Below are 142,930 nucleotides of genomic sequence, written 5' to 3' on the forward strand. Positions count from 1 at the left end.
CGACTCGTCTGCCTGCTCCATCTCCTACCATGTAAGTGGTTCAAGCTTTCTGGCTCTCAGGTTTGCAACTCATGTATGGTGCATCTTCTTTCAGTTTTCAGATGGCTTTTATAAAGGATGACGAGGTAGGAGAAGGCAGAGGGGAATTTTTTTTTTCGGGAGGTAATAATTGAGGCTTGTGGAGGGTCTTTGTGAGGAATCAGGAGGTAAAAGAGTTTTGTCTGGAGTTAGTGGATCTCTCTTTTAGTTGCTTATCTCTCCTTCCTTTCTTGCCTGGCCCTTGCATACATTGTAGTGGTGCTATGCTACCCTGGTTGTACATATCCCAGGGGCAAGGCACAATGCATATGCTTCTGTCATCTTTTCCTGTACACATCTCACTAGTTGATGTGTGTACCCCTGCTCTTTTTCCTAAAAGAAAACAAGAATCATGATACAAGGCATGAAATTTCCATGACAAGCTTTCTTCCATTGGCTGGTATGCCTCATACAGGCGCCGTTTGACTATTCGTCAGGGGGTTTGATGAAAGCGATTTCCCATTAACAAAGTCATGAATCTTGTTAGGATTTTTGGTCTAGTCTAATCAGGCAAGCCCACAGCTTCTGGCTCTAGAATGATGGTTAGGTTAGGCCATAAGAAGCAATCCTACAATACTTTCTTTGTATGTGCTCCTGTTGAACATCCTGGGGATAGATGCTACTGTAATAGTAGCTATATAAAATATTCAGTTTTTTTTTTACCATGTACCGTAGACCATAGTTCACCTTTTCTGAAATTAATTAACTTGCACAAAAAGCATGATGGTTAGGTCAGAATTCACAATAAGCAGCACATATAGGCACCAGCAGTAATAGTAACTAGTTAATTACATCACTGTTCTTTTTGGAGTACTATTATTTTCAAAGATAGTGATGGAAAGAAGACATGCATCCTTCTTGTTACTTCTATTGATATTATAACAATCCGATCTGAGAAGTGACAAGTGAGAACTAACAACTAAAGTGGAGTGGTGAGGCGAATAGAATTGTTTTATGCGTCGTGTTATCCTTTCAAGAGCCAATAATGGAGTTATATACTGCAGATATATTGTGGCCATCTGCTGTTAACTTGTTAGGCATCAATTTTTTTTTTCTTTTTTGCTTTAGTGGGAGACTGTTGCTGTCATAAGCGTACTGGAGGAGGACCGCCCTGTACTTTTTAGGTAGCCTTTTGCTGGGAGATGGAAGCTGAGTTCTTGCCATCTTAGCTTTCCTTTGTTTTGTGCAAGTGTGATGATGATGATGTTAGCATTGGGGAGGATGGATGCTTTTTATTGGTGATGGATAGAGCTTACATTTGATACTAGTCAACTTGATCAAGATAGAAAAGGAGAGGCACCTAGCTTCCTTCCACATAGTTAACCATATCTGCAGGGGGCAGTACCCAACATGTGTCGCTTTCATCAAGATATGCAGATCTATGTGCATTTTTCAAGCACAATTTCTCAGGGACCCATTGGTATCTAGTTCTTTAATTTGTTTTTGTGCAAACCTCTTTCTGTTCATATTTGATCATTACTAGGGGGAGGTCTTTGTCTTTGCTTCTGATCACTTCTTTTCTCTGGCCTAAACAGGAACACATCAATTGTTTGCCCTGTTACAAGTGCTATGCTGATATCACTTCAGGTACCAACTAGCCCTCAATAATGTAAATCTTGTTGTAAGATGAGCTCAAATCCAGCTCCTGCATTCATTGGCTCACAGTTGAGAGTTCAGTAATCTGAATGTGAAAGTGGGAAAAATCCTATTTGTTCAGATATACCTTTCTTCAGAGGGAGGGCAACTGCATTAGTTCTCCCAAACTGATTAGACATGTACTGGTATCCATCCCATGTGATAAATGAGCAAACCTTTTTCACAACAGTTAGTAAATGAGGAGGATTAGTCATACATATCCCCTTGTCCAAAAGGTAAATAAAATTTCTTCTCTGGGATTTTTCCCTGTGATAATCACTGTTGTCTGCCATTTCATATTACTGGATTGGTGACTCATCAGACATTGCACTGCACTGATGACAGCTGATTGCAGATAGTCATATAAAAAGGGGCTTGATCTTTGGATCATGTTTGGCCACAATAGCACCTATAGGATCCTAAATGATACTTTCTTTTGTATTGTCTAGAAAGGAGAAAAAGTTTACATCTTTTGGCGACATGCATGCTTAGTGCTGACAAAGTACAGAGAGTGGTTGACAAGAGTGCAATAAAATTTTGGACTCGATCAGGCCTGCCTCCACAATCACCCCTAACTCAATCTTATGTCCATATTAGCCGCCTGCCTTTTCGTGTGACACTGACCTCTCCTCCTCGAAGGTGCAGTTGTTGGGATTCTCAAGGATCTGAAAAACGTTGGACAGTAATTTTCAGTAGCAGTTACAGTGCTTATTACAGGTGTTGTCACCAAACTGGGGAGCTCTCTTGGCCCTTTTCTCATGCAGATGAAAGCAGATTGTGATACCATTTTTCTTGTGCAGATTTCTTGGCTTATCTAAACTCTGGATCTCTGCATGCTGACGAGGTTAGCAAGTTGCTCAAGTAACTGAGCATGGAGATGAAGACCGACAAAGTATGCTTCAGAGAAAAGGTTCTTTGAAAAATCTGTCTTTTTTTCGTACGAGTCTGCACAACTTTCTTTTACTCCCTTTATGTTCTAAAGTTCTTCATAACCACTTTATCATACATCCCAAGAAAAAATAAACTTACATACTGATGACTGCCTTGAAAAAACTCACATACTGAATAATATTTACAAGTATATTAGTATGCATTCTAGATTAGTCCTGTTACTAAACATGGCCACTTAAAAACTTTTTTGACAAGAACATGTCAATTAGCAGTTACAAACTTAGCTAGCTCGTGAGTTCTCAGAAGCTCTTTTGGGCTCAAAGCCCATAGCTCTATCTAATAAGAAGCTCATAAGGCTCAAAGCCTGTAAATCTATCGAAGATGCAATCTTAGGTTTGTTTGCTGGGCGCCTGGGCCGTTAGGCAAAACTTTGCAGCTTCAGAACTTGATGATAGCATACTTGGAGTTAAATGGCCAGTATATATACTCTACAAATTATGAGATGGATGATTCGAATGGAGGACTTTGGTATTTCACAGCTGATTCAAGCGGAGTTTAGTAATCGAGTTGGCACATGTGAGCTAATATATTCATAGAGAAACAATCTGTCCTCAAGGGTTATGATTGACATAAAGCATGTCTCAACCTATGAACTCGGAGCATGCATGCTTGTGTTATACAGAAGTTCATCATTCTTGCAAAAATTTGGTTGCTGATTCCACTGGCCCTTTTCTGGCATTCAGCAAATGGAGTGTTTGATTGACAAGTTGATCACTTTGGATAGGGAAAAAAAAAGTTCAGGGGAGATAAGACAGTTCAGTAAGCAACAAAAACTGTCGGTGTCCTATCAACTGCTATCTTCATCATTGAGATGGATTTTATACAGTGCACTATGATCATGCAGTATAATCTCTATCGTCATCCAAAAGGTATCTATCTTGCTTCAAGTGTTCTCAACAATCATTGTGCAACATTGCATCATCACCATGCAAATACAAATTTCAAAAGTTTTGGTTTTGGATTTTCTTCAGAGATTTGCGTCCAAACCATGAGACATTCAGATAGAAGCAGAGACCATACTCCTGACGAACTCCCTTGGCCGTGGGAGACGGTGGTGTAGCCGTACCCGAGGACGTCCACGGCGAGCAGCCGGGGGCCTCCCCGCCATCGCGGCGTCGCACGCCGTGAAGCGCTCCCCCGCGCCGCGGCGTGCGTCGACGCGAGCAGCGCCCGCCGCGCGGCCCAGCCGCAGCGACACCAGCGGCGCCCTGGCCGCGGCGGCGCGGCGAGCGGTGCAGCGGCGGCCTCTTGAGCAGGTGGAGGTGGCCGAGCACCGGCTGGCTCGGCGCTGCGTCGCCATCACGCCTCCTCGTCCGAGCAAGGATGGCAACCACCAAGAACAGAACGGCGATGACGATGAGGAAAGGGGCGGCGCCGCCGGTCACCGCCATGGCCGCGCTCATGGCAACCTCGAGACTACCACGGCCGACAGCAACAGTTACCGACAGTTATAATTACGAATACAGAAAAAAAACTACTCCCTCCGTTTCGAAATGTTCGACGCCGTTGACTTTTTCGCACATGTTTGACCGTTCTTCTTATTCAAAAAATTTAAATAATTATTAATTTTTTTTCCTATCATTTAATTTATTGTTAAATATATTTTTATGTAGGCATATAATTTTATATATTTCATAAAAGTTTTTGAATAAGACGAACAGTTAAATATGTGCTAAAAAATCAACGGTGTCAAACATTTCGAAACAGAGGGAGTACTAGCATACGGAATACTGTCCGAGCTACGGGATAAATTAGAGGATAAGGATACCAGTTACTCAATTAGATAATTACGCTTTATCTGATGTTGTTGCTCCTCCCTCAACTACTCGTCTCCGTTTTGTTTTTCTTTTTGAGATAATTAAGATCAGACAGTAGTATTTCCCATAATCATTTGTCTCATATAATCAGGAGACGAGTGATTATGGAAAGTCTAGGTCCCATGGCAGCAGGGGAAACAAAGGAGAAAGAATGGCTATTGGAGAGGACACCTATAAGAGCAGGTACAATAGTAGACTATAAAGTAGATATAATTGGAGAGAGAAGAGCAACGGACTATAGATTTGTAGCCAGCTGCAGCACGGACTCTAAGATACTTGTGTGTATGACAGGTAGGACCAACTATGAATTGTGTAGTATACATTTATAGGTAACTATTGTATGAATCGGCTATTAAATTGACTATAGATAATATGGAGTCGGTTGTTGGCTATACTATTAAACTTGCTCTAAGGTATCAGCTATGAGCTACAGTACCATGGGTATAAAGTATCACGTCTGATACCATAGATATCAGGTTTGGTACCATAAGTAGCAGGTATGATACCTATAGGTATCACGTATGGTACCTAAGTACCAACCGGTACCCATAGGTCAAGTATCATAGTATCCAAGAGATTAGATCTGATACTTATGGATATCAGGTCTGGTACCCCACGTACGCACGTACCTGGTATCAAGACACTGACAAGGGACATGTGCCACTGCTTTGTCGGCTCACAAGGGTCTACCACCAACACCTCTTGCTCTCATATTCCTTTCCCTAGTCTTCTCAACTTCACTGTTCCTTCCTTGCTGTTGTGGGTGTCATCCTGCTGCAGCTGCGTCCTGTGCACCCTCTCTTGGTGTCCAGCCATCGGTGCTAGCGCCGCTACTTCCTGCTAGCATCATCACCATGCGTGCGGGAGGGTGGGTACGTGTCCTCTTGCTTCACTCGTTTTTTCACTCATGGGATTTCTCGTAGGCGGAGAAAATGAAGGGGTAGGTGATTCATTGAAATATCCCATTCCACGGGATCCCGTACTCTAGTCGCTCTCCAATCTTGGTGCGTTCAGCTACATGATGAAAGGAATCAAGCAAGCAATAGTATTTTAAAAAACAGAAGTGCTACAGGATGTTATCCCGTTCGGACGGGATGATACCTCTGAGATATTGTCTAATAGTCTGATACCCAGTTCAGACGGGATGATACCTTTGAGGTATTGCTTGATACCGAGTAGGTATCGACTGATATCCAAGTATCATATGATACCTCTAAGGTATCATCCTGTTCGAATGGAATACGTCCTATAGCATTTTCCTAAAAAAACAAGCATGTGGTCGGCATGTGGCCATGATAGGCACGAGACGTCCATCTATCATCTAGTAAGTTAGGGCTTGGTTTACATCCATTCTGAACCAAATCATTTAATTGACAGTGCTAAAATTTTGTGGCAGTAGCTAGATAACATTCCATAATTTTGTAGTAGTGAGTACTGAGTAGAGCTAGGGTTTCACTGTATTCTTATCTAGGCCACAAGGGTTACCCCAGCTCGTTAAGGCTCGCGAGCTAGCTCGAGCTAGTTCGTTAGCTCTAACGACCTAAAATGACAGCTCAGCTCGTTAGGAAAATGAGCTGAGCCAAGCGAGCTAACGATCCATGAGTTTTGTTTCCACCCCAAGTACTATGTTTTATGTACACATGTACTTATATATTCTTTTTTTAAAAGAAAAATAGTAGCATGAAACATAGTCCGGTTATGTTACTGTGCTCCGAGAAGAAAAATATCAGGCATTGCTGCGGCTTACATGTGCAATAGAATGACCACTATTTGCACAAATATTTGAAATTTCAAAATTAAATATATAGTTATCAAATTATTATTATTGATTACTTGCTTGAATATCTTTTGTATAATAATCAAGATCTAAATATTAATTGGTTGATTAATTGTCTTATCAACCACTACCATGTTTCATTTATGGAGTGATGTACTTATATATTCTAAATAAAAACCTAGAACAATCACGGTTGTTATTGTGGTCCGAAAAGAAAAAATATCAGACATTATTGCAGCTTGACATGCGCAATATAGTGACCACTGATTTGTACAAAGGTTTGAAATTTCAAAGTTAAACATGTCATTTTCAATTTTTTAGAGATAATCCGAGAAATGCCATTGACAAGCGTCTAATTCCAAGATATGCCATCGACAAGTGTGAGTTACAAGAAATGCCATCGTACAAATGATTTTGTTCCAAAAATGCCATCGTCGTTAGGGTTTCGTCCATCCTGTGTCGTTAAGTGCTATATGATGAATAGTGTATTTAACAGTGTGGGGGTGGACAGAACCCTAACGATGATGGTATTTTTGGGACAAAATCGTTTGTATGATGGCATTTTTTGGAACTCACGCTTGTCGATGACATTTCTTGGATTTAAACGCTTGTCAATGGCATTTCTTGGATTACCTCAAATTTTTATTGTTGATCATTTGCTTAAATATCCTTTTATATGATAATCAATATCTAAATATTAATTGTATTTTTCATCCATATCATGTTTAATTCATGGAGTGATATACTTATATCTTCTAAATAGCAACCTGGAACACATCACAAATGTTACTGTGGTCTGAGAAGAAAAATAACAGGCATTATTGCAGCTTGACATGTGCAATATAGTGACCCCTAGTATGTACAAAGGTTTGAAATTTCAAAGTTGAACATGTCATTTTCAAATTTTTATTGTTGATCCTTTGCTTGAATACCCTTTTATATGATAATCAATATCTAAATATTAATAGTCTTTTCCATCAATATCATGTTTCATTTATGCAGTGTTGTACTTATATCTTCTAAATAGTAACCTGGAACACATCACAGATGTTATTGTGGTCTGAGAAGAAAAATAACACGCATTATTGCAGCTTGACATGCACAATATAGTGACCACTAATTTGTACAGAGGTTTGAAATTTCAGTTGAACATGTCATTTTCAAATTTTTATTGTTGATTCGTTGCTTGAATATCCTTTATATGATAATAAATATCTAAATATTAATAGTCTTTTCCATCAGTATCATATTTCATTTATGGAGTGATGTACTTATATCATCTAAATAGTAACCTGGAACACATCACATATGTTATTGTGCTATGAGAAGAAAAATAACATGCATTATTGTAGCTTGACATGTGCAATATAGTGACCACTAATTTGCACAAAGGTTTGAAATTTAAAAGTTGAACATGTCATTTTCAAATTTTTATTGTTGATCCATTGCTTGAATATCCTTTTATATGATAATCAATATCTAAATATTAATAGTCTTTTCCATCAGTATCATGTTTCATTTATGGAGTGATGTACTTATATCTTCTAAATAATAACTTAGAACACATCACAGATGTTATTGTGGTCTGAGAAGAAAAATAACAGGCATTATTGCAACTTGACATGCGCAATATAGTGACTACTAATTTGTACAAAGGTTTGAAACTTTAAAGTTAAACATGTCATTTTCAAATTTTATTGTTGATCCTTGAATATCCTTTATATGATAATCAATATCTAAATATTAATAGTCTTTTCCATCAGTATCATGTTTCATTTATAGAGTGATGTATTTATATCATCTAAATAGTAACTTGGAACACATCACATATGTTATTGTGGTCTAAGAAGAAAAATGAAAAGCATTATTGCAGCTTGACATGTGCAATATAGTGACCACAAATTTGTACAAAGGTTTGAAATTTAAAGGTTGAACATGTCATTTTCAAATTTTTATTGTTGATCCATTGCTTGAATATCCTTTTGTATGATAATCAATATCTAAATATTAATAGTCTTTTCCATCAGTATTATGTTTCATTTATGGAGTGATGTACTTATATCTTCTAAATAGTAACCTGGAACACACCACACATGTTATTGTTGTCTAAGAAGAAAAACAACAGGCATTATTGCAGCTTGACATGTGCAATATATTGACCACTAATTTGTACAAAGGTTTGAAATTTTGAACATGTCATTTTCAAATTCCTATTGTTGATCCTTGAATATCCTTTTATATGATAATCAATATATAAATATTAATTGTCTTTTCGACTAGTACCATGTTTCATATATGGAGTGCTGTACTTATATATTCTAAATAGCACCCTGGAACATAGCGTGGTCGTTACTGTGGTACGAGAAGAAATATATCGGGCATTATTGTGGCTTGACTTTGGGGCAATATTGCGGCTATTAATTTGCACAAAAGTTTGAAATTTCAAAGTTGAACATGTAGTTTTCAAATTATTATTATTATTGATTCTTTGCTTGAATATCATTGTATATGATAATCAAGATTTAAATATTAATCGTCTTATCAACAAGTACCATGTTTCACGTATGGAGTGATGTACTTATATACCCATTCATACCTTTTTATACAGGGTTTAGACTTGACTAAGAAAGTCATGAATTCATGATACACATGAAACTAACATAAAATTGGAAGTTGAGTGTTTCTTTTATTCGCCATTGGAATACAATGATTGCTATAGCACACGCAATCTACAATACCGAAGCCAATCTGCTATTCACATAGAAGTAGATAGGATAGTCTTGACAAACTCCCGGGGCCGGCAGACAGCCGCCAATGGCGTCGCCATCGGCATTGTCAACCCGCCGCCTTCGGTCATGTCGACGACATCGTCGTCACCGACCTCCCAATCGAAGCACTGCACGAGCGCCGCCACCGACACGCCGATGACGCGCACGGCGAGCCCCTCCTCGGGGCACCGCCGTCGGCCGAGCCCGAACGGCATCATGGGCGCGGTGACCGCGCCGCCGGCGTCGCTGTCCACGAACCGCTCCGGCCTGAACTCCTCCGGTGCGTCCCAGACATCGCCGTCGCGGTGGATCGCACACGCGTTCACAAGGACCATCGTGCCGCGCGCGACGCGGAAGCCGCCCACCGTGGTGTCCTCCATGGCCTCGTGCGCCGGGATCACCGGGCCGGCGGTGCGGAGCCGGAGCGTCTCCTTGATGACACATTGGATGTAAGGGAGGTTCGCCATGTCAGCCTCCTCCACCAGCCGCGCCGTGCCGACGTTGGCGTCTATCTCCGCCCTCGCCTTCTTCATCGTCTCCGGGTGAGTCACCAGCTGCGCCATTGCCCACTCGATTGTCAGCGCCGACGTGTCGGTGCCGGCGAAGAGGAGCGACTGCACACCATGATCGAATCCATTGTACATGTTGATCACAATGGAGTAGAAGTTTAGAAGTGGGACAGTAATGGGAAACTGTTTTAAACACTCAGGTGCACGTCTACCCATTTGTTACATGTCAATTAAATGATTATAAAAAAATTAAAAAAAATTTAACAAGATAGATTAATATGTAATATATCACTTTACAAAAATACAAGTTCAAATTTGACGTCTATAAGTTGTAACAAAAATAATAAATTTAACTGCGAGTGTACGTTATGTTTGTTATTTTTGTTACAACTTGTAAAAGTCAAATTTGAACTTGCATGTTTATAAAGTGATATATTATATATTAATCTATCTTCCAATTTTTTGTTTGAATTTTCTCATAATCATTTAATTGACATGCAAGAAACAGGTGGACGTCTACCCGAGAGATTAGAATTCATATTCAGACATCAATGGCTACTCACCAAGATGATGCCTTTGACGACATTGTCGGTGTAGTGGTCGGGATCGGTTTCTTGCAGCGCGAGGAGGGCGTCGATGACGCCCTTCTTCTCCTTGTCTTGGTCGCCATCGCCGGCGCTGCCGCTACGCCATTGCCGGTGGTCGTCGATAAGGCCGGTGACCATTGCGTCGCGCCGAGCTTGCAGCTTCTTCAGGCTGCCCACCTTGCCGCGGAGACGATCGACCCACCGGAGCGCCGGGAAGAAGTCGCCGACGCTCGGCGTGCCGTTCACCGAGAACGTCTCCTCGATGATCTCCTGGAGCTTGCGCGCGTCGACGCTGGCGTGGCGGCGGCGCGTCGTCGCCGCGCGCAGCATCACGTTGAGCACCAGCTCGAACAGCCTGGGCCGGAGCGTCACCTTGGCGCCGCCGGCGGCGTCGCGGAGGATGGCGTCGACGAGGGACGCGGCCTCGGCGTGGCGGTCGGCGGCGAGCGCGGCGAGGCGCGGCGCGGAGAGGAGCTCGACGGCGAGGAAGCGGCGGAGCGCGCGCCAGTGGTCGCCGTGGGGCGCCCACAGGACGATGGTGTGGTCGTACCCGAGGATCTCGCCGGCGAGCGTCCGCGGCCTCCCCGCCAGCGCGGCGTCGCACGCCGTGAAGCACTCCTCCGCCGCGGCGTGCGTCGACACGACCAGCGCCCGCCGCGCGCCCAGCCGCAGCGACACCACCGGCGCGCCCACCCCGGCGGCGACCGCTGCCAGCGAGCGGTGCAGCGGCTTCTTCAGCAGGTGGAGGTGGCCGAGCACCGGCAGCGCCGGCGGGCTCGGCGCCGCGCCGCCCTCACCACCCGACCACCATCGAACAAGAACGACGACGACGACGACCACCACAAACAGTAGAACGGTGATGCCAACGAGCACGGCGGCGCCGCCATTGCCGCCGCCGGCCACCATGGCTACCTCGAGACCACCAGTCATGCTCGATGCAGGCTACAATACAACAACAGCTACCCAATGCAAGAAGCGATCGATTCCTTTCCTCGAGGAAGAACTCAAGCTGGGCTATAAAAGAGCAAGGCCCGTGTTTATTTCATGCGCCAAATTGTTTTTTTAAGTATACGGACACACATACGAAGTACTAAATATAGACTAATAACAAAATAAATTACAGATTCCGCCTGTAAACTACGAGACGAATTTATTAAGCAAATGTTTACTGTAGCATCACATTGTTAAATCATAGCGTAATTAGGCTCAAAAGATTCGTCTCGCAATTTACATGCAAAATGTGTATTGATTTTTTTCGTCCACATTTAATACTCCATACATATGTCTATACATTTGATGTGATGAAAATTTTGAAAGTTTAAAGGGAGCTAAACACTGCTCAGATCTAGTAGTACAGCCCACTGCTTCAAAAATTTTCACATTGGCAAAATGATAAAAATCATTGTTTAATCAATGCATTGTTAGTTAAACTATTATTTTCCTCATTGTTCCGTACGCTCTCTCCTGACACAAGTGCACTGCATGGCAGTTAATTGGTTGAATTGCTCGTATCTGCGTTGGAGCACGAGTACAGCTAGCGCTTAAATAGTCACCCGGTGATATACTCTCTCACCTCCAACTCACTGCTAATTGCTAAAACTGATGTGACAGGCTTATCGCTAGTTATTGTAGCTGCTCTAAGGGCATCTCTAATATGCATGTAATGGTGACCATAAGCAATAAAATACTTCCTTCGTTTCATATTATAAGACTTTCTAATATTAGCCACATTCATATAGTTAATGAATCTAGACATATATATGTGTTTAGATTCATTAGTATATATGAATATGGATAATTTTAAAAAGTCTTATAATATGAAACGAAGGGAGTAATATTCTTAGTACAACTTTATACATAGAAAGGTGTGTTTGGAAGAGAATATTACTATGGCTAATCTTAAGCTTAAAGCTAGCCATAAGAAATATAAAATTACTTTATATCTTTTTAGCATGTATGTTGGTTTGAATCCTTCAAACTAAAAGAATTAATAGGGATTATTTTTTGAAGAAATTGGAACGATGTGACGAAAAAGTTGGAAATTTGTGTGTAAAAAAGTTCGATGTGATGTTTTTGGGGTTCAAACTTTGAAACTAAACACGACCTGAGTTTGTGATGATTGGAGATTACTAGACGGGTTCGCGCGGCGTGATGCCGCGCGGAAGTGTGAACAGACAACAGTGATTCTAATTTGGTGTATACTTCACAACAGTGATTTGTGTATATAGCATTGAATTAAAATCTGATGGTGTTTTTTAGAGTTCTGGTTTGGTCTATAGGAAAAACATGCTTAGAGGTGCGCGTGTATCAGCTTTTGGATGAATTTATACGAAAGAGAAGGCCAGGCCATCTCTAGTGTTAATAGATTTATCAACATCAACACCAAACGAAGTGAAAGCATAAGTCTCATAAAATGATTAGAACAGCTAGAACCATCAAAATGCATGGGTTCTCCCAAAGGATGAGGCCATTCCTTGAAAATAGGTAGCGAAACACGCCATCGGCGACAACACTTATTGTAAACAATAGGCTCTCCAGGATGGGGCTTGTTCTGGTGTGTCCTTTCATAGTACCAAAAGACAACACAACATATAGAACAACAGTAATCAGAACCTCCATAGTAAGAGCGGCCAGAATAAGAAGCTATACACAAGCAAAAGAAAGACCACAATAAGAAAGTGTAAAAAGAATCTAAGTAATAAATAGAAAATCCTAAAAAAAAGAGAGAAAAAGAAGTACCTTTAAGAAAATGAGCATGCTCTTTAGAAAAACAACAGATGAACAAGTAGATATACCTGTAGAGTTAACTGGAAAAATATGCCCTAAAAACAAAATAATTATAGTCACATCAATAGTTAAATAAACAACATATGGAAACTTAAAGGAAAAATAAAAGAACATACCTTATACCTTAGTTACGACGAAGCCGGCGGTTATTAGCCAAACGCCTTTTTAACCGGTTAGAAAATGCCTCCACACGAGAAATACGTAGGAAAATGCGTGCTAAAAAAACGGTAGGTGAACAAAGAAAACTATAATAAAATAAGATTAAGGAGGGAAAAACAACTAGCCACACGCAAGAGGAGGACGATAACATATAGATTCATCTTAAAGCTGTTGACGAGTAGGAATGGAACCAATGGAAGGACAAATGTGACCTAGCAACCGAAAATGAAGAAAAAGAAGTACATAAAAGGCAAAAAAAAAATTTACACGACCAAAAAACATGCAAATTTTAAAAAATTAAAGAAAAGTAAAAGGAATAGGAAACAAACCTAAATCGTGAGCAAGAAAACTGAAACGAGAACGGCGTCTTATTGCCCCACGGCGTGACCTAGCAACCGAAGATGAAGACATGACGAAAGTGAAAAAGAGTAACAACAAGACCGAACAAGACAACCACACAAGGAAGCTCAACCTGCAACGGACACAGCAACCATCAATTTGAGCCATGAAGAATTAGGAGAGAGCAAGCCACAAAGGAAATTTAGAAAGAAAAAAAACACCAACCAAAACTGATGGAAGAAAACACAAGCTTAGCACATGCGGAAGAACTTACAGGGAAAAAAAAATCTGGTTTAGGAGATGTAATTTGCAACTACGAAGAGGCAATCTGTCATGCTTAAATTAATATATAGCTGAAAAAATGACAAAACGTGGGAAAAAGTGAAATGGCTGGCATAACTTAAACGAACCATTGTGAACACCATGGTGCCCTTCCCTCCATAATAATATGCTATTATATCGTATGTAGTGCCAAATTAGTTGTGTACTATGGTAATTATCAAGTGCAAACAGTACAATATATGGATGGATGGCATGGGGGCAGCATGTGCACACCACATGTTGGCACGAGCAAAGCAGTAGTTAGGCCTCTCACAGTGCAATATATAGGGTCCGTACCCCTAGTCTAAAAAGTTGGCCCAAAGACACCCACCCTACAGTGCAAGCACCCATATATATGTGGCTTAATTGGATGGAGAGGATGGAGACACAGGTAAAGGAAACGAAGCCCACAGTGGGCGTGACCTAGCCCACCAAATCCACAACTTAATTCCCCAACTACCCCTCTCTCTCTGTTCGTGCCGTCTCTTTTACTTCTCTCCGGTGCGCACCGCATCCCCTCCCGCATCTCGCTTGCATCGCCACCGCTTCGACTCCCCTCCTCCCTCCACCGACGGCCGTCGCCGAATCTCCTCCCTCTGCGCGCCGGCTCTGCTTCTCCTCTCCTCCCTCTGGTGCCAGCAGCCGCGGTTGCCGGCTCGCGCAGCGAGCGACGCGCGCGGGAGGCGCCGGATCTCCTCCCTCCGCCGCCGGCGCCGGCTTCTCTTCTCCTCCCTCCGGTGCCGGCAGCCACGATTGCCGGCTCGCGCGGCGATCGACGTGCGCGGGAAGCGTCCTCGGGAGGCTCCGGCGCCAGCGGAAGACGATGCGCCGATGGGGATGTGGTGGCCACGATGGCGGATGTGGTAGTCAACGCCAGATCTCCTCTCTCCGCCGCTGCCGCCGCGAGGAGGAGGTAGTGTTCGTCGAGGAGGACGAGCAGAAGCAGGAGGAGCAGAAGCAGAAGCACCGGTGAGCTGGTCCTTCTCCTCGCCTCCCGTGCCGGTTCTTGGCGGGCGGCAGCGAGTCCTCCGCCGGCGGCAGGAGCGATGAGTCTTCCGTCGTCAACGTCGCTCCCCACCTCGTCGTCGTCGTCCTCGTCGGCGGAATCGGAGCAGGCGGGGGTGGTGAAGCAGGAGGAGTCCGATCTGTTGAATCTCATTGTGATGATTTTGCTTTCGTTTTATTTTTCATCTTGTTGAATCCGATCTGTTCTTCTCTTCCAATCCCTAAGATTTTCTTGCCTTTTCTCTTCCAATCCAATATGTGGCGGGAGAAATTATGCTGTGGCAGGAGGGGATTTTGGGAGGGCGAATCGGGGATTTTGGGTGCTAGGGGCACGCGAGCACGAGGCTACGCCGCCCACAGCGCGCGCGTCCCACATCTTCTCCTCGCTGCGTGCCTTGGTCCTGGTGAGGTTCCGTTACCTGCCGAGAAACCTAGCTAAGGCGCGGTCGCTCGCTCTACGTCAACGAAAATCCGAGCTGGCGCAACTAGGATCCACGCCAGCTCGGTGCACTGTGAGAGGCCTTAGTGCATGGACTACAGATTGTGGCTGCATGCATGGCAGTATGCACAGTACACATGCAAGCACAAAGCGTGCACAAACAGCTACTCCAGAAATCGTTTTTTTCTGGGACAAAGACTTTCCTCCAGAAATCGACTCTCTGTGGGACGGAGGGAGTAAAAGTCTCAGGATGAGAACTGGCTAGCAAAATCAAAAGGAAAGTGAAAAAGTACTATGACGCACGTACACGTACTAATCCACGCTGAAAACATAGTATACACCGGATACAAGACATCAGCCGGGAACCAGCCCGGTCACACTAGAAAAAATAAATTACAACAAGAAAAATGCAAGCCACGCGGCAAATAGCGGAAGTGCCAGGAAAAAAAAACTCGTGTGTTTAGTTCCCGTTAAAATTAGAAGTTTAATTGAAATTGGAACGATGTGATGGAAAAGTTAAAAATTTATGTATGTAGAAAAGTTTTGATGTGATGAAAAAATTGAAAATTTGAAGAAAACGTTGAGAACTAAACTAGGCCTCAAAATACCATGAAAATCGAAACCTGACCGGTGACTACTAGGTTAGTATTTTCTTCAGTTTTCATTCGTATTGCACTGCTGTTTGCTTCGTTACTACTTCTCCCTATCCAATCCAACAGTCTTATTTTCATCCCAATCAGCATCGAACGGGTAATATGTGTTCGATGGATTTGGATCCGGTGCAGTACACTAGTGTGACTGCAACATAAGCAGTCACACTAGGACCTTTTGATGTAAATTCAAGGGTCCAAAATGTATGAAGTACTGTTTACATTTGAAAAAACCGTAGAACTACTGTAGCAGCAACACTGTAGCATCAGATTTAGACCATTCATTAAAAAAATGGATGGCTGAGATGATGTGCAGTTCCTAACTTGCAGTCACAGTTAGGACTGTACTGGATCTCAATTCGTGTTTGATGACGTGGCCTATTCTTACGGTATTTTGGATTCACTTTTCACTTGGAAGGATTTGAAGAAAAAAAAGATAAAAGACAAACTTTTGTAGATTATAGTAGCCCAGCCCTGCTAAATCTGTCCCCGCCACTGGGTTTGAGCATTTGATTCCATTTCTAATATAACAAAATATGATAACGTTAATGGTTTGAGCTTTTTTTTCTCCCGATTATTTCATGTGAAGAGACCATCATCGAATCACCCATGCCGGCTGCTGTTCACCACGGATCAAGTCCGTTGCCATTGTAGTTGCGGTTAAATTAATTTGGCGCATTCCATGCATGTGGCAACCCCATGCCGGCTGCTGTTGACGATTATTTTTTTTATTTTAAACCTTTCAAGTTTTTAATTTTAAAAAATAAAATCACCCATAACTTATTTTCAGTTAGACTGACGTGGCGAAACAATGTTGGCCACACCGATCTCTGGCTGACGTGATAATATTGTTTTACCACGCCATCTTGGTTAGCGTGGCCAAGCAATATCGTCAGGCCCAACTCTAAGAAATGGGAATGAAATTCATTCATTTTTTATAATTAAGTTTATATGATAGGCTTTTCGACACATCGACACATCCTATGAAATGCTCTCACCTATCAGACTTTTTAACAACCCATTGCTATTATATTTGTTGGCGGATGGCATGAGGCCCTTCGACCAAATCTGCCGAAACCCATGGCGAAGACTACGGAGCAAGAATGGCAAGAGGCGAAGGGTCGTACGAGGAGTGAGTAAGCTAGAGGCGTCCCAGACGAAGGGTGCAAGGCGAAGAGTATCTGCCGAAGGAAGACGACTTTGCCGTGGCGAGTTCGCCCCCGCGAGGGCCGAGAAAGCCTTCCCGGCCCATCAAGCCTAGGGGCTATAGGGCCGGCGATCGCCCGACGGCCCATCAGGGGCCCATGAGCCTCCATAACGTTGTGTACCCTTGTGAACGTCCCTTTCGTAAGGACAATCGTGTAAATTCCCCTGTGTAACCTAAACCCTAGCAGTAAGAACTTGTAATGGGGCTATATATAGTCCCCTAGGGCCATGTAATAGGGAGACGGAGGAGGAAGAAATTCCAAAAACTAACACACTTCGTTTCTTTCCAATCACTGTTGAGCAACCACGTCTTTCGACGTATGCGGTTGTCGTTTCGACAACAATATTATTCAGTGTGAACCATTAATTATCTCTAATTACTTAGCAAATCAAGAAGTGCGAAAGTTGCCAACGTCATGGCCGAAGCCAAACCGTGCCCCACTCGAGCACATGCGCAAGTACGCCATAGGCACTTCGGCAGGGACCCCTCGCACTTTTGCGCCCATATCAGTAAGGGCGAGGCGAAGCGTTTGGCACGCCATTCGTGCGGACTCGGTAGTTTTCGCCATCTCCCGCGAGAACCGCCGCGACTCCTCCGCAGCGCTCGCTTCGGCCTTGCTGACCTCCTGGCGAAGAGCCTCCATTTTCGGCTCAGTGAGGTTATAATAATCCGTCAGCACGGTGGAGTGGGCCTTTTCTTTCTCCAGTTCGGCCTTGAGGTGATCGACCTCAGCCCTAGCCTCTCTCCCTTTCTCCAATTCGGATTGGAGCCGCTTGTTTTCAGCCTGCGCCTCTTTCAGGGTATTGGCGAGGGCCTCCATCTCCAAATTCTTGCGGCCTATTTCATCATCCTTGGCCTGAAGACGGTTTTTGAATCCGTCAAGACGAGCCCGCATGGTTCGCTCTGTCGAACAGTGAGCCGCAAGGATCTGGATGCAAAATAGGAACGCCGAAGAGAGCAAATATTAGTTATGGGACAAGTAAAGAAGCAGGGGAAAACTAAGAATAGAGAAAAAAAAACATACCTGAACCGCCAAGCTTTTGATAGCAAAACACCCCTCATCGAACTCGTTCAGTTCGGTGAACAGACTCGGGGTATTGGCAGGTAAGACAAGATTGCTTACCCCCTCCACAAAAGGAAGGAGGTCCGCCCGGGTCTCGAAATCGCCAGGGGCAAAATGAGGCGCCACAAGCGAATACTCCGAAGCAGAAGTCTCGACGGCTGCCCCCTTCCCCTTCGCCTCGATTAGCGGCGATGCAACCGGCTGACGCAGAGGGCTGCCGAAGACCCTCGCCGCAGTTGTCATGATCCGTTCCGCGGAGGCCGAAGCCCCAGCGGCAGCGCTACCGCCTGCTCCGTCAGCGCCAAGTGGAAGAACGGGGGCGATCGAAAGGTCCAGGCTACGGCCAGCGGGCGAAGTCGGAGTCCCATCAGAAGACTCGTCGTCGCTGAAAATGCGAGCGACGTCGACGAGTCCTTTCTTCTTAGAGATCTTCTTGACCGGACCTCCCTTCGTTGCCTTGCCCAACGAGAATGCAACTAGGGCCTTCGCCCCGTCCAAATCTTTTTGTCGAAGGGGGGAGCTTTTCGACTCCACCCCGGTCTCGTTGTGGCCGGACTGGGAGTGGGAGTGTAGCCAGGAGTATCAACGCGGTCTTCGATCGCCTCGCTCGCGGCCTTTTCGGCCACGGCCTCCGCCTCCTCTTCTTCCTCCCCTTCTTCCTCGCCGTCATGCTCTTCGGCATCGTCCTCATCATCGGCGTCGAAATCCAACGAAGCAGGAACCCTTCGCTTCCTAGGGGCAAGCTTTACTTGTCCGCATGTGCTTTCGCGAATGTCCTGCATCGTCGTCGGCTTTGTGGGGGTTCGCCCGGGGAGGCAATTCACCGTTGTAAACCCGGTTCGCCCGGCCAGCTGCTTGTCGTGTCAACAGCTGGCTATACTCGACGACCGACACATCGCCGATCATCCTGCGGGCTTCGATTTCAGCCTGGTCGAGGGTTAACACTGTAAAAGTAAAGGATGTAGCTACATTAAAGGTTGAACAAGGCAAAATAGCAAAGCACGGGAGTGCATAGCGAAAGAACAGTCTTACTATTCATTCCCTCAAGGAGAACCAGCTTCGGCAAACCGTCAATTTCTTCGCTCTGATCAACCATAACCTGCCATGACTGGGAGAGGGGAAAGATGCGAAGCATACAGAATTCCCAACCAAGTCACGGCAGCTAAGGCGAGAGCAAACCTTTCGTAGAAGAACGAACCGCGCCTCCATAGCACTGTCCACGGCAATCTTGGGTTTCCGGTTCGGCACAATCACCCTGCGCCGGCACCGAAGAGCTTTCACCGAGTCAGAACTAGCCTCGAAGGGGATGGTGTGATAGAACCACCTCGCCATCCAATGGCGGTCCCACTTCGACATGGCGGCGTTCACCGGCCAGAGATCGGACCGCTCAGGGCGAACGTTAAAGTTCACGCTCCCGAACACTATCTTCTTTGTTCCAGCCGGGGTAATCACTGTCTTCGAGTTCACGGTGGCGAAAAATATAGTGTCGAAGAGTGCGGCGCCAGGTTCAAACCCGGAAGTCCGGCACGCCCAGTCGAAGATGGAGATCCGAACCAGCGTCGATGGGCTCAACTGTGGGAGCTCCACCTGGAAAAGGCGAAGGATTTCCGGCAACAACATGTTGCACGGAAACCGTAGCCCCGCCTCAAAAAAGACGGCGAACACCACCCTCTGATTGTCGACAGGCTTCGGTACTACGGCTTTCCCCGGGACGAAAGCCTGCCCCTCAACCAATGCCCCAGAGCTGACCAATTTCGCCAGCTCGACGTCGTCCATGAGAGAAACCCCCAAAAAGGCGGTGCTATCATCATCAACCCGGCCGGGATCCAGCCCTTTCGCTGAAGCAGGGTTTGGCTTGCGAGGGGCCATGGCGAAGGGTGTGTATGTGATGGCGAAGGAAGAGAATGGGCGAAACACCAGAGGGGTCAAGAAACGCTGCGGAAGGAAAGAACAAAGGAAAAGAGCGCACGCGGTAAAAATGGCAAGTGTAACAATGAAAAGGACAGAAGGGTGGGAATATATAGCCCACCCGGGCGACGGTTCGCCTACCCACCACTAATAAAGTGCCACGTGTCGCAGGGGTAGGCGAAACGGTAAATTCCCATCGACCGAGCAGCACAGTAAAAAAGCCCATGAAGGGAAAGCCCAATATTGTTCCCTTCGGCCCGGCAAAAGTAAATTTATATATATTTGTATACCACTGGCCATGGGGGCAAACAGCGGCAAAATAATACCAGCCGCACAAGTAACAAACTCTATTTGCAGGAACAATGTAGGTTTCGGCAGGAGCATCGGTCGAAAGGGGGCGCCGCATACCATACCACATGGTGTGCACGGTCTCGGCCGAAGCTCCATTCTCACCCTTGCCCGTGAGGGGCTTGTTGGCGGATGGCATGAGGCCCTTCGACCAAATCTGCCGAAACCCATGGCGAAGACTACGGAGCAAGAATGGCAAGAGGCGAAGGGTCGTACGAGGAGTGAGTAAGCTAGAGGCGTCCCAAACGAAGGGTGCAAGGCGAAGAGTATCTGCCGAAGGAAGACGACTTCGCCATGGCGAGTTCGCCCCCGCGAGGGCCGAAAAAGCCTTCCCGGCCCATCAAGCCTAGGGGCTATAGGGCCAGCGATCGCCTGACAGCCCATCAGGGGCCCATGAGCCTCCGTAACGTTGTGTACCCTTGTGAATGTCCCTTTCGTAAGGGCAATCGTGTAAATTCCCCTGTGTAACCTAAACCCTAGCAGTAAGAACTTGTAATGGGGCTATATATAGTCCCCTAGGGCCATGTAATAGGGGGACGGAGGAGGAAGAAATTCCAAAAACTAACACACTTCGTTTCTTTCCTACCACTGTTGAGCAACCACGTCTTTCGACGTATGCGGTTGTCGTTTCGACAACAATATTATTCAGTGTGAACCATTAATTATCTCTAATTACTTATCCAGATAGTATTGAGCGCCATAATACGAGTTATTATCATATAATGAAGTGAAAAGCCGATGTGACCGGTTTTGCTTTTAAGAAGAGCTCAGTGTTGGCGTAAACCATGAGTCAAAGTTTAGGTTAGTCCATTGGTAAAGGTCTTTTCTTCTATGAAAGTTTCATGAGATATTGACGTGGTACCTTCTAGACTACACCAATGTCTTACATTTCCTCGTAATAATAACATCATTGTTGTTTTGGTCGAAGTGGAAACAGTCCGACTAGTGTGACAACGTTGTTTCGTTGCCACACAATCCTAATTGGCGTGGGCGTTAAACAATACTGCCACGCCCATTACGAATGGCGTGATAATGTTGTTTCACCATGCTATACAGGTAGCGTGGTCGAAAGGTTCTCATTTTAGAAGTAAGGCCCTGTTCAGTGCAGCTTACTGTTGCAACAACTGTAACTAGCCAACTACACCAACAACACCAGTGTGTAGAAATAATGTAGTTGCTGTAGTGGCTGCAGCTGCGCAGCTGCAAAAAATTTGCAGCGAACAGACCCTAAGTTGTCAAATGATCTTATTTTTGAAATTTAAAGGTTAATGTCATATGGCCCATTCCATTTAGTGATGAAAGGTATGTACAATCAAGCATGAATGCACGAGAGACACAGCACCATTCATGCTTTGATGATGATGTTCATCGATCGAAAAGATGCATGTACTTGATGATACGGCCACAAGCAAGGGTTGTCTTCACCGGGATTTGGATATTGTGACTGCAACCTAAACAGTAGCGGTACGCATCGTTGGATACAAACTGGACGGCCTAGATCGTGTTTTGTACTGTTCACACTACCGCAGCAATAAACACTGTAGCATGAAATACTGTTCACCTGGTTGCTGTAGCTACGAATCTAGACCATTGATCGCAAAAATGGACAGCCGATGTTGCGTGCAGTTGCTAAGTTGCAGTTACTACTGCAACTGCACCTATCCGAATTCTCTTCGGCGAGCAATCAACCAAGGGGACGCAGCTCTTCGCCGAGCAATCAACCAAGGGGACGCAGCTCCTCCTCTTACAGACTGACATGTTAGAGGGAAGTGCGTTCTTAATTAATAGGTGGGGTCTATTTTTATGGGCCCACATGTAAGCAGCATACGTCCCTCTGATGTACGTCAAAGGTGCCTTACCCGTACGCAAGGACATATTTTCACCGGAGAACCGCTTTGTATAATTAACTAAATGAATATCCAGCTGCGTTGCTATGGAAAATTAAGTTGTATAATATGTACAAATAAATTGTAATATGTTTTGTAAAAAAAATAAAATGACTTCATATATTTTATATAATTTACACATGGTTGTAAATTTAATTCATTTATGAAACAAGGAAAGTATAGCGAGAAATAATTATCAGTTGGAAGTTAACATGCACGCAATCTATGCGTGTAACCAGCCACACGACCTTTTACATTAGAATTTTCTAAAAAGTTTGTAATATTCATAGTAAATGTTATGTGTACCATATTGTTTGCACTAGAAAACTTTTAAGTTCAAAAATGACTATTTTTAGGGTGTTTAAAAATGATTATAATTCTAAGCCATGGATTAATTGTTTTGTGTAAAACCTTAACTCAAAATTTAAAATGATTTCAAAAGTTTGATTAGTAACTGAAAGCAAGATGTGAAATAGCATTTGATCGACTAAACTGATTGTTCTATCGTCATTTGGATTTTGAATATATTTAGCAGATTCATTCAAGGTATTAATTATGAATCCTATAAATTTATACAAGTAATTCTCAATTAGTGTAGTTATTATTACCTATTTTCCTGAACTATGGTTGTGCCACATTATCCAATTGATCCACAATCATTGGATGAAATCTGAATGGTTTGCCACTTCACCTACCATACCAACACCAAAGTAATCGAACCGATCGGTACAACGATGAGCGATCCTGGTGGAATAGCAAGCCCACATCTAAGAGAACCCCTAATGTACGATCGATCGATGGCATCTCCCCGCGCGCGATCAGGATACGATAAAACATACTCCCTCCATTTTACAATGTAAGACTTTCTATTGCTCATATACATATAGATGCTAATGAATCTAAACACATGCCTGTGTCTAGACTCATTAACATATAAATAAAGAGAGAATCCACTCAGTGCCACTGAGTTTTGTCCACTTCTACAATATATCCCTGACTTTGTCAAGTTGAACAACATGCCATCAGGTTTTCTTTAACTTCCACTGCGTGCCATCGCCGTCCACGAGCCGTTAGTTGGCCTCCGTTTACCGTATTGAATTGTCTCTAAATGACTAAAATACCCTTTGACTAAAATATCATTGTACTTGTTGACCGAAAACCGTAACACACCATCCACCCCCAAATCGATCTGTTGATGTTTCTCCTCCAGTGAGCGGCGCCGACTCCCCATCGATGCCTGACTCCTCGACGCGCCGCCGGCCGGCCGGCTCCCCGATGACGCGCGGTTGGCCGCCTTGCTCCCCGACGACGCGAGGCCGGCCGCCTGGCTCCCCCACGACGCGCGGCCCGGAGCTCGGCTCCCCCTCGACGCGCGGCGGCTCGCCGGCCTCCCCATCGACGCGTGGCTGGTCGCCGGGGTCCCATCGACGCGCCGCCAGCCGCCCGGCAAGCAGCGTCTCCATCTCAATGGACTACCACCGAATCCACCCGGTGGGCGTCGGCGCAGGAGCCGCGGGCGGCGGTGCTGTCGGTGCGTGTGCTGGACGCTGCTCGCCGTGCTCGTCCTCGCCGTCGCCGTCGCCGGCGAGACGCAGCTGGACAGCGCCGTGGTGGCGCAGCTGCTGCAGCAGCAATAGGCCGGGTTCGTGCCGCTCACGGTGTGGGCGCGCGTGCCGATCCGCATCAAGTTCGGCGCCGTCAAGCTGTGGAAGATGACCGGGAAGGCGACCTGCAACCTCGTCGTCGACAACCTCGTCGCCGGCAGGCGGATCCGAATCCGCTCCAACAACTACAGCTTCAAGCTCAAGGTCTGATCGAGCTTTGTAGAGGCGTTGATCCATCTCCATTTCTGTGAATCCATCCGTTGAGTTGAGATTAGCAGGTGGTAGAGGCGTGTATTTACATTTTTACCGATACTAGTTTCTGCGAATCCATTCGTTTTTGGAAGCACTGCTACTCAGATTAGGTTTAATATATGAGCACCGATGTATATATGAAAATGCAAACGCGATGAATTTCTTTGAAAATTGGAATAAAGATGGCTAACATATATAATAAGTTAGAGGCAAATAGGTCTTTTTACATCGCTAACAGATGCTAACTGATCTGTGATGGACATAGTGAAGGTTAAAGAAAACCTAATGGCATATTGTTCAACTTGACAAAGTTATGGGTATATTGTAGAAGTAGGCAAAACTCAATGGCACTGAGTGAATTCTCTCATAAATAAATATGGGCAATGTTAGAAAGTTTTATATTGTGAAATGGAGGAAGTACGTGGTAAGGCTTCTACGTGCGGGAGTCCACGATGAATTCAAAAATCCATCCAAAACTAGTTCCTTGAAAAGGCTCATTAACTACATGCCCTCCCTCTCCTTTCGACCTATGTGTGAATAGATAAAAAGCCCATATTTTTTTTCTTTGAGCTGGCAAAAAAATAATATAAAAAAATATAGTAGGTAGCAATTTTATACATAGAAACTTTATACCTAGAAAGTTTATATATAGAAACTTTCAACATATGACAAATTGGTATATAAGCTTTGTACATAAAATAATTGGTATAGAAACTTTATACATATAAATATTTAGCATATGAACTTTGTATGTAATGTAAAATATCCGGTATAAAAACTTTTACACAAAAAGTTTCGAATTAAAATAAAACAGAAAAACATAATCACAAACACTTGATTGGGCAAATGTGTTCAGCCCAACATGTGCAAGAAAAATGAAATAGGCCAAGTAAAAAAAATCCATGCGTTTAGCCCATAAAACGAAAGGAAAAATGACGGCCCAACACAAGTATCATCTGGGCCAAAAAAAAGCAAACGGACGTACATTAACTTTTGGAAAAAGTATAATTTGACTCCCTCAACTATCGTCCGAGTATGATTCATATCCTCCAACCACAAAACCGGGTATATCGACTCCTCCAACTATCAAAACCGGTGTAAACAATGTCCCTAAGTGGTTTTGGAGGTGGTTTTGGCTGATGTGGCGCCTACGTGGCGGTTTTGACCGAGTCTTTTCCTACGTAGCACTTACGTGGCATTAGAATAAAAACAAAAATTAAAAAATATGTGGGACCCATATGTCATTCACAAAAAAAAAATATATTGTAGGAGCCACATATCATCCTCCCTCTCCTTCCCTTCTTCCTCCCCCTCTCTCTCCTTTATCTCTCTCTCTCCCCCCGGCTTTTCTCTTCACCGGAGGAGCGGCGGCGGCGGTTTGGCGCGGCGCCACGGCGGCGGCCTCCACCGGCGGGATGCGTATAGGTACGGCGGCTTCTACCACCGTGGGGAGGGATTCCATGGCAACGAGAAGCAGCTGGTGGCCGAGATGCCCGTCGAGCCGGCAACGGCGACTACCGTGGTGCTTCCCGTCGCAGAGCCAGATCCGGACTCGCGCCACGATGCCGCCGTCGCGGCCGCCGAGGAGCCGGTCCATGGCGAGGCCGATGAGGAAGACGAGGATGAGATGGCGAGTAGCCGGACTTCACCGGAGGGATGTTTGCGCAGACCGTTCACATGCCGTCCGATGTCCGTCTCCTGCAAAAGCACAAAGCAGGAACTTCAACTTCGTCTCCTCTCCTTTTGTTGCAAGGGGAACAGAACAGCAGTGACGGTGAAAGAAGAATGGGGGTAAAAAGCTTTTGTTTTCACCTGGAGCGCCTTGTACGGGATGTCCATGTCTGCCAGGCTCTGCAGCAAGCTCAGCAGCTCGTCCTCCGGCTGTGAGGAAACAAAACGAAAAAACGTGCAGCTCGCGTCAAATTTCAATGGTTTCTTTGATCGAATTCGTCGGCGAGGTGGTGAAAGAAAATTAAAAAAAAAAACCTCAGTTGCTGTAGCCGCCGCCGGCGGCGGCGTAGAGCCGCTCCACGATACCCTCGCGCCGCGCGCGCAGCTCGTCGGGGCGGTCGTGCGCGGCACAGGCCAGCGCGGCATCCACAAGCTCCCACACGCCGCCGCCTCCTCCTCCAAATGCCGCCAGCGCGCGGCGCAGCCACTCGTCGTCCCAATCCATCTCCCCCCTCTCGGCGGCGCCGGCGAGACCCGACCCGTCCGCGCCGGAGTATATGTCGGATCTTTCCAACTCAGCGCCACACCTCACAAACCCCATCAACCAACCAAGAATCCGACACCAATCAAGAACCCAACCTCCCCATCGCCACTGCCGCCGCTCCCGACCGCCGCCGCCGCCGCTCTGGTGAAGAGAGAGGTCGGGGGGAGAGAGAGGTAAGGGAGAGGGTGGGGGAGGAAGAAGGGAAGGAGAGGGAGGATAACATGTAGGTCCCACAAAACTATTTTTGTGTGTGAATAGCATATGGATCCTACATATTTTTTTAATTTTATTTTTATTCTAATGTCACGTAAGCGTTAAGTAGGACGAAGACCCGGTCAAAACCGTCACGTAGACGCCACGTCAACCAAAACCACCTCCAAAACCATTTAGGGACAATGTTTGCACCGGTTTAGATAGTTGGAGAAGTCGTATAGTTTTTCCTTAACTTTTTCGCACAGCAAAGGCTCCTATAGTAGAATAGCCAATCTTGTCCACCTCCTGATCTTTTTTGTCCTCTTCAAGGCACCCGTCCATTCCTCCTCTCTCGCGGAAGCGCATCGCCCCACGAGGGAGAAGGCGCGCTCCCTGCGTCCATATTCAGAGAGCTTCTGCAGGGCAGGCATCTTCTCAGTCAATATCTCTTTGCCATAACCACCATCTCCGATCTCCTACTCTCTTTTCAATCGTTTGATGTTGCATCTGTTCGAGAGCTCCAGCTGCTTCGTCCTGGATTGCTGCTGTACAATTGCAAGTGCAACATGTACTAGCTCCATGAATCGGCTCCACAACTCCACAAGATTCTCTCGCCTCTCACAACATGTTTCTACTGTATTTATTGTTTCACATTCACAATCACTGATCTTTTGATACAATGATATTAGGCAGCTCGCTAGGATTAATTAACATTTCTTCTTTCCCTTTTTTTTTCCCAGCAGATGGGCCATATTGCTTAGATTTTATTTTCCCTGACCTCAATGCTCCAGCCAGCTTCTACTCGACGCCTCTCTTTGATGTAGTTTATTAGTATCTCCCCTGTTTTTTCTATCTTCAAATTTAATTTCTCTCTCCCCTATCAGAACTCAGGTGTCCTTTCCCTAATAAGAGGTGGTTTCTGGAATTATGGGGGTTGCAGTCCTTTTTTTAAATTTTCCTCACCATTGTCATCAGGTGATTCCAATGTACTAACCAAAGAATTTAATTGCATGAACTGATTTGATCAAGCACAAACCAACAGTGCGCCTGATGTCCATCTGTAGTAGTGTTAAGGTATTTGATCCTCCTCTAGATATTAGATTTCCACTAGCAAAATGCTTTGCTATGGGTAAAATATACATACTTTGCTTTGACCATTCTTATTTGAATATATGTTATTTACATGATTGAAACAAATATTAAAGTATTGCACAATATCATAGACTAATTTGTAATATGTACAAAAGTAGTGGTGGGGGTCCCCCACCACCACTATTATCTTTTATAGCGGTATAGATTATCTCAGGCTGATAAGTTTGTCAATATTTGTTCTCATAATCTCATTGGCTTCTATTTGTGTCATTGATGGGTTTTCACCTTTCTTGCTTGACCCATCCATCAAATATCACTTTTTCTTTCGTTTACAAAAAGTATAAAAATGTTTAAGCTCTACTGGGAAAAAAATTCAGCTATCATTTTAGCCAATAAATTGTGCAGTATACTGCTGCACACGACGTAAAATTGACCCTTTCAAATGTCATCTCATATATTTTTACTTTTTTTTTTGTTCAGAACTGAATTATATGTACTTTTTATATTATATTTCAATACAGTATATATGTTGACTAAACTGTTACTTTCACACATATTGGTTGTCACTGTTCTATTCTTTTCCTACATTTTTGGGCAATTCTGATGTGGTAAGCTTGCTGCAACATGCATACTGTTGCTCAATCAATAGTGTTTGTTACTTAGAATGACAGTTGTCAACTTTTCATTGGATATAAGGCGCTATGACTTAATCAGGTGGTCCATTCAAACATGATTTTAGTATATAAAAGAGAATGTGACTCCCATGAGCCCTTACTAAAAATGTGAATCTCTCGATTATTTCTCAACTTGGGTAATTGTCTTCTTGGCCTAACTTTCCTAAAGTAGTACTTTTTTCCCTAACGAGACTACTATAATCGCTCTTCTGGCCTCATCTTTTCGTTTATACTTATACTCATTAGCCAAAATTTAAATTTTTAATATTAAATTTGGAGTTGATTTTGTGATTTTTTTTTTCATCGAAGTTTATTTTTCAGCCTTTATTTTCAGATCGCTAAGAACACGTATATAAAAATTTTATTCATAAATTATTTTTAATTTGCAAATATGTTGTTTCGTTTATTCCCCAAATAAGCGAACCGATGGGTCCGTTCATTAATAAGCTTGTACAGGTACAACTATTTACTTAGCAAACATTTATTCTATATTTCTAAAATTTGAATTTCAAGACCCCTCTAAACATTGCCATCACTAAACAATCCAAATCACATTTTGGATTTACTATTTTCTTTCAGAAAACTACACCGAAACATCATATATTCAGAAGCAATCAGACACCACAGTCTTGACAAACTCTCGAGGCCGGCAGACAGCCGCCAATGGCGTCGCCATTGGCATCGTCAACCCGCCGCCTTCGGCCATGTCGACGGCGCCGCCTTCGCCGATCTCCCAATCGAAGCACTGCACGAGCGCCGCCACCGTCAGGCCGACGAGGCGCACGGCGAGCCCCTCGCCGGGGCACCGCCGCCGGCCGAGCCCGAACGGCAGCATGGGCGCGGTCACCGCGCCGGCGCCGGCGCTGTCGTCCATGAACCGCTCCGGCCTGAACTCCTCCGGCGAGCCCCAGACATCGCCGTCGCGGTGGATCGCCCACGCGTTCACGAGGATCATCGTGCCACGCCGGACATGGTAGCCACCCACCTTGCAATCCTCCATGGCCTCGTGCGCCGGGATCACCGGGCCGACGGGGCGGAGCCGGAGGGTCTCCTTGACGACGCACTGGAGGTAGGGGAGGCTCGCCATGTCGGCCTCCTCCACCAGCCGCGCCGCGCCGACGTTGGTGTCAATCTCGGCCCTGACCTTCGTCATCGCCTCTGGGTGCGCCACCAGCTGCGCCATCGCCCACTCCGTTGTCAGCGCCGACGTGTCGGTGCCGGCGGTGAGCAGCACCAGGACGATGCCCTTGACGACATTGTCGGTGTAGTGGTCGGGGTCGGTTTCTTGCAGCGTGAGGAGGGCGTCGATGATGCCGTTCTTCTTCTGATCCTTGTCGGCAGCGGCGGCGGCGGCGCGGCGTGTTCGGCGGTGGTCGTCGACGAGGCCGGCGACGAACGCGTCGCGCCTTTTCTGAAGGCTTTGTAGGGTGGCCACGACGCCGCGGAGACGGTCGACCCACCGGAGCGCCGGGAAGAAGTCGCCAACGGTCGGCGCGCCGCTCGCCGCGAACGTCTCCTCGACGATCTCCTGGAACCTGCGCGTCTCGTCGCCGGCGTGGCCGCGCGCGGTCACCGCGCGCAGCATCACGTTGAGCACTAGCTCGAACAGCCTGGGCCGGAGCGTCACCGTGCCGCCGCCGCCGCCGCCGCCGGCGGCGTCGCGGAGGACGGCGTCGACGAGGGACGCGACCTCGGCGCGGCGGTCGGCGGCGAGCGCGGCGAGGCGCGCGTTCGAGAAGAGCTCGACGCCGAGGAGGCGGCGGAGCGCGCGCCAGTGGTCGCCGTGGGAGGCCCACACGACGGTGGTGTGGCCGTACCCGAGGACGTCCCCGGCGAGCAGCCGCGGCCTCCCCGCCACCGCGGCGTCGCACACCGTGAAGCACTCCTCCGCCGCGGCGTGCGTCGACACGAGCAGCACCCGCCGCGCGCCCAGCCGCAGCGACACCACCGGCGCCGCCCCCACCCGCGCGGCGACCTCCGCCAGCGAGCGGTGCAGCGGCTTCTTGATCAGGTGCAGGTGGCCGAGCACCGGCATCGCCGGCGGGCTCGGCGCCGCACCTCCATCACCCAACCTCGTCATCACAACAACGGCGACCATCAAGAACAGAACGCCGACGACGACAACCAGGCTAGCGTCGCCGCCGGTCACCGCCGTCGTGGCAACCTCGAGACCAGCCATCATCGTCGACGGATCCGGGAACGGCAAGAACACTCTCAGGAAGCGATTCCTCGAGGAAGAAGAAGACAAGAAGAGGAAGAGCCCATCACTCCAATTTATGAATGGCCCATGCCGGCTGCTGGCCGCCATGGCTGAGGTCACTGTCAGCTCAGCTAAGCGTCGCCATCGAAGCTGCTATTCCGTCAATCGAATGGAGGAGATTGACATTTGGCGCATTCTAGACAACTTCCCTTTTTTAGAATAATGGATTTAAATAAAACCTGGCCACTTCTAGACAACTTCTAATTTTGTACCGAAACTGTGGCTGGCACGTCGCTGCTCACTGACATATGGGTCCGAGGGGCTGTAGGGTCCACACGTCAGTGAGTAATGCTGCAGATGACCTGCATCCTCGCTATCTATGGTGTCCTATTTTATTCAGCTTAACCGTGTAACTACTTACTAAGCAGACATGTTTTTTTCATACTGTTTAAACGGTGTATTTTTAAAATATTATATATAAAAATAATACTTAGTTAAATCAAATAAGTCAATTTCTCAAATTTATAATGATTAATACTTAATTATATTGTACGCTATTGACACGTCTTGTTTGGCTTGCAATGAAAAAACTCAAGCCAACACCATATTTAAACGCAACATAGAAGACATCCTCGGAACGTAGAGTTGAATGAAATTTGGAAAAAATTCAAGGAAAATGTACTAGTTAGCCAATTACTGCAAAAATTACTTTTTTATTCAAAGGACCATTGGTGATTATATTAATCTCAAAATATATTGGCCCAGTTTTCTAGAGGTGTTTACAGGGATAGTGTGTTAATGTCGTTTGTACTGTGTTTCTAAAAAACTGACAAAATATCCACCTTAAACGACGGATCATACTTTCGAGGAGCTCTTGGTGAGGTTAAATTAATCAACGTGTGCGTCAATGGAAAAAAAAATCAAAGATTAGAGCTATGGATGGACATATGATCAAGCTACGGATGAACTCAAACTCAAGTTGAACATTTACAATTAATGTATATAAATGGACATATGACTAATTATACCTACTGTAGAATGGGGGACTTTTGGTGGAATTTCCGAGGAGTTGAACTAATTTCGTTTGAAAATGCTGTACAAGTTCATGTGTTTCAAAGGTGCTTTAAAGCCTTATCCGTAGTTCCTAAAAGGTTACGAAATTACACAATTAAGATGGATGTATGACCGGTTTTAATGGCGATAGATAATTTTGGACGGCACTGCAAACTTATGGATATCCCTTGCTTCAAAGTTTTCAACTACTTCCTCGCACAGTGACTTATACTAAAATGAAGCTATTTTTTCACCTTCCTCTTCTCTCAGCCAAGCATAACCATTCTCTTCACCTTGTTTCTCATCTCCACTAATCATAATCTTTTTTCAATTATCTCTACCTATTTTTTAATACCCGTGCTCGTAAAAAAATAATTACATTATGGGATGGAGGAAGTACATATTAGGCGTAAGCAAGTATTTTGGGCCTTTTGGGCCAGATGAGAAAAAAATGTATTTTGGGCCTTAAAAAAAGTGGAGTAGAGACCATATGCATGCCTATAGGCCTGAAAAGAGAGGCCTGATTGCAGTTTTGGGGCCAAAATGAGGAAATCTTGACCCCAAAATGAACTGAGATCTCAAGTGAGGCTTTGTTTTTCTCCTAGGTGAACTTTGGCTTTTTAATTATGTTTTATTTACCATAAATCGAGCATCAATTTCCCTAAAGTAGTACTTCCTCCATTTCTGGTTATAAGACTTTCTAGCATTACCCATATTCATATAGATGTTAATGAATCTAGACATATCCGTTTCAGGTTATAAGACTTCCGTCATTAACATCTATATGAATATGAACAATGCTAGAAAGTCTTATGACCTGAAACGGACGAAGTATTACCATAGGTTCAAAGGTTTCTGGATTGCTTTGTTTATAATTATCCCAGTGATTTTGATCTCCTGTCCTTTAATTTGAAGTGCATGTATTGTAATTAAAATGGTATAAATTAACCTATGAACACGAGAGCTAATGACCGAATATTTGACTATTTGGTTGAAATCAATTACACAAAACAATTATTTGGCGTGACAGATCCTATAACGTATCAAAGAAAAAAAAAATTTCTAGAGACTTTTGAGCACAGACTCCATCTCCACACGTGGTAGGCACATGGCCATGAGAGGCACGGCCATAGGCATGGTGAGCCCAGAACCTTCACTCATATCAACCTTCTTCTTTCCGACCCGCTCCCACTGAAAGCATTGTATCATAACCCCTAGCGCCATCCCTACCGTCCTAAGAGCAAGGCCTTCACCGGGGCACTTCCGCCTCCCCATACCGAAGGGCATCATCCACCCACTTCCATCGACTTTGAAACCCTTGAACCTCTCGGGTATGAACTTGTCCGGGTCCTCCCAAACACGGGGATCCCGCTGCATGGAGTACACGTCGACCAACACCATCGTCCCGCGTGCGATGACGTGTCCAGCGACCATGCAGTCACGTGACGCCTCGTGCGGGACAAGGTGCGGGGCTAGAGGGTACAGCCGGAGCGTCTCCGTGATGATGCACCGGAGGTAGGGGAGGTTAGCGAGGTCGGGTTCCTGGAGGAGGCGGGACATGCCAACAACAGAGTCAATCTCATCCGTTGCTTTCCTGAGCACATCTGGATTGTTGAGGAGGAGAGCCATCGCCCACTCGATCGTGCTTGCTGATGTGTCAGTTCCGGCTTGTAGTAAACTCTGTATAGTTACACACATGTTGAAAAAGATTAAATTTGAATATAGAAGCAACAAATTTCAATGGCAACATGGCTTAAGCCTTTGGTAGAAGTGACATATATGTCAAAGATCATTACCAAAACCATTAACTTAATCAATGCTGAATCATTGTGACTAGTAAATAAACTAAACACTCAGTGTGTACTACACATCAGACTGTTGACATTAACAAAATGGCTAGTGTGATGCATCATCACTGACGACTAATGCCATACATGATAGCTTTCTTTATATTTTTTTCTTGTTAAATTATCATTCATTCAAGTACTATAAACAGTGAAACCAACTCAATTCATTTTCAAACTTATAAAGATACTACTAGTATCAACCGTACTTAAAAAAAATCACTGAATTATTGCCACAAATTAATTAATTAGCTATAGTTCGCAGTGCAGTACACATCGGCCTCATTTCGCGGTGATGAGATGGACGAATTTTTTGACCGTCTGATTGAAAATCGACGGCTAGGAGTACTCTACCATGTGGCGCGTGACGTCACTCTGACACGATGCATGCGAGGTGGATTATACTATTGGAGTACGTACCAAGCAGACGGTACGGATGACCTCGTCGGCGTACGACTCCGGCGAGCTCTCCTGCTGCCGGAGCAGGTCGCCGATGACCGTACGCCGCGGCGGCGAGGAGGAGGAGTCATCGGCGGCGACGGCGAGGCGACGGCGGTGGCGGCGCCTGTACTCGTCGACGATGCGCTGGCCGAAGTCGTGCCGCTCCTTGGCGATGCCGGCGAGCCGCCGGCGGGCTCTCCCGAAGTCCAGCAGCCGGAGGAACGGGAGGAAGTCTTGCCGGTTCGCCGCCCCCGCCGCCGCGAGCCCGGCCTCGGTGATGGCCTTGAACCGGAGCACGTCCTCCTCCGCCATGCGCTCGCCGGCGACCATGGACATGATCACGCTCGCCACGAACCCGTACGCCGCCGGCTTCACGCCGACGACGACGGCCGACGCCGCCGACGACGACGAGGAGGACGAGTAGAGCCTCGCCGCCATGGCGCGGGCCTCGGCGTCGCGCGCGGGGGAGGTGGCGGCGAGGCGGCGGGCGCAGAGGGCGTGGACGGTGGCGAGGCGGCGGAGGTGGCGCCACCGCGCGCCGTGCCCCGCCGTGGCGATGGTGGGGCAGCCGTCGGTGAGCAGCCGCCGCGACGCGAGCCCCGGGCGGCCCGCGAGCGCGGCGTCGTGCGCCGTGAAGCACTCGTCGGCGGCGGCCTGGGAGGAGACGAGCACCACCGGCCTCGCGCCGAACCGGAGCAGGAGGAGCCCCGCGCCGCCGCCGTAGCGCGCCGCCAGCGCGGCGAGGGAGCGGTGCAGCGGCTTCTTGAGGAGGTGGAGGTGGCCGACGACGGGGAGGGCCGGCGGGCTCGGGATGCGCCGGCCACCGTCGCCATTGGGTGGTGGAGCTTGGTAGGATAGGAGATGGAAGAGAAGCCATGTGAGGAGGAGGAGGAGAAGAGAGGCGAAGACGAAGGCTTGTGAGATCTCCATGGACAAGGTGAATGAAACTCTGCATGCCATGGAGCTCAGAAATCACAATGGTTCTGGTGTTTATGTAGCACTCCCTCCGTCTCACTCCCAAAGACACGGTCGAATTTGTCATAGTCTTCAGGACAAATATTTGACTTTAAATTTATCATATATTATAATATTTGTAGCAACAAAATCATAACCATATGAAAGTAAATTTAAATGATAATCCAATGATATTATTTTCATCAAATAAAATTTAATTTATAATAAGCTATTTATTAGTCGAATATTTAAAAGAGTTGAATTTTAAAATACATGTGTGTCTTAGTGAGTGGGACGGAGAGAGTAGGGTATTGCTGGTCTTTAATTTAATGTGGTGCCAAGAGTATGTAAAAGATTGAAACAATTTATGATTTGAGCTATATATTTATTATTTGAACTTATGTTAATTTAGAGTGGGTCATCAGGGTTTGCTTTCTTCACTATGATTGGCTAACTCTGATCATGGTTTTATTTATACTCCATTCATCTTAAAATATAAATATAAGGCGTGTTTTATTTCGATAGGATAAGACTTCGGCCAACGATTACTCTATTAGGGTATAATTTTTATGACAAAAATAAATTAAATTTGTTAGATTTATATCTAAAAAGTCTTACTTACGATCATAGATAACCAGGCCAGAAGTACTTCCATTATCTTAAAAAGGCCATGAGGAGCTTACAACATACAACTCACATGCCTATCCATCCTAAAAGGATATTAAAAAAACCCCAAAATTATGCCAATAGTGATACGAATACTTGTATATCACAAATACTACAGTTTTTCAGAACAACAACTTACTTATTCTACATGAGCATGTTTCCCAACCTGCTGAACCGTGTTTCATGAAAAATTTTCTATATAGAATTTTCAGTTTATAAAAAACTTTGAAGTTTTTTAAATCAAATAAATCCAATATTTAGTGTATAATAATTAACTTGATTAATCATGCACTAATGACTTATCTCCCTCTCAATAAAAAATCTCAGTTTACACGCTGAAACGAGCTCATGCTTAGCTTTAATTTGAGAAGGGAATTTTCCTTTAAGAAAATAATCTGACAAAACAAATTATCCTAAGCAAGAAATGGATACATATGATCTCTGCAATATCCAGGAATGTTTCCAATCGTGCACGTGGGAAATGCTGGCATTAGGGTAGCATAAATCACACGTTTTTTCATCAGTGAAAATCACACGTTTTTGGAGAGATATCGAGAGCCATGCATATCCATCAATCCATCATGGACCATATACGCTTTAGGGTTCAGGGGCCCGTTGTGATGCGTTCTTGCACCAGCTGGGTATGATTCGGATCTATCTGAATTCTGATGATGATCTGTCGGCGAGATGACATGTACCTATGCCGAAGTTGAACATTGACATGCGTACTGTTGTTGAGTGCCGACTCCACTTAATTACCACTGCCTTTCACATTATATATTTGGTGTTGGGTGACGCTTGTCTTATTATAGTATTCAGAATATTCCAATATCCTAAAATATAATATAATATAAGTATTTCTAATTATGAATTTAGATAACTGTTCGTTTAAATTCATACTTAAAAAAATTATATTTTGGGACGGATGTAGTACAAAATATGAAAAATAACTATGCATCCTCATTACTTTTACTCCTCAAATTTTGCAAATTGTCTAGGTAGTAAAGTTTTACGTGGTTACTATGTGTAATCACTTTCTACGCCCACATCAACGATTGAGAATAGGTATACTGACAACATATCATATAGAAGCAGGCTCAACTTGGTAATAAACCCTGAGATGCGCGCTTATGTGGTTTTATTGTGAGCTTGGTCCATCATGGTAAAAATTTGTCCAACCCCATGGGCTTTCAATTATAGCCTATAGATTGTAGACATATTGTTGTCCTAGCTGGCAAAACCACTTGTGAAAGCTTTCACATACGTGACATCACTGGATATAACCACTTTAGCAGTTATATAGACATGATTGCAAAGTTTGATGTAATTATTTTTCATTTCAAATAATATATATTTCATTGATTAGCAACATGGAAAATGAATTATTGTTATGAACAGATCTTCCAAGGGCTAGACAAATATTCCCATATCCACAAATATAAGAGACTTAAGGTTTCATTCCGACTATATTTAGGAGGAAAAAAATATACCCCTTAATAAGTAAGGGGAAGTTAGAGAGTGTGAGAGTTGGTGAGAGCAACGTTACGAAAAAAAATTGAGAAATAGGTGATTGGATTGGTGAGACAAATAGTACTCTTAAAATACTTTTTATTTTTGGACAGAGGAATAAAGGAAAAAAAACCCTTTGTATGTAGACAGGGGAGTGGTAACTATTTTGGCCACTATGACGGGAATCTTGAAACAGCTATACCATGTTGGTACAGTGCCCACTGCCAAGAGGACTTTTTGTCTCAAACTTGACTCGATCCGACCGTCCGATTGGATAATAATAGAGAAAAGCGTGCCTGAAAGCTGGCTGCCACAAACTGTAATCAATCTCTGCTCCTCAAAGATGAACATTGCCCGATGTGTTTTTCACGCTAAAATTGAAAATTTGGTTAAAATTGAAACGATGTGACGGAAAAGTTGAAAGTTTATGTGTGTAGAAAAGTTTTGATATGATGGAAATGTTGAAAGTTTAAAGAAAAAGTTTGGAACTAAACAAGCGCCCAATTGAAGGAGCAGAACATGCATGTCAGGCTGTCAGCACAATATTGCACATATACACCTTAATTATAGTGCAGTATTTAGCACAGTGTACATTTGCATTTGTTTCATTAATTTTGGCCTTTTCTTGTTTATCTCTGCTTCTCCTGAAGAGAAGCACTTTGTAAATATATTGTTTTTTTTTGTCTTGATGTTCAATGGAATACTAGAAGCTCTCTTGCTATCAGTTTCGATAAAAGAAATATTTTCGTTTTATGGAACAACTAGTATTTTTCCAAAAAAAAAACATGTATATCGGTTTCTTTCTCAATTTTATTTCAAAAGATATATGAGGCATGCAATCAAATTCATAAGTTTCCTCTTATTATTCATCCACTATTGCATTATGGTGCCAAGCTTATACTATCTATTCTCACATATTTTACTTTTTACTGAGAGGACTTTCAAGTTACTTAAGTATTCCTATGCAATTACAGGGGCTGACCTGGACTAAGTAATCTATGCCAAAAAGGCACGTGGTACATTTTGGTGTTGTTTGAATAATGAGAAATGGATTAATTTCCCACCTATCTGTAACTTTTTAATCCTAATCATTCATTATTTCCACCTCATTTCATCCAAACCTTTATTCATTTCCCAAGCCCATTCCACATCTCATATCCTGTTATTCGAACGGGCCCTTCTGAGTTTTCACCATACTAGTGGCCCAAGCTATAATAAACATGGCCCACCATGGCCCATGGACTAGTTTTTGATCTTCATTGGATGAACAGTGATGTCATTTCGAAAAGTTCACTTCAGATCCCTCTCTTGATTGGATCTCATCCCTCAACCGTAAAATCGGGTACATCGCATCTCTCATTTTTTTTTTCAAAATCATTGCAAATATAGTCTCAAGGAGGTTTTGGATGGCGGTTTGCCGGTTTCAAGTGACGTGGTACCTACGTGGCGTGTTGGCTTGGTATTTATCTAACATGACACCTAAAAATAAATAAAACATAATGCCACCCATGTGTCAATCACAAGAAAACCATCTATATTCAATGAAATCGGCAGCTCGCCGATTCGTTCAAAAAAAAATCACAAGAAAAAAAGAGAAACCACAAGCTCACATACCAGTTGGCATTTTCTAGCCATACTTCAGCTAGTTTCGCAGCCTCGGCTTCTCTTCCTCCTCCTCCGACATGGCTAGCTAGCTCCAACCTCGTCCTCCCAGATGGCATGCAAGAGTGGCATTTGGGGTTGTTCATTTTCGAAGGATGGCATATAGTAAATTCTCCTCGAAACCCCTTCTCTTCTTAATTTCTCGTTTCATTGACATATAATCCCCACTCAACCATGTAGTAAAAAACAACCGTCAAACCCGCTTGAGGAAACAAAATGGACCGGTATTGATAATTGAAGAACATTGTATACCCGGTTTCACGGTTAAGAGACACCGATTGAAACTGATCCTCAAATCGAGGGAAGCAATATAGAATTTTTCCATATCATTTTTGCATTTCCTTGGATCCTGGGTTCTACTTCTACGGGTCAAAAACAATTGTCCTGAAAACGCAGCAAGTTTCTTGTACTCCGTGCAACAAAAAACCACACGCATATGTCTCACGTTGCTGATCCACCTAAAGTCTCTTGCCACTTTTAAACATCACACACTTGGAGTTGAGCAGTTGACTCTCTGACAGGTGCGCCCCCCGACGCAATCCAAGTCAAAAATAATACTACTTCCGTTTTTTAATAGATGACGCCATTGACTTTTTCTCACATATTTGTCCATTCGTCTTATTAAAAAAATTACGTAATTATAATTTATTTTGTTATGAGTTGTTTTATCACTTATAGTACTTTAAGTGTGATTTATATCTTATATATTTACATAAAATTTTTGAATAAGGCGAATAGTCAAACATGTGAGAAAAAGTCAACGGCGTTATCTATTAAAAAACGGAGGGAGTACTAACAATAACCCAATGGTGGAATATTGAATACGTACTTTCCTTTTCCACCCACGGAAATACGTATTCTACCGCACGAAAGCCGCACACGTGTTTCCCGCGACCGCGCCACGTCACCGCAAAAACAAAACCGGGGGGAGCCACGTGTGCCCACTTCCGGATAGATTCACGCCGACCCCCCTACGTCACCCCCGCGGGCCCCACCACAGCCACTGACACGTGGGCCCCACGAGTAACCACCTGTTCCGCTACTAGTAGAAGTATAGTAGGCTTCGCGGCGGTGGTGGGTAAAAGCATAGTGAGCTCTCCCGTGCCACCGACAGGTGGGCCCCACCCGCGCGGCGGAAGGTTCTAGGCTCTCGGGCGAAGGTTCTGGAAGGTTCGGGAGGAGGGGGGAGATGATTCTGTCGGCGCTCGCGACGTCGGTGGGGATCAACCTGGGGCTGACGGTGCTCCTCGCGGCGGCGTACACGCTGCTCCGGCGGCGCCCGCCGTACGTCGCCGTGTACTCGCCGCGGCGGCCGTACGCGCCGCCGGAGCCGTGGCTGCCCGCGGCGTGGCGCCGCACCGAGGCCGACGTCCACGCCGCCGCCGGGCTCGACGGCGTCGTCTTCCTCCGCATCTTCGTCTTCAGGTCCCGCTTCCCCGCTCTCCTCTCCTCCAATCTCGGCATACACGCTGCTCGCTTTACTATGGGGGATGGAGATTGACGAGGTGATGGGGGATTTTGGTGTTGTGCAGCATTAGGGTGTTCGCGGCGGCGGCGGTGGTGGGGGTGGGAGTGCTGATGCCGGTGAACTTCATGGGGGACCAGCTGCGGCAGATTGACTTCTCCGATCTGCCCAACAAGTCCGTCGATCTCTTCAGCGTCTCCAACGTGCAGGATGGCTCCAACAAGTGAGCTATTTCGAGCTTCCTGATGCCTAATTTTTGTTCGCGGATTTAGGGGGTTTTACTGGGTTTTGTGTGATTGTTAGTGCTTCAAGGTGGATACAATTGTTTAATAATAATAAATTACGTGCCAGTTATAGATTAAATTCTCGTTTTCGTATTAGGAGGATGAATCTCTTGGATTGTTTTAATGAGGTTGAGTATTTTGTTTATGCTAGTGGCTATTGAGATGTTCAGAGTATGCTTCACTGCACAGTTTTAGCTTAGGATTGCTCAGTTTGGTGAGCACTTTGATGGTTTTCTTTTCCTGGCCACTAGTCTATTTATAAAGCATGATTTGTTTTTCTCATTGGTTCCTTATTTTTCTGAAATTCTAATTTGTATTTTCTTTGTTTCGAAGGGGCAAAGTGCTAACTGCATGAAAAAAAACACAGAGATTCACTAATTCACCTATTTGATGCTGTCTCGAGAAAATGCGTTGAATCTCTCTCATAAAAGAAAAATATTTCTTTTAGTAGTATTTAGAATTTGATGTCGGTCATTTAAAATCCAACGGTTTCAAACATGGGCCTGCATGCTTAGGCCTTCTCCATGGCTCCAGGCTGATGCGACCATTTTGCTAGAGTGTTAAGTTGATTTCTGTCTGGAATTTATCTTCATTATTGTGCTAGCAATGCATAGCATACTCATTACCGGTGGTAATGTGGTGAACAGATTGTGGCTCCACTTTTCGGCTGTGTACATCATAACTGGAATTACATGCTACCTCCTTTATTATGTAAGTAATTGAGTATTTTGCTTCTTTTTGGCTACCTACTCACTGTTTTCAAACTAATTCAACATTTTACTTCCCTCTCTTATATTTGTGCTAGACCTAATAATTTGATCTATTTTCTTGATTGGATACTTCTTCAGTCAAACTCATTTGATATTTCAGTTACCATACCATGCATGCTTGTCAGATCTGGCATTCATTTATCAAATTCTTCTCGTTGAAGTTCTGCTTTGCTGCTTTCCTGTTTTCACATCTTTATGTACACAATGGTTTATGTTAGCTCTTTGCAGGAATACAAATATATTTCTGGCAAGAGGCTCGAATATTTTATGACATCAAAACCACTACCTCAGCATTTCACAGTTCTAGTTCGAGCTATACCTGTAACCAATGGTGTGTCTGTGAGTGATGCTGTTGATAAGTTCTTCAAAGAGTACCATTCATCTACCTACTTGTCACACACTGTTGTTCATCAAACTGGCAAACTCCGCCGCCTTCTTGTAAGATTCGATTGTTTTGCTACTTTCTATTGCTTCAGTATGGTTAACATCCTATATTTTATCCATGGTTTCAACAACACTTACTATATGGGGTGTCTATAGATTGACTTATTGCATTGGGTACATGTTGTTGTATTGAAAGTAGATAGTGATAGGTTTGCAAGGCTTGCATTTTGTTTCAGTTATAATTAATATGTTTTGACAACTTATTAGTCCTTTACTTAATTTCTTGTGACTAAAACAACTCACCATACTGGAAGTTGCTATTTTACTTTCAATATGTCACTTCTAACTCTATGTTATTAGTCTGATATATACATCTAGTGATTATGTCGAAAAGTAGATTTTAGATTAAACGTGGAGTCACAGAATTGCTCCTTTCCATTGTTTCATAAATAAAATACAGAAAGTATCTAATATGTTTCTGCCTAGACATGTCAAAAAATTCAAGGGGAGAATATATACATCAGTTGTGATCCTCATTTGAAAGTTGTCCGTATCTTATTTCACCTTTCAACACGCAGATTTATTCCCTTTTTTTTTGTCATGCGAACAATTTTGTTTATCCTAAATGTATCTTAAGAAATGGTACACCAGTAGATTTTCTTTATCATCTGGAAAACTAAACAGTTCCATCTCTACATTTAGATCAACTTTATAATGTCTTTGTTCTATATTGCTTAATGTAATCTCCAGTTCCATTTTGATAGTTGACTCCATCTCTGTCCAGAATGACACTGAGAATATTTGCACAAAGCTTGCCAACTTGAAGTCTGTACGGCGTACTTCTGGAGATCCTCCAGGAAAATTTCTTGGAATATTTGGCAGAAATGATCTTGTTGGGAAATATCAGAAAAGGCTGGAGGACCTAGAAGAAAATGTTAGAATGGAACAATCAGACACTACTAGGAGCAGACAGGTGCATATTTCTACCAATTTTGGTCTTGCTCAAACCATGATGTTTCAATATCTCCCTATCTGTTCGTTATACTGCATTGGAATCAGTATTTGGCTCTGGTGCTCATCTTTCAGAAAATTTATTTATAAACATTTCAATATTTTGTCATCTGTTCTGATTTTCTTTACATCTCTTTAGGAAGTTCCCGCTGCTTTTGTGTCATTCAGATCTCGATATGGTGCTGCAAATGCTATTTACATAAGACAATCAGACAAGCCTACTGAGTGGCAGACTGAGCATGCTCCTGATCCCCATGACGTTTATTGGCCTTTCTTTTCAACATCATTCATGGACAGATGGATATCCAAGTTTGTAGTCTCTGTAGCTTCTATTCTCCTGATACTCGTCTTTCTCCTAGTTTCGGCATTTGTTCAAGGACTCACCTATATGGAACAGCTAGAGACGTGGTTGCCTTTCCTGAAAAATATACTGGAAATGTTAGTGTTTATCCATCTATTTATTTTTCACTACTTTCTGTATTTTGTTATTTCAGAAAGGAATCACCATTTCTTATAAAGTTCCAGTTTGCAGCAGTCATGCATTTTTTTGGATGCTTAATTTGGGATACTAATATTTACAAATTTTACCATGTTGGTTTTAATTTTTCTAATGCATTGCACAATATGATGGGATTCACTAACCAAGCTAAAATTTATTTGATTGTTGCAGAGCTGTTGTCAGTCAGTTGGTTACAGGATATCTTCCCAGTGTCATTCTTCACTTTCTTTCCTCTTATGTGCCCTCTATAATGAAGCTGTTTTCAACGATGCAAGGATTCATCTCTGTTAGTGGGATTGAGAGAAGTGCTTGCAACAAAATGCTTCGGTTTACAATATGGAGTGTGTTCTTTGCAAATGTTCTTACTGGCTCAGTACTTGGTCAACTCGAGATATTCCTTGATCCGAAGGAAATCCCTAAAAGGCTTGCAGTTGTTGTACCAGCGCAGGTACAGCTTGCATTTATTGTTGCCTTAAAAACTGCTTAGTGAGTGAAAAAGCTCTTTGTTTTGTAGATATTACTGTGGGCATTTCAATGTAAAATCTGCTTTCTTAAACAACTGTCTCTTGTGTAGTATTGTATTGATCTCTTCCTCAACCGTGCATTGCTAAACTGTCCTTTGTTTATGCTTTGCTCTACAGGCCTCTTTCTTTATTACATATGTTGTGACATCTTGGACAAGTATAGCATCAGAACTTACTCAAACTGCTGCCCTTTTATTCCATTTGTGGGGTAGCTGTGCAAAATGCTGCAAGAGGGATGAGTCCAAACCTCCATCAATGCATTACCATAGTGAAATTCCTCGGGTTCTCCTGTTTGGACTTCTTGGGCTCACATACTTCATTGTATCCCCACTTATCCTCCCATTTGTACTGGTTTACTTCTGCCTTGGCTATTTCATATATCGTAATCAGGTGAGAGTGTTGCAGTTCATTTATCAGTACTTTATAATTTTCTGTTCTTCTACTCATGGAGTCTTTATGCTGTAATATACCTGGTTGGAATTTGGAAGGACATATTAGTACCTAAACCTGTTCGAAATTTGGATAGGGACTGACCAATTTGTTTGACACTTGCATAGTAATTTACTGAACTTGGTTTTGCAGACTGCCAGACTTGGTACTTAAAATTCACTTACACCACAAGGTGTAGATGGAATCAGGATAACGTGGGTCCAACTATAAATAACTTTTTCTTAGAATGTTTAGCACATAATCGTAGTGTTGTTTCCTGAAAGATGATCTAGATAATCTAGTGATGTAATTTGTAACACTCAGTCTGAAAGGCATCCAACAGTTCAAGTGTTATAATGAGGACTTTCTTGTGTGCAATGATTGCCTGGTAGAACAGTAGAAATTGCTTTCCCGCAAGTATTTGTCTTCTTTCACATCTTGCAAATAAGATTAAGTTTGGTTTTTTAATCTCGGTGAGATATAAGAGAACAAAGAACGCCCTTTATATGTTCTTAAGAATTTCGAGAACTTCCACAGTTGATTTCATGCGTTTGCAACGGTCACATCATCTATAATAGGTGTTGTAAATACTTCAGGCGTCCTATTTATCCATGCATTTGGAAGCTGGTATCAGTATACCATGTATTCTGGTTACACTGGTCCTGCAAAGATTAAACGATGTATTATTTGTTATATGAAAAATTGCCAAATCAACACCATGCATTCTAAAAGTGGATTGTTTAGCTGGATAAATGTGCCATACCAGAGAACCATGACACAGTTGAAGTGATATTTTTCCATCCATATAGTAGTTAATAAGGCACCAATAATTCTACATTGCATCATAGTAATACTTTAGGCCCCTTTAGTCCGACCAATCTGGAATTTACACGTGTTTAACTCTGTAAAGCATTAGTTTATCCGTGTACACTTCTTAACTTTGCATAGTACAAATGCAGCTTTTTAATGTATATTCACCCAAGTATGACACTGGTGGAAGATTCTGGCCCATTGTGCACGGGGGAACAATATTTTCTCTGGTGCTGATGCATGTTATTGCAATTGGAGTATTTGGATTGAAGAAACTTCCCCTTGCATCAAGTTTGCTGGTACCTCTTCCAGTGCTGACCCTTCTGTTCAATGAATACTGCCGGAACAGATTTTTACCGATCTTCGAAGCATATTCTACTGAGGTAATGTGTTTTTCATTTTGTCCAAGGGTGCAATGTAATTCTCTTTGTGCAACTATTTATCAAAACGAACAACGCATCATTCTGGTCCTTTTAGCTTATCACTTCGATGGTTCGATTAGATATAATGTGTATTCACGTTCTACCTTTCGTGCTGCAGTCATTGATAAAGAAAGACAGAGAAGAAGAGAGCAAACCAGAAATGGCAGAATTCTTCAGAAATCTTGTAAATGCGTACTGTGACCCGGCGATGAAACCTATCCAACACTCCTCGAATTCAGATGATCGCACTACACCTCTATTGTCTTAGATCCAGATAAGTAATAGCTTGCAGCCTTACTGTCATGGCGTGAATTTTGGTTTGACACCGATAATCAGGCATACAACAATACACCTGTGCTTCTTCTTGTGATGTTACTGTTGTAAAGCATTACTACAGACTTGACTGTGGAGTTGTTGTGCATATTTGATTTGTACATCTTAATTTGTGCTTACTGCGTAGAGATGAATAATGCATTGCTCCTTAATGAAGTGCTGTCAATGCAAACCTGTGTGGGTTGTACTTGTAGATATGTCAAATCACCTTTATTTGTTCCCTTCAAATTTTGTGTATATGGATGTTCTTTTGCTTCAACCTATTCAGTAATGAGATTATTTGGCAGTTGGAATGATGTGATATTAGTACTGATACATTATTATCAGTTTATTTGAGTTATACTTGTCCTTTTTTTGTGCCCCTCTGAGACTATTATCATATACAATTTGATGCCAAAATTCAGTTTTCTAAATACAAAAGGTTTCAAACCGTGTTGAACAGAACATAATTTGTTAGCCTGTTTCCTATAGTTTGCTATCACCCAATTAATTATATGCTGAGATTATTTGACAAGTTCATACTCTACAGTCACTGTGGCTTTGAAAATGTCATGCTATCCTTGGATTTGGAGCATACTGTTCTAATATATAAATAGACATCCATTTTCTTTTGTCCCTTTTTGTGTATGATTCTCAACATGCTACTCCAACAAAGATTTGCTTGCATCAGATTGAGCATATATATACATGATCACAAACAATGTGAATATGGGCCCCAAAAAAAATCAGTCAATTAAAGATCAGCAATATTGACGTATTCCTAATCGATTGTTCTATTATTTGGCTTCCATGGAAAGGAAATGTTCATGTGATTGCCTGCCACTTGGAGAGAGAACAGAGGTGTAGTGTTGTGGTAATCTATCTTAAGCAAGCCTGTAATTAGACTCGTACTGAGGCTTAAGTCACCATTAACAAAGATTATGTGATTAATGTTCCATTTGGCTTCCATGTTGTCTGTTGTAGTAGATTGTTGAATGCTGATGAATCCTAATGTGGCAAGTAGAAGGCCATGTCAATGTAAGCCATAGGCCTTAAAAAAAAGGGTAGGAGTAAAAGCCATAGCATTTGTTGTGCCATTTGTCTTGATTGTTCAAAGGAAATCTTATGTAGAAACATGCTATGATGCTGATAATATTTTCCTATTGGCAAGTTGCATGGACAAAATGATATCACATTCATACCAAGTTGGTATCCCTGTTAGTAGTTTAATCCTTTTACTTTGTCCTAAAGTCTCTGTCATTTGTGCCTCACAACTTGTAGACATCTGCTGGATTCTTGGTCACAGAGCATGAAAAGGCATTGTGATGTGAACATGATGACATATCTAATTGGAATGTAGGGTATATTGTTAGAGGTCCTTTTCTAATTTGTATGTTCTCAGCCAAGACCCATGGAACTCTAATTTGCAACTGATTGCAGCCTTGACCTTTTCATACACCCTATGTAAGACCATTAGCTAGACTTGACCAAGAGACTGAAGGAGATGATGATGAGAGGCTAGGTCAAGAAGTGAATAACAGCAATATAAGCACGTCATGTTTGATCTCACAACCATTAAAAGGAAGAGTTAGTGACTAAATCATGTACATATACAAAACCGATTACATGTTTGATAAAAAAAATCATGCCAAAATAAAAAATAAAAATATGTTGTTATAGTAGAACTCGAACCATGCATGCTACTCAACTCTCATCAAGGTTTTACCAAAATGAAAATTACAAACTAAAATTTACCAAATAACCACTACTATGAAACACGTTTTGCAGATGGCCAAAACACGTTTTTACATGTGGCCGGGCCTACGACCAAAGGCAAGTGAAATATCGCGTAGGATTTTGTGGGGGAAATAGTTGTTTTGTGAGCAATATTGTTTCATGATAAGAACATATGTGTTCCATACTTGTAGCATTTCTGATCATTTTTATATGCCGATAATTTTTGTTTTGAATTCACCAATGGGAATGAACTATCCTTTAAAAGCTGGCAGCAGATGGATACATGACATATATGAAAAGAATATGAATGGTATATTCTATACCACGAACTACTTTAGTTTGTAAGATTTTTTTACCCATTAGAAACCAGTGATAGAGTTACAATCATTGGTTGAAGAAAGGGCGTGTAAAGGGACATTGGATAGACCGTCATCGTCATCCATGACAAACACAAAAGGATAACAAGAAAAAAAATTATATCGAAGCTGTTTAGATTACTCAGTTCAACTGGGGATGAAGTAAGAAAGCATAGAATTAACCACACTCGTTGCAGTTACTTCCAACAAGCAAATATCATACACAATTTACAGTACACCTTTGCCTTGAGAATCGTGATATATAATTTGGCAATATGTGCGTATTTTTTATACTCCCTCTATCTCATAATATAAGGCATGGTTAAAGTTGGCAAGGTCTCCAAAACTAATCTTTTACTTATAATTTCTCATATAGTATAAGATTTGTAGCAACAAAATTATAACCATATGAAAGTAAATTTAAATGTCAATCTAATGATATAATTTTTAATAAATAAAATTTATTTCATATTATATTAAGTATTGGACAAATGTTTTAAATCTTGAAATGTGTGCACGCCTTATATTATGGGATGGAGGGAGTACATGAGTATTTCATGTATGACTTTGTCTTGTATACCGTACAGCTTAGAGGACAAAACTAACATTTACAAAGTATAAAGTATGAATCTGATGAATTGTTCCATGATTTTTAATGAGTGAAGGGGACATAGTTATTGTGGTGTATTTGGTGAAACTCTGAACCCTTAGCTTGGCAAAAAAAATGGACTAATTAACCACAGTTAATCTCGATTTACTATGTTGATCAAATGCTTCATGCTAATTAAATTTTATTCACAATTATAATCTCACCTGCTAGCTAAGTAGATCTTTGATACTTGCTCTCATGCTATGCTTTGTTTGAGACCTTAATTTCAATGAACTTTGCATTAACAAAACTAAGCTGGATCACTAATTAACTTCCCTAGCTTTTTGGTTGTCCTTGGACGACGTTATAATCCAAGTTATGTGCATTGCCAGTAATAAAATTAATGGTGCAAGTTGCATAGAATGTACAATGACAACATACTACTAGCTATGTAGCTATAGTTGATCAATTCAATCCCATAATTCACCAAATATAATATAAGCCAAGCTTGCATCACTCTAAAAAGGTTCTTGATTTAGCACGCAAGACATGGGCTAATCGCCAAAAGGTGATATCTGGATGTCCCGGACCTAGTCAACAAGGCAATGCAAGTATGAACTGGGCAAGGTCCTTTTCATGGTTTTTTTTACCCTTTGTTCATTGTCTTACTTATATGAGAATGACGACTACAAAATTAATGTGAGAAAATGATTTACATCATAGACAGTACATAATTTGTTTGATGTGTGACTTGGACTATATATTTATAATTCATTGTAGTTTATGTGGGTCATGTGTCGAGTATGTGCGTACCTATGTGAGAAACCAATAGCTTAAATGTACACGCAATTGTAAAAATCGCTTACCATGTTGCATATATTAATTTCTTGGCCTTTAGGATCACATATAATTTGGTGTGGTGGTTCCAATTTGCATGTTATAAATTTGATATGCGGATGATCAAAAGCCCTTGCAAGAAAAAACTGCAAACATTAACCAATCGCGGAGTGTCTGTAAATGCATGGGAACTATATTATAATAAGGCAACAACTCTTCCGGTGCGGTTTACGAAATAACAAAGAGGTAGAATGACTTAGAGTTGTAATAGAAAAGTATTCAACAATATGGCACAATCCATCTCTATGGGCACTCCACTCCACTCCTACTGTTATAATCCAACATATATTAATTGTTATAGATTGAAAATCATGTTTCTCTAGTATGATATGTGTCTTCCCAATAATTTTCTTGAGAAAAAAAAACATAACTTTGAATGCTGATTACAGATGGGGAGTATAGAGCGTGAGCTGCAAATTGATCGTTCTCTTTTGCCTAACTATATATACAATGTATGGAAACCACAAAAGTCTTAGCATATAAAAAGTGAGGTAACAATGTCTGCACTACTGCAATCTCAATGTCATGTCCACCTGTCAATGACTAGGCCTACACAACCTTACACTCATATCATTAGCTAAGCAATAACATCAACTGAATTAACTAAGTATCCAATCTCTCTCACTAGATTACCTTGTCCCCCTCCACAATCTATATGTTCATCACAAACTTAAACCACATCTCAATCCATCATCATCATCAACAACATAAGCACAATAGATTATATATACATGCATGCAATGATTTTCCAAAACAATACTAATAATTTGGTCTAATAATAATGATACTACCCATATTCTTTACTTGACACCCTAAAATCTCCGCCGTCAAACTTTCTAGAGTTTAACTACAACTATAATACATTACTAGTTAGCAAATTAAGGGTCTGTTCAGATTGTAGCCAAAATAAACCTTATCAAATTTTGGCAAGATAGCAATATTGTCAAAATTTTAGCAGGATTTCTTATGTATTTACCAAATTTGGCAACAAACTAAACGTAGACATTTTTTTGGCAACTTTACCAAAAAAAATAGTATGGTTGAAAATGGCATCAAAGTAAACATGCCCTAAATACTTCCGCTTGGCCATTACACAACTCTTGACGTTTTGGACAATGTTAAGATCAAACTTTTATATCTTTGCCTCTAAACAATTCTAAAACTGTTTAAAGGTACTGGAACAAAATATATGTAAATTTTTCTTACAAAATATTATAATAAAAGTAAAAGTTTATTTTTATTTATTTATTGTATATAATATAGTGAAAAAACATAGTCACAGATATATTTTAGAGACTGTGTCATTTTCCAAAACGTCAAGAATTATGGAACCGGAGGTATTATTAGATTTGCTTTTATGAAAACTAATGTGTCGCCATAAAAATACTTTTTATTTTAACATGATCTTATCATTTCATTTTTAATATAAAATTACAAAATGTAAGTCTAATTGTCATCTCAATGACTGCAAAATACTAAAGAAAAAATAATTAATCAAAACTTATGCACAAGCGGTTGCACTTTCAATAGGTTTTTATTACTAAAGCTAGGGATTTATCACTGGACTCCGTCTCTTCGAGCATGTGTCATGAACGTATTTGCAGGTGTGAGTGTAATGTGCATACATGATGGTGTGGACGTATGCGTATTCTGACAGGGAAAAAAACTACAAAGGTAGTATACACAACCTCTCTCCTAAAATGTACGATGTCGTTGACTTTTCACATACTATTTAACTATTCGTCTTATTAAAAAAACTATATCAATATTATTTATTTATTTGTTGTGACCATCAAATAAATTATAATCTTAACCTATATTTTTATATATCTATACTAATTTTTTTAATAACACGAATGGTCGAACGTTATGTGAAAAGTCAACGTCGTCGTACATTCTGAAATGGAGATAGTACTCGTTAGCTAGCTTAGCAGTTAGCACAACATAATTATCAGCTTGTGAAAGCTTCTCCACCATCTCCATGTCCCCCCTTATATATACTCCTCGATGATCGCCATGGCCTTCCACCTCCAACCTCACTCACTCACTCAAGCCAAGCTAGCAATCGATCGATCGAGCTCAATGCCTCCATCCATGGCGACGGCGAGGGTGGCGTCACCGTCCACGGACAGGAAGCGCAAGGCCAGCAGCGAGGACGACATAGACGCCGCCGCCGCCGCCGCCGCCGCTCTCACCTCGCCGCCGGCGCCGGCGAGGGGGAGGAAGCGGTTCGTCGGCGTGCGGCAGCGGCCGTCGGGGAGGTGGGTGGCGGAGATCAAGGACACCATCCAGAAGATCCGCGTGTGGCTCGGCACCTTCGACACCGCCGAGGAGGCCGCCCGCGCCTACGACGAGGCCGCCTGCCTCCTCCGCGGCGCCAACACCCGCACCAACTTCTGGCCCCGCCCCTCGCCGCCGCCCGCCGCCGTCGCGCCACCGGAGACGACGACGACGCCGGCGCTGCCGTCCAAGGTCACCAACTTGCTACTGCTCCGCCTCAAGGCTCGCAACCAGCAGCTCGTCGACGCCGGCGCCGCGGCGCCGCAAGAAGCCGCTCTGTTGCAGCTGCAGCAGCAGACGCCGGCGTCGTGCCAGGAGGTGTTCGTCCGTAGCCACGGCGAGGAGTACGGCTTCCACGTCGACGACTTCCTCAGCGACGCGTGCAGCAACGAGCAGTACTCCGGCGACAGCTCGCTGGGATTGGACGACGACGACGGCGAGGTGGAAGACGAGGAGGAGGAGGAGCTCGACTTCCAGTTCATGGACGTCGCGCCCGGGGCGTCGTCGGCGGCGGCGGAGGCGGGGCTAGGCGGCGAGGGCGCGCTGTGCTCGCCGTTCGAGATGGTCGCCGCGGAGCTCGGCGGCGCGGTGGACGTGGCCGCGCACGACGCGATGAGGCAGATGGACTACGAGAGGAAGATCTCCGCGTCGCTCTACGCGCTCACCGGCGTCTCCGAGTGCCTCCGGATCCGCGCCGCCGCCGGCGCCACCGCCGCTGCGCGGGACCACCTCACCGGCTTGAGAGAGGCTTGCCGGAAGAAGCAGAAATTCGCCGCCGCCGCGGCGGCGCCGCCACAGCAGCAAGAACCATCTCCTCCTCCACAGCAGCCTGAGACGCCGGCGAGCTCAGGCGGCGGCATGTCGGAGACGCCAAGCGGCGGCGGCGGCGACAGCGACGTGCTGATGTGGAGCTCACTGGACTTGGCTCCGATTTGCCACATGGCATAGTTATTATTAGTAGTAAACACCATACTTAATTAGGGCTGTGGAATTTCTTGGTGATGACATGCATGCATGGCTGATGGCTCAGACGAGAGCTCTGGAAATTATTAGCTTTGCTTAGCTTTACCCCAATTGTTTTGTTCAACAGCAAAAAATAAAGTTTAGTTATCCTCTCTGATCATCTCATATAAACCACAAATTATAGATAATGAAGTGTTTGATGTGTTTGTTCATGATTTTCAGATGAGCACTGTCCCTGTATACATTGCAGTTTCTCCTCTTTCCCTTAATGTTATTATTATTTTTTTCTTTTGTGATTTGTATTCAGTTGAATTGGTCATCAGGTGTCAAATATAATACTATTCCCTTCGTTTTTTTTAATATACGACGCTATTGACATTTGGCACAACGTTTGACTATTTATCTTATTATTTTATAAAAAAATATAAATATTATTTGTTTTGTTGTGACTTATTTTATTATCAAAGAAACTAGCCTTAGCTTATATTTTATATATTTACACTAAATTTTTAAAGACATACATAAACGTTATGCGAAAAATCAACGGCTTCATATAAAAAACGAGGTAGTACTAGTATTCTTCGTATTCATGACAGTCATGACAGTGGATGATCCACTGATAAAATGGAGCCAAGGAACTCCTTAATTAGTCCACTTGACTACATGAGAAGAGCTGACCAATATCTGCTGATATTTTTTATCAGTTTAAATTCCAAGTATAGCACAGGCCTTCATTTGAAAAGAAAAAAAGAAGGCATATAAAAAACATGAGGCATAACAAACTGAAACATTGACAGGACAACTAAGCAAATCCAAACGGTAGATAAAGCCAAACAAAGTCACCAATCTATCATTTTTGTGGTTTGTACTCTGTACTGTACATGATGCACCTCTATGTAAGTAATACAGAGAAAAGGAAACTCAAGCAAAACTCGCACTTTAAACGGATGCCGCATGCAAGACCCAGTAATTGGCCAGTTAGCTTCATAGTCACCATATCATGTGAAACTTGTTAGTGTTTCAGACAGTTAAGAGGAGACTCCTTAGCTTGTCAAGCTCATGTTGCTGACAAAATCGGGCGAACCGCATCGGTGAAATCTTCATGGAACCTATGCTCAGAAAATCTTTGAGCGCGTTTTCGTGCTGCTGTTGCCATCTCATGCCTCTCTGCCTCCGGCATCCGCAAGACCTTGACAATTGCCTCGGCATATTCTTCCTTCTCGGAGGCTAGAAATCCTGTCTGTTGGCCATCCTCATCTAGCACAATGTCCATCATTGGTCCTGCCGATTTATGGGCTGCAGAAAATATGGAACATTATGGCTTTGTGTACAAATCAATGGAATGACTTATGACCCAGGCATTTTGGTTGGTGGCATCAGAAAATTCAACTTCTACTTATGTATTTCAGTGGCGTTTGCTTCGTGGCTTAAGAAATTCATCCTGCCCTTGGTATTGAACCCCTCTGACCCCCCCCCCCCCCATGCGCGCACACACACCCAAAGCACAAAAAAGCTAATAACAACAACAATAATATGAAATACGGAATGCAGTCATATTTGGATTTATTCAAACCATTGTTATGTGCGTACCGGACGAACTAGAGGCACTTATCCTGTATACCATTAGCAGTCTTGGAAAATGGTATTAATCCAAATTTTACCAAGTCAATAGGCCCAGATAGGCCATTCTTGACGAAAATAAAGTGCTATGAACTGAAAAGATGGATAGGGCAATCTGGAAGTTACTTACCAATTGGAATAGCACCAGCAGCCATGTATTCAACAACACTTATCCCAAAATGCTCATCTGTCATTGAATGGAGCCCAGCAACAGCACCACCTAGAAGCTGTACCAAGTCCCTGATATATCCATATGAATATCCTGTAAGTTTACTGAAAGAACCTGCATGGTGAGAATTTCTTAGTGCTAGGTTGACCACACTACCTGTAAGAGATATCCTTGTGGAACTCCACAAGCTCATCTATGTGTAGTTCAGTGGATCTGTCTTTAAGCTTTTGCAATCTTTCCAGATCCTCTTTATTCCGACAGCTTCCAACAAATTGAAGCTTCGGCTTAGGAAATTCTGGACTTAGCTTTTTAAGAGCAATTGCAAATGCCTCAAGCTGAAGTTCATGGGCCTGGGAGAAATAAATGGGTACACATAATTATTCTGGAATGAGTGAACAGTAAGCTCTTGCGCTAAGAATTTGATCCAGTTATAGTAAGTTGGCATACCTTTTCTGGCCGAAACTGTGCAACTGATATAAGAATAGGAGGTGTAGTTGATCTTTCCAGTGGAAGCATCTGTTTTATGCAACAAGTGTTTCTGATGAGTACCAATTTAATCATCTTCATTTGATTAAAAAAATAATGCAGTAGTAATTTATATCAATGCCTTGCTTGGTTAGTGTGTCCACATGGCTATGAGATAGAGCTAATTAGGATTGACAACCAACAGTTTAGAAATATAGATGTCTAGAATTTGGATATACCTGCAGGGCAGAAGTATCACATGGAGGGTATACCCTCCTAGTACGCTCTGGTATCCTCCAAATATTTTCAATATGGGATCTTGTCCACGATGAATTTACCATCACAAGATGTGCGCATGAACCGACCAGACCATATAACCAACTGAATATGCTATAGTAGAGGATTTTGCATCGGGACAACCATATGCTGCATCCAAAAGAATACTCTGTTATTCTTTGCAGCTGAGACCATTGTATACAATATTAATAGATCATATGTAAGGCACAGAGAAAGAGAACATATGGCATATGAAAAGCACTTTTAGGTTGCCATGATCAAGTTGGGTTGACCAATGATTAGGTACAAAGAAAGAAGTTTACATAAATATATAATCTGTTAATGCATGATCATGTTCATCTTGATATATCTAATAAGAGAGGACTGAACAAGTCATATGTTAAAAACATAAATTATAGATGAAGAATGAGAAAAAGGGATGACTATGACCTATATGATTCTGATCCCTAAGAAACAAGAATGCACCCATGAATTAAACATATCGATTCCCCAATAAGAAGAATTAGAGTTACTCTGTGAAGTGCCCACCTTCCAGCAATACGAGAGTCGTTATTGTACATAGAACTACGTTGCTTAACACGTTCAACCATGTCAGAACTGATTGTCGGATAATGAGTGTAGCAGATGACCTTACAGCCAAATAGCCGAGCCAGTGGATATGTAAAAGCATAGCCGCTTGTATCAAAATAGAACTGCGGGGTGAATTTGTTAAGAGCTTCCCATGCAAGATAAACTGAGCCAAGACTTTGCCCAATCATCGTGAAGTGGGGATACGTGCTTGCTTCAATCCACTTTCTCCTATTCAAGTGAACAACCTGAAAATGAAGCCCAGACATTTTTTATGCTAGTGCGCCATAATGTATCTGATTATGCTAAGAGAAAACACCAGATAATGCTTTATTTTATCTATAAAAGATAGTACTCAACTTTGATCTCCAAATATAGATCAGACAACTCCTCTAAAATTAAAATTCGTCATCATTTTTGCTCCCTTTTACTGTGTTTTTAGCCTATAAACCACCAAGGATTCTGACTAGGAAGACAATCGTATTCTCCTATTACCAGTGTTAGCCTTCAGCTACCCGTCCGAATTGTATAAAATCAACGAAATCTTGTAATAATGGCATTATTTCTTTCATATATGGGAACAGAGCATCTCTGAGACTACGTTTCTGAGATCAAGAAGCAATTCCACCAACCAGTGACTAGTGAGATCCCACCGAATTTCACCCTAACTTAAATGAACTAGATAAGACCAAATATTTACAAGAAACAACTTAATAAACTTCTCAGAATATCCATCATTTGAGTTAAAAAAAAAACTAATTTGCAGCAAGACGAGCAGCTAGGACTGAGATCCAGTTTTCACAAGGGGCACATCTTTCTGAAGGCCCGATCGATCGGGGGACACAGGAAGGAAGGAATTGAAACCGAACCTGCGGCGGGCGGAGGAGGCGGACCCCGAAGCGGTCGAGCGCGCGGGCGGCGAGGCCGTCGGGGGAGGCGTCGGCGTCGCCGGTGAAGACGGCGCAGGGGAGGCCCGGGCAGAGCTCCTGCGCGGCGCGCACCGCGCACCAGAGCACCCGCTCCCCGCCGCCGCCGTCGTTGGTGTACGGGTGGAAGAACCCCGCGGCGGGCGCGGGGTGGGGGTGGCGGCGGATGCAGCGGAAGGCGGCGGCGAGGAGCGCGGCGAGGAGGGCGGCGAGGCCGGCGAGGAAAGCCATGGATGGATTTTGCGACGCAGATGGTGGGGTTTGGGTTTTTTTGGGTTTTTGGGTAAGTGGGTTGATGGGTTCGGCCCATTGGGCCGAGTTATGGGCTAGACGACTGTAGCATGGGGTGCCTTCTGTTGGAAAAAGTACACCAAATGTCCCTCAACTTGTTATCGGGATACGAAAACGTCCTCGAACCGCAAAACCAGATACCACGGGTCCCTTAACTATACAAAACCGATCACAATAGATCCCTCGGCGGTTTTGATCCTGGCTTTGTCCTACGTGGCTGCTGAGTCAGCGTGGGACCCACGTGAGCCCCACATGTCATCGTGCCATGTCAGTCTACCCTCTCTTTCCCCCTCTTCTCATCTCTCTTACTCTCTCTTCTCTCAGGGCGGCGGGGAAAGGAGCGGAGGCCACGCCGGTGCCGCACGGCCTCTCGCGGCCGTCCTCCCACGCCGCCAGCGCCACCGGGGAAGGAGCTGAGCGCGGCCGTCGGGGACGGAGCAGGGCGCAGTTGTCGAGGGTGAAGCAGTGCACGGCCGGCGGGGTGGAGCTTGGCGCGTGCGGCAGTCGCCGGGGAAGGAGCTGGGCGGCCGCGGCGGCGGGGGAGGGTAAGCGCGGGAGGCCGTCGCTGCGGTTCTCGCCCTCTCCCCTCCCCCACCGTCTCGGGGTCGAAGAGGCCCGACAGGCGGGAGAAAGAGGAGGACGTCGGCGCCGGCTAGGGCAGCGTCGTTGGAGAAGGGGAGGGCGTCGCCGCGTGGGCAAGCTCGAGGGCGTCGATGGACGACGTCGTGGCCGTGGTTGAGCTTGACAGCGCGGAGTAGGGCACGGTCGTCGGGGGCGGAGCAATGCGCGCCCGGTGGGGTGGAGCTTGGCGTGGGCTGGGAGCCGCCGTGGGAGGAGCTGGGCGGCGGCGGCGGCGGCGAAGGAGGGTGGGTGCGGAAGGCCGTCCTGCTGGGTCTCCGGCACACCCGCCACTCCGGCGCTGGTCCTGCCTTGCCCCACCGGCCTCCTCACATACACCCGCCTCCCTGCCGCCATCGCGGCGCCAAAGGACGGGTCCGCGCCAGCCGTGGCGAACTGGGCAGAGACGGCGCGGCTGGCGACGACGACGATGCCGTCGCGGCCCGCCTCGCGGAGCACGCGGCGGGCGGCGGCGCAATACCGCGCCCCACCGGCCTTGCCCAACGGCCTCCTCCCAACGGCCTCCTCCCCTCCTGTCGGCTAGCCTACGCCGCCCTCACCGGTGGCCTCTGCTCCTTCCCCCGCTGCCCTGAGATAAGAGAGAGTGAGAGAAATGAGAAGAGGGGGAAAGAGAGGGTAGGCTGACATGGCACGATAACATGTGGGGCCCACATGGGTCCCGCACTGACTCGGTGGCCACGTAGGACAAAACTGGGATCAAAACCGTCGAGGGACCTATCGTGACCGGTTTTTGTATAGTTAAGGGACCCGCGGTATCTGGTTTTACGGTTCGAGGACGTGTTTTATCCCGATGACAAGTTGAGGGACCTTCGGTGTACTTTTTCCCTTCTGTTGGAATGAGTTCGCTTTAAGTTCGTCGTCTTGAACTCCGGGTTTGAATCGTGTCCTTGAACCGTAGCACCATATATAATGCGTTCTTGAACTTGCCATACCGAGGTATCCGAGGTCCCAGAACAGTATTGTCGCGATTTCGACTAACATGGTACTGAGTCAACATGGGCCCTATGTGGTGTCCCAGGACAGTATTGTCGTGATTTCGACTAACGTGGCACTGAGTCAACATGGGTCCTATGTGATCCCCGCAGGTTAGTGGTCAGTCTTCCTCCTCTAGATCTCCTCTTGTTCTCTCTTCCCCCTAGGCCCCAAGTGGTCATCGACAGGGCAGAAGTGCAATGTCTGATAGGATAGCAGCTGGACGGTGGCGCCACGCTACCGAGCTGGACTAGTCGTCAGACTGCAGTTTTTCAATATTTGTTGGTTTTCCTCGCTTTTTTTTAGCGATTTTTTTATGGGGAGGAGGCAAGAGGAGGAAAAAGGACGACCATGCTTTTTAAGTAATTAATATATGAAAAATCGCTATGCCGCTTACTCATTGCGCAGAGGAAGATCACGGATGGTGCTTAATTACTTCCATAGCAACCAAATGGCAAGAACTTTGTAGCTACTGGATACTGTGTGTGAGCTACTGGATTAAGAAAAAAACGGATGGATCCAGTACTTGCTTGATCCACTTCGTCGACCCATTCTCGGTCATATGGTCCACGAAAACTTTTAATCTCTATTGAAATGCACAGGCAATCTAAAGTTTGCAACGGGACAAACAATTGACTAAGGATAGACTTTCAAATTTGCCACCAAGCTAACTTTCAAAAAAAATGTTACCATCAATATATATGTTGCCGGCTTCGACACATATATAGACATAACATTATGTTTTCAAAAAATAAGAAAAAAAACATAACATTATCACAAATCAATGAATATGGACGTCAAAATTCACCATATATAAGCATCGATCCTGGCTTTTTTTTATTTTGGAAATCTAGCTACTTGGCAAGTCAATATTCTGGCTCGATCGTCCTCGATCTTACTGGCTACGTACGGTAATTTCCACTGGTCACAAAAATATGTTATACTATTCTGGATATGATTCAAATCAAACTTCTTGTTTTTTACGTGGTTTATATGCCACAGCTTGAGTATATCTCACCCCAATGACCCAAACACTTGATAATGTTACGAATTTATTGTCTACTTTTACAAAAGAAAAGGAAAGAAATTTAGTGCTGAAAGTTACAATTTTGGCACTAAAATATCCAAAAATGGTATGTTTTTCTGTGGTAAGAGAAAATGACCCCCCTTTTTTTTAAGAACGGTATAAGGGCATGTACAAAGGTAGAGTCGGATATGAGCTCTACGTTATCTAAAGACTAGCATCCTACAACAGTTAGAGACAATATGGTCTCTAATAATTAATGTATCAAAATATTTTTTCTTACTTTTCTTTCCTTTGTTTCACCACCATACAACAAAATTTGTTCCAATAAATGCTAAGAGTCAACTCTGAGCCGTTGTCATACATAACAACCATACTTCTTTCTCTTTCTTCTATGTCACCAAATTTACTTGCATGGCAATAGAGAGAGACTACTAATAAACACCGTTGTATACGCCCTAACACATGAAGATGCTTCTATATATGCATGTTTTCGTAGATGCCGGTGCGAATCTAGCTGAGAATATCATCTGGATCAGCACCATTACATACACGATGAACCTTGAACTGAAACAATAATGTTTTACCACAAAACATTTGGAAATTTCAATTCATTGCGGTAGGCTGACCCCAGAACCTAGTTAGTTTCATCCTGAGCAGAGCTAGCATTCACTAGGCGGATCTAGAAACATTTTAAGTCCCATGCAAAACCCACTAGCATAGATAATCTGCATTGTACAATACTCTACTAAGCAAATGATTTTTCTGGACAAGCACCTTAATAGGTTGCAGTCGAGCCATAAGTGTCTGAATCTGACCAGTTGACTGGCCGCAAGCGATATACATTATCGTGTGTGGTCGCTTAAGAGGTCCGCACATAATAATGCAGCCGCATCGCATGTGGTCCTCTTAAACGATCGCTTAAAAGACCTGCATGCGATCATGGACCATATATCCATCCCCTAGACCGAGCTACTACCGGTTGAACCTCACGTTTCTCTCTCTAAAACGAAGCACAAAAAGATGGATGTTTTCAACTCGAAATCTTTGCTTGCCTGCGAAGATATATCTTCGCGTGAGAGGTTGGGCCGTCCACAAGCGAAAAATGGTGATCTTCACATACACCTGGGAGCAGACGGACCGGCCAACTGCACATGAAAATGTTTTTCGGCCGTCTAGAGAAAACCCTTTCTATAATAGTGATACCAGCAACATGCCATTTTCATTTCTTGCCTTGTGTAAGCCAGTTAGGGCCACTATCTAGGATAGTCACATTGGCTCTATCAGGGTCTAGCATGGCAAGTGGCGACATCTTTGATAGTAGCTCTTCGAGTCAACTTGCCGTCAACTGTTCGTCTGTTGCCACCCATTTCTTACCCACATGATTTTCTTGGATATGTGAGTTCATCTGAACCGTTAAATCTCAATCGGACGGAGGAAAAAAAATTAAAAATCAACAGTGAATATTTTGAAGTTTTCTCACATAAGAAGATTTATATGCTTTATATATGGGGGAAGATGAGGTATAGCTTTACGTGCATAAAACATAAACGTTTAATTATTCAAGTTCGCTCAACAAGGCGCGAAAAAATGGCGCGAAAGCTGTTCGTTCTCGTGCTCATCATGTGTTCGACCACCGCCCTAATTACTTGCACCAATGGCGGCGCCGGCGACGGAGGCGAAGGGCTCCACATGAAGCTCACCCACGTCGACGCCAAGGGCAACTACACCGCGGAGGAGCTCGTGCGGCGCGCCGTCGCCGCCGGCAAGCAGCGGCTGGCCTTCCTGGACGCCGCGATGGCCGGCGGCGGCGACGGCGGCGGCGTGGGCGCGCCCGTCCGCTGGGCGACGCTGCAGTACGTCGCCGAGTACCTCATCGGCGACCCGCCGCAGCGCGCGGAGGCGCTCATCGACACCGGCAGCGACCTCGTCTGGACGCAGTGCTCCACCTGCCTCCGCAAGGTGTGTGCCAGGCAGGCGCTGCCGTACTACAACTCGTCGGCGTCGAGCACCTTCGCGCCGGTGCCGTGCGCGGCGAGGATCTGCGCCGCCAACGACGACATCATCCACTACTGCGATCTCGCCGCCGGCTGCTCGGTCATCGCCGGCTACGGCGCCGGCGTCGTCGCCGGCACGCTCGGCACCGAGGCGTTCGCGTTCCAGTCGGGAACGGCGGAGCTCGCCTTCGGGTGCGTGACCTTCACGCGGATCGTCCAGGGCGCGCTCCATGGCGCCTCCGGCCTCATCGGCCTCGGCCGCGGCCGCCTCTCGCTGGTGTCGCAGACCGGCGCCACCAAGTTCTCCTACTGCCTCACCCCTTACTTCCACAACAACGGCGCCACCGGCCACCTGTTCGTCGGCGCGTCGGCGAGCTTGGGCGGCCATGGCGACGTGATGACCACGCAGTTCGTGAAGGGCCCCAAGGGCTCCCCGTTCTACTACCTCCCCCTCATCGGCCTCACCGTCGGGGAGACGAGGCTGCCGATCCCGGCCACGGTGTTCGACCTCCGGGAGGTCGCCCCGGGGCTCTTCTCCGGCGGCGTCATCATCGACTCCGGCTCGCCTTTCACGTCGCTCGTCCACGACGCGTACGACGCGCTGGCGTCAGAGCTGGCGGCGCGGCTGAACGGCAGCCTCGTGGCGCCGCCGCCGGACGCCGACGATGGCGCGCTGTGCGTGGCGCGGCGCGACGTGGGCAGGGTGGTGCCGGCGGTGGTGTTCCACTTCCGCGGCGGCGCGGACATGGCGGTGCCGGCGGAGAGCTACTGGGCGCCGGTGGACAAGGCGGCGGCGTGCATGGCGATCGCCAGCGCGGGGCCGTACCGGAGGCAGAGCGTGATCGGCAACTACCAGCAGCAGAACATGCGCGTGCTCTACGACCTCGCCAATGGCGACTTCTCCTTCCAGCCTGCCGACTGCAGCGCGCTCTGATCATCCAAGCCGCCCCGTGTCATAATTTCGTAAATAAAATCATACAAACTTTTTATTAATCAATCATGATATAATCATTCACAAGTAATTAATTTGTGGTTAAAAATAAGGCAGTTAATACTGTCCGTTATTCGAGAATGGAGGTGGTAATTTGCCTAGATGTTTCTTCAGTTACGTACCCTAAGACAAATCTTGATCGATCGAGATGTAATACATAATTGAAGAAACATCCACTGTCTCGATGGTGATCTAGCGGGGTAGGGGGAACTCAAGTCCTCCCAACACCCCACGCTGGATCCGTCCCTGAGTAGGGCAGAGAGGGAGCGGCAGTAGTCCAAGCTACCGTGGCAATGGCGGAGGGGTGTGGTGTCGCCAGATCTGCCTCTCCCCAACCCTATCGCATGCAGATATATCCTTTGTCACAATCCTCCATGATTGCATCCTCATTGAGCTCTATCGGTTGCCACTGCTGCCTCATTAAGCTTGTAGCCCTAGACTACCCCTTGAGCTCCATCACCGCCTCCTTGTCGAGTATGATGACAATGATGAGCGGTCACCGCCAGCTCAGCCTCCCTCTCTGGCCCTCTTTCTCATTCTCTCAAATCTCTAGCCTTTTCTCTCATTCTCTCAAATCTCTAGCCTTCTCTCTCATTCTCTCATTCTATCTCGGCTCATTGAGAGGAAGTGGATAGCTAGACTCTTGGAGTTGGAGCTTAGTCAAACAATTTCAGTTCCACTCAAAATAATAGTGAAGCTAACTGGAGTGCTATCACAAATGAACTAAAGAGATGGAGTTGGGTTTAGGCTGCTCCTCAACTTTACTCCAGACCTAGCTGTTGGAATTATATTAGGAGTTGGAGTCCTACTAAATAGGCCCAAAGAAAAGCGGATTTACTATTTCACTTACGACAATTTTTTTGTGGCTCTTATATTTCACTTTTTCATTCATAGGATGTTGCATCAAGATCCGTGTTCTTGTATCTAACTTGCAGTTACATTTAGTTCCAGTGCACTTACACTCAGTTACAGTGCGCCAAAAATAGATTTACAGTAGTTTTTTCTTTAGATTTATGATTCTTGACATGTTTGTCTTTTTTGTTATTGGTTGAAAATGGATATATTAGCCGAAACTGTCACGTGGATGACACATTAGCCGAAACCACCCTCAAAACAACTATGAGAGTCGTTTTGCACCGATTTAAATACTTGACGGGGAGGGGATGATATACCCTTTTTACGGTTAAGAGATACGAATCAGATTAGGTAGAATGGACTTTCTGCACGTCTTTGTAATAAAAAAAACAAGTAGGCATGTGGGCCATGTTCTATGGGCCGTTTCTTACGGGAGATAGCTTCGATGGGCTCTATCTTTTGGGCCTCCTGTGACCTACATGGGCCGCACTTCTTTCTATGATGGGCCGGGGGCCCACATAGCGGCATCCTCTCTCTCTCTCTCTCTCTGTGTGCCTTATCCCCTCCAACTCCGATGGTGGGCAGTAGAATCTGCTCCCCTCAAAATCACCTCCCCACCCCCCACCTCCTCGCCGCCGCCGCCGGAGGGGGGAGGGGGACGACGACGGAGGCGCACATGCTGGGCACGACGGCCGCGCAGCCGACGAGCAGGCGGGGCGGGCTCTCCACACCTCGTACGTTCCCCCCCTCTCGTTCGTATGCTTGTTCATAAAAGCTTTTTGCGCTCGCGTTTCTCATCCGCGCGGTGGGCTGTCGTCGAAAGGCACGAGGCATGGATTTGGGTGCGGCGTCGACAAGATGAATCGTCTGCGGTTGGCGATTCCCTCCGCTTCAAAGAATGTGAGCCGCTGTGGGAAGCTTGCTATCTGCAGAGCACAAAGGTCTTTAACTTCTAATCTATGATGTTTGTATTCTTCAGGCAAAGTATTTTTTGAGTCTGGATGTAGAGCTAAGCTACTCCTAGTTTTATAGTCTCTAGATAGATATAGCATTTCATGGTAGAGACTAGAGAATGAATGACAGGAGTGCCCTCTTAACATAATAATAATAGTATTATTACCTAAGTGGATTTGCAGTATAGTTGAATTGGAGTCATAAACTCAAGTGATTCTATATCCCCATGTCCTATTTCTAATCACAGTTGAGTCGAACACCGCCACAATGGAACAGAATTACTGTGATCTTTATCGAAGATGGATATTGCCATTGGTTTGATGCATCATATTCTTCAGTAGAAAATGATTGCTGCAACTCTACCATTGCAAGTAGGCTGATTGGTTACTTTGTAACTTTTAGATAGTGGAGTCTGGGGAGCTGCTTCATTAAATGGCATATTCTCCTTCATGCACTTCTTTGGATAGGTCTTGTTACATTTGGATAATCTTGTAATCAAATATTCTTCTATAATATGTTTTCAGCTGCATGATTATAGTATTTGTCAGAATGTCCTGTGACAGTTGATGTGATTTGCTTGTACAGTGAAGATTCTAAAGGTGGGGGAGGATTCTTGACTGGATTTCTTATAGGGGGCGCAATCTTCGGAACATTGGGATATGTCTTTGCTCCTCAGGTATTGTCAAACCTTTTTAAAAAAATTATGCGTGGCATCGGCACATGTGAAGTAGATAAAGAAACCCCTCATATCAAATGTTGATTCATCATGTTTATTTTACAATACACTGCCTTACTCTCTAGTGCTGTAGTGAATAGCCAATGTCTTGTTGAGCAATTTAGAAGATTATGAATTTCTGATTTTAACAACCTAACATATCCATGCTCGAGTTGACTAGGTGGAGTGCTAAGTGCTAACTAAAAGTTATGCATCTGATATACTATTCACCGATAATAATGTTGTTCATAAGCAATGCTTTGTGTTAGTCTTCTATGGTCATGCTCGGCGCTATTGTTATCTGGTTTGCAAAGATTGTTAATTTGGAATTGGTTGTTAACAACATAGCGTTCTTGAGCAGATCAGCAAGACGCTAGATTCTTTATTAGATGAAAATGGACAAGACAGTGAATCTGATGAACATGGCCTTGTAAAGCCACGGTATGGTCGATATTATGATGAAGGTTTAGAGGTAAGAAATCAAAAATATCGCTGGACTATTCTACTTGTAACATGCTTTTTTTGGCAACTAAAACTATGAATTGGATCCAGAAAACCCGTCAAACACTGGGCGACAAGATAAGCCAACTAAACTTGGCAATTGACAAAGCTGCCTCCCGGTTGAAGCGCGTTGCTGGCAATGTGGAAAAGGAAGCTATTAATGATGAATCAGAAGTAGAGACTTCTTAGAACTTGTACCTTTTCAGGAGTTCTGTTTGCTGAGTAACAAATCTTTTTGTAAATTATTCGTTTCCTTTACACTGTATGTATATGTTAATACACAAACCCTTCATATGCATAATTTCACAGACTTGCATAGTATATTCTAGATTATTGCCACAAAAATTTGCTCCCAAGATTCAACTATACAAATTTGTTGTGACTGCTATTTTCTTTAAGCCTCCGTATGTGAAATTAATGACTACTAATTTTTCTTGAGTCTCCATATGTGAACTATATTACCATCAATTTTTCTAAAGCTTCCCTATGTGAACTGATTGAGTATTCACTGAATTTGCAGATCGAAATATCTTCATTCAACGATAATGAGCTTGTGGCGGAAAACTTGAACGAGCAAGGATTTGTGCAAGGTGAAACAGCAACGTAGTGTATGTTTAAAACAGGCAGCAGAGCAGCCGAGTAAAGCCATCAGCGCCTTTGGAATAGTAAATAGACTGCAGAATCCCAAATTGAAAAAATGTTGTAGCCAATCCATTTATATTGTGGCTAATTTTGGGGACATTTTTTCTGCAAACATGTAGCTGAACTGGATGGCCTGTCCAACCGATTGGCAGCATGAAATGAATGAAACATTTTCGTATTTGTGCCCTTTTCCCTGATACTCCATCAGTGTTTTTGTGATCCAAGCAGATATTGTGATTTGCGAGGTAGATCTATCTCTGTTAATCGTAAGGTACGGAGAATTAACTCGAAATCCTAGGCCTAACCCCTAGATAGCTGCTGATTAAGGGCTTGTTTGACAGAGCTACAGATCCTATCTCCAAATCCTTCATGATCCCAAAGACTAAACAAAAACGTTTGGCTGGATACCAAGCTCCAAAACTCCATGCATGCTTAAACAAGTACGAAAACACTTCATTTTTGAACATGAAAACACTTCTGGTGATGCTCGTTACCCAATTTTGCTGTTCAAATTTAAATTTTATTTGAGATTTGCTCCCCCCTTTCCGATAGGATGACTTTGAAATCGTATAGGTAGGAGAACGCTATTTGAGAAAACCGTATTTTTACAAGCGTTGAGAAAATAATAATTTTAAGAAATACAAGAAATTTCATCTACACAACTACACAAGAAACTCCAGGATGTTTTTTTTTTCTTTTCGCTGTTGAATAATTGATTGTATAGGAAACACATATAACAATGATATAAATATCAGCTGTACAATGGAAATGCAAGTGTGTGTGTACACAACTTGGCGGATGAAACCTACTTCAATTCTTCCCCATTTTGAAACATACATTAATTCTCCTTTATATTGCCACCAAAAATTTTACAAAACCTATCCCTAATAATAACCAAGCCATCACACTAAGTAGATCAACTGTTAGGGCTCAAGATTAACCAGAAGATGATGATGATTTTGCCAGTAATTAACCACTCCCTCCGTCCCATAAAAAACCAACATAACACTCGATACGACACATCCTAGTACTACGAATCTGGACATATTTCTATCCAGATTCATTGTACTATAATGTGTCACATCCAGAGCTAGATTCACTTTTTTTTTTTTGGGACGGAGGGAGTAGACCATATCCATGGCGTCGTCGCGTACAGCGTGTACTTCTCCCAAGAGCGAGAGGAGGAAGAAGAAGAAGGAGAGATGGTCAGCTAGGACACCGAATGCCTCGTGTTCCGCGACGGCGTCGACCTCGTCTCCTCGCCGGGACTCTCCGACGTGTCGGAGCTGCTGTTCTCGCCGCTGCTCGCCTTGCCAGACCACAGCTTGCTCAGTATCTTCTTCGGCATCAGCCCGCCGCCGCCGCTCCCCTTCGCTGACGCCGACGACGGCGGCGGCTTCTTGCAGGCGGCCTGATCGCCGCCGCCGCCGGAGACGCCGCCGTTCTTGTTGTTGGCGAGGCTCATCGACCGGAAGGAGGTGACGTCGACGGACGTCGTCGGCGGCGGCGGCGCCCACTGGTCGTCCTCGGTCGCCGTCGACCTCGAGCTGCCGTACGAGTTGCCGTCCTGCTCCCTGGGGAGGAGGGAGCGCGCTGCCGGCGGCATGTCGGCGGCCGCCGCCGCCGACGCCGACGACGCCGCCCGGACCTGCTCGAAGAAGAGGACCTGCACGACGACGCGGAGCGGGAGGCGCTCGTTCTGCACGGCGTGCATGCTCGCCTCCGGCGACAGCTTCTTGCAGTCCATCAGCCCGCACAGCCTCTTCTTCTCCCCCTTCGTTAAACCCGGATGCTCCTGCAAAAATGTCACAAGCTGACAATTAGCTCAAAAGTTTTAAGACTGTTTGACCAAATCTCGTCCTAAATGTTACTCCCCCCATCCCAAAATATGAGGGTTTTTAGGTAAATGTGACACATTCTAATACAACAAATTTGGATATAAAGCATATCCAAATTCGTTGTACTAGGATGTGTCACATCCACCCAAAATCCCTTATATTTTGGGACGGAGGGAGTAGATATCTATAACCGGGGGTGTAGTTCAAAGGTTTCGAGCTTCTTGGATCATGTGCTATGTTACTCTATCTGATCATAAATATTTCACAAATATTTGACGTTTATGACAGATTTTGTCAAATTTGGAAGTTTCTTAAAAGTTTGATCAAATCTTGGTCTAAACGTCAAATATCTATAACCGGAGGGGAGTAGTTCAAAAATTTTGAGCTTTTTGAAGCATGTGTCATGTCGTCAATGGGGGGGATGTGGTGAAACATACCTTGAGATACATGTCGATGGCGCGGTATAGCCCGTCGTGCACGGGCCGAGTTGCGAGGGGAACCATCTCAGTGAGGGCGATGAACTTCGAGAGTGGGAGGTTGGGGTCCTTCGCAATCTCAGCCAGATACCCATCAACCAGCTTCGCGATCGCGAGCTTCGAGCTGCGGGAGACACCATTCAGGTTGTCATCATCACCATCCATGGCTTCCTGATCATCATCCTCTTGTAGCTTGGCGCCATCATCGTCCTCGTGGTGCTGCGCCATGAACTCCTCCAGCATCGCCGAGATCATGTCCACATTGTACATGGCGGCCTCGTCGGAGTTAGCGGGGATAAGGAGGTCCGAGACCGAAGCCTCATCCAGCTTCGCGCCGATCCTCTTCGTAAGATTGTCGCGGCATGCCTCATCTGATCCCAACAAGCATGAGGCTCTGAGAAGCTTAAGGAGGAAAGAGCATGGGACTGAACCTTCCTCAGATGGAAGCAGGGAGATGATGGTCTCAAGAGCTGCAGAGTGCCTTGTGCAGTCAAGCCCATTGCTGACAGCACTTTCCAGTGAGCTGAACAGCCTCCTGTGAGCATAAGCCCTCAGTGCCTCACCAATCACCTCACTGCTGATTCTCCCCTTGGCCTTGATGGCCATGATGACCTTCTTGTACAGGCACATCTCAAGGTCACAGAGATCCTCTACCCACCAGTCTCTGGGCACCATCTGCTGCTTCCTTACGCCGTTCCAGTGCGAGTCGAGGCCGTTCTCCGACGGTAGCTTCCTCCTGTTGTAGGTGTATGACCACTCAACCTCTGACGGATCGATGGAGGCCTTCGTCGCGATCGAATCGACGCAGTGGTTGATCACCTTGAGGTTCTCCGACCATGGCAGCAGTGACTTGGTTGTCTGAAGAACGATGATGGAGTCCTTCCAGGTTCTGAATATGCTTGAGGACAGGAACACATCGATCTTGTAGATGAGGTTCCCCTTGTCGATCGTCTCGAACATCTCAAGATACTCGGCTGCGCAGCGGGCTGCGAGGACGTTGTACGCGTTGAGGGTGACGATCATGCCATAGCAGAACTTGGCACAGATCTCGAATGCTGCAGGTCCCCCCGGGATGTCGGAGATGTCTATTTCGTCGTTGCTCTCTTCGTTTGTCGATGCCACCAATGTTTGCAATCGCGAACTCTTCGACAAAAGAGGGAACTGCATTTGATTTCAGCAAGAGTATGAGTAATCATTATATTAGTCACAAGAAAACTGCTGATAAGCTAAATTAAATATATTTAATCATGGGAAGAACTGCACTGAATATGGATCAGCTATCACTAACTCCATTAACCATATGCCAATAGAGGACTGAAACAAAATATTTTATTTTAAATAGAATGTTATGGCATCAAGAGGAGTACATGATAAAAGAAAATAGTATCAGAGATACAGAAGTTTTGAATCAGTTCCAAAATTCAAGTGGAATTGTATTTGTGTTCAAGAGGTTAAAATAGTGGAGGGGAGAGCTCAAAGAAGTAACAAAAACGTTCAGTCAAAGGGACTTGAGTTCAGATAAATGAAAAATCATGTATGCTCAACAATTCAAGGCTGTACTTGGCCATTTGCTAAAACACACAGTGTTAAGACTTAAAGACAGTAAACTTGTAAGATAGTAGAGTTGGTGTGTACCTTGTGAAGATAAAACTTCACTTCCCCTACAATGATTACGATGTCCGTTGCCAACTCAGTTGCGACAAACCTGAAAAATACATTTTCATCAAGGACACATTCAACATTAGCATCACAGAGATGCATTACAAGCAGAGTTAGGACAAAATACATAGGTGTAAAGCACCAAAGATAAGCAAATAAGTATCATATTTTTTTTTCTTTTTGAAAAAAAGAAGTGATCAGTAGTTAAAGCACCGATTTTCTGAAGATTGTTTTGTTATGTTTTTTAGGGGCATGTTTGCGGTCTCACAGCTGCTTAATTGCTATATATGAATATCTTGAAGATCATTTTTGAGAGAGAAATGGCTGTTGATTATTTTGTGGAGTAATTGAGAGACTAATAATCATGTTGCACAATGAGGACTCCCACAAAACTACATTAGAAATGGCAATGGAGGAAATAATAGTGAATAGCTGATAAATTGTGTGCTTTTATTTATATGACTGACTACAATGATTGCAGGGGCAAATGGTCACACAACAGTGGATGGTGAAAAGGTTGTCTTGGAAAAAAAAGAACATTGAAACAAAAGGTCCCTGGAATCTAAACAATCTAATAATGCATCTTCATGATAAAGATGAAATGACATATGAAATCAAATCTCCACCCCCACTGAAACCGCTAAGTGTAACAAAAGGAGAGACAGAGTGTTAGCCTAGAAAAAGTGCCATGGGCAAAATGATAAAGCAAAGAAAGCAGCAAATTCATAGAAATTAACTCTATGCATGACAGATATAACTAATCAAACTGCTCAGTGGTCCAAGGAAAATGATATGACAACAAATTCATTGTACAAAAGGTTAGGGAATTGTAGAAGTTTCATTTTCAAAATGGACCACAGCTCCACCTACCAAACCCTATGTCTGCTAGATGAACATTAAACAGGCTAGTGGAAAAGATGCAATGAAAATGGCACATGCTCCGAAGCACACAAATCGCTCAAGAAGAGATGCCATTGGCAAAGAATCAACGATGATGCATCCTATAAAGATGATCAATTGTATAGATAGCCTTTTGCAAGCTATCATGAGAACCACTGCTTAACACCACAAGTGCTCACTTTCACAAAGGTCTTTTGGGTGCCAATCATTGTCAAATGAAAAAATAATGTGAACTTCACTACAATTTTCCTTTTTAGATTCAGCCTAGTTACTAGATATACCATCACCAGAAACTACAAAAGAGGGTGTTATAGTCTAGCTTTTAATTAAGGTCACATTCATTCAAATTTCTCTGATATAAATAGTGTGAAAACCCTCCCAAACAAAAACCAGAACCATAGTTTCTTGGGAGACAAATACAACAGTCTATCTTTCAGTGGATCATTTAAAAAAGCTCACAAGCATTTCCCTACTCAAGATTACAGGGAAACAACATGAATTCAGTACCTTCACTTATTTAACTACACTAACATAACTGCACAGTTAGGCATCACTTTGCGCCCACATAGCTAAAGGCCATGCTTCCATGTGACCAGCTAACGATACGGTTGGCCCCTCCTACTGACTACATTAATTTAGTTTTAGCTCATGATGCAATGATAAGTAGATCCTTTGGCCAGATAGAGAACTGAGATTCACATAAAAAGGCATGCATCCACTCCTACATTACACAAAATGGATCAGGTCATCCCTTCTTAAGATCATTGCGTAGTTAGATGCAGCGGCGTGAATTTTTATTCCATTATCTGAAACTTAAGATCACTTCAATTCATGGACTACTGATCCACAAAATAAAAGCTAGAGCTCAAGTGTATCAATTCAAAAGTCAAAAGTTACTAATTGTGAAGTGAAAAAAAAATCATCTTTATAACCTGAAAAAATTATGGACAGAACTAGTTAAGGACTATCTCACCTGATATTGTTTCCCTCTGTCTGAAACACATCTGGCTTTGATCCAAGCTTCATATACTTCATCTTGACACACTAAGAACAACCTCAATCTGTCACCTTTTTTTCTTCTTATTTCCCTTCTTTTTTTCACCCTTTACTTTACTCCTCCAAGTCTCCAACAATCACCAGAAAATCAGAACCACAAGACCAAGATGAAGCAAGAGACCACTGGCACACAACTATTTACTCCTCAGTCCAGAGGGCAAGAGCAACTATTAACTACAAAGATCTATGCCCTGGTGTCCCCCTTGCCAAGAAACCAAGTATTCTCTCTCTCTCTCTAGATTGGCAAACTATTGAGCCAATCTTGTCAAGCTCTGGGTCCAAGAAAGCACAATGCCAGGAAACCAAGAACTCCTCCAAGTTGGAAATTGGATCACACAAACACAAACACAGAGGAGGAGGCAGCACCTGCAAAGCACAAGAGCAGCATCTTGGGGTGAGGAGACAGTGAGAATAATTGGGTGAGACAATGGGGGATGGGTTGTAGGGAGACCATGGGTACAAGCACTAGTGAGGCTGGAATCTTATCAGGTTGCAGTGGGGAGGAAAAACCACATGAAGGGGTGCAAATAAAAATCCAATCTTGAGCTCTTTTTTTAAGGAATTTGCACATGTAAGGCAGTCAAACAGTGAGTAAACAAAGAACTGCATGCTGCAGACCACAGGTTTGAGCAAACAGTTGCTTTCCTTGGACCAAGATGAGATTGGAGTGAACTGAAAAAAAAGGAGGTGGTTCTGATTAACTGATTTCCAACCAGATTTTTTAGTGGAGAAAAAAAGGGAGATTTTTTTTACCCTCAAGACTAACCTAATTCAAGAAAAGGAACAGAACTAGGAAATTAATGTTCATAGAGATGAACTTGGAATAAAGTGTGTATACAAAAACTGGAAATGGCTGCACTGCAGAACCATCAATCCAAGAAAAAGAAATCCAGTAGACTGGTAAGATTTTTTTTTTCCTCTCAAGATAAGTAGTGAACCAACCAAACAAAAATGTACAGACTGATGAATCCCTAAACACCAATCCCACACACTGCTCCAAAGCTAGATAACACCATCTCTCTGAATTGAGTCGCATTTCCAATGGAAAAACAACTTCATGAGATGAGGTCTGAACAACTTCAACACAACCTAACAGAGAAAACATAAAGGAAAGATGAACTTACAAGAAACTGAAGCTCAGGCAAGATCCTTTTCTCTCCCTTTGAAGATCAAAAGATCCCCAGCCACAGGCAAGAACTGATGCTGATGCAGGAGAGCTAGGGAGAAAAATACAAGAAGATTGCAGAGAGGAGAGGGAGAAGGAAGAGAAGCAGTGAAGTGAAGCAGGAGGCAATCAAGCAGACATCTTGCACCTCAGCTCCTGTGTGTTTTTCCCGGGAGGGACAGCTTGTTCAGCTTGCTTTGCTGCTACTCCAATGCAAGAAGGGAGGGAGGTGGTAATGGAGTTAGTTTGGCTTAAAAGCTAGTGCCCGTAGGGTGGGGGGCAAGTGGATGGACTTCTCTGTCCTCACAAATAAAATCTCTCATTTTTTCCCCTCTTTACCTTAATTTTTTTAAAAGAAAATGGCAATAATATTTTCCGTTGGATGGAAGACGCATACATCGTACGTACATATTTCCTCCATCTCATAAAAGACAAACCTAGTAAATAATACGTCTGTTCAAATTTGTAGTATTATGATGTGTCAAATCTCGTATTAGTTCTGTTTTTCATAGGACAGAAGAAGCAGACAACTATGCATGCATTTCCTATACATACACAACCATGGATACACCCCTAATATATGCTAAAGAGACCCATACCTTAAGCATACTCGCAATTTGGTAAATGCAGAGTCTCCTAACATATGTTCAAGTTGTTGAAATCTCTAGCCTTTTTAAATTTATGTTGAAAACCCATAAATATCGCACACATATAGATAGGATATAATTATGTACCCACGACGTAATACGACACCATATTACTGGTGCTTTCTAGATGATAAATTATTATCCTCTTAAGAAAGGAAGAAAAAGAAGAATAAATGTCCTATAAAGTCTCAGACAATGGAATGGAGAGGGGAAAAAATGTAGCAAAATATACACGCACATATCGCATCAGTTCCTTTCAGACAAAATCAAGGCCCATGCTGTGACCTCTGAGGTTCCATGTCGGGGATGAGCAGCATCTCTCACCTTCAATTGACAGTGAAGGTTAGGAGCCGTGACACTGCATCCATAATTGCGTATTTTGCATGAGAGATGTGAGATTATATTCCACAGTGTAATATAATGAAAGCCGTCCATTCTCTGTCAGGAGTTAATGCCCAAGAGTGACAGCATAGTATACATGGTCCCTCTAATTATCAATTTTGGGACCCCAAATTAGGCCAATTTGGTACACGCGTTGCTGATCAATCATCAACTTGTGCAATTATGGAGATAAGCAGAGAGCAAATGGAGAGCTTTCATTGATGACGATCTTGATATGAAATCCAAACACCTCGCCTCTTAAAATATGGCTATTTCCAGTGTTTAAATTTTATGCTGAAATATAACTACTTTGAAGTACTAAGTACTAATTAAGGGGTCTTCATAGGGATGAAATGTCCAAAATACCCACCATCCCACACCTATCTGGCTACCTCCATCAACTGACATTTAGTGAAGGGCAATCTAATCTTTTTACCTCCCTTTTTATTTTGGGAAAATTTATAATGGCATGGTTCCAATTTACCCTTTTATTTTTCATGAGAAACTTCAAAAGTAGCTACTATATTTTTATATGGATGGAGTATTTGATTTCAGAGAGAGGGAAGCTGTGAAGGGAGGATTAACAGTGGAAGTGAAGTATAGAATATCAGTCAAAGTACCTGATGTAATGTTCAAGAAATTTCTTTCAAAAGATCATGTTGGGTCAGTTCTGTTCTCTCTTTTGACCAAACTTCATTTGTTTACATCTTCAGTACGTTGCTTTGGTCTTCTCCATGGCCATCTGAAGCACCGGCCTTTCCTTCTTTTGACCCAAATTTGTGTCAGTGTGCAGGTTTGACTACAAACTTCACTAACTTAAACTTCTGAAGTAAAAGTATTAAGCAAAATCTAATGTAAACAGAGTGCATACAAATATATAGATAACTTGAATGTATATACTTATATTAACATCCTAGCATCATGGATGATCCTTAATTGTGATGTCAGGTAGGATCACACTACTTGACCTCAGAAAAATAGATGAAAAATAACCCCCAACTGTGCTTAAGAAGATCTCATCATATCCATCGTCTCCTTAAACGTTTCCCAATGATGGCGCTCCCCTTTTCAAAGTATATTAACAACACTTGTGGTCTACTCTTGCCTGAAGGCAAGCTAATCTCACTTCATCTTTCTTGGTCCCCTCCCCAAAATCTAATATACTTTTCTCTCTTGCTTTCTTTGCATGATTAATTTTCAAGTCATATGCATTGTTGCACCTGAAGTTTTACAATATCATGGTAGCATACAAATGAGAGGTGACATACATGATACATTGGAAATCAGCACTTACAATCTTATTTTAGTCCATGTTTATAATGTAGGATTTTTTTTTTCTTTAACAATATTAGGAGCTTCTCCTACATTAGAAAATTGTTTATTACCTCTTTAGTTTTTTTTACTTGATGATTTGGACATTGAAACAGTTTAGAAATTTTGGTTGTGTACGACCGATTTGGATGCAGAGGCCGAGTTTTAATCCACTTTCTAACAATTGTTTTTAAGGAAATTCTACTGCATTGGAAAACTGTTTATATTTGGATATTTCCGACAAATTATACTCCACATCACCTTGAAAATGTACTAGCAAATATGCACACTGAGGCCTGCAGCTACATGGTGCAGTGCCAAATAGAAATAGTGAAAACTTGAGGTGGCTATGGTGAAATGGAACAAAACACAAAGTACAAGCTTTGCTCTTTCTCTTTATACTATTTATGTTAGGCTTCAAACTTTTTATCTGTCACACTGGTGAGCCTTGACACATGGTGCTGACTCCCCACATTGTGATCAGGAATCTGCTCATTGTTATGAGGGCATGCCTGTACTACCCTTCTTTTCTCCTACACATCTGCCCCTATCTCTCTCTTTCTCTCCTTTCATTAAATTTTTGTTGCAAGATTTGGGGGATCAATTGTGCAGGTATTAATAGTTAAGTACTTAAGTCCATTGCATTGGTGTAATAGTGCTGTGATCTAGGATCCTGGCATGGGATTTGGATTGGCTCACAAGTCCCAATGGCCAATATTTTGTCTGCCCTACATATCAGCTCATAGATCTGAAGATCCATCAGCATATTTTTTGCAGGTTAGCTGGCCTGCATTGCATCCCCTACCGACCAAAGCAAGGGATTCACATCCCCTGTCATTACTCCAAACATTTGCTCCCTTTTAGACACTGTTACTATTAATCATTCCAGTACAACATCTCAATTACATAACTGTTTGCTCGTGCACATAATTTGTATGATGAGGGAAAAAAATTAATAATGAAAACGGTTTACATCTTCAGCATTTGATATAAGACACGTAACCACAAGTTTTGTTCAAGAGAGCAAAACGAAACATGAGAAAAAAAAGTTTACTACCTTTTTTGTTTTGTCCTTGAAAGATATCATGAGTTACAACAGCAAAATTGTTCCATGACAAATGTGGCTTGATAACTTATGTGGCAACAAAATTTAGTGATAAGAGAAATTGTTTAGCTTGGCAAAGCTAGCTTCAAAATAAACAAGTAAACAAACCATATGACCAAGAGTGACATCTTCAGAGAGTATATGTATACATTTCAGTCAGCTTCAAGAATCTCCATCCTCTGCCTCATCAGTTGTAATCTTCTTCTAGAGGACATGAATCTCCAGCAAAAGAGGGTGTCCTATGATCCTATGAGGGAGAAAGCATAAGCTATGGCCTACACTATCACTGACTACTGATGTGAGCTGATTTACCACCCTAATTCATCATAGTGCTGCACAGAAGATGTGTCCATGTTCAGCATGGCAACCATTCCCTACCCACTTTCTTGTGTCCATCCAACCATGGCTCCATCAGATTAATTTGTCCTCCAAAAGAAAGACTGATATCATCTAAGCAAAAGCTGGTTAACACAAAAACCATCCTTTTGTCAATTAATGACTCCATCAGAGAGAGATTGAGATGATGGCAAGAAAGAGACTGGAGAACTGATGATCATAGTAGTAGTAGTACAGTACATACAGTGTGTGGTTAGGTGACAGGACATTGGCATGCATGGATTGGCAGCTTTTTAAGTCAAAGTGAGATTTGGATCCCTCTGTGTGTCATTGTGTTTCATTGGGACCCTGTGTTAGGCAACTAATAAAGCTGTGATTGTGCTTTGTGCATGCTCTTGTTTGGCCAAGAACATGATGACTTGGCAAAAGACCCTACTAGTAGCATCATCACTGATTAACTCTTTTGTGGTTGTTTGCAGTCAGATGCAAAATTGAACTGTGCAAACTCTTTCTGAAATCCTCTAAAGAAAACTTTTCTGAAATCATTTTTTTTTTGGTTGAATAGGAGTACTACTATCTAGTTGTCACAGGTTCACATGCCCATATGCCTGATGCTTGGAAGTTAGAACTCAGAGAGAACAATCAACTGAACTGATCACCATGCCCATGACTTGCCAAGTTGGCATGTGTTATATATTCTTTCTCTCATCCATGCTTGCTAGGTTCATGCATGGGCATGGATGTAATCATTTTCATCAGTAATTCATCATCCACAACCATATAAGCATGCATTGAACTCTCTTGAGAAGTGAGAAAAAAAAAATATTATGATCTGATTCTCTCTCATATTTTCTTGTCAACCCATTCAAAGATGCATGGCACTAATTAAGTTCATGGCTACCTAATTACTCAGAGCATGAACCTAATACCACCAATAACTACTGCTACAGCAGAGCTTATGCAATAACTTTGATCTATGTAGTAATGAACACCACATGGCATATCTAGCTAGGGACATTAGGAAAGATTCACATCAAATCTTCCATCATGAATTCATGATATATATATCCTCTTGCAATTGCAAGGTGTCTGGTGTTTCATTTGCCTTCAGCCTGGCCCCTACTCTGCTGAGTCTGAACAGGCACACTACTGTGCAAGCATGTTAATGGATGGATCTTTGGAAAAAGTCCAGTGAGAACAGTGCCCAGATTGGATTTTGCTGGGGCTCTCCTTGAAGCAATTAATTAATCAAGATTTGATTAGTATTCCAAGAGTAAAACATAAATAAATAAACATTGATCTTAGCTAGAATCTAGATACATGCATGCATGTGTGGCTGAATTGGTCCTTGGCCCTACATAGAGAGAGGTGAACATCGATCATGTCACACATCCAACACTTATTCCCCTCCTCTTTTATCTTTTTCAGCTAACCAATCCACATGCATTTCAGATTCTAACAAGACATTAGGCCCATTTCTTCATGTGCATCTCAAACTAGGATTATTGGATGATTCCACAACCTTTTTTACTTTATTGCCCATGAACCATCAGCTACTTTGTTTCTCTTTCCCTTTCCTTCTCTTTAATTTCGGTTGTCACACTACTTAATTATCCAGATATGTTGAAGAGTCCATTTCAAGGATTTTAATTGGAGAGAATAAAGAAAATGGATTTTTGAATGGATAGATATGGAGAGATTATCAATGTGGTGACCCTCTTTTGATGCAACTATTGCTTTCACTGATCCAGTCCAAATAGTAGTCAATGTACTCTATATGTGGTCCATATATATATCATATATATTTGAAGCTTTCTAAACTAATCTGACATGTTAACCGACAGGTTAAGCATCAGGTCAAAAGAAAGTGTTATACCCTGTTAGATACTTTAATTTGCAAATATTTGACATAATGTGATCCTTTCATTGGTTGAGTTTTTCAAATCTTAACATTTGTATAAGTAACTACTGTCCATTATATATGTTTCAACATCAACCAAAGACTATAGTGTCTACCAAGTTTGACATGTGGTGTGATTTGTCTAGCTATATTCCCCTGCAAATTACGTGTCTATGTACACTATTATAAGATTCTTTATTAAATATTTCCTTAACCACATATTTTTTTTGGTTTTTGAAATTAAATATGGTCAAAAGGAAATGTTTTTAGTTCCTCGGAAAAGCAATGATTTGCTGAAAAAGAAACCATAGGCAAGCTGGCATGTTTTTTTTTTTTTTGCAAAAGAAAATTGTTTAGCAGCCCTCCTTCTATATGTTAAAAGAGAGAGAATAATTTGTTTTGTTAATTAACTTGCTGACCATACAGTTAACACAGTACCTGTTACTCATAACTACCTTTCAATTAGCAAAAGAAGGAGCATCCAAAGAGAACCCAAGATCACCCCTTTGAAATGGTTCCACATAGGATGCCAATGCCAGTGCCACTAGGCAATTAATTACAAAATTAATCACATTTAAGACCAACAAAAGCCATCTTTCTGTACTTGGGATTCCATAATTATAATTGATAGTTAACATGACCATCAGGGGAGATGGGTTTAGTTTAGGCTAGTTGACATCATGTGATAGAAGGCAATGTGGTGTACTATTCAAGTGTACAATATGTAGTTGATTAATTAAACTAATGAGGGTTTGCTCCCTGTTAAGTAGTGGCCTGCAACAAGGCCGTTGGTAAAGGTGACCCATGGAACGTGCATGCCGGTGTACTGCCTCTCATGCAGGCCACCATTAAGTGGTTTCCAAGGGTTTCATGTCTCTAGAAGTTGGACTAAGTCAAGTTATAAGTTAGCATCATCTTAATCCGTCTTCAACGTCTCGTGAAGAATCTCGTCATCGAACCATAACAGGTAAAATATAGGAGATGAGAAATTGAAGATGCCATATATGTACCACGAGAAAATATAAACACCGAAATATTATGATAAATAGAATATGATATTTGTACTAGAAGAAAATATAAACAAGAAAACCTACATAAGAGAGATGGGGGCTGGGTGCATGGGTTTGAGGGATGAAAACATAGAGGGTCCTTAGTGCAACCCTTATTTGTTACAAGCTTCATCGATTAGATGATGCCATAGACATCATAAGGAAGAGGAGTTATATTCACATTAAGTTTGACTCGCATATATAATTAACCTTTTAAAAACTCTACGTAATGAGTTTATGTTATCCTTGACTATGGTCGTCACCGCTCTAGGTGTTTGTGTGTTGGTATAGTGAAGATGGCCACTTCAAGGAGGCATTCCTACTAATCACCATCATCATCATCATCATCATTATTGTTGTAATTATTTTCCATTTACATCTCAATATATTTGACCGGCATTTTGTCATTGGTTCAGAAAAATAAAAAATCTATCTAACTAAATTGAGCATAGGTATACCTAACAGACGGATTGAGATCCTCTGACTTACTTCCCTATGACGTGGGTCACTGACATATGAACCCTCTACTCAATGGGCCCATATATCAGTGACTCAAAGTTAGAGGATTCTCTTCCTAAACGGACAAAAACATTTTTGTTGGCAATTTTGGATTAGTGTGGTGTGCGTCCAACGTAGCAACAAAATCACTTAGAAGTGAGAGAATTTTTTTCATTTTTAATTTTTTTTCTTTTAATATTTACAGAAATAATCTATCGGCGCAAAAAATTATAAAAATAGACCCTGCCGCCCTAGTGGAGGGCGGCAAGCTGACGTGGCAGACGGCGGCTCAATGGCGCCGTCTGCCGCCGTCTACGAAAATTGCATTTAGCCCCTTGCCGCCTAAATGCAATTTTCGCGGCCCTAAAGAGCATTTCGCTGGTACTTTTTACATCTGGGCCCCTTGCCGCCCTATAGGGACCCAGATGCAAAAAGTACCAGCCAAAAAGTACTATGCCGCGGCAAGGGTTTTCGTGCAAAAAACCCTCCCTCTCCCGTCTGCCGTCACCGCCCGTCCCTCCCCCGTTTGCCACGTCAGCTTGCCGCCCTAGTGAGGGCAGCAGGGTCTATTTTTGTAATTTTTTGCGCCGATGGATTATTTCTGTAAATATTAAAAGAAAAAAATTGAAAAATGAAAAAAATTCGAAGTGAGAAGCCAGCACATATGCAGGCCCATTGAAATTAGGCCTGCAGAACAAGCCCCTGTCCGACTAGTGGCCCAGTCCACCCAGAGAGGATCCGCGAATTCGGCCCGGCCCATAAACCCAACAGTGTTACTGGATCGGATATCTTACCTCTGTTGGGCCAAGCGGGCCCACAGCGTTAACGCCATTGTTTTTGCCGGGTTAGGATTATGAGCAGAAACGAAAAGAAAAAAAAATATTTTTTACTCCGTTTAATATTACAATAGAGTAGTCCGTACTAATTACAGCGATGAAAAGTCGCCTCGGACGTCCGATCGGAGCGCTAACATCGGACGCGTAATTAGCCGTACGATATCCATCCAATAACTGATAGCAAATCAACAAATTCAGGGGGAAATGGGAAAACAATTCTCCATGTGTTGAGAATGTACAGTACATGTTCGGGTTGGAGATGTAGCAGACTGATCGAACTATTTGATGCAAGTGCAAGGCTAGACTGATTAATTAGCTAGACTGATTGCAAGGCTAGTATATTAATTAGTTAGTTAGTTAATTAATTATGCTGGCCAAGAAACGCAGGCCATGCATTTCTGCAGGCTGTTCTAATTAATTAGCCAGTGCAACAGCCCAATCATTCCAAATGACGACCAATAGTTAATCAAATCCAATCCCAACTTAATCAACGAATTGATTTCATACAAGTGCCTACCCGTCCATCCACATCCACACCATGTTATGTAGTATTGAAGTATTCTAGTATTTTAGATAAGCCTATCTATGAGCATATTAAAGTCACATAAGTTCTTTTTTTAATAATATATCGAAATGGTTTATATATGTGGCCTATACCGTTAAGCGGACAACCAATAAATTCTAACAGAAAAGAAAGCATAAGGTGTTAGGATATCCATCTTCCTCTAAATTATAACCCAGTTAAAATAACAATAAAAAGACTACATAGATTTATTTAAGCCACACTTGATTTTATCTCGTTTTTCGTTAACACGTTTTCAAATTGCTAAACGATGCATTTCGTGTAAAAAAATTTTATATAGTAGTTGCTTTAAACTACTAGATAACTCTATTTAATTTTATACCCTAATTAAAACTCAATTAAAATTAATTAGTTATATGTTAATGGTTTTTGTTTTCCGTACTTTGGTTCTATCTTTATATTGGTAGAAACGAGCACGCGTTGATTAAGGGTGTGTTTGGATGGAGGGATATGCATGGGTGGATAGAACATGGTGGCCCATTTTCTGTGGGTGTTTGGTTGCTGGGTAGAGGTGGGATGGGGCGGCCCAGAGAGGAATATTCCCCCCAGATGCTGGATGGGGGAATCCGGCCGATTTGCCCGGATCCAGCCGCCCGAGCGCCTGGGCGAGCTGGGTGAGCGAGTCGTGTCACCCCGGGCGAGCGAGCGAGGGAGGCGGTCGCCTGGGCCCGACGACGACAACGATGGTGCGGGCAGCGTTGGCGGGAGGAGGCGGCGGCGCCTACGGCCGACGGGAGGCGGCGGCTGGCGGGAGGAGGCGGCCGCCGGTGACGCCTGCCGGTGACAATGACGATGCGGACTCGACGACGACGCAGACTCGACGACGACGACGGTGCGGGCGGCGTCGGCGGGAGGAGGCGGCGGCGCCTACGGCCGGTGGGAGGCGGCGGGAGGCGGCGGCTGGCGGGAGGAGGCGAGCAGCGGCCGCCGGTGGGAGGAGGCGGCGGCAGTGAGCCCTAGATCTATTGCTTTTTTTCTTTTTTTTTTCTTTTTTTATATGTGTATTTATAATATGGAGAGGTAGTGGTGTAAAATTGCTACAGAATTTATAAAATGCATGCATTATGCATTAATTTGATGGGGGCTATATTCACCATCTCAAGTGAGAGGTGACCACACCTATAAATCCAACCTACTCCCTCCAACCAAACAAAAAATTGGATCACCAAATCCACCTTCATCCCTATAACCAAACAAAAAACTGGATCGTCATATTCATTCTACCAAACAAAAAACTGGATCGCCATATCCAACAAAATATAGACCGCCATATCCTATCCAACCTTGACCGTGAACCAAACACAGCCCTAACAGATTCACCAATCGATCTAGATAACTATAGTAGCTGGAATAATAGGTTTCAGTTAATCGATCTAGATAACTGATTCACCAATCGATCATCAGTACGGCATGTGTGTGTACGTGTACCTGCATATATCTTCTAGATGGATCAACGTTGAGTTCGAAAGAAAGAAGAAACTTCCTGAAAAAGATACGTGTTCCATGACCAAACCAAAGCTAGCTAGAAGCCTAGAAGCAACTGATCATCGAGCAAGATCAGATATCTGATATGATGAGAAGTAAGAACACGTAAAACTTAATTTTACCCAAAAATAAACTACGTAGATTGGTTTTCAATTACTTTAAATCTAAAAAATAGATTCATATGATATATTAAAGCAATTTCTGTATGAAAAGTATTCATGTACTAGCAAACATAAAAGAACAGTATAATTCATACACGTACGTTAATTATTACTTGGAGGTGTGAACAGGAGTGAAGACACGCGTGCACACCAGGGACTTCCATGCATGCATGGAGAATTATTTTTGAGTGGATTTTGACCTTAATTTTAGACCTGATTAACTAGTGCTAATTCATGACTTCGTTCATCCACATTGCCGGATCCAGAAAATTAATTTATCGGTGTCATCACGTGTTTATTAATGTCATTGTATGCTAATTATAATTAGATCATAATGTTACTCCCTCCTTTCCTAAATTTGACGCCGTTGACTTTTTTAAATATGTTTGACCATTCGTCTTATTCAAAAACTTTTATGAAATGTGTAAAACTATATGTATACATAAAAGTATATTTAACAATAAATCAAATGATAAAATAATTAATAATTACTTAAATTTTTTCAATAAGACGAACGGTCAAATATTTTTAAAAAAGTCAACGGCGTCAAACATGTTGGGATGGAGGGAGTATAATATATGGATAAGCAATTTTGCTATAGATTTTGTTAAAAATCGTCGGTGCCACCTGACACCCCGGTCGTAGATCCGCCCCTGTTCATCTAGCATTCCAGCTCATGAGCAATATGAGTAGTAGCTAGCTAGCTAGCGAGCCTTTTAAATTTCATGAGAAGTTTTAGCAGAGTACTAGCAAGCTTCGTAGATTGTTCCTTGTTTAAATTTGTTCATATTATCACGAGACTTCCATGCACGTACGCACGGAGAATCCCTTAGCTATCCAGTGCTCACCTGCTCATGTTTGAGTGGATTTTGACTTAATTTTAGACAGATTACTGCTGATTTAATTACGTGTTTTGACTCGCCACCGATCCACAGATTGAGCAAGCTAAGCCCAGCTAATTAACTAGTGGCTTTTTACTACTGCTAATTTCTTTACGAGAGCAGGTACAATAGCAGGCTATTAGCCAGCTGTAAACATATTTTAACGAGATAAAAAATAAGATTGAAGAGCAGCAAACTATAGATCTATATAGCCAGCTGCAGCGTGGGCTCGAAGATACAATGTGTGTATAACAGGTGGGACCATATATAATAGTATAATAAGCAACTATTGTATGAATTAGCTATTAGATTGGCTATAAATGAATTGAAGCTAGTAGTGAGCTATACTATTAAACTTGCTCTGAGAGCCATGCTAGCAAGCTTCCCAGAGTGTTCCTAGAGTCTTTAATTTTTCTTCAGTTAATTCAGGTGTTGACCACGTTACCTAGGAGAAGTACTTTAATTAGTGCCATAACTTACTAACCAAGCATATGCTTATAGATAATGTCTTTTTCAACTCGTGACAGTTGTTAGTTACCTAGAGTTTTCCTGCAACCTAGCCAACAGGTTGGTCAAACAACAACCACGTTTTGATCAACTAAATTCTCCTCCACGTCACACCCAAATTCTACATGATAAAAAGTGTAGTAAAGCACATGTACACATAACATGCATTATCCCGCTAATTATAAAGTATAACTTTATTCTATAGGTGATAAAAACGTGCACACTAACTGTACAGCAATTAATTAGTATTGTGACAACAGTATTAATTCAGTACTTGATCATCGATCGACTTAATTAGAACAAATATCATAATTCTGTTGCTGTACTGACACGTACACGGCCTCTGAATTTAATCATCTCAAGCAAGCAACCTAGCCAGCCAGCTATTAATCGTTTCCTTCCAAGTTACAGTATCTCAAGAGGTTGTAGGTAATTAAGCTACGAAACCAGTTAACCTATAATGACTAGTATTATCAAGACACTTTGTATATCGATCATACAAAAACATACACGTGCTAAAAATGATTTGGTCAGTCTTAGAGTAGATAAGATGTGCACACAAGCTAGCTAAGTGATCACTGATTGGTAGTAGCATCACACGGCAAGCAACAGCTATCTCTGATCGATCTCTTAACTCCAACTACTACCTATCACAGAATTAACTATAGCTATTTAATTATTTAGCTATAGCTGAGCAACCAAGAATTAATTAACAAAAAAATTAAATACATATGCGTATTTTTCTTATACATGTATTTTACATATTGTATATATATACATAAATTAAACCAATTCAACCAATGAAAGAATTGATCTGTAACTCCTATATCCAATTAAACCAAATCTAGCTAACAGGGGATTAATTACAAGATACAAATGATAGATGAACAAACAATGGCTATATACACAAACTAATCATCATTCCTAAGACTAATCACCAAATTAAGAAAGTAATTAACAGAAAAAACTATGGGTTTAATTTAATGGAATTTTATGGCTAAAATTAAACAAATCTTGTGGGCTTGGCTAGCTATGCCGGGATCATGAGCCTGGGCTTCTTGAAGGCGAGAGGGCTGAGCACCTCGTCGTCCTCCGCCGCGCACCGCTGGTCGGCGGCGGCGGCGACGTCCGGCAGCGCCGGCAGGTTGAGGTCGAAGCCCCGGCTCGCCGCCACCGCCACGGTCGTCTTCGCCGCCGGCTTGGACGCGCCGGCGCCGGCGGCGCTGCCGATCGTGCCATCGTAGTGGCATCGCTTGTGGCCGCCCAGCGCCTGCCCCGTCGGGAACGCCTTGCCGCACACGTTGCACTCGTGCGCCCTCCCGCCGCCGCCGCCGGAGACGCCCGACGCCGACGAGGACGGCGTCGCGATAGCCGCCGGTTTCGTCTCCACCACCACCTCGTCGTCGTCGACCATGGCGGGCGGCGGCGGCGGCGGCTTCCGGTGGCTGGCCTTGTGGCCGCCGAGAGCCTGGTAGGACGCGAACGCCTTGCCGCAGACGGAGCACCGGTGCTCCACCGCCGCCGCCGCCGCCGCCGCCGACGCCGCCACGTCGTCGCCGTCGCGTCGCCCGCGCGCCAGCATGAGGAGGCAGAGCGCGAGGTACTCCTCCTCGGAGGGCGGCAGCTGCGGTCGCCGCCGCCGCGACCGCTTCCGCTTCCCCCACCCCTCCACCTGTCCTCCTCCTCCTCCGCCGCCGCCGCCGCCGCCGTGCGTGACGATCACCTCCGCCTCCTCCTCACTACTACTTCTCGACGCCTCAAGAACCGCCTCCACCGCCATGGCCACTAGTAGCTTAATTAGCTAAGCTTGGAGATGATCACAACTATCTTAATTAATTGGGTTTCTTGAGCTTGCAAGGGAAAGAGAAGTGCACAAGAAAAATGGAAGGAGAAGAGAGAAATGGAGAAGAGGAGTGGTGAGTAGAATTGAAGAGTAGGGGAAGAGTGTGGGGTTTATATGAGGACAAGTACTCCTACTAGAAACATATACTCCTACATGGAGAGAGATGGAGTGGAGTCTTGGGGTCAAACACCGAGAAAAATATATGGATCCACATGGATGAATTAGAGATTTATAATCAAGTCTGTGGATGATTGATTATGTGTTGCTAAATACCCTACTAAGCTAGCTTGCTTAGTACTACATGCATGGTTGGGATTCATTAGTTATTGATTATTCTACTAGCAAGATTATTCTAGAAGAGAAGAGAGTGTAGTACTGTAGTGTGTGCATGGTGCAAAATACTCCCCCTTCTTTAATATAGTAATCTAGTACCGGATGGAACACTTTATAGTACAATGAATCTGGATAGGAAGCATGTCCGAATTCGTTGTACTATGAAATGTCTCGTCCTGTACTAGATTGCTATATTATAGGACGGATGGAGTAGTTATTACTTGTTGTATTAATTAATTAATTGTGTTGGTGTAGAGGAGCTAATTGAGCTAGTCCACAGGATGGAAAATTAAGCGTGGAATGATCCAATGGAATGGTCTGGGCAGCAGAGGCGGCGACCGGTGCCAACTGCCAAACTGTATTGTACTTGTGCTACTGTACTAGTGTGATCCATGTAGTAGTAGTAGCTTCCAAATGGATATGGCTGTCAGGCTGGAGTGACGTGTACACTACGTGCATGCTGATCCATCAGAAATTCTATTTTCACAAGGCAATTTTCCAACCTTAGTTTTGGTTCTTGTTTTTCACGCTTACGTCACACTTCAAAACTGCTAAACAATACGTTTTCTTAAAAAAAATTATACAAAAAGTTGTTTTAAAAATCGTAATATTTTATTTTCTATATAAAATTAGCTAATAATTAATTAATATCCTAATAAGTCACTTTGTTTTACGTGCGCGAGAGATTAGTTTCCAATTCATCGGACCAAACACAGCCTTAATTTTGCGTACCACCGGTGTGCATGTGTTAAATCAAGGTGATTAACTAGTTATGCTATGAGATTGAATAAAAATTATTATACTAACTAATCTACTTTCTCCGTCATAAAATATTCTATCTAGACAATGGCCAAAACATCTTATGACGAAGGTAGATACTACCTCCATCTCAATATAAGTGCAGTTGTAGTTTTCTATATCCAACGTTTGATCGTTCGTCTTATTTTAAATAATATAATTTTTTAAAAAAAGTTACACATAAAGTACTATTCAGTTTTATCATCTAATAAGAATAAAAATATTAACCACACATACTCCCTCTATCAAAAAAAATTAAATATAGGATTTGATGTGGCATATTATAGTACAATGAATCTAGACAGATGTATGTTCAGATTCATTATATTAGGATGTGTTACAGCCAGCATTACGTTGGTTTTTTATGGGACGGAGGGAGTAAACTAGTGCATATCACTGCAGTACACATTGACCATAGTGTCCACGTGGAGGGTAACGATCGATAAGCCAGGCGCCACGGCAGCATGCAACGTCAGCAAAGTGGCCAGCTCACACCTAACAGCTGACGTCAGCAAGAATGCCCGGCCGGCGCCTTCTCCGGTCTCCCCCTGCGGCCTCCGCTAGCCGCCACCTGGAGTCAACCTGTGCCAGCCACCTCAGCATTTCATGGCTGGGTAATATACGGGACTCCCTCTGTCCCGAAAAAACAAATCTAGTGTTGGATGTGATATATTCCATTATAATAAATCTGGACAAAGGTATGTCTAAATTCGTTGTATTAGGATGTGTCATATCTAGTACTAAAATAATTTTTTATAGGACAGAGGGAGTAGGGTATAGCTACACGCCTAAGTAAAAATAGAATTATAACTACTCCCTTCTCTTCAAATTAGTTATAGTTCTAGATTTATCCTAACTCAAATTATGATTATCTTTAAACAAAATATGAATTATATATTATAGAAGTATTTTTTTCCTATAAATCCTACGAGCTAGTTAAGCTATATGAATATATGAAAACTGATAATCAAAGATTACCTAAAACGATAGCTAATTTGAAACGGAGGGAGTAACATGTATGATATACTAGTTTCTCTATTTTTTTCTCCTCCTCTCTCTCTAAACTATGTAGTATATTTAGTGTACTTATCTTAGAGTACTATGTGTAGATCTAGCTATTGTATATTTTTCCTCTCTCTAAACTAGCTAGTACTCCATCTGTTTCTAAGTATTTGATACCGTTGACTTTTTAGCATATGTTTGACCATTCGTCTTATTCGAAAACTTTTGTGAAATATCTAAAACTATATATATACATATAAGTATATTTAACAATGAATCAAATGATAGGAAAAGAATTAATAATTACTTAATTTTTTTGAATAATACGAACGGTCAAACAAATTTAAAAAAAGTCAATGGTGTCAAATATTTAGAAACGGATGGAGTATGTATTTAGTATATTTAGCTTGGGGGATGTGTAAATCTAGCTATTGTATAAAAACCAACAATTCTTTTACTTGGTCTCTTCTCCAAATATGCTTGCAGCCCTGGAATATGTGCATCGTTTAAATGCTATATACACACAACAAACTATATAAAAAGTATAGAAAATGAAAAAATTGGTGTAGCAACTGATGAGTACATGTCCACACGTATACGCGTACATGTACTTATTATTCTTCGCGGCCAAGCAACTGAGCTCACTTGAGTATACGTACACATGACGAAGCTCGCTAGAATTGTCTACATCTCAGTACGTAAAAGTCATGAAAAATATTTCTCGAATACGAGTCTAATGGATAAGCAACTCTCTTAATTCAATTGTCAATGAAAAGTTGCAAAGTTTAATCTTAAACCCCATCATTGGTGTGGTCGTTGTAGATTTGTAATCTTAAACCCGAAAGAAAGGTCTAAATTAATCATGATCTCCCATAAATATGCTTTGTTTGCGTTTTTAATTAGTGACACATGCTTTGTAGCTAATAAATAAACATAATGCGCGAGTTGAACCTAGCTTAGCTTACATCCACTTCAAGTTTTGAACCTAAAACGAGTTTTCACATTACGATTAATTGTTTTTTTAATGGTAGGCAACGATGTATCAACGAGATGTACATCTATCACAGATATATATCTATGATGATTTTATTAAGTTTAAGATATGTCGGTTTAGTTTTCGGAAGATATTCATAAGTTAGCGTTGGATGAGTGCGCTTATACAAGTACCGTGTTTCGAAGGCGCTTAATCAGCGTCAGTTCTTGCCTCGGTGCAAAATGTAGGTAGCGGATAACCGTGGCCCATTTCTAAAGAAAAAAGAGAGAAAACTGTGGCCCAGGAACAGATTGTAAAGGAACTTAACAAGCCCAAACCGTTAGAGAAAACCCAATGGGCCGGATCAGATACCAATCAGGCCTCCACTAGATCACGGCCCATCAGTCCAGCCCAAATTTCCGGGCTTTATAAATTGGGATAGTTCATTCTAGGCCCCTCAATTTGTCACCCAGTCTGAGTTTCATCCTTAGTCTGAAAAACGGATGCAACGCATCCCTCAGCTTATAAAGCCATGCAAATTAGGTCTTCGTCCCATGTGGCATTAACGTGGTGCTTACGTTGTTAGAGTGCGCAGCCCGACCCACCAACTGTGGGCCACCCAGGTCACATTGGGCCTGCTCCACCACAGGCCCAACCGGAGCCACAACTTTAGGTCCTGGGCCTACACAACCTAAAAGACTAGTCTGATGGGTGAGGACCGTCCCCACCTTTTAAGTCGTGCTCCCCCATCACCAATTACCGATGTGGGACTAAACCCAACATATGTGGCAATTCTATCCGGAAAAACAATAACCCGTGGGGCCCATATGTCAGTTACACACACAAAATAATAAAAAAAATGGTGGGGCTCATTTAGCCCCACATGCCATCCCTCTTCTCTCTATCCTATCTCTCTCACTTGGGCAGAGCATGGTGGAGCGGGGCGGCCAAAGCACACGACGGGCAAGCCGGAGCGGCCGACCGGCGGAGCAAAGCGGCAGCACCCGGAGCAAGCCGGCATAGACGAGGGTCAAGGCGGCGGAGGATGACGACAACAACGCAAGCGCCGCGGACGACGTCGACCCAGACAGAGTGGAGAAGGTGACCCTATCGCCGTCACTGCCAGCGTCAAGGGCGTGCCAGGTAAGGTCGTCGTCCGTTGTACACCTCTTGTGTCGTCGTTGCCGCCTAGGGAGGAGTCCTTGGCCATGTGGTCCTCCTCGCCACACTTGTAGCACGCACAGCAGCCTCCTTGCCGTCGTACCTGCCTCCGCCTCCATAGCCGCAGTCACCCCAACCGTAGCCGTGGTCCCCGCCGTTGCTGGGACAGAATCCGCCGATGACGTCGAACCACATCACCATCCCTTTCACCCTCTCCGACGCCATCTCACGCTCTCTACCTGTTGGCCATGGAGCGCGCGAGCTCAGCGGTGAAGATGAGCGTCGCGTGTGGGAGAGGAGCAGCGCGAGACGTGGCCGCGGGAGAGAAATGAGAGGAGTGGCGCACGATGTAGCGGCGGAAGAGAGAGGAGCATGCACGCGGCGGTGGCGGGGGAGAGAGTGTTGTGTGGTAGCAAGCGGGAGAGAGGAGAGGAGCGTGGGTGGCGCGGCGGCGGGGGAGAGAGCGCCGCGAGGGTTGCCAGCCTCCCCACTTCTTCCTCTCTGCCATCCGGTGGAGAGGAGATAAGGTAGATGTGGGGTCCACTATTTTATTTTATTTTGTTTGACTGACATGTGGGTCCCCTATATTTTGTTTAACTTTTTAGTTTTTCAATTTTGCTTTTTTATTTTTTTCCCGGATCACATTGGCACGTAAGCGCCATGTCAATGCTACATGGGACGAAGACCAAGTCAAAAGGAGCCACGTAGGCGCCACTTCATCCAAAACCGGTGACAATACCGTCGAGGGATTTTGTTTGCACCAGTTTTGTAAGTTACAGGATGAGTTGTATCTGGTTTTTGGTTAAAGGATGAAAATCAGACTGGGAGACAACTTTAAGGGACCTACACTGAACTTATTCCTTTTTAATTTCACTAGCTGCATAAATCAGGCCCAAAATCAACATATTAGTCATCAAATAAATCCACTCCACTAGAGTCAGGCTTTAATTGGAGTATTTCCCAAACAGAAGAAAAAAAAAGGAAGTAGGAAAGGCAGATTAGGCCTTACTATTAGTTTCCAAGGTACGAAAATGACATTTTGCGATTTGCCAACATCAACAGATTCAACACTAGAAAGAAAATTTAAAAAGGTGATGCTGATTGGATCCCTGAAACTAAAGTTTCGTCCCTGACCATCACTACCCTGTCACAAGGTGATTAGTGACGACTCCCCAATTGTCTCAATCGACGCTTCTTCACTCTCCTTTTGCTTAGACCTTATCCCTGAGCTATCACACATTTTCACACACACAGACACCTACCTTGTCCAAAGACAAGAGTCGTCATCATCATCCACATCATAATCACTTTCTTAATCCTTCTCTGATGAGTCACCAATGATTTGCACAGTAGCTGTAGTGCTGTTTGGTGACGATTAATACTCCCTCCATACTAATAAAGGAAGTCGTTTAGGACAATGTTTAAGTCAAACCTTGGGAATATAAATCATGAATAACTCTTAAGTTGTTGAGTTTGAAAATGTAAAAATTATATGTATAGATTTGTCTTGAAAAATACTTTTATAAAAGTATACATATATCACTTTTGAATAAATACTTTTATAGAAATAAGAAAATCAAAGTTGTGTTTTGGAGACCGTGTCGCTGTTCTAAATGACTTTTTTATGAGTATAGAGAGAGTAAATATATACAGGTGCTTAATTAATTTCATGTATTTATTTTCTTAATCTTTTTTCTTGTGAAGTCGCCATCAGATGGTCCATTACGGTAACCGTGTGTATATATGGGTATAATTGCATCAAAAGAGTCATGTCATGCTTTGAGCGAGCTTGATGTGAATGTGATGTGTTGCTGTACATTTGTGCCATTAATTAATAAATTAAAGCCAGTCCAATAATCTGGTCAAGAGTGTAATAAACTATTGGATTAGTACTAATTGCTGTTCTCCGATGCAATAAACAACACTAATTACTTGCCCGGAATCCGATATGCACAGTTTCATATAACTCCCCAGTAGTACCAGGTCGGTGCCGACTTTGCCATCCTGCAAATTGTATCAGTATTTTATCATTAAAATTTAGTACTACTAATTTGTTAGTAGTATATGCTTTTCTGCATATTAATAATTGTTCAGTTGCCACAGAAAAAGAACATTTTCTGAGGCAGAAAATGCACTATTTCAGAATTGAATCATGCTTAGAAGGAACATGCCATGGTCTGTCTGCTGTGCTAGCAGCTGTACTTTTTGCCTCTTCATCTGCTTCATTCCATAGCACATAGGCCAAATTTTCACAACTCATGTGATCTGTCCACCACAAGGTTAGGTCTCCCTAATCATTAACCAAAGTGTGACATTAATTATTAAAGAAGGCAGTTCATAATCAAAGTGATTTGTGAGCAAATGTAGTGCCAGGATCATGGGATCCTGACAAACACAGTTTTTTTTTTCATCAGTCTATAACGGTGTCATTATTCTTTTGTGTGTCAATCAAGCAAAAACCTTTTCTCTGAACAGTAAAGTATGCAGCAAGTCGTCAACGGAGTATAGTACTAGTAGTAGTGACCGTAGTACTACCTGAAAGCTCATGCTTAAGTTGCCAGGGAAGAATAGTAAACAGCAATCTCCCCATGTGATGATCCTTCTACAACAAAAAAAATTCTTTTTTTCTGCATGATGCTATGATGATCTTTGAAAAGATTGGAGTAGTAGTGTCATGCACTACACAGGGATTACAATACAAGTTAAAGTTGAGGGGGGTGTTTTGGAGAGAGGGGCTCAAAACCATAAGTCCCCTCAAATCTTTTCAAAGATTATGGTTTTGAGAGAGGGGCTAAAGAGGGACTTATGGTTTTAAGAGAGGGGGCTAAAGTTTCGCCCCTCCTTCCCAAACACCCCTCACATAAAAAAAGTTGATTTATTTTCACCTTTTAAGCAACAAAATCTCTCACACATAAAGTAGTTTACCTTTAGCTACATCACTGTGTTGATACTGGTACCTTTTGTGATCTAGGAGTAAGTAATATAATCATATAGGCTTTGACTGTTCGAGCTACGGTTGATAAGCCGTAGAAAATGAAAAAAACAATAAAAAATAATTTATAAATAAAATTTTTAAATTTGTGTCACTAGCAGTTTAAAATATAATGTTACAAAATATTAAAATTTTTTAAAATTTAAACTCTTGTGCATGATATGTTAATAAACAGACTTTTTAAAGCCTAGGCTTAAGTGATGTTCAATCCAGATAAACAGAAGGGTTATAAAATTGGTTATTTTTGTAAAAATGCTTTGACAGTTGACACCACTAATCCATTCCAAATTTCCAATACAATGAACACTGATGACTGAGGAGGAACCAGCCAGGAAAGGAGATGGTGCAGAAGAACCCACACCACCATGCTCACAGATGCACAGACACAGGGCTCCTCCCCAGTTTTAATGCTAGGACACTCTCCCCATCCTTGGAATTTGTTGCATTCAATACAGCTCTCAAAAAACTAAAAGAAAAAAGAAAACAAGATTTAATGTTGTCCTAGCTAGATCCATCCAAGGCTCCAAAAACACTGTTTGGCTCCTCCCAGTAGCTGAAGTGAACTGAACTCCTCTCATTTTCAAGAGTGCATTAGTACTCACTCCCCCCCCCCCCCCCCCCCCCCCCACATGTGTTGTGTTTTGCTTGCTTGTGTGATTAGTGGAGTAATCAAGAAGAAATAGTGGGGAAAGATAAGTGTGTGTGGGTGTGGCAATAAAGGTGAAGTCTTCAAGTTTGCAATCTTCTCCCTTTGCTCCCCACAAGATTACAAATCTTGTGTTTGTCTTGTTGCCACTGCCGCTGGTGATAGACTCTACCATACTAGAGAAAGCCATAGAAAGGAGATAAGAAGAAACCAAGAAAAGGGAGAAACAAAAGTTGAAGAAGACTTTCTGCTGATATTTTTGCACATATATATAATTTTTTCTCCTTCATCTGCACTCTCTGGAAAGAAGAAGAAGAAGAAGAAGCAGAAGAAGCTTGGAGCTTGAGCTTTCTGAATTTGTAAGTTTATTTTGCTCTAATTTTGGGCTACCAATTGGGTTTATATTTCTCTAGTGGTGGTGACTGGTGAGTAATTTTCCCCTTATTTTATTGTGTTGATGTGAGGCCTTGGGGTTTTCTATCTCTTTGCATCGTTTTCGCTTTCATTTGTTTAGAGATTTGTTCTTTGAACAAAGCATGCAGAAATCTCTGAGGACTGAAGTATTTCTCTCTGCTTGTCACTTTCTCCCCAATTGTGGAATAACTAAGAGGAATCGACATGGGGTCTAGTCTTCCATTCCACAAGATTTGCATCTTCCCCATGAATCTTCCAAGAAAATCTGTATCTCTTACTTCCTTTCTTTTTCTCTAGGTCTTGTCTTGCAAACTAGGATAAAGATACAAGGTAGTAGTACAAGAAACAGTAAAGGTGAAAGTCTTGTGTTCTTTTCCCTGCGATTTCTTCTGAAAAAGGTCGCCATTAAGAAAAAGCTTTGCAATCTTTGGAGTGTTCTTCTCACCCAGTGGTTTCTCTGCTTGTTCTCTTCTGATTAATAACAGTAGTAGCTGCTCATTAAATTGCATCTTTTTTTAATTTATTTAATTTCTGTTGATGTGAAACGCATCCAATCTCTTGCAATCAATGTGAGGCTTTCACTGGCGTATGAGCATAAAAAGGGGGAAAGAAAGGTGGGAGTCTTTAGGTTTCTACTCCTAAAAATTGTTTCTTTCTTGTGTGCAGCAGTCGGTGTAACTAATGGGGGAGATGAACCAGCCGCCGCCGCCGCCGGTGGCCGTGCCGCCGCCGATGGTGATGCAGCCAATCATGCATCCGCCCGTCGGCACCGGCGCCGTCTTCCCGCCGCACGAGCAGTTCCACCATCTCGCCTACTGCGTCCACTCCAACCCTTCCTGGGGTAAGGAAACCCCAACCCCTTCATTCCTCCTCTTTTTTATCTTTCCTTGTGTGTTTTTGTGTTGGTTGGTGAATGGATTGGATATGATGAATATTCCCTTTCATCCCTAAAAATTTGGGAGATTTGATTTTTAGGAGTATCTGCTGGTTGGGGTTTTTTTGACTCAAGATATTTTTTGCCTTTGGAGTGGGGGAGCTTCTGTGTTGTGTTGTTTTTGTATGATTTTTGAATTGGGGGGTGTCCAGAGATATTTGATGTGTGTTTTGATTTGAAGATTTTTTTTTTAGCATAACTCCTGTTTCACTCCCCTGCTAATGTTTGAAGAGATTATGGTGTCTACTGGTGCACACTATTGATGTTTTCCAGAGAGTTGTAGCTACTATTATTTTTTATAGACTAGTAAAAGGAATTGGTGGTGGTGATGATTTGCTTTACACCCCACTACTTCATCAGATCTTTAGTGAATGGATCTATGTAGACATAGCTATTGTTTGTACTACTACATGCTTATGTATGTAGATGTTGAATTCTTTGTAGTACATACGTATATGCAGTTGCTGGTTGACCTAGTGTGAATATTTTAATTGTGAAGGTAAGTATAACTGTATTTGTGTAACCATGGAACTTTTGACATGTTCATTTGAGATCCCCTGCAATATAGAGGCAAACACACTAGTTCTGTCAAAAGAATCTTAGAAGAGTAGTAGGATGTTCAGGCAAAAACGCTATGAAGTGCTATCTTGATTTTTTTAAATTATCAAATGTACTTCTGGAAATTAAATTACTCATGTCGATTCCAGAAATGATTAAGACATATAAAGCTTGTGCTCACTAAATTACTATTGTTGATATTACCTTCAGTTCAGGTGGCCGCACTTGCATTCCTCCACTATCTTGTGATGCTGGGTTCTACTGTCATGCTTGCATCAACTATTGTTCCTGCAATGGGTGGTACCCCGGTAAGTACATTGTTTATTTTGTTATAAAGAGTTTATTACGTACCATTATAGTTCTCTTCTAAAGAATTGGTACTGACCTTTTCCCGCTTGTTGCTAATAGGGGGATAAGGCTCGTGTTATTCAATCCTTCCTATTTATGAGTGGCATCAATACTCTCCTCCAAACACTTGTTGGAACGCGGCTCCCTACAGTTATGAATGCTTCCTTTGCATTTGTCGTCCCAGTACTGTCAATAGCCAAAGACTTTGAACAAAATAACTATGCGAGCAGTCACCAGGTAGAGTACCGTTCATATTTGTTCAATCATAGAAAATTGTCTGGATCATGATCAATTTATTTGCATTGATTGATCAAATTATTATTGATTACTTATAACCTATTAGGGATTTTGCAGAGATTTACTCACACAATGAGAGCAACTCAAGGGGCTCTGATTGTTGCTTCTATCCTCAACATGATTCTTGGGTTCAGCACAATTTGGGGGGCATTCGCCAGGTACATATCTTATAATATTTGTTCTTAGACTACAATAGTCATTTTGTGCTAGATTTTTTCAAGGTATTGACATTTGAATTGATTTCTTTCCAGGAAATTTAGTCCTGTAATAATGACCCCTGTTGTTTGCGTTGTTGGTCTTGGGCTATTTGCACTTGGCTTTCCCCAGGTACGATCTCTATATTATTTTTACAGGAAAATCTAGCAGTTCGCAAATAAAGGAAGCATGTTCTCTTTGGTTTCCCATGGTAGGTTGGAAAGTGTGTGGAGATCGGGCTACCAATGCTAATCCTTGCAGTTGTTGTGCAACAGGTAATGAATTAATCTCCTTATAGGGCGGTTTCTTTTAATAACACTCTAACCGGTGATATACTACGAAACTTACTATTTACTATGCTGTGTATGCAGTATGTGCCATATTACTTCCATCATTACCATGAGCGAATCACCTTCTTGTTTGAGAGGTATTCGTTGCTTCTTTGTATTGGGATTGTGTGGGCCTTTGCAGCTATCCTTACTGCTGCTGGTGCATACAACCATGTTTCACTCAAGACCCAGCAGCACTGCCGCACTGACAAGTCCTATCTCATATCATCGGCACCATGGTATTGTTCTCAAGTATATTGATTATGAACTGATTTTAAAAGGCTGTAGGTTCTTCAGATAGCCAATTCTAATCGACCCTTTACATACATGCTCTACTAGGATCAAAATCCCATACCCCTTCCAATGGGGTACACCAATCTTCACTGCAGGTCATTCATTTGGAATGATGGGTGCTGTACTTGTTTCTGCTTTTGAGGTAAGACCAAGGCCCAAAAATGTAATCAGATCTCTTTTGTTATGTTTTATCTTTTGTTGTTTCTAATGTGTGTTATCTCATGTAGTCCACTGGTGCACACTTTGCAACTGCACGTCTAGCTGGTGCGACACCACCTCCAGCTAGTGTCCTTAGTAGGAGTGTTGGTTTGCAGGTGAGTTTTGTTCAATATAAGATTTTATATTCTTACACCACATCTCAGTCTACATTACCGACACCAATAAAATGTCTTGTCTGTATCTAACTTGCATTTGAAAACAACTCCCCAGCTCATTAATCTCTAACAAGTAATAGCGAGACATCAAATATGGTTGTTTGTACATACTATGCATGACTTTCCTTTGTTACTAAAAATATTGATTTAATCGGATGGATCTGTGGGAGAGCTGTTAGTTCAAATCCTTGATTTACTAATGCTATTACCTATTATTTATTTTGCCATCCTTGCTTTTACTTGTGAAATTTTCTTGTGCCATCCTTGACGACTTTACAATTTTACTCGTGTGAAATGCAGGGCATTGGAATGTTCCTAGAAGGTATCTTTGGCGCTCCAGCTGGTTCATCTGTATCAGTGTAAGGGGATCTCAACTTTTATGCCCTTTCTATGAGTTTGTTATTCGAGAAGACTAGAACAGTTCCATGCAAATAGATGTTAAATATATATGCTTCAAACAATAAATGCTCAAAATAAGATGTAGTGTTGGTGTTAACAGAGTATCTAGTCCTACATTCTAGCTATAGTTGTACATCGTTCTGGTTAGGTAAAGCTTTTTGTGGTATTCAGTTTATTACTCTGGGGTAGGAGCTGATTAGGAACCATAGTACACATGATGAAATGTAAAGTTCACATATTTTTATGGGTAGGCCATGGTATGAAATTATTCTGTTATTATGTACAGAACATGTAATTATTCTGTACAACTAACCATAGCCAACTTGACGGTCCCTGCTTACACACTTAAAAAAGATACGGAGTACTTGCTTTGCAAACCCTTTTGTGGTTAGGAATAGTGGAATACTATACTGGTGGGCTTTGATCACATTGCATGAGAGTAAGATTTAGTTTCTTTATATTTGTGTTCATTTGTGAACTGAAAGGACCCCTTGCCTTTAATATAATGCAGTGAAAACATTGGGCTTCTTGGACTAACAAAAGTTGGAAGCAGGAGAGTGATCCAGATATCAACTGGATTTATGATTTTCTTCTCCATATTTGGTAATCTTTTGGTCTCATCTTCAGTTGCTAAAGGGGAAAGATAGTTTTGTCTGAAATTTGTAAACTTCTATTCATGCAGGGAAGTTTGGTGCTTTCTTTGCATCTATTCCATTGCCAATCTTCGCAGCAATTTTCTGTATCTTATTTGGTATTGTTGGTGAGTCCGAATTTTCTTTCTTAAGAGTCCTTGCATCGATGAATATATATGGCCGCAACATGATTGTGTTCATTTTATGTTCTAATCTGTTTTTTTTGGCATATCAGCTGCGGTGGGAGTCTCGTACATGCAATTTGCAAACAAAAATTCGATGAGGAACATATACATCATTGGACTTTCGCTGTTCCTAGGCATCTCGGTTCCTCAATACTTCCATGAGTATACTGCTTCTGCTAGCACTGGACCTGCCCGAACGAATGCTGGATGGGTATATTCCTTGCCCCCCTCGCATGCTATTTACACAGCATTATGTTCTGACCATCTGTGATCTGACTGTGGTGATACATTCTGGAATTATATTTTTGGTCTTTGCTCCTGCACTCTTTAAAAAAGTTTATACCTCGGTGTATATTATTTTAATTAGACACCTTTGGGCTTTAATTGTCTTAGGTCTGCGTCTTGAACTCTTGGTACATGAGTTCTGGTTTCTAAACAAATCTTTTTTGTTTCCTATTGCAGTTCAATGACATCATAAACACAGTCTTCGCCTCTGGCCCAACAGTGTCACTGATTGTCGCATCGATCCTGGACAACACACTGGAGTTTAGAGGCTACGAAAACGACCGGGGGCTTCCATGGTTCATGCCGTTCCTGCACCGTCGGAAAGGTTACTCGGATCCTAGAAACGACGAGTTCTACAGCTTCCCGATCAGGGTGCATGACGTCATCCCGAGCCGATTCCTCTGACGGGCGAGGGTAGCGCCCGTTACCTGCGCTTCCGCGCATGTAAATCTCTTTGTTCTTGTTAGCCCTCCTTACTCCTGTGACATGTAGCAATTGGCACCGCCAAGATTAAAAAGTCTCAACTTAGTGGGGATATGGTACAAATGGTTAGGACTTTTGGTTTTCTTTTCTTTTTCCTCCCCTTTGGGCCAACCATTTGGTTAATTACATGATGGTGTAGAGTTGGTTAAATGATTTTGGGATGGATCTTTAAAGAATATCAGCCACCTCAATTTGTTGATTGCTCAGCCAGTGATGTAGATGTGCTTCCAGGACATGCATTGATTTCATCATAACTCTGTAATCACACCATCTTTTCACTGCATTTGATTGAGAAAACTTCAGAATCAGACCTGATGCACATTGAACTCAAGAGTCTGGTCTTTGGATGACTGCATATAATCAATCAGGCAGTAAATTCCAGCATGATGCCACTGCCATCTCCTTCACCCTATAAAAAGAGTAGGTGAAGTATCAGCAGCTTGTTTTTGTTTTCCTTGCCTGAAGTTCAGAGAGATGATCAATAAGAGTTCATTCAGCTCAGTTGTAGCCTTGTAGGCCTTGGAGGCGTCAGGAACTGAGAGATAACTCGGAGTTAAGCTGTTGCCTGATGACGCTTCTTATTACGTGCTGATATGATGCTAGAAACCAGTTTCTAATCTGTAATCTCTGATGACACTGTCGCACATTGGCCTGAATCCTGATCGATACCTTGTATCTGCTAAACTGGAGTTGAATGCGATAAATTGGTGCCTAATCTCTAATCAGTTTTCTGTTTGCTTCGTACGGCCCATCTAATAGTGTACTAAATCAGCTGTACTGAAACTCTGAAAGCAAACACTCAATTTTCAGATATGATAATGTCCTTGAGGAAAGTAGAAAGACACTCAATTTTTCAATTTATAGTATTAGATCAAATTAGAGTGAACAAAATGAACACAAAAATAAAATATTTAGAGCAGAGTTAAACTACTGTACTTATAAGTACAAATTGCTAATGGATTGCCTCATTGTAACAGATTTTCTTTCCTCTGTTCCTGCTTTGCTCCAATCTTGCATTTCGTTTATAGAACTTATTTATTACCTGCTCACCCCGTAGCTTCTACGCTAAAAGATTCGATTGGTTCGTCACAACGATGAAATGGTGGTGTAGACTGTAGAGTTGGTGAATTAGAGCACCCGCAATGGTAAAGTAAGGTGCTATCTATAAAACATGTACATCTCAGCAATAGACTAGATTAATAGTAAACCACTTCAATAGTATGTCTACATGGGTATCTATAGCTCTCTAATCCATTGCCTCGTTTTTCTCTACAGACTATCTCTAGGTTAGTAGATAGCTTTACTCTCTCTCTTCATTTAATCTCTTCCAAGTAGGAAAATATGCTGACATGGATCTCTTATAGAGAGCCTATAGATAACCATTGCGGGTGCCCTTAGGCTCTGTTTGTTGCTGCCTGTTTGCAACTCTCCCATCTCGATTTCTGTGCGCACGCTTTTCAAACTGCTATTTCGGTACGGTTTTTTCAAAATAGTTTCCATTTTTGAAAAAAAATAGCTAATACTTAATTAATCACACGCTAATAGATCGCTCTGTTTTTCGTGCTGGAGGCCACAGTTCTGAACATGCAGTCTCGAACACACCCTTATTATTATTTGGATAATTTCTCTATTAATGATATGGATTTTTTTATAATAAAAATGATTTAAATCTCCAGCTTCTACTTCAACAAATAAAAAGAAACTTCGGGTGATGGGACAAACCTCTAACTCTCTCTTATTATTAACTAGCATTAAATCATATAGATTAATGCATCAATTCTAATGGACCACGCAACCCATAATGAAATAAGAAACCATTTGCTATCGATTCGAAGGGTACAATACTATTGTGCATAGTATTCTCCTTCTTCTGTGGTAGCATCACAGATTAAAAGTGGAGCCAATATGAAGACATGAAAATAAATTGCAGCATGTTAGACAATTGTTTACCATTAAAATCTGTCATTGCGATAATGGGTCTGTTCGGTGCAGCTGGACTGTGGCTGTACAGCCACAGCGCTGCAGGCCTCCCGGCATAAATTGTTTGCTGAGTCCTGTAGATACTGCGGTGCTGCTGTCACAACCAGTTATTCCGAATGCACCCAATGCTAAATTAACCAACATAAAGAACAAGCTTCAATTACTATGTTCTTTTTCATGGACCTAAGTACTTCTCTTAGCCAATTATCAAAAATATTTTTGATATAGGTGGAGGGATATTAAAAGCAAAAAACACATGTATCCAAACAACTTGAGTAATATGACTCTAAAAGAAAAGACGCTAGATTGTCTCTTTTGCATAATAGAAATTAACAACAATATTTATCTCCCCTAAAGCTAGGTTATCCTTTGTTAGGACTACTTTGTTATGAAGAAACGAAGTTTCTAATAGAACCTTTAAATCCCATAGTATCCTCTCGCAGATTCCAATATTGGAGTTCATATAGTCTCAATATATATAGATCTAACCGAAAATTAGCCATTCCAGTACATCCATTGATCCATCGTAACTCTATGACTGCAGTACTGCACCCTTCTTTTACCCTTCATTTGATGAGAAATCATCAGATCAAAGCAATTGCACATTGAAGCAAGCTGCAAGTGAAATGAAGTAGCAGCAACTTGTTTTTGTAGCTTGATATTTTGAGAGATGAACAAGAGGATAAGCTCATGGATTTGGTAGGCCTGAGAGGCGTCAGGAACTCTCATATTAGCTGATAGGAATCAAGTTGTTCCCCGTCCACTGTGCTTCAGACTCTCTGGCTTCTCCACACATGTTTGGCATACATATTGCAACTCTTGGTTTGGTGCTAGCAACCTGTTTCCTTTTTGAGGGAAAGCTAGCCAACCAGTTTCTGCATCTTGCAGGCTCAGGGTTTCAGAGTTCAGACCAGCGAAATGGCGAGTGGATATGAATATGATCCCTCAATGTCGAGAATGCGAAATGCAGCTTCTTTCTTCACAGTTGTCGACTCATGAAGCTCGCAAAATCATGGTGAACTCCCTAAAGATCAGTTCGTAATGGCTTTGTGTTATCATCTTGTACAATCTTTGTCTGGATCAGTATGGTTCTGAATCAAGACAGGAAACACAAGTAGCCCTCCAGTCCCTTCTCCGATCTTGTCTACTATTTGTTAAATGATGTGAGAAAGCTATATATCATGTTAATTGTTAGTTTGACGTTATCTTCCCAACCGTCTCCGGCGAGTTTCATGAATGTGTTGTGATCACTCATCATGCATGAGTTCGGTCTCAATCTTCAGTCACCCAAAACACAATACTGAAATACGTACAAGATAATCAAGATCGAGTAATTTGGTCTCGGTCAAGACCGAAATACAATAATTTTAGAGTTGGAAAGAAATCACATAAATTATTAAAAAAATTATAATAAAAAAATCCACAATAATAATAAAAAAAAATCATGTGTCACTGGTAGCGGGTGCCCTCCAGTCGACCTCCTCCGCCTGTCGCCGCGCCCTCCTCTAGGACACCACCACCACTAGATCTTCTGAGGAGGACGGGTTGCTGACCCCTAGGCACCAGTGATTCAGAGTGGCGGGACAATGACATGGCGGAATGGTGTGATGACCAAAATGACTGAATAAAATTCGGTTAGTTGAACCCTAAGACCGAAGTGATCTGATGATCGAATTTGTCGGTCTTCATTTTCCGATCTCAGTCACGGTCTTTTCGATTCAGTCTATTTTTGCTATCCCTAGCTGTACTGAACAAAACACTCGATTCTCATATATATATGATCATGTCCTGTTTGCTCTACATTTATAAAAGATAAGACCAATGAGCACAGGTTGAGAAGATGAAGAAGACTCGATGGATGATCGACCTCTTGTTCTTGCCATGATAGCTAGGCTTGGGAGGAACCGGGAGCTGTCTTTTTACACATAACCATCTTCCTACCATATTCTCCGCGGTTCATTTGTCAAGTTAGTAGATCTCATTAACCACATCTACTCTTATTCTCAACGGATCATATTACATTTTATATGTAACTGGTCACCATGTATCTACTTTCCTTGGTAAGGCTATAGATTAGATCAAAGCAAAAAAAGAACAAATAAACAAAAAACGCTTCGAGCAAATTCAAAGTGCTCTATTGCTTACCAACTGGTTTAGTCTATGTCACTTTAAATGATCTCCCATAAATTCTTCTTGCTCCGGGTTCGGTCTAAAGATTCGATTGCTTTTTTACACGATGTTCTAGAGTTGTATGATTGGGTGAAATGATTTTGGGATGGACGTTAAAGAATATCAGCTACTATATTTCTGATTACTCTGTCAGTAATGTGTGAATTTACTTCCAGTTCCAGCACAAGCATTCATTCATCCCATCAAACATCATAATCAAACCCAGCTGCACATTGAACTCGGATACAGGTCCTGAATGACTGAATTTTTATTTAGACAGTAAATTAAATTCCTGTGTAAAATACCATATGATCTCCTATGCTCCATAAAAGAGCAGACGAAATGAAGAAGCATCAACTTGTTTTTCTTTCCTGACATTCATAGAGATGAAGAAGAGGAGCTCATGTAGTTAGGCCTGGGAGGCGTCAGGATATATCAGGTAAGCCAATTGTAAGATGCTGAAACCATTCTTCCTCTCAAGCATCAAACAAGTTTCAGACTCCAATGGACTTGTTTGGCATGCAACCCCTTGATCATTTGATGCTAGCTAGCAGCCAGTTTTCACTGGCAGGCGATCGTGTTTTTCACAGGATTTCTCGTTACTCATGTCTCGCATCTTGCAGAGTTCTTCAGTGTTGCAGGAGATGATTTCTCAGTCCGGATTATCTCAGTGTTGAGGGTTTGTGATAACAAAGAAACAATTCAGCATTTGTTCTTCGAGTGCCCCATGACAAGATTCACTTGGAATGTGATGGCTTGTGTCTTTAACATAAAACCTGTCAATGACTTACATTTCACTTTAGGATCCTGGATTAATTCAAGCATGTGACAAAACAACAAAACAGCTGCTGCTAGTTGGAATAGCTGCAGTGATTTGGGCTGTGTGGAAAGTTAGGAATAAATCCTGTTTTGATCAAATTCTCCCACATGATCCTACTGATATTTTATATTATGCTGCTTGCTCCCTAATGACTGATTGGGCCCTTTTTGCAGAGTTCGGAGGAAAAGCAAAGAAGATTGATGTGGGGGGGGGGGGGGGTGCAATTGCTAATAATAAGGCAAATAACAAATGAAGTGTTCAAGTCGCAATATGGATGGAGGACAAATTAGAGAAGACTACGCAACGATAAAAAGTTGGAAGAACTGAGAAGAATGAAGATGTGAATGGAATGTTATGCAGACACATGTGAATGGCATCTTAAAAGTTGCTGCTGAGTTTTTAGCACTAAGTTGTATGGTGGAAGACCTTAGACTGTTGGGCTGTTGTCGGTCGGCAAACAGTTGTTTTCTGTTTTCTTTTCTCCTCTGTTGGTTGTGAGCACCTGGGGGAGTTCTCCTCCCTGCAGGTAGTAAGACTTTTTTTTTTTTTTTTGTAGTAGTAGTGCCACATTTCTTTAATAGAAATGGAGGGTAGATGCAACTCTTGATTTGATGCTATAGCAACCAGTTTCTGCGTTTTGCATGGCTTCTTCAGGGTAGCCACTAGCCAGAGATTGCAGTTGTGAGTAGATATGATGATCCGCTGGACGCGGGATGGCGGTGATCGAACTTCAAGTGCCAATTCCATTGACGTGAAAATGTGATGCAATAGCTTTCATCATATTTGATAAACTTGTTCAGACCCCCAAGGTCCTAATAAATAACAAAATTAACGAAGTTAAGCTACATTTGAGATTAATTACATCTAGATCATCTTCTCGTTATAGGCTTACAGCACACAAAGAGATGAGATAGTGCATGTGCATAAACAGCACAAACATATGCTGCTGAGAAAAAGAGGATGATCTAATATTAACCATATGGTAGTTAGGCATGGGAGGCATCGGGAGATCTCTCCTGTCAACGGGTCACTTGCTGCTGTGTTTCTTTTGCAGGGCGTATTCAGAATTTTCACCACATACAATGAACCAAATGTTTCAGATGCACCAGGGAGTACTCAGATTACATTCTGCATGTAACTAGTCTCAATGTATGTGATCTATCTTTCTCTCATTGTCACCTCGTGCAAGTTCTTAACCTAACCATTTTGTACTTCTGGATTTTCATTTAGTTTTCTCCTAGAAACATTGATACAAATTTGTTGATGCATCAGTCTGGCCTGCTATGTCCATCGACTAGAAGCCCATCGAGGAACAAAACACGCGAATGTCTAAACATCATGAATATTGGACTGTAGTTGGAATATGCACTTAGCTGAACTTCTGAAAAGACATAATTATTCAATCCATCTGTTCGTTTATTTTTTCGAAATGTCCTTACAAGTTCAGAGTAGACTGTAGGAGCATGCTTCTGTTCATCCAAATAATTATCAATTTCACGTAAAAAGAAAATTACTAATTTCATGCATTGTTCGCCTTTCTCCATGACAGCAAAACCAAACATCTTTAATTTTTTTTGAGAAGATCCAAATGTCTTGGTTTAGAGCTTTTATTTCTTAATTGAGAAACTTTATAGTCTTTAAGAGTTACCGAGAGGGAAAGATTTTTGGTGCAAAAATTTTGTACTCATAAATCCTAGTACGTGAGATACAAAAAGGTATTAAATTTTAAAGTAAAAAGTGTGGTACCTCCCGGTAGCCTTCTTAAGAACCATAAAATTAATTTTCTTAGTTTGGTGAAGTGGCATTGGTGAACATTCATTATACTATTGAAAGCAGGAGATGAAGGATAACAATTCAATGATTCATTGGTCTGTCATAATCTCATCGATCACTACCACTTTATATATATGGAGATATTGATCTATCACAATGTTAGATAGTCCACTCTCAAGAAAGAATTAGCATTAATTACACGTCTCTAGTTTTTCCAGAGCTAAGTTCTGCATTTAAATGATGGCATTAGATCATATGATATATAGATCAATGGACACAAATGCTAGAGAGAGAGAGAGAGAGAGAGGAACATTGTTCATGGAACTAGAAACTAAATTTTCATGTTCGTTGGCCTAGGAGGTATCAGGAGTTCACATGTCACCTTGATACACTGCCGAACAACTGAATGTAGCAAACCCATATAGGTGGTGGCTGAGATTTTTACTCCTCTTCTGAATCCTTGCCCTACTATTTTCTCCATCTCATTTAAAAATAGTACAAGGAAGGGAATAATTATCCAAAGAATCAAGGATATGAGAGGGTAAAGTTGCAAATTACACTATTTGAAGGTGGCTTGTTGGTGGTGAGGATGGGCAGCTTGGGGCGGCAGCTGGCCGGCTACGTTAGTCATTGGGGGTAATGTCGTCGCTGGCAATGTGTGGTGCACATCTCTCTTTGTTGTTTGCTAATCCACTACACGGTAAATATTGTACAGCCAGACAGAATTCGACTATCTCTAGATGAGAAATATGTTGTAAATATACTTTATAAAATACTTAGTCACACCCAAGAAGAATTTCCTGGAGATGCCACTGATTTAATTCGGTGGTGTACATGTGATACAGTTCTTTTGGATGCAGGTCGTCTGCAGTACTGCACTGCAGGGGATCTCAGTTGAGTTCTTTTTGCTCGTGGTTTGTTCGAAATTCAGCTGATAATCGTGCTTATCTGTATGGATCGGCGTGCCATCTTACACAATCTTGTCCATATTAGAGAAAAAAAACAGACACAGAGACTTCCCATCAATCCATCATCCTTCGATCTCTTGTTAAATGCAGAGGGCAACATTGTTATAATCTGATCTCGTCTTCTGAAATTTCGGACCCCCCTGCACTAATCGATTTCGCCCGAAAACTTCAGTTTTTTTTTAAACTTTTTTAGATTTGGTTGGCGACGATTTGAATCACCAGGGAGCAATAGTGAAAATTTGAATTTAGAACTTTTTAAAGTTGATTTTGCCCTTTTTTTTCAGCTTGGGTTTTGAACTGCTAAGAATAGTCTTAGCAGTATAAAAGTCTTACTAGAAAATTATTTATTTTCATTTTTTGGCTTTATTTTTCTTGGTTTATAAGCCAGTAGCTCAAATGCTCAATCAATGAGACAGCTTGGATCGATGATAGCGTTCCAATTCTCAGGTGAGTTAAAGGATATTTCGACTTTTTTAAAAGACATATTTCGACTTCAAAGAGGGGTTTCCTACGCAAAACACCACTTCCTGACATTATTGGTGTTTATCTGATAAATTAGTAGCCACAAAATAAATTTGGCACCAATTAGAACTGTCACCTCGTTAATTTGGTCTCAGTTTTTTTTCTGTTTGCATCAGTACTGCCTAGCTAATACAGAGTAATAATACTAGTGGTTTATTATGCATTGAGCTCAGCTGTACTGAACAAAACAATCAATTTTCAGATACGGCCATGTCCTGACTCCTGTTTGCTCTACATATAAAGGAGTACATGTACATGGAGATTGTTCATTCCAATGGCTAGTTGGTTATCGATATGGGAGCTAGCTAGTAGGCTTGGGAGACACCAGGAGCTGTTCTATTACAGCGAATTTGCTGAATTCTGCATTTGATGGTAGGAGCTCTTGATCATTTGATGCTAGCAAACCTGCTGCTGCATCTTGCTGGCTTCTTCAGGCCGCACAGCTGGAAGAAGACGACGTCAACTGGACAGATGAATCCGGTGCACTGATACCATGTTAACTCTAGTGAATAATAGAAATAGGGAATAGATTTGTTGTGTATATATTGAGTTAGCGCCAATGACATATATTGAGTACAATAGAGATGAGAAATACCTCTAATACCCCCGACACATCTCTACTCCCTCCATCCTATATTGATTATCTCGTAAGATTTTTGAGGTCTTCCCAAATTGATGATCATCTAACTGTGCCTATTTGTTTATTTGTGCAAAATTAAATAGCATCGTAGCATGTCTGGTTGTTTATATGAGCAGGAGTAAATGTCATCGCTGCATGTCAATTCATTTATCTGTACAGGAGTAAATAGCATCGTTACATGCTCACCTTAATCGATAAGATTTAATTTAAGGAAGGATGTTTTCTTGCCTTGGTCTTGATGCCCATTTATAAATGAGATTTGCTCCGGTCCAGCAAAAAGTACCTCGAGATACCGGTATCTCACGGTATCAAATCGTTTCCGATCGTTGGATCAAGCTGGACATTGTTAGATCTAACGATCGAAAATGATTTGGTACCGTGAGGTATTGATACCTTGAGATACTTTTTGTTAGACCGGAGTAAATCTCTTTATAAAGACGATGATCAAATTGGGATGGTGGGAATATTTTTTTAACTGGTAGTATGACGTTGTTAATCTTGATATCATCTTCTCGTCGCCCTCCAGCGAGTTACATCGGTGCTTTGTGATCAGTAGCACGAGTGCTGTTGAAGCTTGCAGCTTGGCTGCTCTGCTCGTGCAGCCTTCGATCGATCAAACCAGTGCTATGTATAGATGTGATGTGTGGTAATGAGATTATCTGATAAATTGATGCCAAATTTCTTGGCAGAAAATAAACCTTGGATTTAACCATGGTAATTCGGCATGGGAGGCACCGGGAGATGTCCTGTGAATAGGTCGCTTACCTGCAGTGCTTTTTGGCTGAGCGTTTTCAGTATACCCAATGAACCAAATGAGAGCGATGCCCCAGGAATCAATTTATATCTTTCTCTCACAGCATTTTACATCCAGATTTTCTTTCATTGTCCCTATAAAATTTGATACAATTATTAGGTTGATGCATCATTCAGGCCTGCTAGGCCCATCATTAACTGGAAGCTCATCTGAGGAACAACACGCGCGCGAACGTCTAAATGCCATGAATTGGACTGTAGTTGGAATATGCACTTAGCTGAACTTCAGAAAAGACATAATTCAATCCATCTGTTCGTTTATATTTTTCCAAAATGTCCTTACAAGGTCAGAGTAAACTTTAGGAGCATATGCTTTTGTTCATCCAAATAATTATCAATTTCACGAAAAAAAACAATTACCAATTTCATGCATTGTTCACCTTTCTCCATGACAGCCAAACCAAACATCTTTAATTTTTTTGAGAACATCCAAACGTCTTTATTCAGTGCTTCATTTCTTAATTGAGAAATTTTATAGTCCTTAAGAGGTACTGAGAGGGACCGAGATTTTTAATTAGAAAAATTGGTACATCCTAATGCGTGAGATACTAATAGGTATTAAATTTTATATGAAAAAGTGTTGTACCTCCTAGTACCCTCCTTAAGAACCATAAAATTATTTTTCTTAGTTTGGTGAAGTAGCATTGGTGAAAATTCATTATACTATTGAAAACAGGAGATGAAGAAGTACAATTCAATGATTCATTATTGGTCTGCCATAATCTCATGGATCACTACCAATATATATGTATGGGGATATTGATCTATCACAATGTTAGATAATCCAGTCTCAGTTACGTGGACATACATTTATGTGCTACATTGAAGTACTAAAAAATGAGGGTGTTGAGCAGCTACATCAGACCAAATATTACTTAGTATTGACATAAAATTGGTAAATTTTACAGAGGTCTCTACTGCTAGTAGAAGTGATCCATGCCCATCATCATCTTAAATCCAAGGGGCTAGACTTACTTATACTGCCAACCATGGTTTGCAAGTTCATTTCAAAATTTCCGAGACCCACTGGCACGAAACTATTTGGCCCAAAATTTCAATTTGTTTCAATCTTTTGTGGTTGTACTCTTTGTTCTTGTTAGTCCTTCTTACTTCTGTAGCATGTACTTCAAGATTAAAGTCTCAACTTAGTGGGGATATAGTACAAATGGTCAGGACTTTTGGTTTTGTTTTCCTTTTTTTTCCCTTCCCTTTGGATTTGTTCAGAAAACTATCAGAATCAAAGCAGGGCATAGCTGCACATTGATCTCGGCTGCATGTCTTGAGTGATTGCATGGAATCAGACAATTAATTCCTGTATGATAGCATTCTATCTCCTCTGCTCCATAAAACAGCACACGAAATGAAGTAGCAGCAGCTTGTTTTTCTTGATTGATTATTTGGTTTTTATCAGAGATCGATGATCAAGAAGAGTTCATGGGGTTCAGGCAGCCCAGGTAGGCCTGGAAGACATCAGGAGCCGTCAAATGCGCCGATGGTAAGCAATCTTCTGCTGCTTGTCTGACCATTTTGCTTCTCACTCAAGTAGTCAAGTTTCTGAGTTTAGTAGTTCACTGCAATTCTTTCATTTGATATTAGCAACAACCCAACTGACCAGTTTCTGCATCTCGTAGGCTTATTCCAAGTCGCAAGACCAAGAGGTCATGATCACCTCAACATCAAGGACACAGCACGAGTCTTCTCCTCCGTCCGGTTTCCCGAGTAACCGTTGAGATGCTTCCAATGATGTACATGTGATGCAGTTTATTTAGCTGGTGATTTATAACTTGCTGAACTCCTCAAATTGTTCGTGCTAGCTTCCTGCTTTCACCTTTCACGTTGTTGTTTTGTGAAAAAGAGACATCCTCTGCTTGCGAATGATTAATCTGGTCCGCTTGATCGTGATTGGAATGGATTAGAGATGGTGTAGAGTTGTATGATCGGGTAATGATTTTCTGATGGATTGCTAAAGAATAAATAATACCAACCATCTCATTTGTTGATTGCTGTGTCAATGATCAAAATCATCACCTTGTTAATTTGGTCTCAGCTTTTTGTTTGTTTCAGTACTGCCTAGCTAATATAGTGTACCTATTTCTAGTTTATATATTGAGCATTGTAGTCAGCTGTACTTGTTATAAAAGTTAGTCAATATAGCGGAACGACGACTAACCTTCTCGATCGTTTCAATCATTGACCACCCAAGACATGCCAGATGATGACACATGAACACACGATATTTGTTAACGAGGTTCAGCCGAAGCCTACATCCCTGGGGCTCTGATTATGGGCGCTCCTCCCCAACCAACATAGCACCTAGCCGCTATGAGTCCATGGCCACACCGCCATCATCTCCCTGCGTGTACTACGTTGTAATCGCCATGGTTACATTGTGGTGCCCCTTCTCTATTTAAGAGAGATGCCGGGTTACAGAGTCCGACTCTAACTCTACCCTCTAACACCTATTACAACTCCAAGTCTAACGGTAATCAAATAGGACTCGTATATTCGACACTTATTCTAATAGTGCTGAACCCCCCCCCCCCCCCCCCCTCAATTTTCATATATGATCATGTCCTATTTGCTCTACATATAAAAGACAAGACAAGGAGCAAGGGTTGAGGAAGATATGAGAGAAAAGTAGTATGGAGATCGATCACTCCGAGTGGCTTGTTTTTTTGCGGTGGTAGGCTTAGGAGGCATCAAGAGCTGTCCTGTTACGATGGTGATATGTGAAAGAAGCCACACATTTCTTTGGTTTAGGATCACCTGTAGGTCCATGAAATAAGCCATGCAACTTCTAAACTTCATGAGTTATTTCTGGAGAACAAGTAGGGCCGCTTGTGCTGTATTGATAGAAGAAATGTGCAATACAAAGATGAGATTAGAGTGAAACAAAATAAACTGCTAAGTACTACTAACTATTAATGGATTAACTCATGGTAACGGATTTCCTATTTCCCTCTGCTCATGCTTTGCTCCAATATTGCATTTCATTATAGAATTTGTTTATCACCTGCTCCCCTCGTAGCTTCTACACCTTTAAAGATTTGATTGTTTCATCACATGATGACATGACGGTGTAGAGTTGTATCACTGAGTGAATTATTTAATTTGTTGATTGCTCAGTCAGTTATGTGGATGAGATCCATTTCAATACATTGATTGATTCATCACAATGCTGTGTAACTACACCCTTTCCCCCCTGCTTTTGATGAGCAAACATCAGAATCAAACCAACTGCACATTGAAGAAAGCTGCAGGTCCTGGTACGACTAATTCCTGTATGATGCTATGTTATCTCCATTGCTCAATTAAAGCGCAAATGAAATGAAGTAGCAGCAACATGAATGTTTTTGTAGCTAGATATTTAGAGACTATGAACAAGGGGAACTCATGGAGTTGACCTGTCCAGTGGTAGGCCTGGGAGGCATTGGTGGTTTTTTTTATTCACTTTTAGGTCCTTCAATTTAATGTCGAGTATGAAATTCATCTTTGAACCGAAATACCAGACACAGTTCATTCCCCAACTCCCAATATCGTGTCAACTTTGGTCTCAATGCAGTACGACTTCCGGTTTCGTCCAACGTGGCACATCAATCAAGCATATGATTTGAAGGATATATGATTGAGAAGATGATCAGCTCATGTATTTGTTTTGTGTTCTCCACAACTTAAAGTAGGCAGGCAGCAGGGCCGTCTTCAGGATTTTGGGGCCCGGAACAAAATGTAAATTGGGGCCCTAAATTTTCTAAAACTAATTAATATGTCACTTTCAGTCAACTATACAACTTTAATTTGTGTTATTTCATACAATATTTACAAATACATTTTCAAATATTAATTCTAAAAGAGTAAAGGTAGTATTGAACAAAACCAAGAGCCATACTGTCTTAAGATCAAAGTTGATACTCAATGTCAATTTTGAGGAACCTAAAGTGAACTTATTCCTTTTTATTATATATATGGGCTGCTCCTTCACCGCGTGGGCCAGTTAACTCGGCCCATCACTTTAAGTGGGCCCACAAAACTGACGGCAAAGTATGAGCCAAAACATATCGCCCGGTGAAATATGGGCTTCTTGTTGGGCGGACTCAATCATCACTTATTATGTACAAAAAAAAAAAAAAAACAAGTACAGGAAAAATGCTTTGTTTTGCTCTTCTGTTCTGCCCTCATGTTTTCATCTTGCTCTGCTCTTTGCTCAATTGCTCTTGAGTAGAAAAAAAAAAGATGGATGGAAGTGAAATTACCATGTCACACACAGATGCAGGATTCCTTGCGCAATAATGGTCGATGTGCGGGTTATATTGAATTTAGCACCAGCAATTAGTGACATGTGGACTGAAACACAAAAGAAACCTCTCACATTTTTTTTGTGCAAGTGATCAGTACAAAAGGAAGGAAAATTGTGACAAACAGGGCCAGATAGGACTGAAGATTGCGTTGTGATGATCTCAACAGTAAAACACGGCACTTGCAGTCGACGGTAGAGCATTAAAAAGAAAACACGAATATTAGGGAAGAATATAATATTAAATAATTAGAAGGAGTGAAGCTTCAAATTCAGGTTGGCTAGCCCACCATCTTGCAGCGCTAGCTGGAAGATCTCTAGGCGTTTCTCGACGATAGAGCATTATACAACATCCCTGATATGTGGCATCCGTAATGGAGCAACCTTGGGAATTGGCTCTATAGTAAGCAGCTTCAATCGAGCACCCTCCTACTCCTGACACTTAATCCATGGATTTTGGAAGATGGGTCTTTACCAATCAGATTCTGTCGAGCACTGGGTTTATGACTTAATCAGGTCCTGATCGTTGTGTTCCTCGGGTGAATTGTCCATGATTCTTCTTTTGAGAGGACATTGTCTGCTTCTCTGATAAACCAATGTGCTCAAACATTTCAGTCATCGCCGCGCTATGCAGATACTGCATGTTAGCACATAGTAGCCATTAGTTCGATAATCTTCGTAGCATGTTCGATCTCTAAATTTAGTTTAAGCACGCAGAGCAAAATTTTGACTGGGACTGAAGCCAAATGGTGATAATTAAGGCAAGTAACTTACTCTCCCCAAGGCATGTAGCATGGTAACTCCTGATGCCTCCTGTGCCGAACAATTCAAGAAATGCTCTCTCTCCCATCTTGAGATTTTTTTTTGTTTTCATTCGTGTTTTCTTCTACATATCATGCAGCAAAGATATATATGTATGTCTGATGTCTCAGACGTTTTGATGCGATAATTGAACACTGTAATTCCACTTCAATATATACAGCACCTACCACTGTACAGAAAACTAATGGTGAGCTCAGCTCAATAATTTCGAGGTAAAACGCCCCCTGCCGTAAGGCACACAACTAATAATTTCTAATGAAGTAAATTAAAGAGCGATGAGACAAAATCCCCAGCTACTCTTACGTGATATAGATGCACCCCTTCTTTACATTGGAGATAGAAAAAAATGACCAAAATCAAACTAGGTGCACATTGAACTCGGCTTCAGGTTTCTGAATGACTGAATGTTTATCAGACAGTAAATTCGTGTATGATACCGTGCTGTCTTCTTTGATCCATAAAAGGGCAGATGAAATGAAGTAGCAGTGATCTTGTTTTTCTTGACTGATGTTCAGAGAGATGAACAAGTGGAGCTCATGGAGTTCAGCAACCCAGGAACTGGCTTGCTGCAGTATCTAATATCATACATAGGCCTGGGAGGCGTCAGGAGCTGTGAGATAAACCAGTGGTGAGCTGTTGCCATACCATTCTGCCTCTCTAGTGCTTATGATTTTCTAGCAAGTAGAAACCAGTTGATGCAAGTTTCAGATTTGGAAACTTCAGTGGACATGTTTAGCATACATACAAGTTTCTGCATCTTGAGCAAATCTGATCAATTCAATGTCGCAATATGCACGTATTTGACGCGGCCCATATCCATATCATCTTTCACAGCGCTGTCCTTTGATCCCTATCATTTCTAATAGAAAGCAGAGGCAGTATTTCCACCATCCTCTAATCCTTTCTTATGGTCCTATTGATCGTGATCGAATGGCTGGAGATGAGGCTCCAATGTAATAATCTCTTAGTGGGTGCCTAGGTAAATGAGTAATACTAGTAGGTTATTAAGCATTAAACTCTCTGAACTGAAAAAAAAAACACTCAATTTTCAGATATGACCATGTCCTGCTTGCTCTATGAATGTGAAGACAAGATCAAGGAGCAGAGGCTGAAGAAGAAATGATGGAGATTGATAACTCCAACTGCTTGCTTTTGCCATGGTAGGCTTGGGAGGTATCGAGAGCTGTCCTATTATGGATAACCCACTTTTTACCAAATTCTTTACTATCATTTCTCAAGTTAGTAGACTTCAATAACCACATCTTGCTCAAGGATCAAATTACATTTCATATGTAATTGGTAATCACACATACATTGATCTTGCTCAAGGATAATAGGAAGGTATTTTATGAAAAAAACCCCTCCTTTTCTTCCGGGTGGGGCCGCTACTGATGAATCATCTCATGATCAACCTCATCAGTTGCAGGTCTTGAATAACTACTAATAGAAGCTAGCAAGAGATGCAGAGTGCATCTTTTAAACAGCACATAAAGCTGCCGAGAGAGAGAGAGAGAGAGAGAGAGAGAGAGAGAGAGAGAGAGAGAGAGAGAGAGAGAGAGAGAGAGAGAGAGACGACGAAGATGGAGATCAATGGGTGGATCATTGTAGTATAGTTAGGTTTGGGAGATACCGGGAAATCTCCTGTCAATGGGTCAATTCCCAGTGTGTTCTTTGCTAACTGTCTTGGGAATTTTCAAGATACCAACCACACAGGAATGGTGCATCAAGAAATCATATTACATTCTACATGTGACTAGTCACCTTGCCTATATAGATCTTTCTCTCATTATAGGCTCATTTAAGTTCTTAACCTCACCATTTTTCCTCTAGCATCTTTTTTTCCTTCTTTATAGAAACATTGATAGTTACAAATGGGTTGATGCATCGCTCAGTCCTGCTAGTGCTATGTCCATCATCCATCATCTGGAAGCCCATTGAGGAAGTCAGCATTGTCATGAATTGCACTGTTGTTTGAAAGCGCTTCGCTGAACTTCTGAAAAACAAAATTCACAGTCCCTCTGTTCATTTTGTTTTTGCAAATGTCCTCACAAGTTCAGAGTAAATTGCATGAGCTTCCGTTCGTTCACATAATTACCAGTTTCACGCATTTTCACCTTACTCTCTATAACCACCAAACCATCCGTATTTATTTTGCATAGCTATGACAAATTGTGACCATGTATATATAGACACATACTAAAATACAAAATTTCTTTACCTTTCTTTCACCTGAAAAATTAAAATGTGGAAATGCATTTCCTCAGGTGGTTGCTTCCCCACCTATGGAAATATAGCATTTCCACAGGCATTTTCTCAAAGGCGGTTGACCCAACCGCCTATGCAACCCATTTTAGCCACCAGTACAATAAGCGATGCATTGAACTGGAATATAGCTGTATTAATGATCACTTCAATCAGATGCTATATAGCTAGACTCAATAACATACCAAGGACTTATTTAATAGATGCCATATACAACACTGTTTCATCGAACCAGATAAAAGTTTAGGTGAGAGTGCCAAAAATTTATCAAGAACGGCAAATTAGAGAGATTCCTATGATGAGGACATAACTAGCTTGGATATAACCATGACTACCTTGTGTATTAATTAGCCAAAGGTGCATATGTTCTACATAAGATTTACTTGTTATATTTTTGAACAAACGTTGCTACACAATGAGTTTTGCTTGTTTTAGTTTGCAGAGGTACTTGCTTGGATAAAAGAAAAGAGGCTGAGCATAACGAATGCATGGAATATCAAAGAAGTTGATTAGGGACCAAACCAAGACCTTCTCCAAGTCGACTTCGGGTGCAATTCGGAGTCCAGGACCAGTCTGCGCTAAAACGGGCGCCCAAGTCGCATACGTGCTCGGATTGGGGCGTTCATATATGGATGGAAAGCTAAGAAGATAACCTTTCCAATGGTTTTGGTCCCACTCCAAATTCTTTCCGAGTCAACGGGAATCGACCGAACAAGTTGACGTCCAGAATCTGTCCCGGTGCTACGTCACCGTATTTGGACCTTTGGGCCGTGTATCGTGTTGGAACCCATTAGGGGTGCGTCGAGAGGGGGTTGCATGACCCTAAACTCTATATATCAGTACCCGTTGTCATCTTTAGGGTTTGGGGTTTTGCTCAGATTATTCTGTCGAGAACAGTTTCGCCGCTAGATCAGATTGTAAGACCCCAACTTTGTGAGCTTAATCATTCATCTGCAATTTTGGTTCTATTCTATATCGTTCTTGTTTGTGTTCTTCGATTGGCAAACAGGGATTAGCCTCCTCGGCGAGGTCATCCACGTTTCGACACGGGTGATAACCAGAGGAAATGTGGTGCTACGATTGCGGGGCTCAAGAGCGTGCGCGTTCAAGAAGCCGGATCGATTTGTGTCACGACTCCGCCCAAATTGTTGTTTAGTAGAACCTTTCGGAAGATCGGGAACCCTAGTGCACATCATCCTAACACAATGTTGGTATACAGGGTTGTTGGCATAGGAGGTATTAGGAGTTTTTATGTTACTTATCTCTCTATATTCCTGGACTATATACAATCGATAGCTGGTGCAGCCATATTGAACAACACTATAAAAAACGCCTATGTATAGTATGCGAGGAGGGATTTGCATCATGGACTGTGATATGCAACATCATCCTTGCTAAGCAAGAACAACATGGAGATGGATTTCAGCAGAGTAACTGCAACAACGGTAGTGGGCGACATTCTTGTGATGACAATAGAAAAAAAATGTAAGGTCTCCTATAATAAAAAAAAAGTTAGGATTCCAATGTAAAATGACACTTCACTACTATATATTCTTAGCTGAACCTATCTGAACTTCTGAAAGACAGAATCCCACTCCATCTGTTTGTTTTTTTTTTTAAAAAAATGTCCTCAAAAGTTCAGAGTAAAATGCATGAGCATGCTTTTGTTTTACAATAACTACTACTAACAATTTCATACATTTTTTACCTTTCTCTATGACCACCAAAAGGGTCATCTCTATTCTGTGCTCCCATTTCTCAGTGTCGGTGTGATGATATGATAGATATGGATCACTCCTGTGCATCTCTATAAACAGGACACCGAGCTGCCGAGGAAAAGAGACCATGAAGGAGATGGATCACTGCAGTGCATGGCCTGTAACATATATGATAGTTAGGCATGTGAAGCACCGGGAGATCTCCTATCAATTCCTGGGGTGTTCTTCACTGATACTGTTGGTGATGAGTGATGACTATACACGACGAACCACATGTTGCAGATGCCCTGAGGAATCAGATTACGTTACATGTAACAGGTCAACATGCATCTGTCAATGCATCTCCCGCTGTCGCATTAGCGTACATGCTTCTGTTCGTCCAAATAACTAACCAATCAAATGCATTTTTCACCTTCTGGCCGTCTTTATTCGGTGACATCCTTTCTTAGTTTGGGAAGTGATGGCATCAGTAAACATTGATCATATATTGACAGCAGAAGTGAAAAAACAACAACAACTCATCAGTGAACAAAAGAAGTAGTTCTTGGAGCTCATCGCCCAGTTGCTACTGTATAGTAGGTCTGGGAGGCATCAGGAGCTGTCAGATACGCCGGTGGTAAACTGTTGTTTCACTTCTGCTCTCAAGCAAGTTTCAGAGTTTCAGAACTCTGGTGCAGTGGCACCTCAACGAGGGAGCAAACTGTAGCTTCTTCCTTTTCTGTTGTCTCGTGGAGCTTTCTTAGACGCTGGTAATTAACATCAACAGTTCAACTGCTGATTCCGCTGATGCACGGGTGATCTGGTTGAACAGTTGTAGTTGACTCTGCTAGAGTAAGCGATGTAATTCTCGAATTGTTAGATGTTTGTCAAAAAAGTCAAATGTTTCATATATTAAAAAATGGAGGTAGTATTTCGAGTGAAAAGAGGACCTCATACACGAAAGAAAAGCATTCCAACTCTTTAGTTTGGATCACTCTTGATTATTACTGGATCATCTCATGCTGGTAATGTATTCCATCATATAAATCCATGACGCACCCATCCAAATCCTCACCTCGTTAATTTTGTCTGCAGCTCTTCCTTGCGTGAATGTTGCCTTGCTGCACTGTAATCGACTGTATAAAATAAGACGCTCAATCTTTCAAACATGCAATAATAATATCGCAATCATTGCATCTGACGATCGATTCACAAAGTCATGATCAATTATTTTTTTTGAACGACTCACACGAGACGGTGCGAAGTTCTATTGATAGAGAATGAAAAAAAAACAAGATTACAATCCTGGAAGGTTGTAATCAGGAAAAGGAAAAATGTATATCATTACCCACACACTGGCAGTGCCAACACACAGATCCAGAAGAAGGCTAGCACCGGATCGGCCGCCGCTAAGCATGATCGACCGCCGCTAGGCCAATAACGAAACACAGCCTAGATCACCCAAAACCCAACCCTTACAATCAACACAAACCCCGCTCTATCTAAGTCTTCCGACATGATCGGTTATTACATGATTATCCTTTCTTCCGACATTATAAAAGACAGGATCCAAGACTCGAGGTTGAGAAAGAGATGAAGAGTTGATGGGTCATTACAGTGGCTTATTGTCGAATGTTAGGCTTAGGAGGTACCGGGAGCTTTCCTACTACGAAATAGCCCATTCCTTCAACTTCTTTACCACAACATTTATCGGATAACTAGACATGATTAGCTACGGGGTCCTCAATCATCAAGGAAACATATTGCATTTTATATGTAACTGGTCACCATTTTATATGTGATCTTTGTACCATGATCAGCTCGCATGCATAAGTTCTCCTCATCACCATTTTACCTTGAAAGTTTTCTTAGAAACATCTATAACAATGAGTTACTGCATCTCTCAGAGGCCTCTTATGTTGGTCGTCGCCTAGAAGCCCATCGACGAAGTTGCCTGCCTGTACACTTCATGACTATGGTTGGAATGGTATATGCTGAATTTCTGAAAAACACAATTCACCCACTCCTTTTTTTTTTGTTTTGGAAATGACGAAATGTGTATTCTGTATTTCATCAAGAAAAAAACAAAGTACAAAGCCCCCAATTTAAAGACTAGAAATATGGACAAAAGGAAGGTTTCTTCTTGAAAAAAAAAATAATAATCCATTGCTTCCACAAAGCTATCTGATATCTGCCCTATCACGATCAAATGGTTGGATATGACCTGGTTTATCGCGAATGGGCTAACTTTTTCGATGTAAAGGTTGGTTTCCTAAAAAAAAACACCACTTAAATTAATTTGCCACCAAACCAAATCGTGTATGTTCTGCAACCTTCTATTGCATCAGCGTGTGGTAGCTAATAGTAGCTGATGAGCATTTAAATCATACTTGATCATATTTTCATATTTTTAATTTTTAAGATAATAGAATAATTACATCCTGACATCCAAAGATGCACACTTTCTGCATGACCGTATCATTTTGTTCCATATATATATAAAAGACAAGAGAAAGGACACCAGACTGAGAAACAAATATTGAAGAGTTGATGGGAGATAGACCACTCCAGTGGCTTGTTGCTCCATATATAATAGTTAGGCCTAAGAGGCATCGGGAGCTTTCCTGTTACAAACTAGCCTCCTGCTACTAAGTTTTTTGCTCAGCATTTCTCAAGATAGTTGAACTGACGATTAACTAGATATTCTCTCCCAAGTTGACGCCATATTCATGTATCATGATATATATCCTCTTTGCTCCATAAAAGAGTAGATAAAATGAAGTAGCAGCGACATGTTTTTCTAGCTTGATGTTCAGAGAGATGAACAAGAATATTTCATGGAGTTCAGCCAGCCGGATGGTTGGCTTGCTATTGTATGGTAGGCCTGGAAGGCATCAGGAGCTCTCATACATCTTATTGGTAAGCTGTGGCCTGACCCAATTCTTCCTCTCAAACAAGCTTTAGACTTTCATAATTCAGTGGACATGTTTAATTTGGCATATATGCAGCTCTTGATTTTAATGCTAGCAACAACCAACCAGTTTATTATGCATCTTGCGGCAGGCACCTTCAACGTCGCAGGATGAAGCCCCTCTAGAGTGGATTTGGTCACCTGAATTTCATGGACGCGATAGGGCTTCATCTTTTGAGATTTGTTCTGGTTATCTCGAGGTACCGGTACCTCACGGTACTAAATTGTTTCCGATCATTGAATCTAACTTGACAGAATGGGCATTGTTAAATCCAACGATCAGAAACGACTTGGTACCGTGAGGTACCGGTACCTCAATGTACTTTTTGTTGGACCGGAGCAAATCTCTCCTCCTTTGGCTGTTATCTTGCGTAAAGCTGGCTGCTTTTATGGTGAAATTTCACTTGCTCCAGTGATGTACATGTGGTGCAATCCCTTTTTAGCCGTTGGTTTGTGTAAAATTGTCATGCCAATCCCTTGTACATCTGCCTGGATTCGTGTGCCGTCTTTCATAAATATTGTCCAGATTCATTCACATGATCGAGATAGAAAACAAAGAGAGACTTCCCACCTTCCTCGCATCTCTTGTTAAATGCTCATAACTAAGCAATATATCACGATTTGACCTCATCTTCCCTTCTATCTCTGGCGAGTTACATGGGTACTTTAGTTTGTGATAATTAACAGAAACAACGCTCTAGTCTTTAGCTAGTGCCGCTTCGTTTTGGGACCTATTGGGAGGATAGGGGGTTCCTTTTCCTTTTTTTTCTTCCTCTGTCTAGGAGCAGCAATTTTCTTAGTTTGTATCCCTTCTCTTTGTTCAACCCCTGCTATCCCTCCCTTGTTACTTGGCAAGGGCCAGTCAGGCTCATTGTGGTGTATAACTAGAACTCTTTTCTTCTAATGTTGACGCACACTGCACGTTCATGAAAAAAAAAAAGAAACACCGCGCAGCAACTTGCTCCGCTTGCAGCGGTGGAGCTTGAACAATAAATTGGAGAGAGACAGTGTGATAGCTTCTTTGAACGGTTATTGTGCTATTTTGTGAAGTATTAGAGTATCAAAGACTTGGGGACTCCAATAATGCAATATTTCTAAAGCTGGAGGGGTCATGACCAAGGTTGGCCTCCATGGAACTCCGCCTCTGTATGTTTGTAAGTGCAGCCATCGGTGGCACGATGTTGAGGTCGACGCACCAGATGGACCATTATGGAGGAAGGGATGGAGAGCACAGTAGATCGATGCCAGTGTGTTTGTCCACAACACAGGAAGCAAGTTCGATATCGTAGTTCGTTGCTGACGAGTGGGGAGACATAGCACTTGGTGATTGGAAATACGGATTAAAGGAAGGTGTCATACCAAAAAAAAGAAAACAAGCTGGCTTCGACTATCATGTCTGCCCGATCGCGATCGAACGGTTGGAGATGACCGACCTGGTTTATCTAGGTGGGTAAGTGAAATTTTTTGAGTTTATAGAGGGCGTCCTCAAAAAACACCACTTGAATGAATTTTGCACTAATGCAACATGTAACTCGTTAATTAGCTAGATCTTCAGCTTTCTGTTGCATCAATATATATTGCGTAGCGAACAGTTGACTATGCATTGAAATCAGCTCCACCTTTCATTTCTTGAATAACTGTAAGAAGCAAAGAAATGCATTTTCAAAAAAAATGTGATCACATTTGTGTTAAATAGTCCATGAAGAGATATATACTGCGATTATTGGTTGATTTGTTTTGGAGCCTCGGGAAATATAGAAGTACAACGATAGAGACAAGAAAGCTGATTTCAATGCATAGTCAACTGTTCGCTAATAAGGAAAGAGTCTAAACATATCTTATCCTTAATATTTATATAACTGCCATATATAATTTAACGATTTCGTTATAAGACAATGGAAACATCCCATTCTCCACATCTGACGGTGCACTAAAGCTCACTTATTACATCACCATATCCCTTTTCCTGACCTATAAAAGGCAAGATGAATAAGGATCTCAGGCTGAGAAAGAGAAGGAGAATTGATGGAGATAAGATTTTTCAAGTGCCTTATCGCCATAATAGTTTGGCCTAGGAAGCACCGGGATTTTTTCAATTACAAAATAGTCTCAATCTGCTAAGTTCTTTGCTCACCATTTCTCAAGCTAGTAGACATGATTAACCAAGTTATTCAGATCTCTCCAGGAATCATATTACATTATACTCCCTCCTTCCAAAAATCTGAGACCTATTTCTTTTTGCATCAATACCAAGAAGCAATTAACTCACTTACCATATGGCAAACCAATGAACATGCAACCAAATAAGTATTAGAATGACTTCTTGGTTTCCGATTAACAATTTTATTTAGCACAAAGTGACTACAAATAGGACTTAGATTTTTGGAAAAACCAAATAATGATATATGAGATTTTTGGGAGAGAGTACATGTAACTGGTCACCGTTCAACATTGGATCTTTGTACGATGGTCACCTCGTGTAGGTTCTTCCCTCACCATTTTACGTTGATTTTTTTAATTACGAAACATCTATAAAATTGAGTTATTTCATCTCCTAGGCTTCTTAGGTTCGTCATCACCCAGAAGGCCATCAACTAAGTTCCCTATTGGGATTGCCACATTTCGTCAGGGACCATGAAGAAGAAGATCCTCGGGAACCATCAACTTAGTGGAACGTTTGGCTTGAGCGCAATCGAAGAATTTTTCAGCAAAGCTCGCGGAATGAAAATCAGGTGGCCTTTTTAGTAAAGGAAAAATATAGACCAAATAGATCTATCTAAAAGGCCCATCTGATGGCCCAAAGAGTTTTAAGAGTCAATGTTCGACCTTCTGAATTCATAGGAAGACTCTTTTAACGTTCTAGTTGCTTTCTTTGTTTTCCTGTCTGTACTGTGACTTTTATTCCTTCTAATATATTCGGCAAGTCTTTTGCCGCTTTTCGTTTAAAAAAAAACTAAGTTCCCTATTCGTACACTTCATGAATTGGACTGTAGTTGAAATATGCTATGGAATTGTAAAACATGATTCACCCACTTTGTTTGTCATTTTGCCTGTGGAAATATGTTCACAAGTTCAGAATAAACTGCATCTCAGCATAACTCTTATCGTCCAAACAATTATAGCAGATTTAGACATTTTTCACCTTCCGCTAAGACCATGAAGTTTTGCGAATTATTGCATCATGATGTCTTGGGTGGCATTGTAATCATTCTTGTGAGGGCCATGTGGTGGGTCCTGCAAGTGTGACAAGGCAATGGAATTGTGTCAGTTTCTCGTTGACGCCACAAATGCAGTTGATGAAGAATTAAGTTCATGACTCCATCCGATTACTTGATTGTGTAGAGTTGTATTACTGGGTGAATGATTTTGAGATGGATCGTTAAAGATCATCAACCACCATTTTTTTTGATTGCTCAGTCAATAATGCAGATGCACTTCCATTAAAATCGTGTATTTTTTTTGCAAACGCTATTAAAATCATGCATGATACTATATGATGCCATGCTATCTTTTTTTGCTCCATATATAAAAGAAGCATGAAAGGTAGCCAATCTTGTTTTTCTAGCTTGATGTTATTTGAGATAAACAAGAAGAACCATGGAGATTTTAGACAGTCCATAGCTTTGCTACGATATGGTAGGCCTGGGAGGCACCAGAAGCTGAAACATATGCAACTGGTAAGCTGGTTGCTGACCATACTTCCTCCGATGCAAGTTTCAGACATCCGGACTTCACTGGACACTGTTTTTAGATACAGTAATTAATATTCATTCTGCCTGGTGCATCAACAGATATCCTTGCAATGCAACTCTTAATTTGATTCTTGGAACCAATTTCTGAATCTCATGGGCGGTTTGAACGTTTGATACTCTTCATTGAGTGGATGTGATCACTTGAATGCCATGTACAGCAGAGATGACAGTTTCTTAACTTTCAAGGAATGCTGCTGATAACAAATCCGTAAACTTCCATTACTGTTTATGGTGATGTACATGTGATGCTCATGTTAAGCCTGTGGTTTATGCTAAATTGATCAACCTGACCTGAAACGATGAACTGAACGGCATTACAGTAGTGTACTGTCAGGTGCACATTGTGCTGAAAATTTTGCCTCTTCCACTGAAAAATTTTATGCTGTGACACCTTGAGAGCTAACGACGATTTAATTTGCTGCCTAACCAATCTCTTATTTTGAACGCTAAGAGCGATCACGTTGTTAATTTGATATCTTCTTCCCGTCCTCTCCGGACAGCAAGTTACATATGGATGAGGACTCAAACTGAACCGGTTGAATGTATATGAGACAATTGATGAGATTATTGGGTTGTCTCATCCTCGTTGATGTCTTCTACACTTGTTACTTTTACACTTGTCTCTCCTGGTAATAGAATAAGTAGAAATGATCAATACCATCGATCTATATGAGGTATACTACTAGCTGATAAAAAAAGATTGCACTGGTATAAATATATAGAAATGGTACATTAGATGTGAAAACATAGTTAACATATAGTGAATTTTCATATACATGGTAATATCCTCTATTTGCTTCACACAAAGAAAATAGAGAAATTTTACTGTTCTTGAGAGATACCAAGTGGAAACAAATTTTTTAGTGCAAACTGTTACCTCCTAGTACTAGGGGCACCGAGAGGTACTTAACTTTGAGTGATTTTACAGTTTTTGAGTTGGTACCGGAGGCTACTATATTTTCTAGTGTAATATTTGGTATCTCTTGGTACCTCTTGGTACCTCTGATACTAGGAAGTACTCCCTCTGTTTTAGGTTATAATTCGTTTTGACTTTGGTCAAAGTCAAACTGTTGCAAGTTTGACTAAGTTTATAGATAAATACAGTAATATTTATAATGCTAAATTAGTTTCATCAAATCAATAATTGAATACATTTTCATAATAAATTTGTCTTGGGTTAAAAATGTTACTACTTTTTTTACAAACTTAGTCAAACTTAAAGCAGTTTGACTTTGACCAAAGTCAAAATGTCTTATAACCTGAAACCGAGAGAGTACCAAATTTAGTACCTCTTGTTATCTCTCAAGTACTGTAAAATTTCTCCTAAATTTTACGAGATTTGCTTCGATCCAACAAAAAGTACCTCGAGGTACGGTACCTCGCGGTACTAAATCGTTTTCGATTGTTAGATCTAGCTAGGTAGGATGGGCATTGTTAGATCCAATGATCAAAAACGATTTGGTAGCGCGAGGTACCAGTACCTTGAGGTACTTTTTGTTGGACCAGAACAAATCTCAAATTTTACACTAGAAAATATGGTACCTCCCAGTACTTCCTCAAGGACTATAAAATTACTCTAGAAAATAAGACCAAGGAGCACAACAAGCTTCTGAGAAAGAGATTGATCACTCCAGTGCAAGCTTGTTACAATTTTGTGGGTAGGCCTGAGAGACATGAGGAAATTTCATGTCACCGGACACTCTCCTCGCAGTAGAGCCTGTTTGGATCGATGTCTGCATGAGCCTGGCTCAGATGCTGTGTGGTGTGCAGGAATGGGTGTGTTTGGTTGCCACATTCTTTCCATCTAGACCCATCTCGTGCAAAATTCATCTCGCTGTCAGGTCCATTTCAAACACAGCTCCTGATCAGCTAGCCAAACTCTGTGCATGCAGATGCAGATGCAAAGCATTTCGATCCTGTGATGAGGAGGCTTCAGTGTCTGCTCATTTTCCTCTTCTCTTTTATGTCTGCTCGTGCTTGAAGCTGGCGGATCGAGCTTCCTCTTTATTTCCTCAGTCTCTCTGATCTTGTCTCTGACTGAAAATTGGTAGCTGACATGTCCCGACAAAAAAAATTGATACCTGAAATGTGTAAAATTAGTGAGATAAAAAATTGAGCATGTTTTTGTGGCTTGTACGAAGGTAAAAAGTTTCTTGTTTCTTGATGTTTGTGTTATTTGATAGGAGTACTTTATTTGAACTCTGTTTATATTTTCCTTTCGATGAAACTGTATTTTTGTTCGGTAAGACATTATTTAGATCTTGGAAATGGGTAGAACATTCAACTTCCATATGACTTTATTCTTAAATTTGGCACAGAAACTTCTTTAATGCACTGTCTATTGGTTGCTGCTAACAACCAATCGACAATGCATTGGCCAGTTCAGAGAGTAACAAAATTCAGTCACAAATTTAGAGTAAATGGCATGAGCGTTCTTCTGTTCGTCCAAATGATTAACAAATTCAACCATTTTTCGCCATATGATAAAACCACAAAACTGGCCATTCTAGTTGTTGTGTTTCTTATTTTTTTCTAAGTTTGTGAAGTTGTACAGGTGAACAAGCATTCCTGACAGCAAATGTGGAATAGAGAACAATTCAATAATCGTTATGCTGCTTAAATCGTGCATAGAGATCACTTCCACACCTTAGTACACATTGAGGGAGTCCGCTATCATGGAAGGATGAACGTGATCACATATATATGGCCGTTATTTCAGAGGTAGCAAGTGCTGCATTGAACTATATGTAAAAAACAAATGTCATCGATTGAACTGGAAGTTACTTGTATTAAATGATCACATGACATCAAACACTATATATTCAACCCAATAGTATATACTAAGGATCAAGTAAGGAATGCTACACACTGAGACCCATTTCCTAGAGGCAGAGGAAACTCCAGGTTAATTTCTACTCGGCATTTTGCAAATTTCTAGCTGTTGGCCTCGGAGGCATCAGGACCTCTCATTTCACTCTTCCACAAAACTGAGCTGGTGTCATCAAGACCTTCGCCACTGCTTGCTCGTGTCGCCAAGGCCATCGCCACTTCTTCCCTCTAATCGGTTTTGTCGTGCAGAGTTGTTTGGCTTGGTTCCACTTCAACTTTGCCGAGAAGCAACAATTTTTGGCCTCTCCATCGGCAATCATTAGCAACTACAGCCATCGGAAAAGTGTAATCCGAGTCTGATGACTGAGGATGGTGGGATTTTAGCAAGACAGCGGACAAATAATGGCGAATGATGAGGGTGGGATTTTGCTGGACATCGTCTGATGAAGTGATATTCTGACGAGGAGGCAACTTGGCAGTGACAGTCAGGCGGTAGGGCATAGCAAGCATGACAAGATGAATGTGCTCAGCAACACAGACATTGTAAGATAATCATGTTTCAATTCTCGGGGGACCAACCACCATCTATGAGTTACTGAAATTTCCTTACTTTAGCCCTTTTAAAAAACTTATTTTAGAAATAAACCGTAACAAAAAATTTGACCCTGACCTTAGCGCCATAGCCAAAGATGCTGACTGCTGAGGTCCAAAATCTCAACGCTATTTTATTTGGTGCTATGTATTTCGCCATGGTGGCTACAACTCCACGACAGCAGCAGGTAACCACCATGCTGAACTCAAATTGGGTGGGCTATACCATGCAACAAGTTGAGAGGTAGCCCAATGATTTAATGGTGCCTTCACCTCAGCAGCGGTCTAGGGTTTAACAGCCAGTCCTTTGGTCTTTCTCTTCTTTTAATTTTAGTTGGTCCGAGACTCCGAATTACTACCCTTTGGCCACAAAAGGACAAATAATAGAAACGTTAGCAAATAGTAATGATGAGTGCCTTGCTTTAAGCATAATTTTACCATCTTTGAGAAGGCGGCACCGGGAGGCATCACAGTTTTTAATGTAAAATTTGGTATCTCTAGGTAGTAGGTATCAAAATTTTATAAAATCTTGGTACCTCCAAAGTACTTTATTAAGGGCTGGAACACTTCTCTTGCTTTAATGTTTTTCTCTCCTAATGGACATGGGCAGAGGCCACAAGATCCAACAATGGTCTGGTTCGGTTGATATGGCTGTTGGCATAGGATGCATCAGGAGTTCTCATGCCACAACAAGATACGGAAATGCTGGCATCACCAAGAGCCATGCGATGGAGACTGGAAGCATGCATCGGCGCCATAGCCGCTGCACACTGTCTGGCCATGGCCGCTCGAGCAGAGAAATCACTGATCGATTTTGTTCTTATCTCTGTCATAGAAATTTCAAATGCATCCTTGAGGCGACTAGGTTAGGATTGTCGGAGAATATGGTTGCATGTGCATGATTGTTGGGTAATGCAGCTTTCTCTGAAGTCAATAGGTGTGAAATAATCACATCAAATCACATAGTGATTATTGTGTGTTTACTCTATCGTGATGCCTTCGATTACCATTGAAGCAATATTCGACCACATTGGGATTTCCACTAGTACGTGTTGGATCCATCACAATTGTGTTTGATCGGTTTCAACCCTAGTGAAAACAAACAAGGAATTGGGACAAGTTTAGAGGATCATGGATAAATCTATTAATTAGATGATATTAATTATGATGATGTGCATACATTGAACCGGTGCAGAGACAAGGGTGACTGAGATGTGCAAATTGATGAACAATCGAAGCGGTGTGTATGGTGGTATTTTAGAGGCAGGTCTGGATTTGTACTTTGTAAAGATTGCAACCCACAAAAAGCAGGGCGATGAGCCCTCGATCCAAAAAGAATCTAAGTGACAAACTGAATAATCATGCCTATACGGCTCCGATGCACCACTGCTCCAGATGCATGTGCTGAACTAATCAATAAAATCAAGTATGCAAACTCTCCTGGTTTGGCTCATAAAAAATATGAGCCAAAGGGTATTAAATTAATCATCGTGTCAAACCAAATGTGATGCCATATATATGTAGGTCAAATGGAACATAAAGGAGTTGGAAATGTTACATGCACACAATGAGATAGAGAAACAGACTGTATGTGTGTCATGGTCTCATGGAGACAGAGGAAGCTCCAAATCTCTCCAGCTAGCGTGTTTGCTACTTATATGTTATAGGCATGCATAATTGTTGGCTCTTGGGTGGCATCAGGATTCAGAGTTCTCTTTGGCATTTTCCCTTGAAACTGAGCTAGTGTCGCTAAGATTAATTGTAGCCATCAGCTGTTCGTCTTGGAGCCATCGCAATTTTGCACAAATCTATCTTCTATCTATCATGTACTAAAAGTCTATTAAACATCCTATAAACACTCCTAAACCGTCACATGGCATTCCTACAAACACTCCTGAAGTGCCACGTGGCACAACCATCATTTTTCATTAAACATGGTGGACCAATTAAATTCATTTTTGTTATTAAAAAATTGAAAGGCCCACATACGTGGGCCACGTTCCACCCCTTCCATCCTATACGTACGTACGTACATGTATATACCGATCCCTCCACCCCTTTTGTCCCTTTTCTCTCCTGTTTTTATGATGTAGTATTAGATAAAAAACATATTATATGATAACAAATTTTAACAACTGTCTGATCTGAATCTTAAAGCTATTTTTTATCCACATATATTAGATTTTGTCGTTTAATTTAAGGCCTAAATTAACTATATTTAACAAGTAAAAAAATATAACTTTTAACTAGCTATTGGTCACTCGAGACACATTTTTATGGGAATATCATAGAGATTTTTAAACACTTGATTAAGCTTATATTAGAATAATATGAAACACAAAAAATTAATTAATAAGATTAAAATAATAAGTAATAAAAAAATACAATACTTTGTTCACTAAGATTATATTTCTGTTTAAATATAGTTAACTCGTACTTGTGAACCCATTAATGGGATCTATCTCAAGAAAAAAAAACTCTCATCCTCTCCCCTTGCTGTAGGTGCATGCACTTACATGCACGTATCTTCTCTTCTGTCCAATTTACTCCTCTCTAATTTTTCAATTTTTAAAATACAACATAATATCAAAACAATCAATAATTTGATATATGTTTTTAAAAATTTTTAACTGTTGTTTTATTTATAATTAAATAAATAATTTAAGATCCTTATTAACCATAATTTTCTTTAAAAAAATTAAAATACATCACTTGAACATAGTTACATGTCAACCAAAATAATAATATTTAGACAAAACAAACATGTTCTAGAGCAGTCTTAAGTTACCACGTCTAAAAAAAAAATAGAAAAAACACCTTACAAACTCAATGAAAAAAAAGTAAAACATTTGGCCAATTATTTTCAACCATTAGATTTTTCTAACACAAATTATAATTAATTCATTTATACTTTGGAACCCAAATAATTTTTTGCGCAAATACAAGTGAGGAGAGAAATCGAAGCAGAAAAACAGCACGTAGACCAGTCTCAAGGAGAATAATGCATATACAAAGGGTGTGAGAAAGCACAACAAGCTTAGCTTTGCCTTACGTTTTTAGCCATAGGGCATAATAAATAGGAGCAACAAATGGACCATATAGCCACCAAACCATATCTATACTACAATGCGAAAAAAATTGAAAGAATTTATTTGGACTTTGGAATGCAAAGACTTTCTAGGGTCTCTTTTTAATATTTTGTGGCAATTGGATTGGATATGCATTGTGGGATTCACATAAAGGATTATGTAATTTAAATCTAATTAATTCATGCCAAGTGAAGGCTAGCTAAACTAATACATAATGATTGGTTTCGATCACGCAATTCCTAACATTTAATAGGAAATTTTATAGAAAAATATGTAAATGATGGGAGCATTCATAATACATTACATTCCGAAAATAATGTTGCATGTACAGTTATATCTTATTAGCCATATCAAATCGTATCCACAATGGTTGTGTAGAGCCTCACACAATACATATGAAATGTTCCCAAATGAATTATCTATCACATAATGCAAACATATTGGTGTATACAAGCCCATGAATTTATCGTAGCCTCATGTCCCATACAATCCATTCATTAATAAACAATGAGAATCTGTACCAATCTTACTTGCTTATAGATAAAATTTTTGACAAATAGGGTGTAATGTTGTCACTATTTATCATATCGTAAATTTGAACTAAAAATAATATTTGTATAAAATAAAAAATAGAAAAAATATGAACAGGCTGTAAATTGAACCAATTGTAGAAAATCTTATAATTTCTTAGAACCATTGTGGTTCTTAATTTTCCCTTTGAATTGAGACAACTATACATAACCACCGCATTATTTTTAAGTGACTACAGATTAATAGACTTCCCCCTATTCTATGCCATAGCATTATGAGTTTATGTACATATTATTGCTTATATATCAGCTATACTAAGTTAGCAGTAGATAGTTAGTTTTAAATATTATATTTCTTACTATTAAATTTATGTTTTAACACTCAGGTTGACTACAGATATTTAAAAAAAGATATAGATCACATATATTATAGGGAAGCGAGGTCTAGAATATGTATATCTACTCTATTTTTATTGATTCATATGTAAGTACATATAACAAATTGTGTCAAATGTGAACCAATTAAAAGAAGAAATAAAACACATTTATTAGCAATAACCTTTTTTGAGTTTTGTTAAAAATAAGACCTAAAACAATCAATTAAGAAAGAAAAACAGCACCTTACTTTTAATTTAGACTTTAAAGACCTATGTCTTCTTAAATGATGAAGAAGATTAAGATTATAGATAAGTGCTTATGTAGATGAATTAAATATTACATATTATAAAACTAACAAATATCTTAGAAAAAATATTTAAGCAATGATTCATGAATGCCTGCGCATTCGCGCGGGCTACCTTTCTAGTTGAGAGAGAGAGAGAGAGAGATGTCATTCATGGAGTCGGTCTGCTATGCCTGTTTGCATGGGAGAGAAAGACATCAGGAGTTGTTATGCCACAGCAAGAAAAAGTCAATCCACTGTCACCGAGAGCCCCGTTGTGGCGACCAGAAGTATGTGATGGCGCCATCGCTGCCATCCACCTTTCAGCCACATTTTCTCTAGTGGGATATTAGAAGATAGTTCTTTTGTTCTTTATGGCAGTTAAGAAATGTCAGTTGTATCATTGAGGGCACCGGATTAAGATTGATGGAGCATCTGATCACGCGTGCATGAAGGGAAACTGCAGCTCCTAAGGCAACAAGAAAGTGTGAAATGTTCACATCGAATAAACGAGTGATTGTTGCATCTTTACTTCATCGTGGTTGAGGCATTTCGACTATGATGGAATTCCCATTTTGTTGGATATCCCATCAGAACTATGTTAAATTCCATCTGATAGAAACATCATTCCAAACTCACTAAAAGTTCAGTTACTTTTGGGAAGAATTTTTAGAGAACATCAAACACCTAATTTGCTAATACACATCAGGTATTAATATTTGCCTTGGAAATTTTTCACACATTTCTAGAACATGGCTACTCTTTAATGTTCTCTATCAGCCTATACCAGCAGAAAGTGCATTAATTAGAGGTACTACAGAGTTTGCTCCCATAAAGAAATCGCTAAGTTGGTGACGATCACTTCTATCTTCCCAGAAATTATTCTTTTTGCTGACGATTTACAACTGGCATGACGGTGGGCAAGTTTCAGCATATAATGTTTCGATATGAGCAACATTTCATGGAGCAGATGACGCACCATGGATGTTGGCCTGGGAGGCATCAGGAGCTCTCATGCCACCTGATGAAATGGAGTAGCTGGTATCACAAAGAACCTTGCCAAGATGACCAGAAGGATGTCAGGGGCCATCGCTGCCATCCACCATGTAGAGATCAGGCCTGTACATTGGGCACAGGAGTGACGGTTCAAGAATTCTGTTGTACACGTCATAGGGATGGCACACATCGCTGATGCATGACAGAGTTTCTGTAGTATGATGCAGATATGTAGATAAATATATACCATCAAAAGTTTTAATAATATATATTGCCATCAAATTAATGGATTAACTGTTACATGTATATTTTTACCATGATTCCCTCGATGCCATTCATCTGAGAGAGAGTTGTGTCGAAATTCATCCATGAGAAAACAATGAAGCAAATTTGACATCTTGAGTGGACACGATGGATTCATCCGTTCTTGATAATTACTACAGTGTGGTTATCGAACAAGTGCTGACCACTGATGCAAGGATGGGGATAAGTGTGTGTTTGGTCTCATTTGAACAAGAGGAGAGTACATTTCTGTTAGGAAACGATAGGCGAACAAACGATAAAGAACAATAGATCAATCACAAAAGACACGAGATTTAACGTGGAAAACCCTCCCAAAATAGGAGAGAAAAAACCACGGGCGCCAGCCAGCAAAATATCTTCATTATATCTGAGGTGAGGTTACATCTCTGCACGGCGGCTTACAAGAGGTATATATATAGTGGAACCCTAAAAGGGATGATGATCCGCTCCGCTACGGCAGAAGCTGGCCTTTATTAAGTGCAAATGAATTTGGATCACAATTCAACAAAACTCCACCTTGAGACAAATTCCTTCTTGTAACATAAATCAATCCTTCACCCTGAACACAACAAAGACTAAAAACACTTTCGGCGCCAAATAGCCTCTCGGGCTAAACCACTATACCAACTAAGCTTGAGCAAAGCTCAAACTTAGCAACAGGAACAGGCTTTGTCATCATATCAGCAGGATTATCATGAGTACTTATCTTGCATACCTTTAGCTTACCTTGCGCGACTACATCGCGAACATAATGGTACTTGATATCAATGTGCTTTGTCCTCTCATGAAACATCTGATCTTTGGTGAGGCATATAGCACTTTGACTGTCACAAAACAAGTTAATGCAAGAATCAACTCCACAAAGCTCAGCAAACAATCCTTTCAGCCAAACTGATTCTTTACATGCTTCAGCAATAGCCATGTATTCTGCTTCAGTGGTAGACTGGGCAACAACAGGCTGCAACGTTGCCTTCCAACTCACAGCACAACTACCAATGGTAAACACATAACCTGTGAGTGACCTTCTCTTATCCAAATCTGCAGCAAAATCAGAATCCACATATCCAACAAGCCTCTTATCAGTCCTGCCAAACTTCAAGCAAGCATCAGCTGTGCCTCTGAGGTACCTGAAAATCCACTGAACAGCTTTCCAGTGTTCTTTACCAGGATTAGCCATGTATCTACTAACCAAACTCATAGCATGAGATAAATCTGGCCGGGAGCAAACCATGGCATACATCAAAGAACCAACAGCACTAGAATATGGAACTCTAGACATGTATTCTACATCCTCATCAGTACTAGCACATTGTAAAGCTGATAATTTAAAATGAGGTGCAATAGGAGTGCTAACAGGCTTTGCATCATGCATGTTAAAACGCTGAAGAACCTTCTTAATGTAGCTTTGCTGACTAAGAAATAACAAACCAGAATTTCTGTCTCTAGTTATTTTCATACCTAGAATTTTCTTAGCAGCACCAAGATCCTTCATATCAAACTCACTACTCAACTGTTTCTTCAATGTAGTGATTTGTTCCTTGCTCTTGGCAGCAATCAGCATATCATCAACATATAACAGCAAGTATATAGGTGATCCATTAACAAATTTAATATACACACAGCTATCAAATTCAGACCTCTTAAAGCCATGTGACAACATAAATGAATCAAACCTTTTATACCATTGACGAGGAGACTGTTTCAAACCATACAAAGATCTTTTCAACTTGCAAACATAATCCTCCTTACCAGGTACTATGAACCCTTCTGGCTGGTCCATGTATATCTCCTCCTCAAGCTCTCCATGTAAAAATGCTGTCTTCACATCTAACTGCTCAAGCTCAAGATCATGCATAGCAACAATACTGAAGAATGTGCGAATTGAACTATGCTTTACAACTGGAGAGAACACATCATTATAATCAACACCAGCAATTTGACTGAAACCTTTTGCTACTAACCTTGCCTTAAACCTCGGAGGCTCGCTAGGAGATAAACCCTCCTTTCTCTTGAAGATCCATTTACAACGAACAGGCTTCTTCTGTTTTGGCAAGTGCACAAGCTCCCATGTGCCATTCTTCTCAAGAGACTGCATCTCCTCCTGCATAGTTGAGATCCACTTCTCACGGTCTCCAGAAACAACAGCTTCAGTGTATGTGGCTGGCTCAAAAGTATTCTCCACCTGTTCAGCACAACTAAAAGCATAATAAACCATATCACATTCCTCAATAAGACGGACTGGAGCTCCACAACTCCTCTTTGTTCTGCGATGGGCAATAGGTTCATCTTGAGGCTGCAAAACAGGAGGTGAGTGCTGAACAGTATCATTAACATCATTACCAACAATTTCAGTTTCCTGATCATCCACGTGCTCCACCTGCACGCTAACATATTGCTGCTCCTCATCTGAACCACCTGGTATGACATCTGTGGGCAAGCTGTCATTAAACATAACAGATTCATTGAAAACAACACTCCTGCTCATGAAGGTCTTGTTAGTTTCAGGATTCCATAACTTATATCCTTTTACTCCTGAACCATAACCTAGAAATAGACACTTAATAGCTCTAGGCTCTAATTTTCCATTATCAACATGAGCATAAGCAGTACATCCAAAAACTCTCAACTGTGAATAATCAGCAGGCATACCAGACCATACCTCAATGGGAGTTTTCTTATTAAGTGGGATAGAAGGCGACCTGTTGATCAAGTAGCAGGCGGTGTTAGCAGCCTCTGCCCAAAAACGCTTGTTCATGCGAGCGTTGGACAGCATGCAACGAGCCTTGGAGATGATGGTTCTGTTCATGCGCTCAGCTACACCATTCTGCTGTGGAGTGTACGGGATGGTGTGATGCCTAACGATGCCTTCCTTCCTGCAGTAATCATCAAAAGCATCCGAACAAAATTCACCACCATTGTCAGTGCGAAGTACTTTTACCTCCTTTTCAGTTTGCCTTTCTATCATAACTTTCCACTCCTTAAAAGCAGCAAATGTATCATCTTTATGTTTCAGGAAATAGGGCCACACTTTTCTAGAGTAATCATCAATAATGGTAAGCATATAACGAGCACCACCAAGAGAGGGCTTACGAGAAGGCCCCCACAAATCAGCATGTACATAATCAAGTATACCTTTTGTGCGATGAACTGAGGTATTGAATTTTACCCTCTTGTGCTTACCAAAAACACAGTGCTCATAGAACTTCATGTTACCCTGAGTGCAGCCATCCAGCAGGTTCCTCTTCATCAATTCTGCCATACCAAGTTCACTCATATGTCCAAGACGCATGTGCCACAGGTTAGTCTTACTAGGTTCGTCTTTAGTAACAGCAGCAGCGGTAACAGAACCATGTAATGTACTTCCTCTAAGGACATATAAGTTTGCAGAATTCATATCACCAATCATGTAAACAAGAGAACCTTTCGATACCTTTATAACTCCACCTGAACCGGAGTATTTGTATCCTTCTGCATCAAGTGTGCTGAGAGAGATGAGATTTCTCGCCATCCCTGGTATGTGTCTCACATCTTTCAGCGTGCGTGTCATGCCATCATGAGTCTTGATCTGAACGGAGCCAATGCCCACGATCTCACGTGGGTTATCATCTCCCATGCGCACAACATCTCCATTCTGCACAGACTTGTAAGAACTAAACCAATCTCTGTTAATGCAGATATGAAACGAACATGCAGTATCAAGTATCCATTCATCATGACTAGCAACACAACCAGCAAAAACAACAAGACAATCTCCTGAATCAGAGTTTTCAGCACTGGTAACAACAGAGGCCTTACCATCAGATTTCCTTTTCTCCTTATTCTGCAGCTTCCAACATTCTTCAATGAAGTGATTTTTCCTTTTGCAATACTTACAGAACTTTTTACCTCTGGATTTAGAACGGCCTCTACTCTGACTCTTGTCACGATCATTGCTGTCGTTGTAGGTTCTCTGCTCAGATCTGCCTCTGACCTGCAATGCTTCGCCCTTAGAGGACGACGCATCAGACTGAACCATACCTTTCATCTTCTCCCTATTTTGGAGCGCCTCATAAACTTCCGCTAGGGTTAGTTCATTACGGCTTAAAAGTATGGTGTCACGAAAATTTGCATATGAACTAGGCAGTGAGCATAACAGTAAAAGACCTAAATCTTCATCATCAAACTGTACCTCCATCGACACTAGGTCGGCAACGATCTCCTTGAAGACCGATATGTGGTTCAACACAGAACCACTCTCCTGCAACTTGTGCGAGAACAACTTCATCTTGATATGCATCTTACTGGTTAGATCTTTAGACATGCAGATCGATTCCAGTTTGAGCCAAAGTTCTGCAGCAGTCTTTTCTTGCAACACTTCTTGCAAAATATCATTAGATAGATGAAGTTGGATTAGCGACAGAGCCTTACGATCTTTCCGCTTCTCCTCAGCGGTCCACTCAGTCGTTTTCTTCTTCCCGAAGCTTTCCAGCGCCTCATCAAGATCCGAAGTTTGCGCCAGAACAGCCCGCATCTTGACTTGCCACAGCGAGAATCTCGTCTTGTAGTCTAGCAGCGGTAGATCATACTTCATCGACGCCATCGCGAAACCCTAATCTGGGAACCAGCTCTGATACCACTTGTTAGGAAACGATAGGCGAACAAACGATAAAGAACAATAGATCAATCACAAAAGACACGAGATTTAACGTGGAAAACCCTCCCAAAATAGGAGAGAAAAAACCACGGGCGCCAGCCAGCAAAATATCTTCACTATATCTGAGGTGAGGTTACATCTCTGCACGGCGGCTTACAAGAGGTATATATATAGTGGAACCCTACGGCAGAAGCTGGCCTTTATTAAGTGCAAATGAATTTGGATCACAATTCAACACATTTCAGTCCAGGTATATGATATCTCCTTTTGTTTCGCCTACAAAGGGGGATGAAGGAGAGGTACCCGAGCAATGAGACGATGTAGGCATTTCATTATGATGACGTGAGAGTTGATGGAGATCACTACAATGGCCTGTTGCCACTGTAGCCCTGGGAGGCATTGGGAGGTTTCCTATTACAAGATTATTCCAAGGTAGTCTATGGACACTGTGTTCCTGCAAATTTTCGTTGAAACCTATCGGAGATGATCAACATTTCATGGAAGACTGAACAAAGGCCACTCCGATTGTGAATACGTACTCTCATGCATCCAGCGTTCTAATGTTGCTAGTGGCCTCATCGCCATAGCCACTGAATCCATAGCTGCTGCCCACCATCCAGCGGTTGTTCCAGCACGACAATATGACAGGATAGTCGAGGAGGACTCTCTGGTTTACGTTCTTGGGGTACTCTGGTCCTGCCAATGCAAGAAAGCAACGGGATATCCTTCATGCCACAACCATGAATACACATCGAAAAATTGTTGGCTTGATTCAATTCCTTTCTGCTACTGTGTCCTGCAGAAATTTCTGTTTGCCGTTATTTTTCTCCCCAGACAAAACCTGTGTCAATAATTATGAACTTGTGATATGAGTTATTCCTCCTTATGCTTGAAGCTGAAAAACTCAGTATTGTTTTTAATTATTCTTTACCAAGCTAACTGGTTAGAAATTCTGCATTTTATCATTGGGATACCCTCCAACACAATAGTAGGCCTGGCTATTGACTTGCTGCTTTGAATACAAGAAATGAGTAACAAACTGATCCCATGCACCTAGCTAGTTGAAACTCATTGTTCTCATGCATAAAGGGGGAGGCACCACTGCAAACACAAAGTTCAGTGCGTTAAAGAATATCAACTACCTCATTGATGATTAATTTCTCAATCAAATCAAGGGGGAAGCACCACTTGGGTGGTGGTGTGGTGGTGGAGTCGTGGGTGCATGATTACACCCACTAAGTTTCAAACCCTAAAGCCCACAAATATGACCATGTTATTTTTAGTTGGTATAGAGACGGGAAGTCATATTTCCATTGTCAAAAAAAAAAAAACTGCCATGAAAATTTATCATACGTTTTCAGAGTTGAATACTCTGTTTGCTACCACCAGAAAGTGCATTCATTATCAGTACACTTTTTGCTCCATAAAAAATAGATGAAGGGACCCAAATTGAGAAAGAAATGAACGAGTCGATGGAGATCACAGATATGAATGCAATGATTGATGGTAGCGATTAAACTGCATGGACAGTTCTGAAATTAATATATGAAAAAATATCCATTGTGAAAGGGCATGCAATTTAGTGGTTGCAGTGATCTGAATAGCACCCCACGGTCCTGAGTTCAAATCTCCATAAGAGTGAATTTCAGATTAGATTGTTTGAGGGGCTAAGTTCGATTCAAAAGGCTGCGCTTTCCTGACATTTCTTAGCTGAAAATTTCAACATAATTCTAGAGGACATGTGGTTTTTCAAGAATTTCAATGTGGCGCGCTGTTGGCCTAGGAGGCATCAGGACTTCTAATGTAGCACCTAGGACAATGGCGGCTCGATTTTTTTGGTGCAACGGGAAGTACGACAGTGAATGCAGGATGGGTGAAATGATCGCATCAAACCGAATATACTAAATTAGTAGCTGTTGCATATCTAATTGATTTGCATGGTGATGCCTTCCATGGCGTTGAAGAGATATATGTCCATTTCCTGGCACGGCAAGGCAGATACACTTGCGTTACCTTCACCAGCGGATGGCATGTTGGACGCGTCATGCGCCGGGGTAAAGAGTACAGTTTTGATGGTAATTATCATGCGAATTAATGTGTACTTCCTCCGTTTCACAATGTAAGACTTTCTAGCATTGCCCATATTCATTTAGATGTTAATGAATCTAGACGTATGTATGTGTTTATATTCATTAACATCTATATGTATATGTGCAATGTTAGAAAGTCTTACATTGTGAAACGGAAGGAGTATTATCTAAACAGAGTGTTGAACACATGACCAACTACATGTGCTGAATTGAATCAGATTGTACAATTGACTGTAGAAATGCAATCCCTATCTTTTGCTGCTGGACAAGTTGACAGGAGGCGAGCCATGGCGACTTCACCTCAGAGTCTTATGGATTATTCCAAACTAGCATGGTGACCCGTGTAAATTACGTGGCTAGCATCCTTATGTTTTCTTATTTTATTATTAAAATGTCTTAAAATAATAACATAGTTTAAATTTTGTACTAACTTGACCAAACCATAAATGTCTAATATTCATATTGTGTTTTATATATGTGATAGTTATTAATTATTTTTAATACTGAATTTTAGTTATTTCTAAATTATATTCCTATATGGACTATAGGCTCCTCTTCCAGCATTATTTATTTTTTTTTGTTTATGAATTTCAATTATTTATAAATATTATTCCTATATTTCTTACTTTAAATTCAAAACTTCAGTTATTTATAAATTATACTCCTATATGAACAATAGACACCTCTTCCAATCTTTCTTATTTTTCAATTCCGAATTTCCTTTTTATAAATTGCATTTTTTATATGGACTCTAGACTCTTCTTCTAATATTGCTTATTTTTTAATTCTGAATTTTTATTATTTCTAATTGTATTTCTATATGGACTCTAAACTCATCTTTCAATATTATTTATTTTTAATTTCGAATTTCAGTTACTTCTAAATTGTATTCCTATATGGACTATAGACTATTGTTCTAATATTTCTTTTTTAATTTCTAGTTTTAGTTATTTGTAAATTGTATTTCTATATGTACTTTAAACTCTAGTTTTAATTTTATTATTTCTATTCCGAATTTTAATTAATTCTGAATTCCTATATGGACTATATACTCTTCTTTCAATATTCCTTATTTTAATTCATAATTTCTATTATTTCTAAATTGTATTTCTATGTGGACTCTAAACTTATCTTTCAATATTTTTTTTGTAATTCTGAATTTGAGTTATTTTTAAATTGTATTTCTATATGGACTCTATATTGTTCTTCCAATGCTCCTTATATGATCTTTATTTTCGAATTTTCGTTATTTCTAAATTGTATTTCTATATGGACTCTACCCTCTGCTTTTAAGTTTCTTATTTTTTTAATTCCGAATTTCCATTAGTTCTATTGTACACCGGTATGGACTCTAGTCTTCTTTTATTATATTTCTTATTTTTAATTTCGAATTTCAGCTATTTTTAAATTGTATTCTTATATAGACTTTGTTTTTTATTGTTCTCTGATTAATGTGAGAATTTCTAGACCATGAGAGCGAGCGTGGAGGCTTTTTTTTCTATTCCTTTAATAAGTTGATAGATAGATAGA

At 41.8% G+C, this 142,930-nt stretch overlaps 12 protein-coding genes and 1 long non-coding RNA gene across 16 annotated transcripts in view; 6 read left to right on the top strand and 7 right to left on the bottom strand.

Moving 5' to 3' along the window:
* LOC127757063 (zinc finger protein 7-like) overlaps positions 1 to 267 on the bottom strand; it is a 1,049-nt gene extending 782 nt beyond the window's left edge. Inside the window, exon 1 of the mRNA XM_052282485.1 lies at positions 1 to 267. This exon is cut by the window's left edge and continues 782 nt beyond it. Within this exon, the coding sequence (XP_052138445.1) occupies positions 1 to 21 (21 nt within the window). The 5' untranslated portion in view covers positions 22 to 267.
* An 8,602-nt stretch (positions 268 to 8,869) lies between these two features.
* LOC127757055 (cytochrome P450 81Q32-like) lies at positions 8,870 to 11,093 on the bottom strand. The gene is made up of 2 exons (XM_052282477.1): positions 10,099 to 11,093; positions 8,870 to 9,640 (listed from the first exon to the last, which is right to left on the bottom strand). Exons 1-2 carry the CDS (start codon positions 11,050 to 11,052, stop codon positions 9,014 to 9,016), a joined length of 1,581 nt encoding a protein of 526 aa, XP_052138437.1. The 5' UTR covers positions 11,053 to 11,093; the 3' UTR covers positions 8,870 to 9,013.
* A 13,896-nt stretch (positions 11,094 to 24,989) lies between these two features.
* LOC127756891 (uncharacterized) lies at positions 24,990 to 27,109 on the bottom strand. Its single transcript, XM_052282278.1, has 3 exons — positions 26,077 to 27,109; positions 25,903 to 25,971; positions 24,990 to 25,788 (listed from the first exon to the last, which is right to left on the bottom strand). Exons 1-3 carry the CDS (start codon positions 26,185 to 26,187, stop codon positions 25,528 to 25,530), a joined length of 441 nt encoding a protein of 146 aa, XP_052138238.1. The 5' UTR covers positions 26,188 to 27,109; the 3' UTR covers positions 24,990 to 25,527.
* A 1,483-nt stretch (positions 27,110 to 28,592) lies between these two features.
* LOC127756399 (uncharacterized) lies at positions 28,593 to 34,753 on the bottom strand. Its single transcript, XM_052281739.1, has 3 exons — positions 33,781 to 34,753; positions 32,582 to 33,196; positions 28,593 to 30,613 (listed from the first exon to the last, which is right to left on the bottom strand). The coding sequence occupies exons 1-3, from the start codon at positions 34,729 to 34,731 to the stop codon at positions 28,868 to 28,870; spliced, it is 3,312 nt and encodes a 1,103-aa protein (XP_052137699.1). The 5' UTR covers positions 34,732 to 34,753; the 3' UTR covers positions 28,593 to 28,867.
* Positions 34,754 to 39,678: 4,925 nt separating this feature from the next.
* Positions 39,679 to 45,865, top strand: LOC127757916 (CSC1-like protein HYP1). The gene is made up of 10 exons (XM_052283507.1): positions 39,679 to 40,017; positions 40,125 to 40,280; positions 40,989 to 41,052; positions 41,340 to 41,549; positions 42,280 to 42,468; positions 42,646 to 42,944; positions 43,177 to 43,453; positions 43,647 to 43,919; positions 44,918 to 45,151; positions 45,309 to 45,865. Exons 1-10 carry the CDS (start codon positions 39,782 to 39,784, stop codon positions 45,456 to 45,458), a joined length of 2,088 nt encoding a protein of 695 aa, XP_052139467.1. The 5' UTR covers positions 39,679 to 39,781; the 3' UTR covers positions 45,459 to 45,865.
* Positions 45,866 to 51,070: 5,205 nt separating this feature from the next.
* On the top strand, positions 51,071 to 52,699 carry LOC127758025 (ethylene-responsive transcription factor ERN1-like). The gene has a single exon (XM_052283629.1). The coding sequence runs from the start codon at positions 51,089 to 51,091 to the stop codon at positions 52,307 to 52,309; it is 1,221 nt and encodes a 406-aa protein (XP_052139589.1). The 5' UTR covers positions 51,071 to 51,088; the 3' UTR covers positions 52,310 to 52,699.
* A 299-nt stretch (positions 52,700 to 52,998) lies between these two features.
* Positions 52,999 to 56,633, bottom strand: LOC127756628 (GDP-Man:Man(3)GlcNAc(2)-PP-Dol alpha-1,2-mannosyltransferase). The gene is made up of 7 exons (XM_052281978.1): positions 56,312 to 56,633; positions 55,404 to 55,690; positions 54,818 to 55,004; positions 54,561 to 54,629; positions 54,270 to 54,463; positions 54,075 to 54,184; positions 52,999 to 53,620 (listed from the first exon to the last, which is right to left on the bottom strand). Exons 1-7 carry the CDS (start codon positions 56,597 to 56,599, stop codon positions 53,382 to 53,384), a joined length of 1,374 nt encoding a protein of 457 aa, XP_052137938.1. The 5' UTR covers positions 56,600 to 56,633; the 3' UTR covers positions 52,999 to 53,381.
* A 4,219-nt stretch (positions 56,634 to 60,852) lies between these two features.
* Positions 60,853 to 62,374, top strand: LOC127758009 (aspartic proteinase nepenthesin-1-like). The gene has a single exon (XM_052283607.1). It carries the CDS (start codon positions 60,885 to 60,887, stop codon positions 62,223 to 62,225), a length of 1,341 nt encoding a protein of 446 aa, XP_052139567.1. The 5' UTR covers positions 60,853 to 60,884; the 3' UTR covers positions 62,226 to 62,374.
* A 1,331-nt stretch (positions 62,375 to 63,705) lies between these two features.
* Positions 63,706 to 66,138, top strand: LOC127756991 (uncharacterized). Its single transcript, XM_052282377.1, has 6 exons — positions 63,706 to 63,871; positions 63,961 to 64,078; positions 64,677 to 64,767; positions 65,168 to 65,278; positions 65,359 to 65,481; positions 65,828 to 66,138. The coding sequence occupies exons 1-6, from the start codon at positions 63,712 to 63,714 to the stop codon at positions 65,912 to 65,914; spliced, it is 690 nt and encodes a 229-aa protein (XP_052138337.1). The 5' UTR covers positions 63,706 to 63,711; the 3' UTR covers positions 65,915 to 66,138.
* Positions 66,139 to 66,661: 523 nt separating this feature from the next.
* Positions 66,662 to 73,284, bottom strand: LOC127756990 (BTB/POZ domain-containing protein NPY4-like). Its single transcript, XM_052282376.1, has 5 exons — positions 73,003 to 73,284; positions 71,796 to 72,244; positions 69,899 to 69,968; positions 68,225 to 69,424; positions 66,662 to 67,744 (listed from the first exon to the last, which is right to left on the bottom strand). The coding sequence occupies exons 2-5, from the start codon at positions 71,855 to 71,857 to the stop codon at positions 67,160 to 67,162; spliced, it is 1,917 nt and encodes a 638-aa protein (XP_052138336.1). The 5' UTR covers positions 71,858 to 72,244; positions 73,003 to 73,284; the 3' UTR covers positions 66,662 to 67,159.
* Positions 73,285 to 85,428: 12,144 nt separating this feature from the next.
* LOC127757742 (zinc finger protein 1-like) lies at positions 85,429 to 86,740 on the bottom strand. Its single transcript, XM_052283308.1, has one exon. The coding sequence runs from the start codon at positions 86,501 to 86,503 to the stop codon at positions 85,754 to 85,756; it is 750 nt and encodes a 249-aa protein (XP_052139268.1). The 5' UTR covers positions 86,504 to 86,740; the 3' UTR covers positions 85,429 to 85,753.
* Positions 86,741 to 94,484: 7,744 nt separating this feature from the next.
* LOC127757391 (nucleobase-ascorbate transporter 3-like) lies at positions 94,485 to 100,431 on the top strand. 4 transcript variants are annotated; one of them, XM_052282890.1, is made up of 15 exons: positions 94,485 to 94,830; positions 95,552 to 95,726; positions 96,588 to 96,685; positions 96,786 to 96,962; positions 97,080 to 97,180; positions 97,274 to 97,349; positions 97,433 to 97,492; positions 97,589 to 97,785; positions 97,886 to 97,982; positions 98,068 to 98,154; positions 98,515 to 98,573; positions 99,125 to 99,216; positions 99,296 to 99,373; positions 99,481 to 99,641; positions 99,893 to 100,431. In XM_052282890.1, the coding sequence occupies exons 2-15, from the start codon at positions 95,567 to 95,569 to the stop codon at positions 100,118 to 100,120; spliced, it is 1,671 nt and encodes a 556-aa protein (XP_052138850.1). In that variant the 5' UTR covers positions 94,485 to 94,830; positions 95,552 to 95,566; the 3' UTR covers positions 100,121 to 100,431. The 4 variants fall into 4 exon arrangements, with proteins under 4 accessions (XP_052138850.1, XP_052138851.1, XP_052138852.1 ...); XM_052282891.1 differs by having other exon boundaries at positions 95,555 to 95,726; XM_052282892.1 differs by lacking the exon at positions 94,485 to 94,830 and adding an exon at positions 94,903 to 95,239.
* Positions 100,432 to 110,721: 10,290 nt separating this feature from the next.
* On the top strand, positions 110,722 to 111,812 carry LOC127758229 (uncharacterized). Its single transcript, XR_008013668.1, has 3 exons — positions 110,722 to 111,197; positions 111,295 to 111,378; positions 111,515 to 111,812. It is a non-coding gene; the product is annotated as an uncharacterized LOC127758229 (long non-coding RNA).
* Positions 111,813 to 142,930: the final 31,118 nt, after the last annotated feature.

The sequence above is a fragment of the Oryza glaberrima genome, chromosome 12, assembly GCF_000147395.1.
Source record: "Oryza glaberrima chromosome 12, OglaRS2, whole genome shotgun sequence".
NCBI lineage: Eukaryota > Viridiplantae > Streptophyta > Magnoliopsida > Poales > Poaceae > Oryza > Oryza glaberrima.

Excerpts from the sequence above, each read along its gene's own strand:
- LOC127757055 (XM_052282477.1), bottom strand. The coding sequence starts at position 11,052 with ATGACTGGTGGTCTCGAGGTAGCCATGGTGGCCGGCGGCGGCAATGGC. Across the intron at positions 9,641-10,098 it reads TCGTCAAAGGCATCATCTTG|TCGCTCCTCTTCGCCGGCAC; the intron begins GTGAGTAGCCAT and ends CATGGTGTGCAG.
- LOC127756399 (XM_052281739.1), bottom strand. The coding sequence starts at position 34,731 with ATGGAGATCTCACAAGCCTTCGTCTTCGCCTCTCTTCTCCTCCTCCTC. Across the intron at positions 33,197-33,780 it reads TCATCCGTACCGTCTGCTTG|AGTTTACTACAAGCCGGAAC; the intron begins GTACGTACTCCA and ends GTAACTATACAG. Across the intron at positions 30,614-32,581 it reads AGTCTGTGCTCAAAAGTCTC|CTTCGATGGCGACGCTTAGC; the intron begins TAGAAATTTTTT and ends ACGGAATAGCAG.
- LOC127758009 (XM_052283607.1), top strand. The coding sequence starts at position 60,885 with ATGGCGCGAAAGCTGTTCGTTCTCGTGCTCATCATGTGTTCGACCACC.
- LOC127756891 (XM_052282278.1), bottom strand. The coding sequence starts at position 26,187 with ATGCCGCGCTGGCCTGTGCCGCGCACGACCGCCCCGACGAGCTGCGCG. Across the intron at positions 25,972-26,076 it reads CGGCGGCTACAGCAACTGAG|CCGGAGGACGAGCTGCTGAG; the intron begins GTTTTTTTTTTT and ends GTTTCCTCACAG. Across the intron at positions 25,789-25,902 it reads TCCCGTACAAGGCGCTCCAG|GAGACGGACATCGGACGGCA; the intron begins GTGAAAACAAAA and ends GTGCTTTTGCAG.
- LOC127756628 (XM_052281978.1), bottom strand. The coding sequence starts at position 56,599 with ATGGCTTTCCTCGCCGGCCTCGCCGCCCTCCTCGCCGCGCTCCTCGCC. Across the intron at positions 54,464-54,560 it reads CACAGTTTCGGCCAGAAAAG|GCCCATGAACTTCAGCTTGA; the intron begins GTATGCCAACTT and ends TATTTCTCCCAG. Across the intron at positions 54,185-54,269 it reads CACAAGGATATCTCTTACAG|GGACTTGGTACAGCTTCTAG; the intron begins GTAGTGTGGTCA and ends TGGATATATCAG.
- LOC127756991 (XM_052282377.1), top strand. The coding sequence starts at position 63,712 with ATGGTGGGCAGTAGAATCTGCTCCCCTCAAAATCACCTCCCCACCCCC. Across the intron at positions 63,872-63,960 it reads GGGCGGGCTCTCCACACCTC|GCACGAGGCATGGATTTGGG; the intron begins GTACGTTCCCCC and ends TGTCGTCGAAAG. Across the intron at positions 64,079-64,676 it reads GCTATCTGCAGAGCACAAAG|TGAAGATTCTAAAGGTGGGG; the intron begins GTCTTTAACTTC and ends TTGCTTGTACAG.
- LOC127756990 (XM_052282376.1), bottom strand. The coding sequence starts at position 71,857 with ATGAAGTATATGAAGCTTGGATCAAAGCCAGATGTGTTTCAGACAGAG. Across the intron at positions 69,969-71,795 it reads ACAGAGGGAAACAATATCAG|GTTTGTCGCAACTGAGTTGG; the intron begins GTGAGATAGTCC and ends TGTATTTTTCAG. Across the intron at positions 67,745-68,224 it reads CCATCGACATGTATCTCAAG|GAGCATCCGGGTTTAACGAA; the intron begins GTATGTTTCACC and ends ACATTTTTGCAG.
- LOC127758025 (XM_052283629.1), top strand. The coding sequence starts at position 51,089 with ATGATCGCCATGGCCTTCCACCTCCAACCTCACTCACTCACTCAAGCC.
- LOC127757742 (XM_052283308.1), bottom strand. The coding sequence starts at position 86,503 with ATGGCGGTGGAGGCGGTTCTTGAGGCGTCGAGAAGTAGTAGTGAGGAG.
- LOC127757391 (XM_052282890.1), top strand. The coding sequence starts at position 95,567 with ATGGGGGAGATGAACCAGCCGCCGCCGCCGCCGGTGGCCGTGCCGCCG. Across the intron at positions 95,727-96,587 it reads CCACTCCAACCCTTCCTGGG|TTCAGGTGGCCGCACTTGCA; the intron begins GTAAGGAAACCC and ends TATTACCTTCAG. Across the intron at positions 99,374-99,480 it reads TATCTTATTTGGTATTGTTG|CTGCGGTGGGAGTCTCGTAC; the intron begins GTGAGTCCGAAT and ends TTGGCATATCAG.
- LOC127757916 (XM_052283507.1), top strand. The coding sequence starts at position 39,782 with ATGATTCTGTCGGCGCTCGCGACGTCGGTGGGGATCAACCTGGGGCTG. Across the intron at positions 40,018-40,124 it reads CTCCGCATCTTCGTCTTCAG|CATTAGGGTGTTCGCGGCGG; the intron begins GTCCCGCTTCCC and ends GGTGTTGTGCAG. Across the intron at positions 42,469-42,645 it reads ACACTACTAGGAGCAGACAG|GAAGTTCCCGCTGCTTTTGT; the intron begins GTGCATATTTCT and ends ACATCTCTTTAG.